General features: G+C 37.9%; 3 protein-coding genes and 1 long non-coding RNA gene across 10 annotated transcripts; 1 reads left to right on the forward strand and 3 right to left on the reverse strand.

The window, feature by feature from the left end:
• Positions 1–2,319: 2,319 nt before the first annotated feature.
• On the reverse strand, positions 2,320–31,032 carry YIPF4 (Yip1 domain family member 4). The gene is made up of 6 exons (XM_007082491.2): positions 30,714–31,032; positions 16,132–16,285; positions 13,849–14,020; positions 10,556–10,633; positions 6,443–6,556; positions 2,320–2,711 (listed from the first exon to the last, which is right to left on the reverse strand). The coding sequence occupies exons 1-6, from the start codon at positions 30,790–30,792 to the stop codon at positions 2,574–2,576; spliced, it is 735 nt and encodes a 244-aa protein (XP_007082553.2). The 5' UTR covers positions 30,793–31,032; the 3' UTR covers positions 2,320–2,573.
• A 4,787-nt stretch (positions 31,033–35,819) lies between these two features.
• NLRC4 (NLR family CARD domain containing 4) lies at positions 35,820–73,052 on the forward strand. Of its 5 annotated transcripts, none has more exons than XM_042982205.1 (10): positions 35,820–35,960; positions 41,377–41,516; positions 42,702–42,825; positions 45,833–46,155; positions 46,876–48,867; positions 54,254–54,346; positions 56,049–56,219; positions 58,442–58,534; positions 59,645–59,812; positions 72,547–73,052. In XM_042982205.1, exons 4-10 carry the CDS (start codon positions 45,834–45,836, stop codon positions 72,834–72,836), a joined length of 3,129 nt encoding a protein of 1,042 aa, XP_042838139.1. In that variant the 5' UTR covers positions 35,820–35,960; positions 41,377–41,516; positions 42,702–42,825; position 45,833; the 3' UTR covers positions 72,837–73,052. The 5 variants fall into 5 exon arrangements, with proteins under 5 accessions (XP_042838139.1, XP_007082509.1, XP_042838142.1 ...); XM_007082447.3 differs by having other exon boundaries at positions 45,895–46,155; XM_042982208.1 differs by lacking the exon at positions 46,876–48,867.
• On the reverse strand, positions 48,619–76,019 carry LOC102958735. Of its 2 annotated transcripts, none has more exons than XR_006215938.1 (5): positions 74,288–76,019; positions 63,681–63,751; positions 61,113–61,319; positions 49,802–49,949; positions 48,619–48,739 (listed from the first exon to the last, which is right to left on the reverse strand). It is a non-coding gene; the product is annotated as an uncharacterized LOC102958735 (long non-coding RNA). The 2 variants fall into 2 exon arrangements; XR_006215937.1 differs by having other exon boundaries at positions 49,783–49,949.
• Positions 76,020–76,058: 39 nt separating this feature from the next.
• On the reverse strand, positions 76,059–116,881 carry SLC30A6 (solute carrier family 30 member 6). 2 transcript variants are annotated; one of them, XM_007082448.3, is made up of 14 exons: positions 116,807–116,881; positions 112,796–112,882; positions 107,895–107,979; positions 106,344–106,386; positions 105,286–105,351; positions 94,658–94,738; positions 94,031–94,066; positions 93,019–93,113; positions 91,034–91,082; positions 90,606–90,725; positions 84,933–85,035; positions 84,017–84,064; positions 82,968–83,036; positions 76,059–77,107 (listed from the first exon to the last, which is right to left on the reverse strand). In XM_007082448.3, exons 1-14 carry the CDS (start codon positions 116,807–116,809, stop codon positions 76,607–76,609), a joined length of 1,386 nt encoding a protein of 461 aa, XP_007082510.1. In that variant the 5' UTR covers positions 116,810–116,881; the 3' UTR covers positions 76,059–76,606. The 2 variants fall into 2 exon arrangements, with proteins under 2 accessions (XP_007082510.1, XP_007082511.1); XM_007082449.3 differs by lacking the exon at positions 105,286–105,351.
• Between the last annotated feature and the right edge of the window lie 1,281 nt (positions 116,882–118,162).

Here is a 118,162-nt window from a genome sequence, read left to right on the forward strand (position 1 = left end):
AGTACAATGTAATTTTAAAAAATAAATTGACTGAATTTTAAACAATAAACAAAAATATCTACCTCATTATTTTCAGTCAATGCGAATTTTCACTAATTTAGAACTCTATATTAGCATTTTAATATTTGGGGAATTTTTTGGAAACACACACCATTATATAAAACTGTCTTATAGACCTTGGAAATAAGCAAGTTTAATAATGGTTCATAAAACTTTACAAATCTTCCTAAACTGTTTTCTAATACAATGAAAATTATAAAGAGACTTTGATTTTTAATCCAAATTTCAATTATTTTACAATCAATTTGAAATATAAGTAAATATAATTTACTCATAATTCTCCTTTTGAGGATTAACATTCATCACAATTGCTACAACTGAAAACACACACACGCGCACACACACAACTAGAAGAGACTATCTGGCGAGTTCTGTTTTAAAAATACTAATGAACTAATAATTAAGTTGGAATCATGATTTAAAATCAGTATGACTTAGAAAATATTATTATATAAAAATTCAAGGAAAGGACATTATCACGGTCAGCTTATCATTGTTAGCAGTAATGTCTCTTGTACAAATTTACAAATTACATTTCCAAACTGACAATCTGTTTTAACTACTTTGCTCATTAGCCCATGAGTATGTTAGTTGAGCTTGAAACATGATAAATAGTACCTACATATACCCTAAAGAGCAGACGTTCTCATGATTAAATGTTGTTATTTTTAAACACCTTTTTAGAACATAAATACCTCATTTTATCTTCATCATTAGGGAATAAACACAATACAATATGTAAACTTTGCATTCACATCTTAAAGAACTGATAGGTTAAAAAAATTAAACCAGTTTTTGATAGAATGGGTCCCAAAATGGCTTAATGTACTGCTTAGTAAAATTCTACCCCCTGGGACCAACCCCCAAACTTCTTGGGGGAAGATTCAGGGTCAACACTATGAATATCAAATATAATAATTGACTGTAACAAAGTAGTGACCTCAGGAATTTCTTATGTGTGACAAATGTTTATTTTACAGTTGCTACTTCTGTAGCTATTGATCCTTCCTCACAACTTCATATTATTTTAGGTTCCAGAAATTCTGTCCCTCTGGTGCTTCAATCTATTGTCCTAAGCTTGTTTTTAAAAATTAGCATATGTAATTTTCACATTATTCTGGCTCAAAGATAGCTCCACCCTTTTCCTGTAGCTTAAAATAAATTTTTCCTTTTTTTTTTTCCCCTTTTTTAGTGAAAGGAGGAGAGATGGGTTTGGTACTTTGAAGACTTGCTTCAGAGTTGCTAGATATTTCCTGATGCATAAAGTTGTTAAAGGAATGGTATCATATTGAGGACAGCAGTTAACTCTTCCAGCTGAGACCAGAAAGGATAATATAATTTGCTGATAGTTACCAGGCATTTGCTGTTTTATAGACATAAATAAAATATTTAATCTACTTTACAAAGTTATATTAACTAAAGTATACACCAGGGTATATGAAATAATTTGCAACAAAAATTTCACTAGTTAAAATTTCTTAATATTTCCCTTAGCAAATACTGTACATTTGTTAGAGTACCTGATACTTGTTTAGTAATACAGGACAAGGTGTTATAAAACAAAACACACAGCTGGGAAGCATTTTATTTTTTTCTACTTCATATAACATTATTCAAGACCACAAGATTTTAAAGGTCTCTTTCCAGCAACTTTTATGACTTAGGAGTACCACTTAAAAATATTTCTGATGCTATAAATATTACTATTTCTCTACATATTGACAATTTTAATAATGCCATATCCATTATACCTCCTGCTCCTTTGGTCAGAAAGATAAACATAAACTGAAATCAGATATTTAGGCATTCAAAAATAGTTTTTCAAAGCATACCAAGAAAACCAAATCTACAGCAGCAACTGTTAAAAAATTAGTTTTAGTTGTTATTAGGACTCTTAACAAGGACATACTGAAGCATGTATGAGATTTTTAAAATTATACACAATTTAAAAAACAAATCTGAATTTATAAATAAAAGATTAATGGCCAAATTAAAGAAAGGTTAAGCATCAGATTGAAAATATCTCAATTTTTAGGCTATTCAGAAATATATTTTGTGAATAAAAAGAATAATTTCATAAATATATACGTATAAATATAAATATATATCTACAGGATCTGCAATGCAGGAGAAAACCCTTTAAAGAAAAAATTGCGCTTTTAGATTATTAGGATGCTGCCATATTTACCCTTTGAATGAAATATAATTACCATTCCAGGTGCTTTTGGCACAAGTTTTTAGGTGAATATTGACACAATCTTAAAAACACAATGCTTTTAAATTTTATTCACTGGAATATGAAGAATCAAACAGAATTCGGAATTCTGACCAAAAAAAATCCAGATAACTGCAAATAATTAAATACAAAAAAATTTAAAAAGACTTTCAACCTGCCTTTACATGTGGAACATGTAAAATTTTACCAGCAACAGGATTTCTTCAATCCCCTCAGCAAGAGTTCCCAGCCTACACACACAAATGTAACGTCTTTTTCTACTCATATATGACTTAGATCACACCCCAGTATATAAGGACAAAAAATAAATGTATAGTAAAAAGATTGGATAAATCAGGAGAGGCTTTTTGGTCTTGAATTCTTCACCCACTAACAATGAAGCAGCACTGTAGGCAGCCCAAAACACACCAAACAGCTTTAAAAAAACAAACAAAAAAGACAAAAGGCAGCATATTAGCAAGTCAATTAACATTCTGGGTATCAGACAGTAAAATAACATTCACAATAGTTTCTTAAAACAACCCTGACAACCAATTGTGGTAAACAATAAAACTTAATGTTTAAGATTATTATTAAGAATGTTTATCCTTGCTTTGTTCCTTGACGTATGGAAATGAAGTCTTTTGTTATCACACTTGTCTAATCCTAGGAATGACTCGGAGTGCCTATTAAAAAGAGAATCCGGGGATTCACTCTAGCTTGCTAAATCAAAATCTCGTCAGGAAAGGGTTTTGTTAATTAGTCTTTTTAACAGTGTCCCTGGTGATTTAAGATAAGGCAACTTTTGGCCAACTGAAAGAAATTTGGCCAACTGAAAGAAATGTGCTGAAAGAAAATTAATTTCATTACAAAGTAAATTTTTTCCTGTTTTTTCTTCTAAGAAGTAGGAAAACAGACTAAGCCAAAATTTTACACAATGTTTATGAAATAGAACAGCATTTTCCCAGAAATAGGTAAAAGTATGGGGTTAAATAAAAAGGAAGAAAAAATAACAGTTTGGTCAAGAGTTTAATTAAATACAATGTACTGTGCTTTTCAGATTATACGTGTACCAAATTTTAAGTTATTTCCACTGGAAACTTATAGAACACTTACTGATGTAGTTGCTAACGGCATTTTATAGAATAAAATTAAAGGAAGAACTTCAAGGGTAGAAATCAGAGAAACTATGATAGAAAAGGACTTGGCACAGGGCAGGATATCTCAACCTTGTACTACTGACATTTTGGAGCTGGATAATTGTTATGGGAAGCTGTCCTGTGCATGACAGGATTTTTAGCAGAATCCCTGCCCTCGACCCATGACATACTAGTAAGATTCCACTCCCAACATCGTTTGTGACACCCCATATGTCTCCAGACATTGCCAAATGTCCTTGGGAGGCAAAATCGTCCTTGAGAACCACTGGTAGAGAGGTCAAAAATAAATACCGACAGCCTGAAAATGTATTTGAGATGGTCCGGTTTTCTACTGTTCTTTTTAAACTAAAACAAAAAGCTACAAAATATTTTAGACTTTCAGAAAAGTATAGGGAAATATATCAAATAAGATTATGATCAAATTGCATTTGTATGTCATACATTTTTTTTGTTATAAGTAAATAGTTAAAGATTGGTAAGAATTACAGAGATTTAACGTTAAAAAAATAATGCTTGTAGATTGAACTGTATTCTAATGAGATTTAAATGATAAGAGTTTTGCAACATATTTCTCCATAAATCTTGGACTTGGAAACAAACATACAATGGCTCACTACAAACAGAAGATTAAACAATTAGGAAAAAAAACTGGGGAAAGAAAAATCTGAAGTTTAAAACAATTGTATCCTAAAATTTTAATGACAAAAGACTTTCCGGTTCATAATAATACATTCATAAATTGCATACAGAATGCTAAACACCAACTTTCAATTGAACTTGATTACTAAAAGTGACCAGAAGACACACAGTTTTAGCAATTTTGGGAGTAGTCTTAGAAGTATTCAAACAGGCTTTAACCCAAGTTAAAACAACACACAAGCAAGAAAGATCCTGAATGATTCAGTAAAGTGGTACGTTCACTAAAGCTAGATAATTACATGTCAGCAATGGGGCTAGCTTCTGTACTGTAAGACTTTTAAATTAAGTGCTGATAATGCCAATTTAAAAAAAAAGATTTCAGGATTAGAAGGCAGAGAGAAGAATGATCTGGTACTTGGTCTCTAAAGTGATCAAGTAGTTCTAATATACAAAGATGTTCTCAAAATATTCTTTTATAATATTTGTAATAACAACTACTAATTGAGTGTCTTCTCTGTGCCAAGCATAAATACTTTACCATTTTGATAATGAACCCTAAAAAACAGTTGTCAAGATTCCCAATTTGCAGAGGAGGATAAGAAAAGGTATAGCCCCAAGCGGGTAGCAAATAAGTGGAAGAACCAGAATTCGAATTTAGAACTAATTGGTTCCAAAATCTCTACTCTTCTCAATACCTAATACTTATATCTCATTATTACCCTGTAGTTAACCAATTCTAAAAGGAATCTTTTCTCCCATATATTAGAATTAGTAAGGGACTTTAAATAAAACCAAATGTCATAAAAATTAATTGGCTGTACTTAAAAACAAATACTTTAATGTGAAGGCTACATAATGGCAGTTCTGAAAGTGGTAGTCTTAAGAAGTTCTGTATTTTTGGGGCACCTGGGTGGCTCAGTCAGTTAAGCGTCTGACTTCGGCTCAGGTCACGATCTCACAGTTCATTGAATTCAAGCCCCGCAACAGGCTCTGTGCTGACAGCACGGAGACTGGAGCCCACTTCAAGCGGCTCTCTGCCCCACCTCCACCCCTGCTCACATTCTCTCAAAAATAAACATTAAAAAAAAGAAAAAAGTTCTATATTTTCTCATAAAGAAAAAAATTACATTCATTGTGTAATATAAATACATGTGCTAAGCATTTATTTCCCAAAGTTGTTCAAAATTTAGGTTATCTTACTACTTAATACTTAATATTATCAGTAAATGTTTAATATGCATTTATGTTAATGTAAATTTAACACAGCATAAAGAAGTGCTGATCTCTGCAACAGAGAAAAGCCAATTTATTACAACCATGTCTTTCATATTTGATAAGGGAGTTATTATTCAAATAGGAGTACCAGTTATTAAATAAATGTCTGGTAAAATCTTAAATATAAGTCACCCACAAAATCTAACTCCTATGAAGTTGTATTATAAACACAGAGAAGAGCCATTTGCAGCTATGGGGATGGAACTAGAGGGTATTATGCGAAGTAAAATTAGAGAAACACAAATATCGTATGACCTCACTCATATGAGGAATTTAAGATACAAAACAGATGAGCATAAGGGAAGGGAAGCAAAAATAATATAAAAACAGGGAGGGACACAAAACATAAAAGACTCAAATACAGAGAACAGAGGGTTGCTGGAGGGATTGCGGGAGAGAGGATGGTCTAAATTGGTAAGGGGCATTAAGGAATCTACTCCTGAAATCACTGCTGCACCATATGCTAACTAACTTGGATGTAAATTAAACAATAAATAAATTAAAAATAAATAAAAATAAATAAAGGTTATGGAAAAGACCAAAAACAAACAAACAAACAAACAAACAAACAAACACAGAGAAGAAAAATTCAACATTAAAAAATTTATCTGAGGGGTGCCTGGGTGGCTTGGTCGGTTAAGCGCCTGACTTCAGCTCAGGTTATGGTCTCACGGTCTGTGAGTTCGAGCCCCGCGTCAGGCTCTGTGCTGACAGCTCAGAGCCTGGAGCCTGTTTCAGATTCTGTGTCTCCCTCTCTCTCTGCCCCTCCCCTGTTCATGCTCTGTCTCTCTCTGTCTCAAAAATAAATAAACGTTAAAAAAATTTTTTTTTTTAAATAAAAAATTTATCTGAGTGTAATATCCTGTATCCTGATTTGCTCTTTGTTCTTTACTCCTCCCTAGACATACATTATAATTTCTGGTGATTAAAATGAGAAAATAAAAGAAACACAATCGGTAAAATCAATGACTAAGATCACTGTTCCAAACACTTACAAATGTTTGATAGGTACAGACTACAATATTCTGAGGCAGAGAACTAGTATACTTTTGTTATTAGAAAATAGTTAATTTTTATGATATACACTACTTACTTTTATAAGTGTAGATACCACTTCAAATGATCCAACCACCAGAAGTATAGGGGCTATAACAATGAGAGGAAGTAGTGAATATCCTATAACTCCAAGAACTTGGCCATATGCAACCTGTGAATTTTCAAAATTTTAAATAAATATCATAGAAATCAAGGTAAATTATTTTAATTACTATTGAACATCACATATTTATTGTTGTACTTTCATAAATGTGAGACTTAAGAAGAAATCAACAAGTATCAGGGCATCTGGGTGGTTCAGTTGGTTGAGCACCTGACTCTTGATTTCCTCTCAGGTCATAATCCCAGAGTCATGGGATCACGCCCTACACTGGGCTCTGCGCTGAATGTGGAGGCTGCTTAGGAATCTCTCTCTCTCTCTCTCTCTCTCTCTCTCTCTCTCTCTCTCTCTCTTTCTCTCTTCTCTCTCTCTCTCCCTGCCCCCAACCCTTTCCTCCCCAGCTCGTGCTCTCTCTCTAAAAAAATAAATCTTAAAAAAAAAATCATGAAGTATTATATGCCTTATATTTCAAATTATCATATAACCTGCTATGTTCCTACAGTCTTATCAATCTACTACTGTTTCAATTATCATCAATTTTCTGATACCCAAATCTACATTTCCAGTCTTCTCTCTTTTGAGACTTATATATCCAATTACCTTCACTACAACTACAGTATACTTTGTCACTACTTTCCTTAAAGTTGTAGAAGGATTACTTTTATTTAAAATTTTTTTATTCATTTATTTTAAGAGAGAGAGACAGCACAAGCAGGGAAAGGCATAGAGAGAGGGAGACAGAGAATCCCAAGCAGGTTCTGCTGTCTGTACAGCAGCCCAATGTGGGGCTGGGACCCACAAACCATGAGATCATGACCTAAGCCAAAATCAAGAGTTGGAGGTTTAACTCACCCAGGCACCCCAGAAGGATTACTTAAAGGGATCACAACCATCTTAATTCAAGCAAAAAATTCAAGGTCTAGAAAGCAACATGTGGTAAGTGCAGACTAAAAGGGAAGGGAGGGCAGGAAGAAGAGACTGAAGGAAAAAATATTTTTTAGTGGCTACTGTGTGTCAAGCTCTGTGATAGATCAAGACAGATCAAATGCAGCAACAATCCTTTAAGTAGGTATTACTGCCTCCATTATGAAGAAACTGATTTTTAGAGAGACAAAGTGCTTTGTTCAGGAAAGCAAAGTTGGTAGGAGAAAAGAGTGCAAATTAAGATCCAGGTCTCTTAACTCCTACATCAACAGTTCCAAATTACCAAAGCATTTAGTGATATCTTTTTTCATATAAATATTACATGGCATTGTGTTAAAACATAACAAATAATATGTAAACAAATATAATTTTAAATCTCCATTAGAATTATTTTATATTTCCATATGCAGAGTAAAAAAGTTTCACAGATAAATGTTATTCTACATTTATTTAAGGGTTTTAGGTTAAGATAATGGATTGAGCACATATATCTAGTATCATTCCCTCTTGAAACTATACTAAAAGGGGAAAAACTTTTTTTTAAAAGAGGCATAAAAAATGGAAACTAAACCACAAAATAATCATGCATTTTGAGAACACTGCACACGCCTGGGAGAAACTAAGTAGCAGAAAAATACATAGAGGCCATATAGGTTGCTCACTATGGAAAGGAGAACTGATCCTTAAGTGACACATTAAAAATGTATAAATATGAAGGCACACCTCAGCATTCACCACAAGAAGTGATAACTAAAGGCTCAGTGAGCTCTGGATGAAACCCCTGAGCCTTCTCAGAATACAGATTATGCAGATCAAGTTCATTCTCATTACTCACATACCTTACACTATTGTCAGTAATGTAAGCCCCAATGTATATATGAAATCATGAATAAAACAGAAAAAAAAATAACACTATCAAAAGAACCAGCAACAAAAGTCTGATCCTAAACTCTGTAAGTTTAGATCAGACACATGAAATAAAGAGAATAAGTGTAATGACAAAAAAGCCATTTACAAGAATCAAAGTATTCTTTTGTATAAGATAACTGTATAGTTTTGGAGAAAATAAAGTTTGATGAAAGTTATTTCCTCATCTTTATAGTAATTGTCAGTTGTGACACTTTATGAATGATGGTATTTTCATATCATTCTTTGTGGCCTGCATGGTGTATAGATAACTATATATTCTATATCACAAAATACAATGTTTTATTTCATTGATAATAGAATTTTCTTCAAAAAAGAGGCTTAAACAGAAGAACAGAAGATGGGACAACAGCAACATAATTTTGGAAGGTGGAAAGCAGATAAACAAGAGCTAAGTAACACGGCAGATCTTTCTACCAAAAGTGACAAAAGAGGTCAAGATCTCTACATTTAGCAATCAATTCTCATTTAGTCCATTGAATCACTTCTCTGCCTGGCATCCCCTCTGCTTTACTCTCTCCACAGAATAAACTACTAGGAAAAAAAAAAAAGAATAAACTGTTAGAATTCCTACGTTTAAAGTAATTCACAAAGTCTTATTTAATGGGGTAGCAATTCTAAAGGTGTGGCTAATGGGCTCCTGAGGGTCCCAGCAACTCTTCCAGAAGAATGGAAGGTCAAAACAATTTCATTTCTTTTCTTTTCTATTCTTTTCTTCCCTTCCCTTCTTTTCTTTCCTTCTTCCCTTCCCTTCTTTCCTCCCTTCCCTGTTAATGTTTATTTATTTATTTTGAGAGAGAGAGAGCGTGAGCAGGAGAGGGGCAAAGAGAGGGAGAAAGAGAATTCTAAGCAGGCTCTGCACTGTTAGTGCAGAGCCTGATGCGGGGCTTGATCCCATGAACTATGAGATCATGACTTGAGCCAAAACCGAGTCAGATGCCTAACTGACTGAGCCACGCAGGCGCCCCAATAAAATTCTATCCTTAAGCAAAAATTAGAATTTTGGAAAAGTTGTGTCTACCACTGTAAGGTTGACAGTTTTCTAGCATACATTTCTGATGAGATAGGAGGTGATATTAAAGAATGTGATTTTCTGTTAGTGTACAGTAAGATGTGTCAACATTTAGAAGATCAGCAAAACTCAGTGAACCAGTATTTTCCAAATGATCATGCATGGGTAAAAAGATTCACCCAAAGTGACTTTTAATGAGACAGAATATGAAAAGTTCATTAAAAGGGTTTGAGATTCCTTATTGCAACAAACCTTTAAGAAACTACTACTTGTTGAACGTAGGTGTAGATCAGAGAAGAATAGCCACAATCATCTGAAAAAGCTACTAAAATACTCTTCCTTTTCTGGGCACCAGCGTCTGACTCCGGATCTTGACTCAGGTCACGATCGCACGGTTTGTGAGTTTGAGCCCCACATCAGGCTCTGCACTGACAGGGTGGATCCTGCTTGGGATTCCATGTCTCCCTCTTTCTCTGCATCTCCCCCACTCACCATCTTTCCCTCTCTCTCAAAAATAAACATTTATTAAAAATAAATACATAAAATAAAAGTCTTCTGTTTCCAATTAAATATCTGTTTAAGGCCTTATTTTTTTCATATGCTTTAACCAAAACAATGTTATCAGAACAGACTGAATGCAGAAAGCAGATAGGAGAATCCAGCCTCCACTAAGCCAGATATTAAAGCTACTTACACAAATGTAAAATAATGCCACTCATCACTTTTTTGTTTTGAAAAAGATTTTTTTTCTACAAAACATATTATTTATGTTAAAATGTATTGGGCTTTACTTTTAAATGAACAAAAATATGTATTTAAAATTTTTATTTTAATTTCTAACATGGTAAGTATTGATAAATATAACCCACATAAAGACATCTCTTTGGGACCTGAGACCAAAAAGTTTGAGAACTGCTGTACTAGAGAATAAATTATATACTTCCCTGAAAAGCTGTAAACTACTTATGAGTGGTATGGGATCTTTTCTTTCATCTTCCTTTCTTGTAACATTTATTGAGCATGCACAATACTAACATGCTGATCATCTTAAAGGAAGTAGCATAACTTAAAAGCAATTCCACGACAAGAAATAGTTATGATGAATATATAGCTACTGATGATATCTACATACCAAAAATAAAGTTTATGATAAGAAACAAAGACTATTTTCAAAATTAACCACTTACTTCTCCACCAAGAACTCTGGCCAGTAAGAAAATTGTTAGGGAACCAAATATCCAAATAGTTATAATCCATGAGACCACCTTAAGGGAAAAAAAATTCATGCAATTAATAACTTTGTACCAAAAAATTGATTAATTTCCCAGGAAGTCAATTCTCTTCTAATATAAGACAGCTTGATGTTTCCAATTTCAGGTTATAGAGTTTGAATTCCCAGTTATCTTTCCAAAACCTAGTAAGAATGCAATGTGTTAATACAATTTTACATCCAAACTGAAAATTTAGCAATGTTCAATTGCCTAAGGAAATCTCAGTATTTCAAGATCTATTATAAAATATTAATGCAGAAAAAGAACAAAGTGTTTACTTTGTAAACCTCTGGTTTACAGCATCTTGCAAGGAAGATTCACCACCGAAAGAAGTTATAGATCTTCTTGGGAGGTCTTTAAAATTTACATTAATTACATATGTATCTAAGTGATGGAATGTGGAAGACTTTCAGACAATTTTAACTCCTGAGACAATATAATAATGATACATGCCTCCACTTCTAAGTTTCATCTGCTTCGAGGTTCTAGAGATAATGAAGCCCCAAAAGCAAAATAAGCACAATTATTGCCCAGATCCTGATTTCTAAATATCATTCCCTGATAAAAGAACGAGGATTCCTTTGATAAGCAATTGATTCTAGGGATGGAGCACGGAAGATAAAAGATGAGCCCAGAACACTCTGTAGAATTAGAAGGAAAGGAAATGTTCAAAAAAAGGATGGGAATATGTCGAAAGGACACAGAAGCTAACCTAAAGAAGCTCTCATTGGCTAAAGCAGGGATAACCTCAGCAATAAAATAAGTGACAATAGCACTGGATGATAATCCAGAAAATAAAATAAATATTCATGGTTCCATACTGACATAAATCAATCAATCAATGATTAAGCAATGGTAAAGAAGGGATAGCTGCTCCATACAGAATACCAATTAACACATGTGGAAGGAATGAGGAAAACAGAAAACTACCATTCTGTAAACAATAGTAGTAATTGCTGCATGCAAGATCCATCTGTAGATACTAAAATTAGTGGGCTAACGTTTGATGAGAAACACGATGTCTGCATAGTCATCAAGTATGTCTACAAGATACTTATTAATTAAAAAAAGTAGGGACACCTGGGTGGCTCAGTCAATTGAGCATCTGACTTCAGCTGAGATTATAATCTCACAGTTCATGAGTTCAGGCCCCATGTTGGGCTCTGTGCTGACAGCTTGGAGCCTGGAGCATGCTTCGGATTCTATGTCTCCTTCTGTCTCTGCCCCTCCCCCGCTCAAGCTCTGGGCTCTCTCTCTCAAAAATGAATAAAACATTTAAAAAATTATTTTTTTAAAAAAGGGAAAACAGCAACTTTACAGTGGAGGATTTAGGCACACACCACCTCATCACCTAACCAAGCGACCAATGTTAACAGCACCAGTAATAAGATATATCAAGGGTGCCTGAGTGGCTCAGTTGTTTCAGCATCTGACTTTTGATCTCAGCTCAAGTCATGACCTCATGGTTCATGGGATTGAACCCCACATCAGGCTCTGCACTGAAAGCATGAAGTCTGCTTCAGATTCTCTCTTCCCCTCTCTCTCTCTGCTCCTCCCCTGTTCACATGCTCTCTCTCTCCAAATACATAAATAAACTTGAAAAAAAAAAGATACTCATATCACATACTCCTTGATAGTATACTGAGGTGGGCACAAAGTAGTATTCTTGCTAAAAATTTATGACCCCAATCTAGTCATGAGAAAACATCAAGCAAAACCAAATTGACCAACATTATATGGAGGTAGTAATCTGTTTTAAGCTTTAAAACCCTTTGTTCAGGGGCGCCTGGGTGGCTCAGTTGGTTAAGCGGCCAACTTCGGCTCAGGTCATGATCTCGCAGTCCGTGAGTTCGAGCCCCACGTCGGGCTCTGTGCTGACAGCTCAGAGCCTGGAGCCTGCTTCCGATTCTGTGTCTCCCTCTCTCTCTGACCCTCCCCCGTTCATGCTCTGTCTCTCTCTGTCTCAAAAATAAAATAAACATTTAAAAAAAAAAAACAACCCTTTGTTCAAATCAAAGATTATACAAAATAGATAAAATTAGAGATGCTCTAGATGAATGATTAGTGGTAGGTAGTAGACCAGCGTCCCCACTCAACTTCTTCAATTCACCTTACACTTCCAACAGAATACATGATATAAACTACTGATCTAAGTTAAATATTAGTAAGGATCTTGCTATTGGGAGATTATTCTGGATTATCCAGATGAGAACTAAATGTAATCACAACTGTCCTTAATAAAAGGAAGCAGAGGGAGTTTTGACTACTGTAGAGAAGAAGTTAATGTGACCATGATAACAGAGATTGTAGTAATGCTGTCAGAAATCAAGGAACACTGACAGCCTCTGGAGTGGGAAGAAGCAATCAAAAGAATGTGCCCTGGAGTCTAGACAGGACCAGCCCTGCTGACATTTTAATCTTAGCTCCTTAGAACTTATTTTGGATTTCTGACTTCCAGAACTATAAAAGCATAAATTTTCACTGTTTTAAACCACAAAACTTGTGGAAATTTGTTATAGAAGCAATGAGAAGTGAATTCATTTCCGAATCATTTTGTGATGAAGTTATTTTTTATTCCTCTAACGCCTTAAACTAGGAATTAAGGAGTGATGTGTGTATGTTGCATTTTGATAATAAAGATAAAGCCCCCAAGAGTAGAACAAAGTATTATATAAAAACAAATACTGTTGGAATCCTTATCATTATTTAATTTTTCAAGTAAACTCTAGGCAATGTGGGGCTCAAACTTATGACCCCAAGATCAAGAGTCACATGTTCCACCAACAAAGCCAGCAAGGTACCCCTAAAATATTTATTTAAAAAAAATGAATAAAAGGTAAGAACACATTGAGTATTGTGCTTTAAACCCTTCATCCCACGGGGAAAATCATAAAAGGCAAGGGCAGCTCTTTGGTCACTTCTAGTCACTATTCACTTCTGCTCAGCTGAGAGTAGTCCCATCTATTAACCCCAGTTGCCAAATACTAATACTTTCTATGTGAATGATGATGTAAAAGTATGGAAAGCATTAATCTAAGGTACTCCCTGCTTATTTAATTAAGAAGAGTTCTAGAGATGAACAATACAGAAATAATGGGTATAAGTAAAGCATTTCTCAAACATAACGTAGCATTACCCTTAATATTTGGCCATTTTTACTTTCAAACCTCTTAAAATATTTCATTTTGTATAAAGTAAGATATACTTACCCTAAACTGTCCATATAATGATATCATGGAAAAGAAAAGAACAACAGCCAGAGGGCCCCAAAAGTCAGGATTGTCTCTCACCACTTGTCTATTAAAACCAAGTGATGGCATTGGCATCAGAACACACCGGATCTTGTAGTAAATATCCTTTAGATCAATATCCAATTCCTCCCTATAATATAAAATAAAAGTTCTTAAAAGACACACACTTCTAAATACTCAGCTGCAACATAATTTAAGTTTAAATATGATGGTGTTGTCTCCATAGGTCAACAAAGCATTGCATCTGAAGTACTGTATTTCACAGATTCCACAGATATTACATTTTCTTTTTTTTATTTTATCTTTTATTTTTTAAATTTTACATCCAAATTAGTTAGCATATAGTGCAACAATGATTTCAGGAGTAGATTCCTTACTGCCCCTTACCCATTTAGCCCATCCCCCCCCCCACCCCTCCAGGAACCCTCAGTTTGTTCTCCATATTTATGAGTCTCTTCTGTTTTGTCCCCCTCCCTATTTTTATATTATTTTTGTTTCCCTTCCCTTATGTTCATCTGTTTTGTCTCTTTTTTTTTTTTAATTTTTTTTAACATTTTATTTATTTTTGAGACAGGGAGAGACAGAGCATGAACAGGGGAGGGTCAGAGAGAGGGAGACACAGAATCTGAAACAGGCTCCAGGCTCTGAGCTGTCAGCACAGAGCCCGACGCGGGGCTCAAACTCACGGACTGCGAGATCATGACCTGAGCCGATGTCGGCCGCTTAACCAACTGAGCCACCCAGGCGCCCCTGTTTTGTCTCTTAAAGTCCTCATATGAGTGAAGTCATATGATTTTTGTCTTTCTCTGACTGACTAATTTCACTTAGCATAACACCCTCCAGTTCCATCCATGTAGTTGCAAATGGCAAGATTTCATTCTTTTTGATGGCTGAGTAATACTCCATTGTAAATATATATACCACATCTTCTTTATCCATTCATCCATCGATGGACATTTGGGCTCTTTCCATACTTTGGCTATTGTTGATGGTGCTGCTATAAACATGGAGATGCATGTGTCCCTTCGAGACAACACAACTGTATCCCTTGGATAAATGCTCAGTAGTGCAATTGCTGGGTCACAGGGTAGTTCTATTTTTAGTTTTTTGAGGAACCTCCATACTGTTTTCCAGAGTGGCTGCACCAGCTTGCATCCCAAGATAGTACATTTTCAACATTTCAACATCTCTAAAATTGGGATGCTTATCACAATTGCTGGTGTCTTCCCTTAGCCTGGAGGGAAGCGAAGAGCTTCCAAGATCCTCCTTTCCATTTGCCAGTCTACTGGAGGAACTACTACTTTGGGACAACTTTAAAATCTTCTGCTTGAGCCCTTCTTGACTATATTGATAATTCAGACTGCAATCCTATATGATATGGTGTGGGGTTTCCATTCTCAGGGAAAATTTTTCTTCCAACACCCCACCCATTGCCAACTTGAGATAAGCAAACATCCTTGCTGCCTCTTTATGTGTGGTGGGTTTTTTCTCATCTATTCTTACACTAAGAAGACAGCCCTTGGATATCTTAGCTTTATACTGTCTTACATAATTTTTCCTTCTTATTGATAAACATAAAATAATTGCATCTTAAAATCTACTGTCTTAAATTTGATGAAATGTGGTATATTAAGAAACAGAATGTTTCAGCACTTTATCTACCAGTAATTACAGAGATTAACTTGATAATGCCTCAATTTTACAGAGCTACAGGTTCCTTCTCTAGTTGTTAAATTCTTCACTTTTTTTGCAAATGATAATCACTTAAAACATTTCAAGTACCATGAAGAAAGTGAAAGACTCTCTGTAGTCCTTCTAGTGGTAGCTCTAGAATTTCTATATGGGAAAGATTTTAGAGTGATAACCTTTTTGGAAGTTTTAATTTGCCTTAAACTGAATTTCCACAGCAAGGACCCTGATTTTTTACTTAAACTGCATGTTTACTTGAGATAGTTATAGGCCCAAGTAAGCCCTAACATTTGGAGTATACATGTGTGTGTTTGTGTGTGTGTGAGAGAGAGACAGAACTATAATTCATTCAATTTTAGCCATTCATTAGGTTAAAAATATCCTCCCATTATTTCAATATTTCCAATTATTAGTAAAATTGAAAAACAGCTAGAACCTTACATCAAAAAGGTTAAGATTTTCCATATTTGTCTTTAAATAACATGAAAGAATACAATAATCCCACAGACTAGTTCTAAAAGTCAAAAAATACATATTACTATTTCTACATACAAGAGTGGCTTGTTATCTTCAGGATCATCATCTTCCACTTCCAAAAGCCAGCCATATCCTCTTTGTCTCAGAAATGTAGTAGCTGTAGATTCTTTAATAAAATCTCCACCAAGGTTTAATTTGACATCTGGGGATGCTATCGAACCACTAAGATCTTAGGAGAAGAGAGGACAAAATTATAAATCAAGGTAAAAATGTGTGAATCTTAACCAACATGAGCATCATATTCAAGTAAAATACTTACCATTTTTTAAAAAATGTTTTAAATTTGTTTTATTTTTGAGAGAGAGAGAGAAAGGCAGAGAGATTGGGAGAGAGAATCCCAAACAGGCTCCACGCTGTCAGTGCAGAGCCCAATGCAGGGCTTAAACTCCTAAATTGTGAGATCATGAGCTGAGTTGAAACCAAGAGTTGGATGCCTAACCCACTGAGCCACCCAGTCACCCCTAAAATAACTATCATATGAAGATCTCTAACTACAAACATCTGCTATTACATACGATCCTCATATTTTATAGCTGATAAAAATCTAAAAACCATCTTTTATTTTACAACAAGAAAATGAAACATGAGAGAAGTGAAAACATAAAAGATTTTAAATAATTAGCTAGACTGGTAAAAAAAATCTAGGACTGTAACAACTTTATATGGAAGATATATACAAAATATATGATATCATTTCCGATTCCCTTCATTATTACATATACTATACTCTTCAGAACAAAGTGATTATATAAATTCTTTCTAAAGGCATTACACATATACAGAAAACCTTACAGAAAATTTGCTAAAGAAAACTACAGATTTTTCTCTACATTTTTATGTATTATTCATACATCCTCTCATTTAAATCACCAAATAGCTATGTTAAGTGCTTGGTTCTGGATAAATCTGACTAGTAAGAGATCCCCACTATTTCAGATAATTTTTTTCTTTATATATTCACATTATTCATCTTTTAGTTTGGGCAACAATAAATGTGTTTTGGGTTTTTTTTTTTGGTTTTGTTTTGTTTTTAGGTCAGCTCTAAAAAGGAGTGAAGAGGTATGCCTGGGTGGCTTAGTTGGTTGTAAGTCCAACTCTTGATTTCAGCTCAGGCCATGATTTCACAGTTCACAAGTTTGAACCCTACATCATGCTTTGCAATGACAGCATGGAGTCTGCTTGAGATTCTCTCTCTTCCCTACCTGTACGTGCCTGCTCTAAGTAAATAAATACAAATTTTAAAAATCATTTTTAAAAAAATAAAAGGAGTAAAGAGATTCAGTTACAGACCTTACAAAATAAATTCCATTCATAGTTTCAACTGTGCCTTAGAGATTACAGATAATCACACTTGTACAAATGCCCCATTTTCTGGTTGGGAAAAAATGAGAATAGTAAAGGACTTGAGGTCATACAGGAATTAAGAAAAAAAAAATCTGTAGGCACAGACAATATGCACTATTAAACAACCATCAATGCTGTTAACCAGAAGCCACATGACTGGAGTGATACTTTAGAAAATAATCTTGGGGCGCCTGGGTGGCTCAGTCAGTTGAGCATCTGACTTCAGCTCAGGTCTTGATCTCAAGGTTCGTGAGTTCAAGCCCTGTGTCAGGCTCTGTGCTGACAGTTCAGAACTGGAGCCTGCTTCAGATTCTGTGTATCCCTCTCTCGCTGTCCCTCCCCCAACTTGCGCTATCTCTCTCTTTCAGAAATGAATAAACATTAAAAAAAAAAAAATTAAAAAAAAAAAAGAATCTTGGCAAGAAAAAGCACAACATTCTTAACACAGACTCTCCTTCTCTAAAGATCATATACAATATAAAGACGAGCTTAATGTGCACATTACTCTAAATTCTAATTAGCTTAATGTGCACATTACTCTAAATTCTAGGTTAGTTTTGGAGAAGTGCTATTAAAATTTTGGCTTAAACTTCAATCAATCAGTGTCTCAATTATGAGTCACATCTTGTTCTGGTTGTGACAACTCTTGCAATTAACTGTAATAAAGTTTGCATTCTAAGGCTAAGTCCTAGTTTAGCTACTAATTAATACAGCAAATCATTAATGTCTCTGTCTCCAGTTTGCTGTTCAAAATTCTTTCCTGGGGTGTCTGGATGGCTCAGTCAGTTGAGTGTCCTACTCTTGATTTCAGCTGAGGTCATGATTCCGGGTCCTGGGATTGAGCCACGCATCAGGGCCCAGCTGAGCATGCAACCTGTTTAAGATCTTAAGCTTCTCAGGGCGCATGGGTGGCTCAGTCAGTTGAGCGTCCGACTTCAGCTCAGGTCATGATCTCACAGTCCGTGAGTTCGAGCCCCACGTCAGGCTCTGTGCTGACAGCTCAGAGCCTGGAGCCTGCTTCGGATTCTGTGTCTGCCTCTCCCCTGCTCATGCTCTGTCTCTCTCTGTCTCAAAAATAAATTAAAAAAACATTTAAAAAATTAAAAAAAGATCTTAAGATTCTCTCTCTCTGTCTGCCCCTCTCTCCTGCTTGCTCGCCCTTTCTCTAAAATGAATGAATGAATGAATGAATAAATAAATAAATAAATTCTTTCCAGGTTTAACAGTATATGATTCTAAAGTTTTTATAAGGGAGTTTACTCAGCTGGAAATAAAATGCAAGGCCTTTTGTATTCACTGTCCTTCCCTACTTAGTTTACAAATAGTCCCTGTAAATGCTATCATAGAATCTTGTGATTAAAATATTCTCTGAAATTAATTTCTGCTTGTTTTAATCTAAGTAAAAAAAAAAAAAACTCAAAAGAAGTATAAGTTAACTATAATTCCATTTCACTAGGTACAAAGAATGCTTTTCTTGATTTAACAAGAGGAAGATTTCGATCAGGAAGTCATTAGTATGGCAGCGTCATTAAAGGTTTTAGAGTTATAAGGCAGGAAAGGACCTTGACAACTGTTTCCTGGCCTCCAGAAAGGACTGCACTTAAAATTCTTAATCTAAACAAACAAAAGATATATAAATTATGGTGCAAAGAAATACTTTGATAAAGAGTCATATGGTTAGCAGTTTGTCATAGCATGGATGCCTGAACCTCAAAAAGACACCTTTCGCTTAAGATTTTGTAGTATTTTTCATTCCATTTTCATAAAGCAAGAAAAGATGACGAACATATGCAAGAATGCCAGCAATAGCAGTTTCACACGTCCCTTAGTGCCCCCAAAATATAATTAGGTGTAGGTACAAAAAGCAACAAGAAATGTCCAAAAAACTGGTAGTTAGCCTAACATGTTAGCAAGTTAACAAGAATGTCAGAAAATAACAAGATTCCAAACAACTCCAGGAGCACCGGTATCTTAAGTTAAACCAGAGTGAGAACCAGCTAGCTTGGTTGTCAACCCTAGGATAGTTATTATAAAATATTAATTTTAAATTATTTCTTACTATATATTTTATAATATTCTTGTCATTTGCTAAATAAAAACATGTAAAGATAATAAGTGGATTTAAAAGAAAATCTTTGAATAAAATCTACTGCAAAAGAAAATCTTAAAAATGTTTTCACTTCTATTTGCCTGAGAGTGAGGAAGATCAGTAAATTTCAAGTTTAACAGAAAGCCACCTGGAAAAACTACAGGACAAGATTTACTAGTAATTCTCCCTTCCTTTAAAGGCCAAGTGTAGGGGCACCTGGGTGGCTCAGTTGGTAAAGCATTCAACTTTTTCTGAAGTCATGATCTCACAGTTCGTGAGTTTGAGCCCCACATAGGGCCCTCTGCTGTCAGCACAGAGCCCGCTTAGGATCCTCTATCCTCCCCTCTCTCTGCCCTTCCCCTGCTTGTGCTTTCTCTCTCAAAATAAACAAACTTAGAAAAAAAATAATAAACTCAAGTGTATCACTAGGTGAGGGATCTTTTCTCTGAATCTTCTCAGTCTAACAACTTCACTTGGAAAGATGAGTAAGAACTCAGTGCTGTAAGATAGTATACTCAGGATGAGATTTACTGTTCTGCTGCTAGATGAGTTCTAGATTTCTGAGAAAGAAGAATATCCTGCAATGAACAATATACATTTTGTTGATACTTTTTAACTTCTTATATGTGTGAAGAAGCTTTTTCTTATTTAACAAGCAACAAGAATGAGGATAAAAACCACCGCATTTCATTGGAAAATGAAATCCATGTGTGCTTAAATCTAAAACAGAATTGTGTATTTGTGCAGCACAACAAAACAATCACATTTTTTGGGTGCCTGGGTGGATCAGTGGGTTAAGCGTCAGACTTTGGCTTAGGTCATGGTCTCGTGGTTTCTGAGTTTAAGCCCCATATCCAGCTCTGCTTCAGATTCTGTGTCTCTCTCTCTCTCTCTCTCTCTCTCTCTCTCTCTCTCTCTCTCTCTCTCTCTCTCCCCCTTCCCCACTCACACTCTGTCTCTCTCTCAAAAATAAACAAACATTAAAATAAATAAAAATAAATTAAAAAACAAGCACATTTCACACTGAAAGGATAAAGTCCATTCTTCCATCTTAGTTATAAAAACATTTTGGGTGCTTTGGTGGCTCAGTCAGTTAGCATCTGGCTCTTAGTTTCCACTCAGGTCATGATCTCACATTTCATGGGTTCCAGCCCCACAATGGGCTCTGAGCTGATGGTGCAGAGCCTTCTTGGGATTCTCGCTCTCTCCCCCCATCTCTGCCTGTCCCCTGCTCGTGCTCTCTCTCTCAATAAATATAAATTTAAAAACTTTTAAAATTTACTTAAGAAAACATTTTAATGCTTGCATAGGTCAAAGAAAGAGATCAAGAAACCAATGCAAGTACATAATGATTGCTAGATTCACATTACAGTTTGAGGTCACTCCATAAGAAAAAATTTTAAAGCCTCTTATAAAACTGTGTCTTAGGTTATATTCTTATTCATAGTATTTTGATTTATGGTTTTAATAGCCTTACTATTCGATATTGTAAATTTTTTATATCGTACATATTAATCAAAATCAATTAAATCAGGGCAACTGACTGCCTCAGTTGGAAAAGCATGTAATTCTTGATCTCAGGGTCATGAGTTTGAACCCCACAATGGGTGCAGGGATTACTCAAAAAAATAAACTTAAAAAAAAAATCAATTAAATCTCCTGAACCTACCTTTGGAAAAATTAAATCTCATTTTGGCATAAACATCATTTAACAGAAATTTCTTTTGTTTGCCTTATGAGTCTTTTAACTGAACCTTTTATTCTGAAATAATTGTAGATTCACAGGAAGTTGCAAAAATAGTACAGAAAGGTTACATGTACCCTTCATCAAGCTTCCTCTAATGGTACCATGTCATAGAACTATCAAAACCAGGACACTGACATTGGTATAGTCTGCAGACCTTATTCAGGTTTTACCAGTTTTATATGCACATATTCGTGTATTGTATATAGTTCTGTGCAATTTTATCACCTTTATAGATGTATATAATACCTTATGAATTTAAAATATATGAAAATAAATAGTTTAATTATTTCAAATGGTAAACTTTGCTTGACCACCTTTTTTCTCCCCATGAATGGCTGGCTAAAAAGTCATTTTCAGAGCACCTGGGTGGCTCATTCATTTAAGCATTTGACTTCAGCTTAAGTCATGATCTCACGGTTTGTGGGTTCAAGCCCCGCGTTGGGCTCTGTGTTAACAGCTCAGAGTCTGGAGCCTGCTTCGGATTCTGTGTCTCCCTCTCTCCGTCTCTGCCCCTCCCCGACTCATTCTCTAGGTCTCAAAAATGAATAAATGTTTAAAAATGTTTTCAATAAAATAAATTTAAAAAATTTTTAAAAAGTCAGTTTCAACTTTCTTTCTTAATATTTTAATGTTTACCTTATTTCTGACAGAGAGAGAGAAAGAGAGACAGAACATGAGCAGTGGAGAGGCAGAGAGAAGGAGACACAGAATCCAAAGCAGGCTCCAGGCTCTGAGCTGTCAGCACAGAGTCCAACACGGGGCTCGAAGTCACAAACCGTGAGATCATGACCTGAGCCAAAGTCGGCCGCTTAACCAACTGAGCCACCCAGGTGACCCTCAACTTTCAAACAGGGAAGAGAAGCTATTCTTGCACACCCATTATATGCCATGTATTACACTTCATTAGCCTATTGTATATTTGTGATAATATCTACATGGATACGATTTTTTTTTTAAAGTAGAAAGTTTTTAGAAAAAAGAAACTAACAATTCCTTTGTCTACGCTACTAACTTGTATCAAATGTAATATCCTTTCTGGGGAGGGGGATCTTCACACAAAGAGTAGGCTAAATGTTTGGCCACCTTGACAAAAAATTATCATTTACTCATGGGCTCCTGGGTGGCAAGTTGGTTAAGTGTCTGACTCTTGGTTTCAACTTGGGTCATGATCTCACAGTATGTGAGCTTAAGCCCCACGTCGAGGTCTATGCTGACAGCGAGGAGCCTGCTTGGGATTCTCTCTCCCCACCTCTCTTTGCCCCTCCCCTGCTCACGCTGCCTCTGTCTCTCTCAAATAAATATATAAATAAACTAAAAGAATTATCATTTAGTCAAAAGAACACTGATAATAATTATTGGATTATTATGTCTACAACTTAGTGATTACAATAATGTACTATAAGTTGTAGATACTATGATTCCTATATAGGAGTGTCTTAGCCTGTTCAGGCTGCCATAACAAAAAGACCATAGTCTGGGTGCCTTATAAACAATAGAAATGGATTTCTCACAATTCTAGAGGCTGGAAGTCTAAGATCAGGGTGCCAACAAAATCAAGTAAGGGTTCTCTTCTGCCTTACAGACTTTTCCTTGTACCCACATACAGGAGTAGGGAGTAATAGGGAGCTCTGTGGAATCTTTTATTAAGAGCACTATTCCCATTTATCAGGGTTCCACCCTTATAACCTAAGTACCTTCCCCAAATCCCCACCTAATACTATTACATTGGGCATTAGGATTTCAATATAATGAATTTTAGGGAGACCCAAACATTCAGACCATAACTGGGGGCAAGAAGACTTAAGAAGGCTGAGCTCAAAAAGCAAAAATTGAACCCAGTCTTCTTATATCAACTTATATAATCAACTATCAGCTTAATGTTTCTTTTTAACTATGTCAAAAGCACCTAAAATTCAATATTCCAAAACTACATTCTTGATATCTAAGGTCTTCCTCTAGTTTCTTCTTTCAGTGAATGATACCATTATCCATCCAGCTGGATAAACTGGAAGTTCAATTATCCTCGACAATTTCCTTCATTCACATGCTCCCTGCTCCATCCAATCCACCATTAAATTGTTACTTTCACCTCTAAATATTTTTGAACCTGCCCACTGTTCTCCATTTCTACTCCCAGCACAAGCTATAGAAAACTGTGACTCCTGCCTGCATGACTATAATGGTCTACTGTTTTCTCCCTAGTCACTCGTGTCTTTGTCTTCTTCCAATCCATTCTCTGAATTGTAGCCAGAAGATTTTTTTAAAAAATAATTTTTAATGTTTATTTATTTATGCGAGAGAGACAGAGAGCAAGTGGGGGAGGGGCAGAGAGAGAGGGAGACACAGAATCCAAAGCAGGCTCCAGGCTCTGAGCTGTCAGCATGGAGCCAGATGCAGGGCTCAAACTCACAAACTGCAAGATCATGACCTAAGCTGAAGTCGGACGCTTAACTGACTGAGCCACCCAAGCGCCCTGCCAGAAGATTCTTTGTAAAATGCAATTCCTTCACTCTCCTGGTTAAAATCCTTCTGTGGCCTTCCATGGCTTTTTTTAGCTCACGTCCAAAAATCTCTATGCACCCTGCCTACTTCCCCAGAACAATTTTCTGCCCTTCCCCATCTGTGCTCTGGCCACACTAAGCCTCTCAGTTCTTTGAATGAACCAGGATCCCCTTTATCTCAGAAACTTTGTACCAAGCTGTTTTCTCCAACATCAAATAATTAAATGCCACCCATTCTTCAGTTCTCATATACTTGCTTCAGGAAATTTTCCTTCATCTCCCAGACTAGATTCCTTTCATAGTCCTCTGGACTTTTCCCTCACAGCGTTTATAATAATATATTTGTGTGATTATTTGCTTAATGTCTGTAAGTTCCATGATGGCAAGAACTAAGTGTTTTTGTTGTAGTTTTGTTTTGAACAGATCTCCCCAATACTTATAACAATGCCTGACCTATATGGTAGGCAACTAACAAATATGTAGTTCAACAAATGTTGAGTTAATTAATGAATGGAAGGGAAAATAGCTCCATCGAGTTTAAATCAATAAATGACATTAAAACCTTTTAATAAAGCAAACATAAAAATTGGACTTGTATTTTGGAAACATAATCCTGGTCGCACAATGGAAGACGGATTTAAGAGGGGAGAGATTTGCACAGGGGAGTATGGTCAAGAGGCTACGGTATAGATGAGAAATGGTAAGAGCTCAAACTAAGGCAGTGTCAGTAGAGAAGGAAGAATAGATTCATTATATAGTTATTCTGGAGCTAGTCTGAAATAGTTGATGACCAACTCAATATTGAAAAAGTGAAAGAGAGACTAGAGACAAGTTTCTGCCCTTTGGCAAGAGGAACTACATCACAAACATTCAGTCACTTTCACTTTAGTACCTTCCCTGTTTTCAGTATTAGTCAATTAATCTATCAATAAATATTTATGAATTACTTAGCTTATTTCTTTAATGCCCTGACAGTGATATAAAAAAGTGAGATACTTTGAGGAGTTTTTGTTTTGTTTTTTTTTTTTACTTTGAGGAGTTTACAATCTAATTGATAGTACTATATATCCAAACAATGGAACATTATTCATCCAGAAAAGGGAACAGTTACTAATACAAGCTGCAACATGGATGAAACTTAAAAACATTACTTTGAGTACTGAGTAAAAGACACCAGACAAAAAAAGTCACATATTATCCCACTTACATGAATGTTCAGAATAGGCAAACCTATAGGGACAGAAAGTAAATTAGTGGTTGCCAGAGGCTGGGAGACAATGGAGAATAACTGAAAATAGGTATAGGTTTGCTTTTTTGAAGTGATGAAATGTTCTAGGGTTAGACAGTGGTGGTGGATGCACAACTTTATAAATAAACTAAAACCCACTGAATTGTATGCTTTCAAAGGGTGAAGTTTATGGTATATAAATTATATCTCAATTTAAAAATCTAATTTAGATAGCATGTAACATAAAACCCTATTAGTACTGTAAAACACGCTCTTCTGTAGGTAAATGACAATGCAAATTGCCAAGTGATCACAGGTGCCAAAGGAGTAAATAGGCCTAAGTTACCAGAGAGGTGGTCAGGAAGGCTATGTAGAGGTAGAACCTGAATTTGGCTATGAGGGATAATGGGATCAGCAGTGAAGGAATGAGAAGAGAAATCATTCCAACGAAAAGAAATGGCAGGGAGAAAGGCATAGAAGCTGCAGGCTTCTGTTAGGCAGAGTTTATCTCCAAAAGCTGCATAAAATAGAGTGGGGACAAATTGTTAAGAGTATAAAATATCAAGTAAAAATCAAACTTGTCTTTAGAAGTTATGCATATTCTGCAGAATCTGGATCCTGTGACATGCTCTTCACAAAAGGCTTTTGGTGTTCACTCAGTTTGGAAAATCCTGTATACTACAACCCCCACTTGAGTTTAATTTTTTTTTTTTAATTTATTTTTCGAGAGAGAGAGAGAGCAAGCAGGGAGGGACAGAGAGAGAAGGAGAGAGAAAATCCAAAGCAGGCGCCACACTGTCAGTGCAGAGGCCATCACATGGTCGATCTCACAAACCGTGAGATCATGATCTAAGCCAAAATCACGAGTTGAATGCTTAACTGACTGAGCTACTCAGGTGCCCCAAAGGCTCTGGGAGTTCTACATTAAGGAAACTCGTTTACCTTAGGTTAACACATCACTTGTCATGTGTCAAATTTATGTTGTCATGGAACCTCCACCCCTGGGCAACACTGCTGAAGATGGAAGGAAGCAAGCAAAATGCCAAAGAGTAGGGATTCTGGATGCTGAGGAAACAGGAAATAACAGAGATAGTATGGCTGTGAAAATTTTACTTAAAAATTTAATTTAAAATCCTGTAATTTAGGAGGGGACCTGTGATGGTAGAGATGTAAAAAACAGAGAAGAAAGAGAAAATGCTAGAGAGAAAAAGTGAAGAGAAAGAAAAGTTCCACAAAAGGCAAGAAGATATGGGCATAAAAGCACTAGTAGAGGGTTATCCTTTTAGAAAAGAGGAAAGAAACCTTTTCTTTAAGATTTGCAGGGAAGATGAATGTTTCCATATAGATACAAAGATACTTAGAGGTACAAAAATATGAAGATAAGAAAATGTCTATCCAGTGGCTTACATCATCTTTCTTGCTTAGTTGTCTGTGTTCATGACTTTCCAACTACTTGTTTAATTCTGTTGAATTAGTACTGGCTTCAGTTTTAGAAGCACAACACCTTTATCTTAATCAAAAAGTATCACATGGTCATTCATTCATCACTAACTGAATTCCTGCTATGTGCTGGGCTCAGTGCTAGGCAGTGGGTATGAGTAAAGCACGGCTTCTAACCCTGAGAATCTCATGGTCTAAATCAGCATTGTTTTAGGTCTGTGAAGATTAATAACTATAAGACATGGACGGCCTCCAGCATGTATTGTACTGGCACAGTTCTTAAGTGAAAGCTCTTTCCCCTTTCAACTGGAAGAACGCCTACTTATCCTCCAAAATATACCTGATCTGTCCCCGAATACTTCCTTGATCCTTTCCTGCAGTTAACCACTTCCTCCTTTGAACAATACTTTCTATAGCATTTATTATGTACAATGAAATTTATCTCTTATTAGACCATTTCTTGGTGCCAGGGACTTCCTCATATGCAGACCCTTACACATGGAGGCACTTATTCCATCCTATATATATAAAACATTATCTATCCTTCAAAGTTAGGCAAATTATCATCTCCATTAAACTATCCGTGATCTTACAGCTAGAAAAAATTTCCTCCTCTTCTAATCATTCATAACATTCTTTTTAAAAAAAAATTTTTAAACATTTATTTATTTTTGAGACATAATCATTCATAACATTCTAAATCAGTGCTTCTCAAGCTTTAATGTGCATATGAATCACAGCAGGATCTTTTTAAAATGCAAATTATGATTAAGTCAGACTCTGTATTACTAAGTGCTCAGGACATAAACCAGGCAAAGAATTACTTATTTATCTGATACGAAATAAAGTCAAAGGATCCCTAAAAACTTCTATGCTACACTTTACATATACATAATGGTATCATTACACTGTTGCATTTATACACATGCATTTCAGTACTGCTTTTGGATATAGTTTTATACCATAGACTTGAATGATTCAGCCTGGGTTTCACTACTCATTTATTGGCTGATTCACACATAGCTCATGCGTTTTTAACTTGTACTTATGGAACTTGCTTTTATACACATTATTTTAAATAACTCACATTATGTATGCTATTCATTAAAAATTTTTCATTAAAAATTTTTTTTTCAAATAAGTAATCTCTGCACCCAACATGGGGCTCAAACTCACAACCCCGAGGTCTAGAGTAGCATGCTCTATGATTCAGCCAGCCAGCGTCCCTGCTTTTCATTTTATAGAAGACAATATGGAAGTTTATAGAAACTCTGTAACTCACCCGATATCACATCACTACTATAAGGCTCAGGACTTTAACTGAAGTCTGCTGGCTCTAAATCCAGCAGTTTTTTAGTTACACTATACAAAATGTGCTAAGTTTTATAGTCCCAAGTATCAATGTCATAGGAGATAAAAGAAAGGAAGAATCATTTATCCCTTCAACAATTATTTTATGATGTTTATAGTCTGGATTCTGTGGCAGGTGCTGGGACACAGAAACAACCAGGGAAGTCTGTTTCTGAGGGACAGTTAAGCAAGGTTTCCCCAAGGAATGAGCATGCCAGTTCAGTGTTAATTCTCAACTTCAGGTAAGGAGCAGAAAGGCATTCAAAGCCTGGGGACTAGGATATGTATAGGTGTGGAGACAAACACTGAGTGAGGCACATTTTAGAACAAAGGATATGTGTGCGTAAATAGTATAGATAGGTATCATTAAGAAAGACCTGGACAGAATCTAGAAGGAAGGTACGCTGAAAACACTCATGGTTAGAGAAAAGGCAGGAAAAGGGAGAAGAAAGAAATTACATGATATGCTTAAGAACCAGGGAAAAGACCTGGAGTTACAGAGTCAAATTTTCATGTTAGAGAACAATAAAAACTAAGTGTGGGGCCAGTTAATAGTGAAAAATAAGCAGCAGCAGCATTGCTAACATGTACCAAGCTCTTAACTCCACCAGATACGGTACTAAGTGCTGTGCATTTGCAAAATATTTGAGCACTGTGTATTAATTCCCATTTTGTATATGAGAAAGTTGAAACTAAGAGAGGCTAAATGACTTGGGCAATATCATATAGACAGTAACTGGCAAAACCAGGATGCAAACCCAGGACTCTTAACACTATTCTTCAGATACACTATTCAATTTATAAAAATATTTAAGAAAGCAGCATCACAATTTCACTAGCTCTTAATTCAGATCCTTCATGCAGAGGTTACTGAACTTCTCTAAGTCTCATTTTCATGACAAAATACAAGAATAATGAAGCTCAGCAGAATTCTTATAAGGATCAAACAAGTTATTTGCTTAAAATACTCTATAAATTTAAACTGTACAATGTTATACGCCTGAGGGTATTATTAGACATATATCTATCCTTGTCTACACATCCTCGGTATATAGGAAGCGTAGGTATCCTTAAAAGGCTAAATGGAGAAGTTCGAATAAACCTTGTATCTGTTAGGTTTACTTATTCCAGGCTTCTTGGTTTCGTGTACAGAGTCAAAGGGTTTGCTTGTTATATCATTGTTAGAATTCTTAGGTGTATTTAAGAGAGGTTATTCCAGGGGCGCCTGGGTGGCTCAGTCGGTTGAGCGTCCGGCTTCGGCTCCGGTCATGATCTCTTGGTCTGTGGGTTCAAGCCCCGCATCTGGCTCTGTGCTGACAGCTCAGAGCCTGGAGCCTGTTTCGGATTCTATGTCTCCCTCTTCCTCTGACCCTCCCCTGTTCATGCTCTCTCTCAATCTCAAAAATAAATAAATGTTAAAAAAAATTTAAAAAAAAAAAAAGAGAAGTTATTCCTGGGGGCAGGGGGAGGATAGGAAACATATATACATAAATACACGAGTTTGAACAAGAATTCAAAATTTTTGAACAATTCAAAAGGCCATTATTTTAAGGTCTGGAAAATTAAATTTGATATTCCTCCCGAAGCACTATGCTACCAAGTATAGATTAAACAAATCGAAATCTTTTGGGTTGCTGTATTTCACCAAATATTCATATTAGCTTTATTTATTTATTAAAAAAAATTTTTTTAATGTTTATTTATTTTTGAGAGAGACAGAGACAGTATGCGAGTGGGTTAGGGGCAGAGAGAGAGGGCGACACAGAAGCTGAAGCAGGCTCCAGGCTCTGAGCTGTCAGCACAGAGCCCGATGTGGGTCTCGAACTCACAAGCTGTGAGATCATGACCTGAGCTGAAGTCAGACGCTCAACCGACTGAGCCACCCAGGTGTCCCTATTCATATTAGCTTTAAAATAAATGTATCAGCTATGTTCTCCACGATAAATAAAAATTTTATTTTCCATTTTAAGTTACGACCAAAACTACAATATTATTTTTTAAACAACGCCACTGAGAAATCAAAACAAGGAAAACAAAACAAAGGAAAATAAGCTATACTAACTGATGCACTCTGAAATCAGATTTCTGAGCAAACATTAGGCTCTCTAGATTGAAATTTCTACAGCTTTATGCATACTTTTTTTTTTCATATAGGGCAGTAAGTCTAGTCGTTGGCAAATAATTGGTGTATACAGTCTAATAAAATTCGAAACCGACTAGCAGAGAAACAGGTCAGAAAGAGTCTGGTAAGGAACAGAGAAAAGGAGGAAAAACTTTCCTACGATGTAGGAAAAGAAAAATCTCTCCGGCACAACGGCTTCCTCACAACAGCACAAGGAAATACGTAGATGCCCTTGGGGACACCTAACTGTATTACAAGAACTTTCAAACAAACTTGGGCCCGCTTCTCTGAATATTGAGGTCAAACACTACACAACAGGAGGAAAACTGGGACGTAGGCAGGATATCGGAGTCCATACAAAACACGAACTCCTCTAAGAAGTTTGTATTCGCAGTGCCGAATCTAACATCGGCATCAAGTTCTCTCTCGGTAAATAAGAGAGGAACACAGCTCTCCTACCTCGTTTTCATTCTTTGACACCCACCCTCGCCAACTGGACCACTCCTTTTTTGATTAACAGCAAGTCATTGCAGAAATAAAATCTTACGGTTCCGTGGGCCCCGCTGAGGTGTGGGGAGAGCCAGAAGCCAAGTGAGTAATTTGGGACGCCTTCCCAAAGCCCTCCGTCCACTCAGGCCCCCTCGGAAGGCCGGGCAGGCGCAGAGGGCTCGAGTCCCCAGGCGGCTCCCTGCCGGTCCCCACCCGGCCGCAACCGCCTCGGCACCACAAAGAGCCCACCGCGTCGCACCCCGCGTCCACCTGGGGCTCAGGCTCACCTTCCGCGTCTGCCGAAGAGACAAAGGTGAAGTCCCCGTTCGAGGGGGAATACGCCGGGGGTGGGCCCGGCGGCTGCATCTCGCGGCCCCTCCGAGCCAGCGGCGGTGGAGGAGGCTGCGGCTGGGCCCAGGCCCCAAGGCGGCCGCGACACCGGCCCGCACGCGCGCCCTACGGTGAGGCCCGCGAGCCGGGAGGTGCAAGCTGGGAGCGAGGCCGGAGACGAGCTGCCCCCGAGTCTGCCCCACCAAAGTCTCTTAGGTGGCGGCCGCCCAAACACCACGACGCCGGCGCCCTGACAGGACCATAACAGTGACAGCGCCCCTTGGATTGGCTCTTTGTAATGTGCTCTCCCATTGGCTCCTGGAGGAAGGTTCCGATTGGGTCTGCCCATTGTTGATTCCGGAAGTTGACCCAAGGACAGGAAGTTCACTTCTAATTGGTGGGACCTCTAGGTTTCCCCAGCTCTTCTTGGCTGCTATTTTTTACTTGACTTGTCTTCTCTTGTGGCTTTTCTTTATTTCTTTTGTCCGTTTTTGTTAACTGGACAAATTCTAAAAATATTTTAGAGCTAGGAACATTTCTGGAGGTCTAGGATCCCCAGATTGCGTTGTCTTTAGTCATTAAGTAATTGTAATAACATTTTGATTGAATTATATATCATCCCTGAGAGTCATGTGTGAAAGGAAGGGGGCTGGACTGGATAATAAAAAAGAAGATAAGTTGTAAATTGCTACCTAGAAACTAGGGCTGTCATCTAGACACACTTGTGTATTTATGAGAGAGACAACTGAGGCCAGAAAAGAGAAGTACCCTAATGGAGGGTATTCAAATCTCCTGACTTCTAGTTCAGGGCTCTATTCGCTACAAGGCCCTGTCTGTTGATACACTTATCAAAGTTTACAAACTCATCTAGGTTTTTTGTTTGGTTTGTTTTATTTTAGAGAGAGTGGGAGGGTAGGAGGGAGAGGGGCGAGGGGTTAGAGAGAGAGAGAATCCCAAGCAGATTCTATGCACAGAGGGTGATGTGGGGCTCGATTTCAGGAATTGTGAGATCATGACCTGAGTGAAAATCAAGAGTCCCACACTCAAGTGACTGAGCCACCCAGGTGCCCCACCCACTGAGGTTCTTAAATCTTTAAATATATATACTTAAATTTAATGTCCAAGCTACATAACCATGGCTTCCAATTTGGAAGGAGAGGGTTTGAGGATATATCATGAGACAGACTTGCAGAGATGCATGATGCATAAGCAGTAGAGCAATGGGAAGGCATGGCCATTAATGTGTAAAAAGGAATATTGATATTTTTTGCATAGGAGGTAACAAGTTGGTACTTAAAGGATGAGCAAAAACTTGCTGGCAAAGAGGATGGGTTGTGGGGCGGGGGGAGTGTGCTGTCAGCTTGGGTCAGAACATTCCAGAAACCATTTAATGGACTTGGGAAACTGGAAGTCATTTAGTTTACTTGGAGCTTATATTTCATAGGAGAGAATGGGTACAGATGAGATTGCATGAATAGGTAAAGAAGAAATCATGAATAATCTTACCTGCTATTCAAAGGATTAGCTTTTCTTCATGGAAGTATTGGAGGAACCATTAAAGGAGTTAGAGCAAAGGAATAACATATCAGATATCCTTGTTAGAATTATTACTTAAAATATCCACAGTAGTAGGTATTTTGACTTGAAGAGCAGAGACTTGTTTTTTTTTTTTTTTTAGTTTATTCATTTCTGCAAGTGAGAGAGAGTGGGGGAGGGGCAGAGAGAGAGGGAGAGAGAGAATCCCAGGCAGGCTCTGCACCGTCAGCTCAGAGCCCAATGCAGGGCTCGAACCTACAAACCATGAGATCATGACCTGAACCAAAACCAAGAGTCAGACACTTAACTAAGCCACCTAGGCACACCTGGAGATCAGAGACTTGTATGAGACTTTTGCAGAAATAAAAGTAAATTGTGGATGAGGGTTGCAACATTGGGGATGGAAAAGAGGAAGCCCATATGAGACATATTAAGTTTAGGAACTCACAGGACTTAGTGATCAAAGAGAAGAGATTTGGAGTGAAGAAGAGGAAAGAGCCTAGCATGACTTCATGTTTCTTGCTTAGGTGGTTGGAAGTGTTATTTATTAAGTGAGTAAATAAAAGAGGACCTAGTTTGGGGAGAAGGGAAAGTTTTGAACAACCTGCACTAGAACATGCAGGTTGAGCTGTCTAGTTATTCTTTGGTAATAAGGACCCCGTGCACAGTGTAGCATTGTAATTATCAATGTATGGTTGGTAATTGCATCTATGAGTACAGAAGAGATTTCCCAGTAAGAGTGTAGTGAGTGAGAGAAGAGTGCCAAGAGTGATACTCTCCGGAATACCAATATTTAAAGGCAATCTAGGAGGGGGTTGGGCTACAAAGGAGGTGAGATGAGTTGCAGTTTAAAATAGGATGGTCAGGATAGGCAAAATTGGGAAAGTCACATTTGAGCAAAGATTTGAAGGATGTGATCATTTGTACTGGGTCCACTCAGTTAAGTTGGAACTGATTCCTATAATCCATTTTCCCATATGCCTTTAGGCTAGAGTTTCTCAAAAGAAGAGTTTGCACAAGATTTGTAAGGTACAAATGAAGCAGTAGCCATTGCACTCAGTAGGTTGAGCCTCCAACTTTCGCTCAGGTCATGATCTCGTGGTTTACAGGTTCAAGCCCCGGGTCGGGCTCTGTGCTGACAGCTCAGAGTCTGGAGCCTGCTTCAGATTCTGTGTCTCCCTCTCTCTCTATTCCTCCCCTGCTCATTCTCTGTCTCTCAAAAATAAATAAATGTTAAAAAAATTAAAAAATAAATAAATAAAAATGTCTACAAGGAAGGAAAAAAAACCACTCCACAATTGCAACAGAAGAGCAGTTCCTCATTCTGATGATGGACATATGTGGTAGGCAGAATAATGACCCCCAAAGATGTCCAATCCTAATACCCAGAACCTCTGACTATGTTATGTTACATGGCAAAGGATAATTAAGACTGCAGATGGAATCTTTGCTACTAGTGTTAACAAAGGTCTTTAATGTGATATGAAAAGCACAAATCATAAAAGAAATGGTGACTTGAACTTCACAAAATTTAAAAACTGCTGACGACATTAAGTCAATGAATGAAAAGACAAACCACAGACTGGGAGGAAATATTCACTATCCATATATCTGACAAATGATTTGTCTTTAGAATACTTAGATAATTTTTATAAATCATTGTCATTAAAACATGGAAGAAAAATTCACAGATATATTTCATGAAAGAAGATATTCATTTGGCCAATAAGCACATTAAGGGCGCCCAACATCATTAGTCACAATGGAAATGGAAATTATCACCACAATGAGATACCACTGCAGACTCATTAGAATAGCTACATTTAACAGGACTGATAATACTAAGCATTGGAGAGGTTGTGGACCAACTGGAACTCTAACACATAAGGACAACTGTTTGGCAGTTTTTAAAAAATTTTTTTAATGTTCATTTATTTTTGAGACAAACAGAGAGAGAGTGGAGACACTCTCCACTGAGGGGCAGAGAGAAAGAGAGACACAGAATCCCAAGCAGGCTCCAGGCTCTGAGCTGTCAGCACACAGCCCAACATGGGGCATGAACTCACAAACCGTGAGATCATGACCCTAGCTAAAATCGGGGACTTAACCGACTGAGCCACCCAGGTTCCCCTGCTTCTCCTTTATAAGGACATTTGTGATCACATTTAGAACTCATCCAGATAATCCAGGACTAGGTCCCCATCTCAAGATCCACATCTACAAAAATACAACATTTACGATCTCCAGGGGTTAAGACCTGATACATTTGGGTAGCCCACTATGATCACATTTCTACGTTTCCCCTTTTTATCCTGTATTATATAATTTGTTATTAAAAAGCAATATGAGTTTATTACAGAAAATTAGAATATACAGATAAGCAAGCAAAGAAGAAAATTTTTAATTACCATAATCCTACCTCTCCCCAGACTATTTATATAGTTCTTTCTCCATGAACATACATTTACATTAAAATTTAGGGGGTGCCTGGGTAGCTCAGTTGGTTAAGCATCTGACTTTGGCTCAGGTCATGATCTCGCGGTTCTTGAGTTCAAGTTCTGCACCCAAGTCTCTGCTGTCAGCATAGAGCCTGCTTCAGATCCTCTATTCCCCTTTCTCTGCCCCTAGCCTGCACTCTCTCCCTCTCTCTCTCTCTCAAAAATAAATAAACACACACAAAAAATTTAAAACCCAGCCAGTAGCACAGCCCTTGATCTCACATCAGAGAAACCCAGCTCACAAGCTGGAAAAGACTGCTGTTACTCCCATAGAAAACCCGATATGCAGAAAATGATTTAGGGGACAACTTAGATATCCCCCTCTGTCAGGTGAACGTCAGAGTACTCTTTTTGAACTAGGCAGTTAAGGAACATAAAAAGTTCATGGTAGTTTGTGCAAAGATAGAGGAAAGATTACACAAGCGTGTCATTTTCAAGAGAACTTCCGGGAGATTTCTCCATTTCCAGAGCTGAATGTCAACTGGCTTCCTGGAGTCTGTGATCACAAGGTTTGAACGTGTGTGTGTCAGTGGAACCTATGGCTCTTCACATTCAGGAGAATGTCCCATGCATCCATTTGCTCTGTGCTAATGTTGCCCAGGACCCTGATGACCGAGAATATACATGTGCTAGAAGTCTGCTGGGATCCATGGCACAGGGTGGCCGTGACTGCAATAGCAATATGCTTTAGCCAACCCGACTGGCTCATTTAATTTCTCTCTCACTCATTTAATCATAAAAATTAGAAATTAAATGTTCAAAAACACTTTGCTTCATTTTAGCTATAGAATAAATAAACCAACAGAAGTAAGACTGCTGTGTTGTGAATAATGAGTATAGTGTCTCATGAGTAATTCCTTTCCTGATGCGAATTTCTAGCTATTGTGCCTTTAAGGTTCACGGTCAGCTTCTTTCCCTTGCTACTTCTACTTCCTCTCATCTTCTCTTTCTGAACTGGTAGTTTTGGTATCCAAACCATTCTTACTACACTTTGGAAAAAAAAAAAGGGAACTTATGTTGGCCCTTCTCTTACAATCCCCTACCACGGGGGCAGGGAGACATCCAACCCACACAACACTTTACGTGAAACAGGAAGCTAATAAGAAGAAACGTTATTTTGAAAGCCTCTTTTGATCCACCAAGAAGAGGGCAACTGGATTGCTCAGCCAGGTAACATGGGGAGAGAGAAGGGGGCTTTAGGTGGGTTTCAGAATCAAATACTAAACTGTGGGTTTACATTCAATTAAAGCTTGGGTGTGGGGATATAAAAGGCTTACCACTGAAGAATGTGCTTTTGCATGGCTGGCTGGATTTGACTGCTGGGAAACTTTTAGGGGTGTTAGCCTGGTCTGCTGGGGTGTCATGAGATTACTTGGAATTGATGCTAAATGCACATTAAGTCAGAGAGGTGTGTTTTTCTATGAGACAAAGTGAAGGAAAGGACTTTGAAAAATACTTGTTGGACTTATAGAAAGGAAACCTACTCTTTTTCCTAAAAGTGTTGTTAGAGTCATAGGTCAGAACTGAAAAGGCCTGGGGGTGGGGGAGCTACGTAGTCCCTTCAGCCTCTGAATTCCTGACAAGAAAGCTGGTATCTGGAGAGAGAAGTGAAGGAAACTGCTGTTCACAGGACATCTATTATTGACAGTACTGACAGGGTCTCTACATACTTTCTCTCAGTTAATCCTTACAACCCTAGTTTAGAGAGGTGGAAACTGGCAGAGAGTTTAAATGACTGCTTCAGGGTGCCTGGTTGGCTCAGTTGGTTAAGTAACCTACTCTTGATTTTGGCTCAGGTCATGATCTCACTGTTCATGGGATTGAGCCCTGCATCAGGCTGCTTGGAATTCTCTCTCTCTCTTAAAATAAATAAACTTAAAAAAAAAAAAGATAGAACCACGTTTTCTGTCACTCTCTTAAGAGTTGGGCAAACTTCTCCGCTATTTTATAGTCTGCTCAGGCCACCATCACAGAATACCACAGAAACAGAAAGCATTTTTCTCACAGTTCTTGAGGCTACAGTTCAAGATCAAAGTGTCAGAAGTTTTGGTTTCCCCTGAAACCTTTGTTTTCAAAAAAAAAATTTCTTTAATATTTATTTTTGAGAGAGAGACAGAGCATGAGTGGGAGAGGGGCAGAGAGAGAAAGGGAGACACAGAATCCAAAGCAGGCCCCAGGCTCTGAGCTGTCAGCTCGGAGCTCCTCGCAGGGCTCGAACCCACAGACCGCAAGATCATAACCTGAGCCAAAGTCAGATGCTTAACCAACTGAGCCACCCAGGTGTCACCTGAAACCTTGGTTTTCAGACGGCTGCCTTTTCACTGTGTCCTCACATGGTCTCCACTGGGCAAGAATCCCTGGGGTCTCTCTTTGCGTGTACAAATCTTACCTTCTTATAGGACCCCAGTCAGATTAGATTAGGGCCCACTCTCATTTAACTTAATTACCTCTTTACAGGCCTTATTTCCAAATAGTCATAGAGTGAGTACTGGGGGTTAGGGCTTCAACATATGGATTTTGGGGAACATAATTCAGCTATAACACTAATACTAAGAATAATATTTTCTAGTATCTAAACTGAATATGAATTTTTGGCAACTTCAGAATCAGCTGAGATGCCTGCCTGATGATCCACGTAGCAATTTTAATTCATTATTTTAGCAGACAAAGTGACTGATGGCCAACTCAGGGACTAGCTTATTGTGTTTACATGTGAATATAAGGATCTTCTTGGCTCCTTCCTCTATCTTCTTCCTCTTGTCTGTTCTCAGTGAACTCTGACTCAGTCAGTGGAGGTCTGATACCTCCAAGACCCATACCTTTTTTTGTGGGGGTAGAAAGGGAGGGAAGAAACTATAGTAGCTCCTGTTTACTGAGTCTTTTCTGTGTACTAAGGCCTCCCAGCTTAACGGTGGTAGAGCTGGAATTTGCACTCAGTCCTGACACCAAAATAGGCCCTTGCTCACACTCACGTGCTATCCTCATCCTTGCTTCCAGGCTGTAACCCCCCATGGCTCCTTCTCTATGCTGCCCCTCTGCCTAGAAATACCCTTCTGCCTTTACTGCCTGGTGAACTTTGGTTTCCTTCCAAACAACTCAAAAGTAATCTCTTCCAGGCAGAATTAAATATCCCTCCACAGGGGTTGCTCTAGAACACTGACCTTCAAAACTGCATTGACTGCCACTCGCAATAAGAAATACATCTTCTAAGGGCGCCTGGGTGGCTCAGTTGGTTGAGCGTCCTTCTTCAGCTCAGGTCATGATCTCGTGGTCTGTGAGTTTGAGCCCCACGTCAGGATCTGTGCTGACAGCTCAGAGCCTGGAGCCTGGTTTGGATTCTGTGTCTCCCTCTCTCTCTGCCCCTCCCCTGCTCAAGCTCTGTCTCTCTCTCTGTCAAAAATAAACATTAAAAAAAAATTTTTTTTAAAGAAATACATATTCTATCACTACCCAGTGCCAGGGTACATAAATAATTGAAATAAAACGTTCATGTGTTCTGATAGTTTTAATTCTATTTCATTAAAAATATATATCCTAAGGCACCTGCCTGGCTCAATCAGAGGAGCATGCGACTCTTAATCTTGGGGTTGTATATTCGAATCCCACATTGGGTGTAGACATTACTTAAAATAAAAACAGAAATAAACTCAAAAAAATTAAAAAACTAAAAATATATATACTAATTGTAACCCACTTAAGTTACTATCATGACCTGCTAATGAGTTGGCCGATTTGAAAAACTGCTCACGAAGATACTCTTTCTCGTTTTGACAACTTTTCTTGTTTCTCTCATCTCTGAAAGCCTCAGATCCTCCAGCTCTACATATAAATGTGCTGGGGTCCAGTTCTTTTCTGATACTGGTTCCTGAGAGGTTTCTGATTATCAGTTTCTACTCCTTCTGGGTTTCTACTCCAGGAAGTAGGACTTTCTGTATCTTCCTGTCTTTCTCTCCAGCCTGGGGGGCACCTGTTTGCCCCAATTCTCTGACAGATCTAAAAAGAAGTGTTGATTTTCAGTTTAGGCAGTTACTTTTTACTTGGTATGCGGATGGAGTAATGACTTCTTTATACGCCAGACCATAAAACAGAAGTCAAAAAGGCTTCCTTTAAAAAGAGAAAGCAATAAGGGTGCCTGGGTGTCTTAGTTAAGCGTCCAACTCTTGCTTTCGGTTCAGGTCATGATCTCATGGTTTGTGAGGTTGAGCCCTGCATCAGGCTCCGTGCTGAGCATGGGGCCTTCCTGGGACTCTCTCTCTCTGCCTCTCCCTTGCTCACACACTCTCTCTCTCTCTCAAAATAAATAAAACATTAAAAAAATAGAAATCAATAATTTTTTTAACATCTATTTATTTTTGAGAGACACAGAGAAACAGAGTGTGAGCAGGGTAGGGGCAGAGAGAGAAAGAGACACAGAATCCGAAACAGGCTCCAGGCTCAGAGCTGTCAGCACAGAGCCCAATCCGGGTCTCAAACTCATGAACCTTGAGATCATGACCTGAGCTGAAGTCAGACACTTAACCGACTGAGCCACTCAGGCGCCCCAAGAGAAATCAGTAAAACTTTAAATTTATATGGAAATGCAAACAGTTCTTAAAAAAAAAAATTGAAGAGTTTACACTACCTGATTTCAAGACTTATTATAAGGATGCAATAATCAAGACAGTGTGATAATGGCATAAGAACAGACATATAAATCAATGGAACAGAAGCAGAATCCAGAAGCAGATTCACAAATTCAATGGGTAAAGGATATTTTTTTCAACCAATCATGCTGGAAAAATTGGACATCTCTATGGGGAAAAAAACAAACTTCAACTCATCATCTTCATAAACAAAAACTATCCCCAAATGGATCAATGACCTAAATGTAAAAGCTAAAATTATAAAACCTCTACAAGAAAACTTAGGTGAAAATCTTTGTGGCTTGGGATAACAATGATTTTGTAGATAGGACACAAATAGCATGAACCAAAGAAGAAAAAATTAATAAGGTGGAATTCAGGGGCTCCTGGGTCACTCAGTCTGTTAAGCATCCGACTCTTGATTTCAGCTCAGGTCATGATCTCATGGTTGTGCAATTGAGCCCCTTGTCCAGCTCCACACTGGGCTGGGTGTGGAGGCTGCTTGGGATTCTCTTTCTCCCTCTCCCTCTGCCCCTTTGCTGCGTGCGAGCTCAGGAGTGCGTGCACATGCTCACTCTAGCTCTCTCTCTCTCTCTCTTTCTCTCTCTCTCTCAGTCCCACTCTCTCTCAAAAAACAAACAAACCCCCCCCAAAAAAAACAAAAAAAAAAAACCAAGGTAGAATTTATAAAAAGGAAAATGTTTTGTTTTCCAAAAGATATAAGGCCGTTGTATTAATAAAACCTTTGTATTAACCATGTTTTTAATATTTTATATTTTATGATGCTTGGCTTGCTTGGGGGTTTTGCTAGCTGGGAGAGCCTGTGCCTACCAGGGCTAACTAATTCCTAGGAATAGCGAAACACTTGTCTGTGTGTGTGCCTTTCTTATGCAAAACAACCAATCCAAAGACATCCCCAACCACCAACTTTACTAACAGGCACCAAGCCATTATTCCCTTGCCTTAAATCACTCCAGAGACACCATTATATCCCAGAGTTTGCCAAAATTATTCAAACTGTCCAATCCTAAACTTGTTCAAACTTGCCTGCCCTGCCTTACCCATTTCTTCCTGTGAAAACTATAATGCAGGCTGTGGGCTAAGCTTTCTCCTTTTCTCCTGATCAATTCCGGTGCTGCTCGGGCAGCCCTGTGTGATGTGGCGTCCCCTCCTTCTACTGGGAGTTGTAAGTAATAAAACTTATTTTATTGGTATTGATCTCTCCATTTGGTCACTCCATTATCTCTATAAATTAATTCCTGGATACAATCAAAGCAACCACAGATTAGGAGAAAACACTCACAGTACATATAACTGACAAACAATTTATATCCAGAATCTATGAAGAACTCTTGAAAGTCAGTAATTAGAAGACAACTTAATTTGTAAAATGGGCAAAAGATCTGTACACTTCACAAAAGATTTATGAAAGAATGATAAAGTACATGAAAAGATGTTCAACATCATTAAATGAAAATTAAAAATACATAATGAGATACCACTAAAAAAAGATAGATAATGCCAAGTGTTGGTGAGAATTTGGAACAGTTGGAACTGTTAATTTTACATGGTGGTAGGCATGTAAAATGGTAATAACCACTTTGAAAAATGGTTTGGCACCTTCTACAAAATTAACATACACTTGGGGCACGTGGGTAGCTCAGTTAAACACCGGACTTTGGCTCAGGTCATGATCTTACGGTTTGTGAATTTGAGCCGCATATCAGGCTCTCTGCTATCATACCAGAGCCTGCTTCAGATCCTCTGTCTCCCTCTCCCTGCCCCTCTCACCACTCTCTCACGCACTCTTTCTCTCTCTCAAAAAAAAACATTAAAAAAATTAACATACACTTTACCATATGACTCAGAAATTCTACTTCTACGTATTTATCCAAGAGAAATGAAAATATATGTCCATAAAGATAGTAATATATGAATGTTCATAGCAGTTTCACTCATTATAGCCACAAACTGGAAACAAATCAAATGCCAATCAATCAAATTGATAAATAAACTGATCTGTTTATACAATGGAATACTGCTCAATCAAAAAAGGACTTAACTACCAATAAATGCAAACAAGGCAAATCTCAAAAACATGATGGTAAGTGAAAACATGATGGTAAGTGGTTCTCTTGACACAAGAGAACATACTACATTTTTCCATTTATATGACTCTCTAGAACAGGTGAAACTAATTTATAGTTAAAAAAATTGATCAGTGGTTGCTTTGGTGAGGAATGGGAGGGATGGATTATACAAGGAAACTTTCTGCAGTGATAGAAATAGTCTAAATATAGACTGGGGTATTATTGACTTGGGTGTGTACATTTGTCAAAGCTCCTTGCATTTTATTGTCTGTAGTTTTTGTATCATATATAATTATATTTTAATATAATAACATATACATACAAATGTGTTATATAATATATAATTATTATAATCATTAACATTTATTATACATAATAAACATATATACATCAAATACATAGTATAATACCTGCATACAAATATACCATATATATGTATGTCTTGTATATAATTATACCTTAATGAGGTTGATATCTTTGTTTGTGTGTTGTTGTTGTTGTTTTGTTTTGTTTTGTTTTGTGAGAGAGTGTGTGAAAGCAGGGCAGAGAGGCACAGGGAGAGAGAGAGAGAATTAAGCCTGGGATCATGACCTGAGCCCAAATCAAGAGTTGGACACTCAGCCAACTGAGTCACCCAGGAGCCCCAACAAGGTTGATTTTTTTTTATTAAAAAAATTTTTTTTAATGTTTATTTATTTTTGAGAGCGAGACAGAGTGCGAGCAGGGGAGGGGCAGAGAGAGGGAGAGACGCAGAACCCTAAGCAGTCTCCGGGCTCTGAGCTGTCAGAGCCCAACGTGGGGCTCAAATTTGTCAACCAAGAGATCATGACCTGGAACAAAGTCAGATGCCAAACCAACTGAGCCACCCAGGCTCCCCAATGAGGTTGATTTTTTAAATGAAGCAGTTTAAGGGGCACCTGGCTAGCTCAGTAAGAAGAGTATGTGGCGCTTGATTCAGGGTTGTGAGTTCAAGCCCCACATTGGGTGTAGAGATAACTAAAACAAACAAACATAACTAAATAAAATGAATTAGCTTAAAACTTAACTGATATAGAAAGGTCTGAAAACATATAGTAAATTAAAAAAAACAAACGAATGTCAAACAGTATATACAGTGTGTCCCTATTTGGTGTGGAAAAAAAATAAGTACAAAAGTGACAATGGTTGCTGCCTGATAGCTTTTGGTTCTGTTTTGTTAGTTTTACAGAATGAGGAGCAGTTGTACAAAAAGAAGGGAACACTATTAGAATCATCTTTGACCTGTGCATTTGGAAATATCATCTATTGAGATATAGAAAAGTGAAAATCTTTTTTTCAGAACAAGTAAGTATACTAGAAATTAAATCTGCTTGGTTGTATAGCGTGCCACCAAATAGGGATGATATTGAATGGAAAATCAATCTGTGTCTTCTCCCCAACAGTTATTTGTGGAATTCCCCATAAATATTCTGTGGTTTTGAGAATTCAGTTACAAACATGGCAACCCATGATAACCGGCACAACCCCATATAGAACAGGATTTACGCACAAAGAGTAACCAGGTGTATGTTTTAAAATGTTGGTCCCCTGCCATTCCCTATTCAGCTGCATCCTCCCAGCCAGACAGCAAAGAGCTACACCTGTCAAGATCATTGTGAAGAAACATGGTATGGATCCAAGTGGCAACCAAAATGTAATGCTTTCCACTTTGATGACTGGAGTGAGACCTGTGCTATCCAATGTGGTAACCACTAGCCACATGTATCTATTTAAATATGGATTTAAATAAACAAAAATTAAGTAAAATTTAAAATTCAGTTGCACAGTTGGGCGAGCCACATTTCAAGTGTTCAAGAGCCACCATGGCTAGTGGTTACTCTACTGGACAGTGCAAACTGAGGACATGCCCATCATCTCAGAATATTGTACTGTATTAGCACTGGCCTAGATAGAATCTGATAAGAATGAATACTGAATGAATGAATAAATGAATGAATGAATGAATGAATGAATAAGCAGCAGCGTTTTCACCTAATTACTTGATAAGAGAGGAGTATGGTAGTCCAGACAGGGGGAGGTACACCATGGTTAACAATAAGAATACCTTACAGTTACACAGCAGTGCACTTTTCAAATTTTAAAACATTTTTATGTATGTGACTTATGTGATTTTATTAAATCTTTCTCATCAGTCTTCCAAACAGAGAAAGTATCAATGTCTTAATTTTATAGCTGAAGAAATGTTAGTCTCAAACAGGCTAGCATTGGGTGCCTGGGTGGCTCAGTCAGTTAAGCGTCCGACTTCAGGTTATGATCTCATCATGATCTCACGGTTTGTGGAATCGAACCCTATGTTGGGCTCTTTGTTGACAGCTCAGAGCCTGGAGCCTGCTTCAGAGTCTGTCTCCCTCTCTCTCTGCCCCTCCCCCACTTGTACTCTGTGTGTGTGTGTCTCTCTCTCTCTCTCTCCCTCTCTCAAAAATAAATATTAAATAGAAATTAAAAAAGGCTAGCCTTGTGACCTTTCATAGTCTCTAGGCCTCTCTGAGGTGACATTTCTTTGGCTATCCAATGAAGAGCCTGGCTAGACTCAGACTCAAGGGTCATCTCTGTAGGATGCTGCAGAAGCCAAGAGGACGGATGAGACCCTGGAGGGGAGAGGTAAGACTCGCTGACAGGTCATGTGCACTGTCGTCTGGTACCATTCCAACTGAGGTTAGTGGTAGAAACTGAGACGGAGAGAAAGGGAAGCTGGGTGAAATCCTGGGGATCAGAATGAGTGCCAGATGGTGCCTTTCAGGCCAGAGAGGCCTTGGGGTCTTCAGGAGGAGCACATCATTTATATGAGATAAGCTTAAGATCTGAAAAGCAGGAGCAGCCTAATACAGGAAGAAAACTAGTGCAGACAGTGCCCAAGAGTGAAAAACCAGGGAGACATTTCTCCAAGCTGTGAAGGGCTGCTTAGGTGCAGTGTGGTCTGCATCTGAGAGTTAGATCTCAGAGAGCTGGAAACAGAAGTGATACAGCTTCTCTGGGAACTTGGAGAGGTGCCAGAGCTCACCCCTGGTACAGACGACTGTTTTGCACACATACTCTACAGAAAAGACCAAATTCTATGGGAGGTAAAATGTGCTACTCCTTTGAGTGGTGACAGCAGAATCATTGGCTAAAAACAGTAAGTAACGTATTGAGCTATTCTTTTGTATGAGATATTATACAGGAATTCTCATAACTTCATAAGTTCAATAGTGTTCCCAGCTCCAGTGTGACAGGTAAGCAACCAGGGCTGGAGTGGATCTGGTTCTTACTGTTTAGTGAGACCTGACTGTTGAATTTTCATGATTTTTCTTAGCCAGCTGACATGTTATTAGCTTGAAATCAGCCATGGCAAAAATATTTCTACCATGGAAATTGGTGACATGCTACAAATTAGGGCCTTTACCCCCAGAGAAAAAGGGTGTTTACATATATATATATATCATATATATGATATATATATATATATATATATATATATGATATATATATATATATATGAAATAGACTTTTTTTTTTTAATTTTTTTTTCAACGTTTTTTATTTATTTTTGGGACAGAGAGAGACAGAGCATGAACGGGGGAGGGGCAGAGAGAGAGGGAGACACAGAATCGGAAACAGGCTCCAGGCTCCGAGCCATCAGCCCAGAGCCTGACGCGGGGCTCGAACTCACGGACCGCGAGATCATGACCTGAGCGGAAGTCGGACGCTTAACCGACTGCGCCACCCAGGCGCCCCAGAAATAGGCTCTTTAATGTTTATTTATTTTTGAGAGAGAGAGAGAGACAGAGTGTGAGCGGGGGAGGGGCAGAGAGAGAGGGAGACACAGAATCCAAAGCAGGCTCCAGGCTCCGAACTGTCAGCACAGAGCCCCCGACACGGGGCTGAACCCACAAACCGCGAAGTCATGACCTGAGCCAAAGTCAGATGCTTAACCGACTGAGCCCCCCAGGCGTCCCAAGTGTGTTCAATATTTAGCAGCACAGCACTGAAATAGGCTCAGAGAGATTTAGCAACTTGCTGAGGTTACACAGATGGTAGCAACTAGCAGATCCTAAGCCAGTTTCATTATTCTAAAGCCCACAGTCTTACCACTATGACCTCCCTAGAGACCCTTTTATATTGGGGCACAAGACTGCTCCCCTTACTTCATGACCAAAGAAACACCATGTTGCTCAATAAAAACTCTGGGATTGAGGGTGGAGGGTTTTGCAGAGCTTTTCTTGAGGGCCTGGAATTCAAACATTTGACATTTCCATAGCTCAAGGTGGGTCCAGAGGGGGAAAACTGCATGACCCTACTGCTCTGTCAACAGGATGCTGAGATGTACATTTTACATAAATAAATCGATGTGCGTGTCTTCCCCCATCTCCTCAGTGAATTTCATAAAGGAGAATAGTCAAGTGCTCATTCAAAGGATGGGAATGACTGTTATAAAGCAAATTGTGGATGAGCTATTTGTGTGGAATGTTCTGAATTACGAAGAAGTAAGTGTCATTTGCTGTGAGAAGGTTGAGCAGGATGCTGCAAGAGGGATCATTCACATGATTCTGAAGAAGGGTTCGGAATCCTGTAACCTTTTTCTCAAATCCCTTGAAAAGTGGAACTATCCCCTGTTTCAGGACTTGAATGGACAAAGTAAGTATCAGTTTTCTTGTATCTGTTCTACAAACAGAATAAACCATGAAGAAGATTCATAATCCCCACGAGAGAGCCTCTGCCCTCCTCCCTCTTTACATCACTGGGTAGTGGGTTTTGGTTCTGCGAAGGAAAAAGTCAGACACTCTCAGAAAAAACTCCCATTATATCCCTTGTTGGTGAAGCCAAATAAGTAATGCCAGGGTCAGGGATTAATGATTTAGTAAAGACTCATTTCAAAATCAAACTGGATAATGAAGGCACTTAAGTTAATGCAGTCATGGTTCTTGACATTCCTTAGGCCAATGCAGAATCGTTTTTAATAATATTATCATTAAATAATAACTTGTATTTTGTTTTATGATAGATTTTAATCAAGGTTAAGGCTTGATCTGGGGAAAGTTACCCCTAACCACCCCTCATGGCCCACACCACCCCACACCACCCCACTATTCTCACACACTTTCGAACTTAACCCAAACACAGACTCCTCCTATTTCCAATTGACTGCTGCAAAGACCATGTGGTGGAAAGAAGGAAACAGAAGACAAAAGGGGAAGAGTAAATATTTGGAACCCTTTGTGCCAGCTCAGAACTGGAGAAGGAAAGTAAAGTCACCAATGGAGTATTTCCAACATAAATCCCTCTTCATCCTCCTGAAAACTTAAGTTCTGGGGAAACATAGAATTGGGTCCTCTAACCTTACCTCTTCTCTAACAGGTCTTTCTAAGCAGATGTCAGAAGAAGTCTTAGATGATTTGGCTCAGAGTCTAAAGTATTTATACAATACTCCATCTTTTCTGAACTTCTATCCTCTGGGTGAAGACTTTGACATAATTTTTAATTTGAAAAGCACCTTCACAGAACCTGTTCTATGGAGAAAGGACCATCACCATCACCGATTGGAGCAGCTGACCCTGGATGGGCTGCTAGACACTCTTCAGAGTCCCTGCATCATTGAGGGGGAATCAGGCAAAGGGAAGTCCACTCTACTGCAGCAAATCGCGATGCTCTGGGCTTCCGGAACGTGTGGGGCTCTCACCAAGTTCAAATTAGTCTTCTTTGTCCGTCTGAGCAGGGCCCAGGGTGGGCTCCTTGAAACTCTGTGTGATCAACTCCTGGATATACCTGACACCATCAGGAAGCAGACTTTCATGGCCATGCTGCTGAAGCTACGGCAGAGAGTTCTGTTTCTCCTTGATGGCTACAATGAATTCAAGGCCCAGAACTGCCCAGAGATCGAAGCCCTCATAAAGGAGAACCACCGCTTCAAGAATACGGTCATTGTCACCACCACCACTGAGTGCCTGAGACACATCAGGCAGTTTGGTGCCCTGATTGCCGAGGTAGGGGACATGACAGAGGACAGTGCCCAGACTCTCATCCGAGAAGTGCTGATGAAGGAGCATGCTGAAGGCTTGTTGCTCCAAATTAGGAAATCCAGATGCTTGAGGAACCTGATGAAGACCCCTCTCTTCGTGGTCATCACTTGTGTAATCCAGATGGGCGAAAGTGAGTTCCACTCCTATACACAAACGACACTGTTCCGCACCTTCTATGACCTGCTGATACAGAAGAACAAGTACAAACTTAAGGGGCTGGCTGCAGGTGACTTCGCTCAGAGCCTGAACCACTGTGGAGACCTAGCTCTGGAGGGCGTGTTCTCCCACAGGTTTGATTTCCAACCGGAGGACATGTCCAGTGTGAACGAGGATGTCCTACTGACAACTGGACTCCTCTGTAAATACACAGCTCAACAGTTCAAGCCAAAGTATAAATTCTTTCATAACTCCTTCCAGGAGTACATAGCAGGACGCAGACTCAGCAGTTTGCTGAAGTCTCAAGAGCCAGAGGAAGTGACCAAGGGGAAAGGTTATTTGCAGAAAATGGTTTTCATTTCAGACATTACATCCAAGTATAGCAACCTGCTCCTGTACACATGTGGATCATCTCCTGAAGCCACCAGGAGTGTTCTGGAACACCTTGCAGCAGTGTATCAACATGGCAGCCTCCTTGGGCTCTCCGTCACCCAGAAGCCTCTCTGGAGGCAGGAGTCTATACAAAATGTGAAAAACACCACCGTGCAAGAAACTCTGAAAGCCATAAACATCAGTTCCTTTACAGAGTGTGGCATTAATCTATTCCATGAGAGTATATCCAAATCAGACCTGAGTAAAGAATTTGAAGCTTTCTTTTGTGGCAAAAGCTTATATATCAACTCAGAGAACATCCCCGATTACTTATTTGACTTCTTTGAACACTTGCCTAATTGTGCAAGTGCTCTGGACTTCATTAAACTGGACTTCTACGGAGAAGCTATGGCTTTGAGGGACACGACCACAGAAGACACAAGCAGGACTCAGGAAGGGTCCTCAGAAACCTACATTCCCAGCAGGGCTGTGTCTTTGTTCTTCAACTGGAAGCAGGAATTCAAGACTCTGGAGGTTACACTCCGGGACTTCAGCAAGTTGAATAAACAAGATATCAAATATCTGGGAAAGATATTCAGTTCTGCTACAAACCTCAGATTGTGCATTAAGAGATGTGCTGGTGTGGCTGGAAGCTTTAGTTTGGTCCTCCGCACCTGTAAGAACATTTATTCTCTCATCCTGGAAGCCAGTCCGCTCACCATAGAAGATGAGCAGCATATCACATCCGTGACAAACCTAAAAACCTTGAGTATTCAGGACCTACAGACTCCACGGCTGCCAGGTATTACAAACATCAGCAGTTTAAGCTATAATCAAGCCTGTTTGGGTGCCATGGAAATATTAGATATCATACAGTTTTGCTTTAAATTTTCTAATAGTTTCTTTTTTATTTTTTAAAAAATTTAGTGTTTATTTTTGAGAGAGAGAAAGAGACAGAGCATGAACAAAGGAGGGGCACAGAGAGAGAGAAAGAGAGAGACAGAATCCAAAGCAGGCTCCAGGCTCTGAGTTGTCAGCACAGAGCCTGACCTGGGGCTTGAACTCATGAACCACGAGATCGTGACCTGAGCCAAAGTCAGATGTTTAGCCGACTGAGCCACCCACGGGTCCCTGAATTTTCTATAAGTTTCAACCAGATGTCAGGACTTGGAAGAGAGGTAGGAGGACTGAGCAAGAGAGGTCCATAAGGGGGTAGACTGTCATACGGGGAGGCCCTAGGGAGAATTCCCAGAGCTGAAGCTATACGGTCTGACTGAATGGCAATATAGTTTATATGGTAGTGTGTGTGTGTGTGCGTGTGCACGCACGTGTGTGCGTGCATGTGAGGTAGGTTAAGCTCATCTTCACTGACCTGTCCCCCTTCTCCATCTCCATCCATTACCCACTGCTTCCCTGCCAAATGGCATCCCTCCCCACTTCAATTCTGGGAGGAAATCCAGCCTGTAAACTCATCACTTGCAGGAGCTGGTAGCTAATTGTGTTGCTGGATTCTCATCCAGGAGATTGCAGAACATACCCACCCCACCCACCCCCAATGCCAACTATATTTCATTTTGAAAAAAGATTGTGGGGACAGATTTTGTCTAACATGAAGAAATTTCAGATCTCAGACACATACAAGTTGAGCCAATCTTTCTGAATAAAGGCAAATTTTCCCCAAATGCAAAATACTATTAAAGGTGAATGTCTGCCTTACCTGTACAGACCAGCTTTACCTGTGTAGACCAGCCTGCTGACTTGAACAGGGGCTACTTTGTGGTGTGAACCTACAGGCTGGCAGGGGCCTTGCTCTACTTGACTGTAATCCAAGATTACTTTTCATTTGCAATAGATTTCTCATCAAGCTCTGCCACATCTGTCACCCTGTAAAGGAAATTTCATATCACTTTAAAAAGCTAGAATCTGGGGCCCCTGGGTGACTCAGTCGGTTAAGCGTCTGAATTCAGCTCAGGTCACGATCTCACGGTCTGTGAGTTCGAGCCCCGCATCGGGCTCTGGGCTGATGGCTCAGAGCCTGGAGCCTGCTTCCGGTTCTGTGTCTCCCTCTCTCTCTGCCCCTCCCCCGTTCATGCTCTGTCTCTCTCTGTCTCAAAAATAAATAAACGTTAAAAAAAAATTTTTTTTAAATCTAGAATCTGGGGCGCCTGGGTAGCTCAGTTGGTTAAGTGTCTGACTCTTGATTTCCACTACTGGTTCATGGAATTGAGCCCTTGGTGGGGCTCTGAGCTAACAGTATGGAGTCTGCTTGGGATTCTCTCTCTCCTTCTCTCTCTGCCCCTCCCCCACCTCGATAAGTAAATATTTTGAAAAATCTAGAATCTCTTGCACAGATAATCTTTGCAACCTTCTACTTAATGCAGGAATCCCTTCCATAAGGTTCGGCATAGTCACCAAGACTTCATTTAGATTACCTTCTGTGTCAGGAAGCTCACTATCTCCTCTTGATGGCTATTCCTTTCTGCTGATCTTGCAAACTGTCACCTCTGTGCTGAATTTAGCCTACATATTATGTAGAGTTTTCTTTTGACTGTTTGCCAATATTTTGTTCTTAATTTTTAAAATTTATTTTTTAAGTAATATATTCACATGATTCAAATTATAAAACAATCTACAGTGAAACCTCCTTCCCTTTCACATCCCCCAGCCATGACCCTTCTGCCGGAGTTGTCAGTATTTTGACATTGGGAGATTGCAGTGTGAAAACACAGGTTACTCATTTCTCTTGACAATTGTAGGTCCAGCAATTGTGGACCTGCATCTTCACTTGGTAACAATTGGTAGAGCTTCATGAACTTCTCTTGTGCCCTTTGGACAAGATACATAATATCCACATGGGCAGTGCCCACCTGTTCTACTTCTTGGAATGACATTATCTCCCTGGACCTTTTTGACATTTGAGTTTGTAATCAGTGCTCACTCTTTCTTATAGCTAAAAATTCAGTTCCCTGACATTTCTACCCAAGGTTGATTTCTATTTTTGCCCTCCACATCTCTTCAGAATATTCCTAGTTCATCTGTTTCTTTGCTGAATAGTATTACATTATATGGACATGCCACAGTTTATCTCATCACCTCTGAAAGACACATAGGTTATTTCCAGTTTGGGAGATTATAAACAGAGATACTATAAATGTTTGTATGCAGGTTTTTATGTGAAACACAAGTTTTCAAATCACTCAGGTAAATACCTAGGAGTGGGATTGCTAAGCCATATGACAAGTGTTTGTTTAACTTTTTTTTTAAGTTTATTTATTTTCAGAGAGAAAGAGAGCAAGCACAAGTTGGGGAGGGGCAGAGAGAGTAGGGAGAGAGAATCCCAAGCAGGCTCCGCACTGTCAGCACAGAGCCTGATGTGGATCTTGAACTCACAACCAAGAAATCTTGACCTGAGCCGAAATCAAGAGTCAGATTCTTAACCCACTGAGCCACCCAGACACTCCCAACTTTTTTTTAAATATTAATTTATTTTTGAGAGAACGCAAGCAGGGGAGAGGCGGGTGGGGATAGAAGATCTGAAGCGGGCTCTGTGCTGACAGCAGCGAGCCTGATGTGAGGCTCAAACTCATGGTCACTACCTGAGCCGGAGTCAGACACTCAACTGACTGAACCAGCCATGTGCCCCTCGTGCTTGTTTGACTTTTTAAGAAACTTCCATGCTATTTTCCAGTTTGTACCATTTGACATTTCCAATAGCAATATATGAGGGGTTTAGCTGCTCTGCATTCTCACTAGCATTTGCCATCCTGTGTGTGTGTGTGTGTGTGTGTGTGTGTGTGTGTGTGTGTGTGTGTGTTATTTTTGTCATTCTACAATTGCCTTAAAATAAGAAAAAAAAATTGACAACACCAAGTGCTGACGAGGATGTAGAGCAACTGGAACTCTGGGTGTAGTGTTCTTTCATCATACTTATCTGATAAAATAGAAAACTCTTTGTAGGTTTGTTTGCCAACTATATACCTCTTTGGCCAAGTATCTTAAGTTTTCATCCATCTGTTGATTAGGTAATTTATCTTCTTAATGTTGAGTTTTGAGTGTTCTTTATATGCTCAAATGTGTATGAAGAATACCAGTCCTTTGTCAGATAAGTGATTTGAAAACATTTTCTCTCAATCTGTGGCTAGTCTTTTCATTTTTTAAAAAATTTTTAATATTTATTTATTTTTGAGAGAGACAGAGACAGAGCATGAGTTGGGGAGGGGCAGAGAGAGCAGGAGACACTGGATCTGAAGCAGGCTCCAGGCTCTTGAGCTGTTAGCACAGAGACCGACGCAGGGCTCGAACCCACGGACCATGGGATCATGACCTGAGCTGAAGCCGGACGCTTAACCGACTGAGCCACCCAGGTGCCCCTAGTCTTTTCATTCTCTTAATAGCCTCTTTCATAGAACAAAAATTTTAGATTTAGTTGCAGTCATTTTTTTCCTGTACAAATCAAGCTTTTGGTGTCATGTCTAAAAACTTTTTGCCTAACCCCAGGTCATGAAGATTTTCTCCTATCTTTTTTTCTTAAAGTTTACATTGACATTTATGATCCATTTGGGTTAATGTTTATATAAAATATGATGCTTAGATCAAGGTTCATTTTTCTTGCATATGGATATCCAGTTGTTCTATTCACTGAAATTACTATTCTTTCATGTTTGAATTGCCTTTGTACTTTTGTCCAAAACCATTTGGCTGTGATTATGTTGGCTGTGTTTCTGGACACTATTCGCCTATTGATCCATCAATTGCCAGTACCCTTGTCTATTTCTTGATAATTTCATCTTGTCTTAGTAACTGTAGCTTTATAGGAAGTCATAAAATTGAATAGTGTTGTTTCTACAACTTTATTCTTTTTCAGAATTGTTTTTTATATTCTGGTTCCTTTGGCTTTCACATTGTTTATATAATCAAAAACTTCCTGGATATTGGTTGGAATTATATTAAATCTATAGGCCATTTTAGGGAGAATTGATAACTTTATTTTGTTGAATCTTTCAATCCATGAGCATGGTTTCTCTTTCCATTTATTTAGATTTTCTTTTATTTCTTTTATCATAATTTATAGTTTTCATCATGTTTATCCTGCATATGTTTTATCAGATTTACACTTAACTTTTTGATTCTTTTGGAGTTACTGTAAATGGAATTTTAAAAAATTGGTTGCCAAATATTTATTGCTACTATATAGAAATGCAATAGATTTTTGTGTATCAATCTTATAATCTACACATTTGCTACACTCACTTCATGTCACTTCCAAAAAGCATATTTCTTCCTTTCCAATTTGTTTTTATTTTATTCTCTTGCCTTATTGCACTGATTATGACTTGCAGTGCAATGTTGAATAGGAGGGGTGAGAGTGAACATCCTCCCTTGTTCCTGATGTTAGCAACAAAGCATTCAGACTTTCACCAGTAAGTATGATATCAACTGTAGTTTTTTTGTAGATGACTTTTATCAGGTTGAAGAAATTTCCTTCTATTCCTAGGTTGCTGAGAATTATTATGGATGTATGTCAGATAATGTCAAATGTTTTTTTCTGCATCAACATACTTGATCATGTAGTTTTTCTTCTTTAGATTGTTAATACATTGAATTACATACATTGATATCCAAATATCGAAACAGCTCTGCATTCTCTGTATAAAGCCCACTTGGTGGTTGTATAATATTCTTTTTATATATGGTTGAGTTCTTTAGTAATATTTTATTGAGGATTTTGCTTCTATGTTCATGAATGATACTTGTCTTAAGTTTTCTTTTGTTTTATTCTCTTGGTCTGGGATTTATATCACTTGATAGCATCATGAAAACCTTACAAGTCTTATTATTAAATTTCCAAGTATTTGGAAATTTCCTTGTTATCTTTCTGTTATTATTTTCTAGTCTAACTCCATTATATTTGGAGAACATGTTTTAGCTAAAGAAGATGCCCATCTCGATGAGCACTGGGTGTTGTATGGAAACCAATTTGACAGTAAATTTCATATATTAAAAAATAAAAAAAAAATAAAAAAAAAAAAAAGAAGATGCCCATCTCTGACCAAAAAAACAAAAGCAAAACACTCTTGTGTCAATTTCATGAGCATTTCTTGCCCATGGAGAAGCTAAAATTTTTTGATTGGTAACAAAAATCTAGTAAATGACAAATGAACATAGTCAATTCTTTTTTCTTTTTCCAGGTGGTCTGACTGACAGCTTGGGTAATTTGAAGAATCTTATGAAGCTCATACTGTACAACATTAAGATGAATGAGGAAGATGCTATAAAATTAGGTCAGATTTTTATTTTCTTTGTTATTTTTATTAATGTAAGTTTGATAATAAGAACAGTTAACTTAAGACTCCTAGACACTGGTTGTGTCTGTATAAGGCAAGGATGCCTTTATCTACTTGTGTTACATTGATTTTCTAGACGTTTTTCTCCATGGCCATTCCAATCCTTCAGCACCATTTTATGTAAATTGCACACACCTAGACTGTAACGCTTTGGGGGACAGAAGCCATGATATGTTTTTATCTTCCTGGCTGATTGACTATGTTTATATTTGAAGCATAGAAACAGTATAAAAAAGTTTATACTGTGGTTTCATAATTAAATAAAGCTTTGTAAATGGAATGGAACACAAGAAGGAATGTGGACCAAGAAAACCTAAACAGTACGAGCAGAATGTGTGGTTTGTCACAGGGAGCCAGCCTCTCCAGGACAGGGAGGATTCCCATTGAAGCTGTTTTCCTCCAGTGTCCCTGCTTTCTGCCCCCTCCCCCATGGCTCTTTTTTTCCCCACTGTTTGAGCTCTCAGTTAAATGTTCCTCAGCCTTATTCTTTTTTATTCTGCTTCCTGCCTAAAGACAACCTTATCCTATAATTGAAAAATGGCTGCCCTTTTTTTCATTACATGGCCTATATAAGAATAATCAGATTAATCCAGTGTTCAATAAACATCTCTTGCATGCCTATAAATTACTCAGAGTATTAGAGCTGGAAGGAGCCTCAGAGCATCTAGTTCAACTCTCTCATTTTACTGCCACTGAAACCTAGAACAGTTTATTGACTTGCGCAAGGTCTCACTAATTGGTACAAAGGGTTCAAAAATACCTATCTCAGATGATCTGGTCCCCAGGAACCAGTCTGGGGTAGGGGGCGCCTGCGTGGCTCAGTTAGTTAAATATCTGACTCTTGATCTCAGCTCAGGTCTTAATTTCAGGGTTCCGAGTTCAAGCCCCACGTTGGGTTCTGTTCTGGGTATGAAGCCTACTTTAAAAACAAAAAAAGGAACCAGTCTGAGCTTAAATAGACAAATCTAAATTTATTGTTTATTAAAGGGTTACTATACATAGGTTATACACTACACTAGGTACTTTTACATACTTCCTCTCATTGGATCCTCACAACAGTCCCAGGACATAGGTATAATTATCCCTAAATCCACAGCCAAAATGTTGAATAACCTGTCCAAGGTTACACAATTAAAGTATGGGATCCAGGAATCAAACTGACTGCAAAGCTCATGTTCACAACCCCTAAACTATATAGTTGACTATAAACAGTTACACTAGAAGCACACCAAGGAACTGAAGTCCCCATGCTACCCCTCTGAATTCAGACTCCACCCCTCCTAAAATTTGGGGGGAGATTAAGAGAAAGTGCTCATTCAGAATATTTCATCCTCATCCTACCAAAAATATGGTAAAAGGCACACATTGATATGCATTAAAATACTGCCCATTTACTATAGTTTTTCTCATGTTACTGAGAGAATGACCTCCTCATAGGTGACCTTGGTATGGTCCAAGAGATTGGAGAGTAATGGTTGAAAGAACAACTCTCTTCAGCTTTTATAACTCAAGGTCTCTAGAGATAGAGTGTGGCAAGATCTGTGTGCAATTGTTCTTTGCCTTCTTTTCAGTCCATTAGTCTATGTTTAAATCAAATTAACTTGGTGTCCTAATGTATTTCCTTTCCTACTTTTTGCAGCTGAAGGTCTGAAAAACCTGAAGAAGTTGTGTTTACTTCATATGACCCACTTGTCTGACATTGGGAAGGGAATGGATTACATAGTAAAGTCTCTGTCAGCTGAACCCTGTGACCTTGAAGAAATCCAATTAGTCTCCTGCTGCCTGTCTGCCAATGCTATGAAAACCCTAGGTAACTGTTGCCTGCATTAAGTGAATGAGAACAGTGTAAGAGAACATGTGATACTTTCATACTAATGCATGTTAAGCCTCTCAAAAGGAAATTTAATTTTTAGAGAAACTGGAAAAGATAATAAAGACTTCCAGGTAATATCTAGCCTGTTTTTAATGATCTTCTCCATGACTGGAATGAAAATGGAGAATTAGGAGAACATTTCAGAATAATGGAAGATATTATAATTTTAAGATATGGTGAACAAAAAGAAAAGAAGAAATAAGTGCTTGAAACTTGGCACATGCTCTGTATATAATAACTGCCTAATAAATATTTAGATGATGGATAAATAAATGATTGAGAAGCAGAGAGAGAAGGATTTTCTTAAATGTTCTCAGGCCATCCAATTCTTACCCACTGCCCTTTTAAAATGCAGCTAACGTACATTAATATAAGAGTTGAGTCTTGGGGTGCCTGGGTGGCTCCGTCAGTTAGCATCCGACTCTTGATTTTGGCTCAGGTCATGATCTCATGGTTTGTGAGATCAAGCCCCATGTTGAGCTCCACACTGACAGTACAGAGCCTGCTTGGGATTCTCTTTCTGCCTCTCCTCCACTTGTGCTCTATCTCAAAACAAATAAACTAAAACAAATTTTTTTAACTTAAAAAAATAAACTTAAAAAAAACTGCTCGGAATCTGTAAAATGAAATCATTTGTATGCTACTATAAACCAAAAGCTAGAGAAACCCATGATTAGAAGAGGCTAGATAAACACTAGGAAAACAAGGATAAGTAGATCCTTACTTCTCTACCTGATCCTGGAAACAGACAGACTTAGAACTATAAATAGCAGCTGTACTCTTTTTGAGAGGAGTTCCATGGGTTTTTTATGTTAAAGCACCAAACCCCAGAAGTTATTTTACTCTACAATTGGGTAAAAGTGATAATAGCTGGGGCAACTGGCTGGCTCAGTCAGTACAGCATGTGATTCTTCATCTTGGGGTCATGAGTTCAAGCCCCAGGTTGGGTGTAGAGCTTACATAAAAAAAATAATTTTAAAAACAGCTAATAATAATAATAATAATAGCTAATAGTTTAATAAGAGTATATATCATGAAAAACCTCTTTTAATTAGAGATATTTCTTATTAGTCTTGATAGGAGAAACTTCAATTAGATTAAACAACCATGATAAATACCTAATGTAAAGAAAAGAACTAAGCAGTTTTTAGCTAGAGTGATGGTATTCTATGATTAATGTTTGCGTGTAAAATAATTTTCTGTATTTTTTACCTCAACATAATTATATCTTTTGCAGATAGCATGGAATTGAGTCTTGCTTTTTGGGAAAAAAAAAATCCAGTCTTATTTCTGCCTTTTAATTAGTGCTTAGTCCATTTACATTTAATGTAATTATTGATGTGGATAGATTTTCATCTGCCATTTTGCTATTTGTTTTCTATTTTTCTCACCTGTCTTTTTTTTTTTTTACTTCCTAAGTTTTTATTATTAACATCACAACTATGACATTACCAAAATCATTTAAATTAAGATGAACAAAGAACTGCTCATTTCATCTGTTTTTGTTGTTGTTGTTGTTGTTGTTCCTTTGTTTCTCCTGCATAAGGACATTTTAGAATTGGAAGCAATCTTACATTTTATCTAGTTCAACTTCCTTGTTCTTTGTTTTTAAGTTTTTGTGTGTTTTTTTTAAGTTTATTTTTGAGAGGGAGAGAAAGAGTATGTACAGGGAAGGGGCAGAGAGAGAGGGAGAGGGAAAATCCTGAGGAGGCTCCACCCCACCAGCACAGAGCCTGATGCAGGGCTCAAACTCAGGAACTGTGAGTCAGACACTCAACTGACTGAGCCACCCAGGCGCCCCTCAACTTCCTCATTCTAACGATGAAGCTTCAGTGGAAGCTTGGAGAAATGGAGTGACCTTCCTATAGTTATGTAACAAGTATATTTTATGCTGCATTAGGCTTTACATGAAGTTTATTAGTCAGAGCTTAGGACTGGAAATATCTATCTGTCCATTTAGTCATAGCCATGAAAGTTCAGGGTTAAATCTAGCCAGATACCTTTGGGAATAATTAAATAATTTAACTAATCAGGTCAAATAATGATGTGTATGCTATCAACAAAGAAGACAAGGACTTAGGATCCTCCTACGGATATTTTTTAAATGCACATATAGTTCTGTAAAAGCCTTTTAATTTTGGATTGAAATTTTTTCCCAGCTCAGAATCTTCACAATTTGGCCAAACTGAGCATTCTTGATTTATCTGAAAATCACCTGGAAAAGGACGGAAATGAAGCTCTACATGAACTGAGTAAGAATAACAATTTAGCCAAAATCACATAGTTGAGTATATGTACTAGATAGTCAGAAACACGTATCTGGGCCCTGATGTTTTTTGGTCCATGTGTGCCTTACTATACGTCCCTCAAGGGACACAGACCAATGACTTTGAGCTACCAGTTTTCACACGCTCATCACACCTGAGGCTCCTAACTGCTTGCTTCATTCTAGGGGGCCAGTGTCTGAGAGTAATTGATATTCAAAAGGAATTTGTTTAAGGAGTTAATGATAAGATTTTTATTTTATTTTCTTAATGTTTATTTATTTTGGAGAGAGACAGAGTGGAAGCAGGGGAGGAGCAGAAAGAGAGGGAGTCACAGAATCTGAAGCAGGCTCCAGGCTTTGAGCTGTCAGCACAGAGCCTGATTTGGGGCTCAAACTCACAAACCTGAGTTTGAAAGATCCTGACCTGAGCCAAAGTCAAACACCTAACTGACTGAGTCACCCAGGCACCCCAATGATAAGATTTTTAAAGTGTGATAGTGATGTTGTAATTACATTTTTTTTCTTTTTTTTTTTTTTTAAGAACTATACGGGGCACCTGAGTGGCTCAGTCGGTTAAGTGTCCACTTCAGCTCAGGTCATGATCTCAAGGTTCGTGAGTCTGAGCCCTGCATTGGGCTCTGCAGAGCCTGGAGCCTGCTTCAGATTCTGTCTCCCTTTCTCTCTGCCCCTCCCCCGCTCACACTCTGTCTCTCAACAATAAACATTAAAAAAATAAATAATAAATTAATTAAATTAAAAAAGAACTGTATTTACTGTCTGAGATTTGCTTTAAAATAATTCAGGAGAAAAAGAATTAGGTGAGGATGAAGGAAGCTTGTCCATAAACTGATGTTTGTTGAAGTTTGGCTTATTAGTACATATAGTTTCATTATACTATTCTGCATAATATTTGTATACTCTTGAGTACTTTCCACAAAAATATTAACCAAAATTCAAGTAGATTCTCATTGCATCATCACACAATGAGTAGGCTGCAGAGATAAAGACTATTCCTTCTCCCACATCCCTTCATTCTTCATCAAGAAGAATCCATTGAGATGGATTAAATTCCTGCATTGCTCTCTGGTTCTTGAAGTTGACAGGCTGTACATCCTGGAACAGCTGACTGTGCTCATGTTGCCCTGGTGGAGTGATGTACGAGTTAGTCTGACCAGGCTGTTGGAGCAACTGGAGGGGGCCCTGCGGCTCATCAAGCTTGGGCTGAAAAACTGGAGACTCACAGATGCAGAGATTAGAATTCTAGGTAGGTACATACATACAAAGCCAAGAGAAAAGAAGTGAGCTCTAACAAAGCTCTTAAGTTGGTTTTAAAAATTAATTAATTGTATTTATTTATTTACCTTCTCTTTTTGTTAAGATTTTATTTTTTAATGTTTATGTATTTATTTTGAGAGAGAGTGTGTGTGTGCGTAAGTCGGGGCAGGGGCAGAGAGAGAGGGAGGAGAGAGAGAATCCTAGGCTCCATGCTGTGAGTGCAGAGCCAGATGCAAGGCTTGATCCCATGAACCATGAGCTCAGAATCTGAGCTGAAATCAAGTGTCAGATGTGTAACTGACTGAGCCACCCAGGTGCTCCAAGATTTTATTTTTAAGTAATGTCTACACCCAGTGTGGGGCTTGAACTCACAACCCTTAGATCAAGAGTCACATTCTCTACCAACAGAGCCATCCAGGGGCCCTACCTCCTCTTTTTGTACAAGTATATTTAAAGAGCATTCAAGGAGTATTAATTAATCAAGAGATTAAGGAGTAAAATGATTTAAACATTTTTAAACATTTATTATGAGAGAGAGAGAGAGACAGAGAGAAGCAGAGAGTGAGGGAGACAGAGAGAATCCAAGCAGGCTCTGTGCTGTCAGAGAACCATGAGATCATGACCTGAGCTGACATCAAGAGTCAGGTGCTTAACCGACTGAGCCACCCAGGAGCCCCAAGGAGTAAAATGGTTTAAAACACTGGCCTGCCTTCAGGTTTTTAAGCATTAAAAAGTATTAAAGAAAAACATTCCCATTACCTGAGAAGGTATATTATGTTTAGGAATTGCTCTTCCTACCCTTAACTGTCTGAAATTCAGCAATACTCCTCCAGTTTGGGGAAATATTTTTAAGTTACCTGTTGGGTATTTAAAACATGTAAAGGTAAAGGCACCTGCATGGCTCAGTGGTTGGGCGTCTGACTCTGGATTTCTGCTCAGGTCGCCATCTATCGTTTCGTGGGATCAAACCCGTGCTTGAGATTCTCTCTCTGCCTCTTGCTCTGACCCTCTCCCATGCACCCATGTGCTCGTGCTGTCTCTCTCTCAAAGTAAATAAGCTTAAAAAAAAATACAAAGGTAAATGCAACTTTATCTAAATGGGATCATTGAATATCTTTAAGCAATTGTGATATAATCCAGGAACAAATAGAGATACAGAAATGACTGAAGATTCCATTAACCTCAGGCAGTTGATGAAAGGTCTTCATTCTACCTGTGTGTTATTAATTTCTATGTAACAGATTACCCCCCAAAACAGTGTCCTAAAATAACTATAAATGTTATCTCACAATTTCTGTGGGTGAGGAAAGTGGTAACCGCGTGGTTCTGGCTTAGGCTCTGTCACGAGGTTGCAGTCCAGATGTTGCATGGGGCTGCCAGAGGATCTGCTTTCTGGGTGGCTCCCCACTGGGTTGGCAGGTTGCCCAGAGGCCTCAGTTTCTCATCCCTGGACCTCTCCATAGGCTGCATGAGTGTTTTCACAGTGTGGCGGCTCACTTCCCTCAGAGCAAGAGATGTAAGAGAAAACCATTTAGAAGCTGCAATGTCTTTTATGAGCTGGCCTTGGAAGGTCATTTCTGTTGTATGCTGTTGGTTACTTGGGTCAGCCCTATCCACTGTGGGATGGGACAACACAGGGGAGAATATACTAGGACGTGAGGATCACTGGCCCCATCTTAAATGCTGACTACAATACCATCTAAGGCAACATTGGTGAAAGCAACGTTGACTTTATTTCTGTCACAGATTGTCTAGAATATATTTGTAGTGTACAAAGTTATGAAACTTATGCTTTTAACCATTTTAAGTGTGCAGTTCTGTGGTATTAAGGACATTCACATTTTTGAGCCACCACCATCACATCCATCTCCAGAACTTTTTCATCTTCCTTGACTAAACCTCTGTACCCATTACAAAACTAACTCCCCACCTACTCCTGTATTTAAAACCTTTTCTCCTAGAGATGCATATGTCTCTAAGTGCTTAGGCTGCTCCAGGGTTTTAGCCTTCCCTAATGGTGCTTCAAATGCTGGATTTTTTTCTTCCCTTAATTCCTAACTCTAACTTTACTCACTCCCTTAACCCATCAAATCATGTAATTCTGGGTGTCATTCTTACAGATCCCTTCTCTATTCTGGGTGATTTTGGAGGCAGGTGGCTTCTGTGACAGGCTAATTAGTTAGCTAATAAATTATCCCTGTCAGGTAACTTCATACCTTAAACAAGTTGGAAAGGATATGTGTTTTTTTCTTCCAAATTTTTATGGAAATTCAAATGAGCTCATACATAGTGTAGCATTGGGGTCAGGAGTAGAATTTAGGGATTTGTCGCTTACATATAACACCCAGTGCTCATCACAAGTGTCCTTAATGCCCATCACCCACTTAGCTCATCCCTCCACCCATTTCCCCTCCAGCAGCCCTCAGTTTGTTCTCTATATGAAGAGTTTCTTATGGTTTGTCTCCCTATTTTTCCTTCCTTTCCTCTATGTTTATATTTTGTTTCTTAAATTCCACATGAGTAGAATCATATAGTATTTGCCTTTCTCTGACTAACTTATTTTGCTTAGCATAATATACTTTAGTGCCCTACACATCATGGCAAATGGCAAGATTTCATTCTTTCTGAATGCCAAGTAATATTCTGTGATAGGTATAGATATAGATAGAGAGAGAGAGAGATAGAGAGATAGATATTTGGCTATTGTTGACAGCACTGCTATAAACATTGGGTGCATATACCCCTTTGAATCAATATTTTTGTACCCTTTGGATAAATACCTAGTAGTGCAATTGCTGGGTCATAGGGTAGTTCTATTTTTAACTTTTTGAAGAATCTCCTTACTGTTCTCCAGAGTGGCTGCACCAGTTTGCATTCCCACCAATAGTGTAAGAGGGTTCCCCTTTCTCCACAAGGGATGTGTCTTTTTCAGGCCACTGGAAAGTGTGTAGAATTAGAATCATTTGTTTGGGAGGCATTTTTAGGTAGAGGCCTTTTAGCATCTTTCACATATTTAAGTAGTTAGCTGCCTGATTTGCCCACTTCTCAGGCTGGCCAGTGAGACCAGAGAAAGAGACGGTACATTTAATTAAGTAAGAACTGAGCTAGGCAGTAATTTGCCACTTGACTTTAGTTGCCCAGGGCCTTATAGCCTCCACATGTAAATGAGAAAAATAAGAGTAACAAAAGGCAGCTGGCTCTGGGAAATAGAGCTGTAACAATGTACCCTCAAATGCAAGTAAAAAAAAAAAAGTATAAAATGAACAAGTCAATAGCAGTAACTACTTTATTCTCAAAATGTTTTAAAGAAGAACTTGTGGAATTATCATTACATCCCTAATAACAGATAACATTATCCCTGTTTTATAAAAAGGCAGAGACATAAGGTAGTCATACTAAAGCAGGGAAAGAAAGGGTTGCAGACAGAAGAGCAAGAGTTGAAGATGTGAGGAGACAGTGTGGCTGCTGGTCCCTACCCTAGTCCCCTCCAGACATTTCTTTCACCTCCCACAAGTAGGAAAAGCAGTCTGCTTGTGCTTGAGCCATAAGCTGGAGTGAAAACCAAGTATTCTCTGCCTTTGGTCTCTCCCAGGTGATGAGGCTGCTATCTAGAGGCTCCATCTTTGTGGAGTGGTGAGTGCCCTGCTTTTGGGGTCAGATCTGCCCACCCTTTCCATTGATAGATGGATGGCCTGTAGCAACTAAAAGTCTCTGAGCCTCGGTCTGCTCATCTGTCAAGCGAGAGTCACTGTAATACCAACCATATTAGCAGTTACTGTGCCAGTCAGTTATAAAACTAATGTATATAAAGTAAGAAGTTCAACATTGACCCATTGTCTATGTTCAATAAACGGTACCGTGATCATTTTCCTCGGTGGGCTTCAAGATACTAGGCTTATCTTCCTTTTTTTAAAAAAGCTTCCTCAGCCTGCAAAACAAATAAAATTTATCAAAATAAACCCTGCTTGCTTCATGTATAAGACCATTCACAATGGAACCTCAACTTATCTTCCTCTTCACCTTCATCTTCTGCCATGCCTCCCTACTTACATGAGGTTCCATCCTCATGGACTTCTGTTGTTCCCCAAAAGTGCCTTTGTACACGCACTTTCTCCAGAACATCCTTTCCCTTCTCTAACAGTCCCTGTAAGACATAACTGAAATATCTCCTCCTTGTTCACATAGTCTTCCTATGCTCTCTCTTCTGCCATATGTAACTTGGATGTCTGCTTTAAGCCTCTTGTCCAGAGTCTTTTAAACTGTTTTTGATTATGACCCACAGTTAAAAAATACATTTTATCTTATGATCTAACATACACATACATACACATTAAAAAAGTTTCACAGAAAGTGATTATCTTATGCCATGTGTGACACAAGCTGTTATTTTCTATTCTTTCTGTTCTGTTTCACTTAAAATAGATGCTGATTGCAACCCATTAAATTTATTTCACACTCCTCTAAAGGAGGGGACACCCTGAAGCTTACAAAAAACACTGCCCTAATACATATCCTGCCCAGGATGTCAGCCTAGATCCAGGGCTTCTGTTTCCATGTCACTTTGGCTGTCTCTACTCCCATGTGTCTCTGGATCTGTGTCACCTAGCCTTCTGCAGAGGTTCCTTTCCCTCTTTTCCAAGAGACTTGGACAAGGAGAACAGTCACTTGTCAATTTCTATAAGAAGGGCCCAGGATAATTACAGATATAGCAAATATACTGAGCGCTTGTGGGTAATTGTGATAGTTCTTAGCAGCAGATTATGTTAAATGTAATATTGGTGCTTCCATACTCTCAGAGATATTTAACCAATTCTGTCAATTCAGGTTCCAAGTGCCACTCAGTCGCCTTGCCCTCTCCCATCTCCATCTCTCATAGTCCCCTATGAAGCTGCCATAGTCCCCAGTATTATCAGTCAATTTAGGCATTAACATTTAATGGTGGGTATGTGTGACAGATGCAATAGTGAAATGAAGAAAGTGCAATGAGAGAGAGAGTCTCTAACTGAAGAAAGACGATCTAATGAGATGGAGGGAGAAAATGAGATGTGGATGTGAGGTATGAAATAGACACAGTAGTTGGAATGTACTTTCCTGGAAAAATTCTAAGCCTGGGTTGTCCCTATATTTCAACTTTTTCTGTACACATACTCAGGATATTGGGGAATATCACACAATTTGGCAGATAGGTATGCTACAATTTCATCAAAAACATTTAGAAGTGAATGGCAAGAAAACACCACCAAAACTTGTGGCATGCAGCAAAAGCAGGGCTTGAATAAAATTCTCATAACCTTAACTCTTTATATGAGAGAAGACCAAAATTAGTAAGTTTCTAATTTAAGAAGCCAGAAAAACATCAGAGTAAACCCAAGATCATAAATATAAGTCAATGAAACAGAAAATAAAAATACACTAAGCAAGATTAATAAAGCTTGAAGTTGGTTCTTTAATAAGAGTAACAAAATAAATAAAAGTCAAGCAAGACTGGGACACCTGCTGGCTCAGTCAGTAGAGCAGGAAACTCTTTTTTTTTGTTTTCAATGTTTATTTATTTTTGAGAGAGAGAGAGAGAGAGAGAGAGAGAGAGGCAGAGAGAGAGGGAGACACAGGATCTGAAGCAGGCTCCAGGCTCTGAGCTGTCAGCACAGAGCCCGATGTGGGGCTCGAACCCACGAACCGTGAGATCATGACCTGAGCCGAAGTCAGACACTTAACCAACTGAGCCACCCAGGTGCCCCAGAGCAGGAGACTCTTGACCTCGGGGTTGTGAGGTCAAGCCCCATATAGAGCTTACTTAAAAAAAAAAGTCAAGCAAGACTGATAAAGAGAAGATTGAGTGACATAAATAATTTCATTAGTCAAAATAGAGACAGGCACATGTAGTAGTAGCTTTACTCATTATCACCAAAAACTGGAAGCAACTGAGATGTCCTTCAATGGTGAATAAATAAACAAACTGTGGTCCAGCCATACAATAGTGTATTATTCAGTGGTAAGAAGATATGAGCAAGAAGCCATGAAAAGCCACAGAAGAAACTTAAATACATAGGGCTAAGTAAGAGGAACGAGTCTGAAGAGGCCACATAACATATGAAACCAACTGCATGACATTTTGGACAAGCACAGCAAAAAGTTCAGTGACTGTGGGTGTTCACCCAAAGAAAATGAAAAGACTGATTTGTAAAGATATATACACCTCTGTGTTTATTGTAGCATTATTTATAATAGCCAAGATATGAAAGACACCTAAAAGTCCACTGAAAGGTGAATAGGTAAAGATGTGGTATGTATAGACAGTGGAATATTACCCAGACATAAAAAAGAATGAAATCATTCACAACAATATGGATGGACCTAGAGGGTATTATGCTAACTGAAATAAGTCAGAGAAAGGCAAATACCCTATGATCTAAAATCTAACAAATAAAACAAATAAACAAACAACAACGACAATAGAAACAGCCATAGATACAGAGAACTGGTGGTTACCAGAGGGAGAAGGGTGGCAGGATGGGTGAAATAGGTCAAGGGGACTTAGAAGTACAAACTTCCAGTTATACAATGCAAATTCTGAATTCAGAATGTTGGTAATTTATTTAAAAGAAATATGGAGAAGAAAAGCTTCAAAATTAGAGCATGCTGCCTGTCAAGAATTTGCATTGTATAACTCAAAGTCGTGGGGATGAAAAGTATAACCTAGGGAGCACAGGGAATATAGTCAATAATAACTGACCAATGGGAACCACTTTTATCATGATGAGCATTGCATAATGTATGTAATTGTCAAACCACTGTGTTGTACACCTGAAACTAACATAATATTATATGTCAGCTATACTTCAAGTTTAAAACAAAGTTCAGGGGTTGCTAGGAGCTCAGATGAAAGGGAAGAAGAACCAGAAAATCACTTAGGGGGCCCCTGGCTGGCTTAGTCGGAAGAACATGTGACTCTTGATCTCAGGGCCATGAGTTCGAGCCCCACGCTGGGTATAGAGATTACTTAAAAAAAAAAAAAAAAAAAAATCAACTTAAAAACAATCACCTAGTAGGTCTGAGAAACCTGATGATGGAATGAGGAATGCAAAACACTCTAACTGTATTACAAAGTGTGAATCAACCTCACTAGGGGATAAAGGACAAAGATGCTGCCATAAATAACTTAGGAAATGAGTGGTCTGTAAAACTAAAGGCAAAATAAACTGCACATAAGCACTGTAACTTATAAAGTTATATTCAGTTGGAGTATAGATTATTTTGATACTGCTATATACATTTACACTGGAATAATTAAGTAAATGGATGGCAGATGGTGGGAGCCAGGGTTTTCATTGCTGTGGTAGGAATCTACAGCAAGAGAAAAAGGCTAGTATAATCCATGTGGGTATGGATTAGAATTGGAGACATCAGTATGGACTCATTTCATGTTTACATTAATATATATGGTTACATCTAGAAAAAATATATATAGCATACTGTGAAATAATAGAAAATAAATATTGGTCTCTGCCCCCAGTTCCTGGTACAATGCCTGAAACCTCTGTAACTTCCTAAGTGATAACACTCTGGGTGGGCTCCTGGATGGCTCCAGGATGGGTCACCAGAAAGACCAAGCCATGATTAGAAGCTTGCAATTTTCATGTCCACCCGTCATCCTCCAAAGAATAGAGAGGGGCTAGAAACTGAGTTAACAATTTATCATGCCTGTAGATAGGGACTTTCTCAGTGATGGTTAACAAAGGGAGAAGAGTAGCTTTACAGATGATAAACTGAACATAAAGTCCCAACAGTACAGGATTAAGGGAGCTTCCAGGTTGGCAAACAAAGCCACACTGGGAGGGTGATGCACCTCAGACTCCATGGGGACAGAAGTTCTTGTGCTCGGGATTCTCCCAGACCTTGCTCTATGTATCTCTTCATCTGGCTGTTCATCTGTATCCTTTGCATATTCTTTAATAAACTGGTAAATATAAGTGTTTCCTGGAGTTCTAGTGTTTCCTGGAGTCGCTCTAGCAAATTAATCAAACGTGAGGAGGAGCATATGGGAACCTCCAATTTGTAGCTTAAGCAGACAGAAGCTGTGGATAACCTGGGGACCTACTACTTGTGATTGGCATCTGAAGTGGGATGGAAGCAGTCTCGTGGGACTGAGCCCTTAACCTGTGGGACCTGACACTCCTTCCAGGTAGACAGTGCTAGAATTGAGTTAACTTGTAGGACACCCACCTGGTGTTGCACAGAATTTCCAGGTGGGGGGAAAAGCCTCCACACATTTGACGACCAGAAATGTCTGAAGTGTTCTGTATGCACAGTAAAGGAGACACACAGGAAGGAAACTGGAGGTAGAATGAATTGAGTTTTTGTTACACATATACATACACATATTCTTTGCTCTGTCAGCTGAGAGGGCCTAGAAGCAATGATACCTCAGAAGCCATAAGCACTCCTTGTACCTAGATCTTGAAATCTAATACCATTCTCTAATAAAAGGAACCAGGGCACTTTGACAAAATGGCTGATTCTAGGACTAGGGCAGGAAATGTATAAGCCTAGAGCATCCTGTAGTGTGAGAAAAGTATGGAAGTGCTCAAAACATAGAAACAAAAAACAAACAACAAAAACCACCCACAGTAACATGAGGAAGTCAAAGTGACACAGAAACCAACTAAAAGTGCTCATAGTAGTTAAAGCTGGAACTGAAACAATAAAATAAAGTAGAATTGGATGATATCCCAAAGCATAAAATATCCATGAGTGCATAGTGACATAAATAAATTACTGAATAAATAAATAAATGGGGGAGGAGATAAATCTCTCATGCAGAACTGCAAGTAATTATGTAGATAACTTTGGCCACAAGAAAGTGGAGTATAACTCCCACTGCTTAAGTGCAGACTGCACATAGGGACTTCCTCAGTGATAGTATACAATGGGGAGAAGAAGAGTAGCTTTACAGAGGATAAACTGACCACCACCTTATCCAGATGATCAAGGTGAATCTTAGCAGTGACAAATCATGCTGACAGCATGCACCCTGGACATGCTATAATAAAAATGGTACTCTATGCTTCTGTGATCTTCCTCCCCAAATGCATAACCCCAATCTAATCATGAGAAAAACATCAGACAACTCCTACAAAATACCAAAAGTCCTCAAAACTGTCAAGGTAATAAAAAATGAGAGTCTGAGAAATTGTCACAAGACAAGAAGTTCTATGAAGAACCTAAGGAGACATGATGATTAAAGGTAATGAGAAATCCTGGATGGGATCTTGGAACAGAAAAAAAGACACTGGTAAAAACTAAAGAAATCTCAATACACTATCGACATAAGTATCAATACTGGCTTATTGATTATAACAGATATGCTAAGATAATACAAAATTTAAAAAATAGGAGAAGCTGAGTGTGGAGTGTATGGGAATTCTGTGTACGGTTTGCAATTTTTCTATAAATCTAAAACTGTTCTAAAAAATTAAAGTTTGTTTAAAAAATCAAAGGCATTGGGGCACCTAGGTGGCTCAGTTGGTTGAGCGTCTGACTTCACCTCAGGTCATGATCTCGTATTTTGTGAGTTTGTGAGACACGCTGCTGTCACCCTGTCAGTGCAGAGCTCACTTCAGATCCTCTGTCCTCCTGTCTCTGCCCCTCCCCTGCTTGTGTTATACACACACACACACACACACACACACACACACACACACACACACACAAAGGCAAAAAAGGAGTCATAATTATAGATAAATCAGGGATTTAAAAGATATGGAAACCCATCAACTATGACACAAACAAATCTGAAAGCTTAGACAAGGAAGACATGTTTTAGAAAAATATAATTTACCAAACTGTTTCAAGAATCAGGAGAAAATCTAAATAATCCATAGATATAATATAAATGGAAGATATAATTAAACTTTTTTCCATAAAGAGAAAAACTAACCTGAGAGGCATTTTTTGGCTAGTTTCACTATTAGAGAATCCTCAAAGTAGTAACTGTTACAGAAAAGATCAACTGGCGGAAGCTAAAATCAGTGGGCAAAACTTCGAGGAGAAAAAGGTTATTAGTATCTCACCTATGATATTTATCAATTAAAAAGGGAAAAATTACAAATTTACAATAGAAAGCCTGGCACACCCCACTTTAAACAAGAGATAGATTGAAAGACATCCCATGGTCCTGGAGTAGAAGACATTATACTGCCAAGATGGCAATACTCCCCAAATTGATATACAGATTCAGTGTGATCCCTATCAAAATCTCGGCTAGCTTCTTTCCCAGAAAGTGACAAATTAATCTTAAAATTCATATGAATACTCAAGGAACTCAGAATAGCCAAAACAATCTTGAAAAGTAGAACAAAACTCAAATACATACTATTCCCAATTTTAAAACTTACTACAAAGCTACAGTAATTAAGACTGTGTAGTATTGGAATAAGGATAGATATATCCACTGAATAACCACAGGCAAGAGAATGATTTTGGACCCCTACCTCATACCATACAAAAAAATTAACTCAAAATGCATCAAAGATCTAAAGGTAAGAGCTGAAACTATAAAAAATTCTGAAGAAAATCTAGGAGTAAATTGTCATGACTTCAGGTTAGGCAAAGTCTTTAGATAGGACATCCAAACACAAGTAAGAAAAAAATAAATAAACTGGACTTCATCAAGATCACAAACTATTGTGCTTTAAAGGGCATCATCTAGAAAGTGAAACAAGAACCCACAGAATGGCAGAAAAACTTTGCAAATCATTATTTTCTATATTATTGTGTAAAATATATAAAGATCTCTTACAACTCATTGATAAAAAGACAACTCAATTTTTAAAATGTTTGTTTGTTTGTTTATTTATTTATTTAGAGAGACAGAGCACAAGCAGGGGAGGGGCAAAGAGGGAGAGAGAGAATCCCAAGCAGGCTCTGTGCCATCAGGGCAGAGTCTGATGTGGGGCTTGAATGCACAAACCATGAGATCATGACCTGAGCCAAAATCAAGAGTCAGATGCTTAACTGACTGAGCCACCCAGGCGCCCCAAGTAACTCAATTTTTAAAACAGGCAAAAGATCTGAATAGACGTTTCTCCAAAGAAGATATATAAACCGTCAATGAGCCAGAAAGGATGCTCAAAATCATCAGCCATCATGGAAATGCAAATCAAAGCCATGATGAAATCCTTCTTCCCATCCACTTAGGAAAACATTCTGGCTTTAAATTACTCTGTTAAGTTCCTGTGAGTTGGTAAGATCTGTTCTCCTGCTAGTAGAGAAGGAGAAAAACTACTCTTTAGGGAAGGAGCCTTATACAGAGACACAACAAGTGGCAACCAGTATTTTGGCTGAGTGCATGCTATGCTGGAAAGCACATGAAAAAAGGGGAGGAGCCTGAATGGATATGAATATGAAGTTCAAGACAGCAGGGAGAAAGCTGCTTATAAGGAATAAAGAAGGGCTCCTTAGGGGAAGGAAGAAGAGAGGAGAAAGTGAGGCCCTACGTATGAGTTAGGCTGGGCATAGGCTTAAGTTGGTATAACAAGAGACCCACCTACACCATGGCTTACAGAACACAGAATTTTATTTCCCTCTTCTGTTAATAGTCCCAAAGCGAGAAGTCTAGGCAGGTGGGTGTTGTTTTGTGCAATCTTTCAGACCCAGAAACCTACTTTTTTTGACTCCTCTACTCCTTAGAGTTTGACTTTGATTTCATGGCTAGGATATCCACCTTCTCTTTGTAGGAGTGCCCTATTCTGTAAGGAATGGAAGAAGTTCCTGAAGAGCCTAGGGTGCATTAAAAAAAAAAAAAAAAAAAAAAAAAAAGGCGGGGCGCCTGGGTGGCGCAGTCGGTTAAGCGTCCGACTTCAGCCAGGTCACGATCTCACGGTCCGTGAGTTCGAGCCCCGCGTCAGGCTCCGGGCTGATGGCTCGGAGCCTGGAGCCTGTTTCCGATTCTGTGTCTCCCTCTCTCTCTGCCCCTCCCCCGTTCATGCTCTGTCTCTCTCTGTCCCAAAAATAAATAAAAAAACGTTGAAAAAAAAAAAAAAAAAGGCAATCCCAAAGATCCAAATCTTGAGATACTGAAAGGGTCTCACTTAATCTTACGATTAGGAACATTCCATACTCAAAGAAACAACAGTTAGTATTTGCTTCTCAAGAAGAGGAAATGTCTTAAGATTGAAGTCTGACTCTAGTTTTGAAACCAGTGACAAATATTTAATAGCATCTCTCATACCTCATTTTTTTTTTTTTTAATTTGAGAGAAAGAGAGAGAACACAAGTGTGGGAGAGGGGCAGAGGGAGGGAAAGAGAGAATCTTAAAAGCAGGCTCCATGCTCAGGGTGGAGCCCAATGCAGGGCTTAATCCCATGACCCTGGGATCATGACTTGAGCTGAAGTCAAGAGTCGGATGCTTAACTGACTGAACCACCCAGGTGACCCTCACACTTTAATTTTAAAGCAATTTTCCATTTCCTGGAAGAATCAGGAAAAGTAAAAAAAATATACAATTCATTTATATTGGTTTGCTATATTGCTACTAATTACTATCTATCAGATTCCCTTACACTTTAGGACAAATATAACTTGTAAACATAATGGAACAGATTCATAATCACTGCCCTATCTATAGAGAATTCTAATTTCTTTCTGAAGCAAAGGACTGGTTCAAACAGCCATTTCTCTTAAAAAAGTATTTCACTTCTAACATACTTCTATTTTTTCACCCAGGTGCATTCTTTGAAAAGAAACCTCTGAAAAACTTCCAGCAGCTGGATTTGGCAGGAAATTGTGTGAGCAGTGATGGATGGCTTGCCTTCATGAACGTATTTCAGAATCTTAAGCAATTAGTTTTTTTTGACTTCAGTACTACAAGATTTTTACCTGATGCAGCATTAGTCAGAAAACTTGGCCATGTGTTATCTAAGTTAACTTTTTTGCAAGAAGGTAGGCTTGTTGGGTGGCAGTTTGATGATGATGATATTAGTGTTATTAAAGGTGCTTTTAAACTAGTAACTTAAATAAAAGTCACCTTAAGCCCATGAATGCTCTGGGGACCCCATTACTTTCAGCCGGGTGACCTAAAAATCTTTGCTCATCCAGTGCAAGAGTCTGAATGTATATGACAACCCATTATATAGCCTAAAAATTATTCTTCTTGGGGGGCCTACGTGGCTTAGTCGGTTAAGTGTCTGACTCTTGATTTTGGCTCAGGTCATGATTTCATGGTTCGTGAAATCAAGCCCTGCATTGGCCTCAGTGCTGAATGTGCAGCCTGTTTGGGATTCTCTCCCTCTCTCTGCCCCTCCCTGCTACCACTGTCTCTCTCTCTCAAAATAAACATTAAAACAAAAATTATCCTTCTCAACAGTGTCTGCCTAACTTGCTCTTTCCAAACTTTGTCTTCCTCTCCTGGTATTAGGATGATGTGTGACATCATGACCTCTGTAGCTGGCCTCGTCCATGGAAATTTGCTTCCTTAGTTTCATTATTCAAAAAAAAAAAAAAAAAAAGAAAGAAAGAAAAAAGAAAAAAAAAGCAAGAGGATAAAAGGAGAATGCCAAGAAAATGAGGCAAAGAAGAGGAGCAAGTGGGGGGCAGTTGGACAACATGAGCTATCTTTCTGTGTCTCATCACAAGTAGGATTACCATGTAGTTGAAATGATATCGTTTATCCTTGTATTCCCGTTGGTCTTGGGAATAGGTCACAAAAATTGATATACTGTATGCATATTTACTTAGTACACTGCCTGGCACATACTGGATATTCAACAAGTATTTGCTGAACTAAATTAAATTACCAATAAATTGCTATTGAATAAAAAACAAGCCAAAATTATTTATGATCAGAGAGAAAACTCTATGTACGTTCTTTATTCAAACAGTGTGATTCAAACAATTTGGGATGTAAAAAGCATTTTCTCATATAAGCAGATTAGACTCCCAAAGAGATCAGCATTCTTTAGTCAAGCAAAAAACTGGCAGTTCACAAGCAGCTTAATCAGAGGCTTGATATTCAGGACCTCCCCATTTGCTTATACATGTACGTAATTCCAACTGTTATCTTTAGAGATTAAGGAAGAAAGAAAAATGTACCCCATTCTTTTGTACCCAAGGAAGCTAAAGGTACCCTGTCCTAAACTTTTCGCCAATACCGCCCAAAATAATCCTTCCCCACAAAGAAAGAAGTCCAAGAAAAATCTGTTTAATCTTAACAGATTTAAGTCCAGTGTGAAATAAACAAAAACCTAAATGGTGTTTAACCTGCAGTTCACCTTCTATACTCATGGCACCTCAAATTAATGGCTTGGGTGTTGGTGTAGGTAACACTTGGCCTGTATGCTGAGGTAGTCACTGGAAGGAAATTTAGAGCTGACAGTTTACAGATTAACTAATCCGTTCCCATCCCAACTTTATAGATGATAAAGCAGAAAGAAGTTAAATGACTTGCCCACAGTAACAAAATACTTACATAATGGCAGCGTCAGGATCAGAATCCAAATCTCCTGACTTCTAGTCCAGTGTTTTTCCATTACAGTATGGCGTTTTCTGAGACGGGGTTAATTACACTCCATAGAACTTGCTCTTAATCACAAACAATGAGCCAAATATTCAATTCAAACTTCCTTGTTTAGCTTCAAGTGACTCTGTGGCAAGATTTACAAGCAAGGCTATTGCCCATAGTCCTAGGTTGGCCAAGTTTCTTGTTTTCATATCCAGAATCTGGCCAGAGCTTGGCAAATAAGACTTCTTTATATAATCATGAATGGACCAATGTTACCTATAGCAGTTGGCAACAGTGAATTTCAGGAAGTAGAGCCAATTCCTCCAGAACCCACAGCAAACTTCTTAAACAGTGCAGGTGGGTATCAAAGCACCTTTGGTGGGACAACTACACAGGTGTTGCCTCTAAATGGGTGATGAGGAAACAGGCATTTAACTTCATGCAGAATTGTGTTCTGTACACTTTCAAAATCCCATGAGAATGGAGAAGACATGTGGGGCGGGGGGTGGGGGGTGGGCAGCACATACCTCTTAATCATCACTCAGTACGTGGCAGTTCTTCAGATTTCATGCGTGACCCACTTAGATGAGGTCAATGGAGGAAAAATCACCCTGTAATAGTAGACCGATAATAGGTATACTAATAGTTGGAGAACATAAGACAAAGGACAAGGAACAGATTGCCTTATTACATTTACAAAATTTCATTTTTCCCAGCAGTCAAGGTAGTGTGGGCTCTATTTCTTCAGCAGGTCAAATGCCTGAACAGGGTTGCGGATGTTAAAGACAATGACAAACTCCTCACCAAGCAAAAGTTGGGACATGGCCACTTATTACAGGATGACAATAACTCTGCTTGACAAAGATGGCTTCTTGGATGTTATTCCACTGTGAAATCAGATTTGGAAGTGCTGCTCATATTTAAAAGAGGATGAGCTGATTGAAGCAACTTGCAAATTCTACAAAAACAAAAATCTTCTCTACATAGCTGGCTATGGCTGGAAAAATCATAAATCTCCAGGAGTACTAGATTCCAGAAAAGTTGAATCCACTCTCAAAATACCTTTTTAAAACTCTAATTACAAAACTCATGATTAAATTTAAAAAATTACCTCAGGTAATTTGTGACTGCTGCTTGTGATACTTTTTATAAGTAATACTGACCATGTTGGCAAGTCCTTAACATCCGCATTTGGAAAATAATCAAAAAACAAGATAATCCACATGATTCTCACACTTCATCACAGTTAACAATTTATGATTTTGACAAAGCAAAACAAAATAAGTTGGAAATTGCCTGTTACAGATATAACAATACTGTACTCTATAATGTAGGATCTATTATGTTTTGGTAAAATTATACAATGTTAACTCAAATTGTTTATGCAACTTTGAAAAGATATCAAATCCCACATTATGCATGGAATTCTATATATTTTGGTAATATATCTGATATATTTTGTTAATAAAGTGAGAGAGTAAAGTCAACCAATGGAAAGGTGACAAAAAAGATAAATTCCATCATTATGTCAGTACTTTGGGGGTTTGTTTTTGTTTCATTATGTCAATTTGATTATATGTTATATAGAAAAGTGGATTCCTTCACTGCACATTACCAAAGGATTTGGTATTCACTTAACCAAAATAAAACACTTTGAGAACCACAGACTATTTATAAGTGTACTGAAATATTTTAATGAAAAAACTAAAATATCTTTGATAATTAAAAATTTCAAATTATGCTAGACAGAATATGCTTTAAAATTTTTGATAAAAACTTTTTCTTTCTTTTGCAAGACATAAATCAAGAGGATCTCAAAAAAATGTAGCAATTAAGTTTGGAAAACTATAAAAGAGACTTTTACTTTCAGAATGGATGTTTTCCATTCTTAAAATGTATGTCATTATTCAAGAAGCATGTTTATAAATTTCATTGAAGAAAATATTACACTTTTAATAATGTGACAGATTTGCTCCATCAAGTGGTTCTCTTATAATGTCTATCACACTGCAATCAACTACAAAACCAAATAACAAAATTTAAATTCAGAGAAACACGCTTTCTAAAGGAAGCCTAAATTTCAAACCCTATAACATTTAGAAGGTTCTCACAGCCCCAAATACATTTACAAAAAGGTACTTTCATCAGTTTCATGTAATGTGAACAACCTACTATTCTCTATCATTTAGAGTAAACGATTGAACAGTCGGTGCACAGCTGGATTAGTAAATAAAATGGAATCAAGGAGTCAATGTTCCTCATAAAAATAAGTTAGACTGCAGTACATCATGGTCTTGGTTGTCCAGTTCTATTGTTAGCTCCGTATCTACTTGGCATATTTGTAAAACCAGTCCTGAATCCTTGGGTTACTCCAATTCCTGGAACTCCAAGTCCTTGATTAAGCAAGCTACTACTGTAAGGTGTGTGTCCATGATTAAGACCCAAACCAGGTCTTGTTTGGGTGGTGAGCAGAAAGACTGGGCTCACGTTTTTTCCAGGGGTGTTAAATGAAAATTCTGGAGGTGGACTACTAGGTTTAGCTGGAGTCGACGTAACAGGGTTTGAATCATCAGTACCCTTTAAAGGAGGCATTGGAATTATGTGATGATCTGAAAAGTTTAGGACATTGGCTGCAACAGGCCCAGACAGTAAGGCAGGTCTAATCCAATCATCCTTGAAAATTTGAACGGTCAAAGTAGACACCAGAGTGTACAGCCTGTTGGTCACATGAGCAAGAACCATTTGTTCATTCGCATCCCGTCGAATTCTTACATGCACTGATCCGGCCTAAAAGGGGAAAAATCATAAGAAAGAGATACTTAAAATTATACCATTGAAAATTCCCCTAGAAATAAATATTTTATTTATGATTTGGCTGTAACTGTACTTGGTGTTTTCTTTTAAACAAGAGAAAGTATCATGTCTTGATATTCCTTGAAGACTACTCAGCAGTGACTGTCAATGTGAAGAGTTGATAAAATTATGTGACTAAATAAAATGTGTCTTTTTAAAATATATGAAAAAAAAATATATGTAGGAGGAAGACAGGCATGTTATAGCCTAATGCAGAATATAACGTATATAGAAAATGCAATGGAAGAGCAGAAAAGAGAGCTGCTAATTCAAATTAAGGAAGATTTGTAAAGAAGATGGCATTTGATCCAGGGTTGATGGTGAAATGTAATTTCCAAAAGTGGATACAGATATTCTAAGCTGAGAGAACAGCAATTAAAATGCATGGCATGTTCGGACAGAATAAGCAATGTTACTAATATATAAAGAAGTACAAATATTTCAGAGGGCAGAAAAATAATGAAAGAGAGAAAAGAAAAGAAAGAAGGATGGAAAAAAGAAAGAAAAACAGGTAGTAAGGTTAAAAGAAAGGCTAGCAGAGAACTCTAAAAATCATGATATGGAGTTTAATAGTAGCAATCAATCAGAAATAAAGTTCAGAAAAAGTGTAGGTATGAATGATTGGTAATTAGGTAAAAAATGACTGCAACACTCTAGGTTAGAAATGAAGAGGGCAGGACAGGACAAATATAATGGAATCAGAAAGGGACAAATGGATTCATGAGTTTCCCTGGGTTCGATGTGGGGGGACTTGATACCCAATTGGATGTAGTGGATGAGGGAGATGGACTGACTCATCAAAGATGATCTCAAGGTTTCTAGCCTGGGTTACTATGAGGATAGAGAACCCCAGGCTTTACAATGATGGCTAGAAGTCTGTTTACTGAAAAGATATTTATCATACGTTATGTTTTTAAATGATTCTATTTTGTTTAAAACATACACAGAGAGAAAAATAGCCAAGAGTGACAACACTTATCTCTAGATAGTAGAATTATTAAAGGTTTTTTGTTCGCTTCTCTTTGACTTAGTTACAATTTTTCTAAGAATCAGGTACCATTTGCATAATGAAACTTAAGTAAAAATAAATAGTAAGTAAAATGAAACAAAATGTCCAGCAGACTCAGTGCTGATTTCTAGATAAACTCAGATTTTCAAGATAAAAAACTGTAACGAAGAATAAGTTTCACATAAATTAGTCAAATACAAGTAGTTGTTTTATTTACAATGTGTCTGAATCTATGACTTTAACAGTAGTGACTGCAATCATAAGATGGAGAAAATATCTATAATGCTTGAATTTGACTTCTAGTTTATTATGAAAGGCAAGGCATGTTTAGAAATGCAGTCACCTTTGATTTCTTCCTTTTCTTGGCCACTACCATCTCACAGTTATCACTAGACAAAACTATAAAAGACACCGGAACCTCTTCCAGTCTGCTACGGAAATTAAAGCAATTAAAATAAATGAAAACCATTTCTGAGCAGGAGCTTGAACAGAGTCTGCTGTGACTATGGTGTTTGCATTAATTTATGGCTTTTGTGACAACTACTCTTGGAGCTCAAAAGCTTGTTTTATTTTTCCTTAGTCTTATGGGGGTAGTGGTTAGATGGCCATGTTCTGAACAGCTGGGTGACTTAATTCTTTGTGTGGATAAGCCACCCAGCTAAATAAACACTTACCTTCTATGTTATTAAGATCGGTAAAATTAAAAGAATGATTAAAAACAAACTGTGTTCCTGAAGGAATTACGTTCCTAAAGGAATGTAAATTGGTATAGCCATTTTTGGAAAGTATATTGGCTGCATCAAAAGCCATGAAAATGTGGATATCCTTTTTTTAAAAAAAAAAATTTATTTTTAACTAATCTCTACACCCAATGTGGGGCTCGAACTCACAACCCCAAGTTCAAGAGTCACATGCAATACTGACAGAGCCAGCTAGGCACCCCAGTGTGAATATCCTTTGACTCACAAAAACCACTTCTAAAAATTAATCTTAAGGAATAATCACAAGTATGTGCAAAGATGATTCCACAAAAATGTTCATCCTAGCTCTGTTTATAAGGGAAAAATGGAATGCCATTAAGGGAGTGATTAAGTAAATGATGGCATATTCAAATAATGTAAAACTGCAGCCATTAAAAATTATGTTGGGATTCTTCAAAGATAGCAGTAATGGTGGCACTTTTTGGAAATTCCCCCAAATATGCCCAGAAAAACCAAAATTAAGACCTCAATCCCAAAAACCTATGGACAACATCTATTAAGAAACTAGATAACATGGTTTTCCCAAGAAATCCTAATCACAAGGTGTGAGACCTGCAAGGTATCAGCACCTGTGAAGGAGGAAGCAACAAGATGTCTGATGGACCTAAAAACCTCAAAGCAGCTAACCTGTTCTCAATGGAAATCTAGGGCAGCAAATTTGAGAAAGGCAGCTGGGAAACTGGGAGGGGATTTGCACATTTCAATAGTGGGTGAATACACTGAGTTGGCTGTAAGATCTGAAGAGCTGGAGCAGCCTAAGCCCTGTGAGCTCTCCAAAGTAAGCAAGCAAGCTCCCTGCCAGTAGAAAGCGCCACATTAAGAAGAAACAACTGGGAACAGAATCCAAATTGAGCAACACAGCAGAAACAAGAGATAACAAAGAGCAGATACAAATGGCAGGAAAAGACCCAGGAGAAAGAAAAAACTTTCACTTCACACACTCAATCAGAAGAGGGAGCTTTAGAACCATAAATTCAAACACACTACCCTAACCACTCCTTATTTTAAAACTCAGGAAAACAATTTTGCATAAAAAGGAGAAACAGCAAAGGACTGAATCCAAATCGCACACAAAGCTATTGTAAGAAAAAATAGATTACAAAGGATTGCCCAAAAGACTCACCTATAAAACACATGAGAACTATGACCTACTTTTTCAAAAAAAAGCTGAAAGACATGAAACACATATAACAGTATCAATCAGCATTCAAAAACCTCAAAAATGAGGGGCCCTGGGTGGCTCAGTTGGTTAAACGTCCAACCTCAGCTCAGGTCATGATCTCACAGCTCCTGAGTTCAAGCCCCATGTTGAGCTCTGTGCTGACAGCTCAGAGCCTGAAGCCTGCTTCGGGTTCTGTGTCTTCTCTCTCTGCCCCTCCCCTGCTCGCACTATCTCTCTATCTCTCTATCTCTCTCTCTCTCAAAACTAAACATTAAAAAAAAAAAAAAAAAAAAACCTCAAAAATGAGACAACAACAAGAAAAACAATCACTTGAGAAATGAAGACCAGACTAGGGGCGCCTGGGTGGGTCAGTCCACTGAGCATCCTGCTCTTGATTTTGGCAAAGGTCATGATCTCATGGTTTGTGTGGAGCCTGCTTGGGATTCTCTCTCCCTCTCTCTCTGTCTGCCCCTTGCTCACTTGCTCTCTCTCAAAATAAATAAACTTAAAAAAAAAAAGGAAAAAGAAATGAAGACTAGACTAGAACGAATACAAAAGGAAATAAATATACAGGTCTACTGTGAGAAAATAAAAGGCGATGAGAAGGCTAGTTTTAAAAATCAAAGGAACTGAAAGAAAATAAATATAAAAGACCCAATGTGCTTACAATAGATCCCAAAGAAGATACTAAAAGCAAGAGAACAAAATAAATATTAATAATTACAATTAAAGAAAACTTTCCTGAAAGATAAAACAAGTTTTTTGCAGTAACATTACTGCAAGGCTATAATGCAAACCTGGAGTAACTGACCCAAAATGACCAACACCAAGACATAGTCTAGTGAACTTACTGGACTTAAAAAAAAAAAAAAAAAAAAAAAAGTCTTGCAGTATCTAGGCAAAGATCAAGTCACACTCAAGAGAAAAAAAATTAGGGACCCTGGATGGCTCAGTTGGTTAAGCGTCCGACTTCGGCTTGGGTCATGATCTTGCAGTCTGTGAGTTCAAGCTCCACATTAGGCTCTGTACTGACAGCTCAGAGCCTGGAGCCTGCTTCAGATTCTGTGTCTCCTTCTCTCTCTGACCCTTCCCCGCTTGCACTCTCTCTCTCTCCCTCTCAGAAACAAATAAGCATTCAAAAATTTTAAAAAAGAGAGAAAAAAATATTTGACCAAAAAAGTAATTATTTGGTGACAAAGAAAACTGTAAACGATATATTAAGTGAAAAGAGCAAAATATAAACTGCATGGTTTCATTTTTTTTTAATGTTAATTTATTTTTGAGAGAGAGAGAGATAGAGCATGAGCAGGGGAGGGGCAGAGAGAGAGACACAGAATCCAAAGCAGGCTCCAGGCTCCAAGCTGTCAGCACAGAGCCCAACGCAGGGCTGGAACCCACAAACTGGGGGATCATGACCTGAGCTGAAGTTGGCGCTCAACCGATTGAGCCACCCAGAGGCCCCACATAGTTTCGTTTTCTAAGGAGAGAAAATAGGTAAGTATAAATAAGAAAACATCTTGGCAGGCATCTCTATATGATGGGATTATGGTGATTAAAAATTTTTTTCCAGAGTACTTTTCTGTATTTTCCTCATCATCCCTGACACAGGAATGGAACCATGCCGTAACTGTCTCTCTGGTAATAGGTCCAAACTGGATTCGCAAAAATTAATAAAAGGAAAACCTTATTAAAATGGGAGATGGGAGGCCCAAAGGGAGGGTCTCTCAACCCCTACTACGCCGAGTCAATTGTAGACTCAACAGGAAGAGAGGTAAAGTCCATTCTACTTTAGCTACTTCTTTATAACATCAACAGGAGGAAAGAGGTTTTCTTCCTCCTTCTCTGACAAAAGCCCAGCCAATGAGAGACTAATACAACTCAGGCAGTGAAAGCCACTACACTTGAACTCCTGGTTTACTTCACTGGATTTTTCATTTGTAACAGTCCTTTCAACTTCCCCCTTTCCTCTATAGCAGACTGTTCCTCTGTTTTGTTCTTCAGACTTGCCTATTGTTTTGTTGTAGCTTGCTTATCCCGAATTGCAATTCTCTGCTATTCCGAAATAAACTCATTTTTGCTAGTAAAATAACTGGTCTTATTTTTAAGGTTAATATCAAAAACATGGGGGGGAGCCTGGGTGGCTCAGTTGGTTAAGTGTCTTGACTTTGGCTCAGGTCATGATCTCATGGTTTGTGAGTGCATGTCCCACATGGGGGTCTGTGCTGACACCTCAGAGCCTGGAGCCTGCTTTGGATTTCTGTGTCTCCCTCTCTGTGCCCCCACCTCCCCACGCATGCACGCTCTCCCTGTCTCTCAAAAATAAACATAAAAAAAAAAAAAACCTTTAAAAAAAAGACCATTAACAGTAGTTTGAAAGGAAAAATAAAAGAAAAATATCCCTCAACTAATCTCAATTAGGCTACTGAATCCATCTACATTTTAGACTCTATTAAACAGAAATGATAATCAAAGGCTCTATAAAAATTTAAAGAAGTTGGGGCTCTTGGGTGGCTTAGTTGGTTAAGCATCTGACTTCGGCTCAGGTCATGATCTCGCAGTTTGGGAGTTCAGGCCCCACATCGGGCTCTGTGCTGACAGCTTGGATTCTGGAGCCTGCTTCAGATTCTGTGTCTCCCTCTCTCTCTGCTCCTCCCTCTCTCATGCTCTGTCTGTCTGTCTCTCTCTCTCAAAAAATAAACATTAAAACATTTTTTTTAATTTGAAGAAGTACTTTCTTTAGTTTTAAAAATTATAAACTATGTTTCACTTATTTATTTAATTTTTTTATTGTTTAATTTACATCCAAGTTAGTTAATATAAACTATGTTTTAAATTACAACTATATTAACATGGAAAACATACCAGTGAGCCAAAACCTAGGGTCCAAAAATGCTCATTTCGAACTTCTAAAACTCCATCCAAGGTAGATACCTAATCAAAAACAAAGAAACTGAGCTGTTTATATTTGACATATCCAACACAGTTCAGTCACAATATGGACTTGACCTAAGCCTAGAAATGACCTGGCCAAATCCTGCCCGAAGACACTCATTAGCCAAGAGAAGTCCTAGACCACTCAAGGTATCATTTTACTTGTTCAGTAGTGAGCCAAGGTCTTGTGTTCCGTTTCTCGTCTGGCCCAATCCTTTTAGTATCAGGTGTTTACCACCTACCCTCACCACCACCTTGTTCGACAGCGGATGGTTCTTTTCATTTTGTGAGTATGTCACATATTTATATCCAGCACTGGTGGTATTAGATTTTTTCCCCCTTTTGGGGACTCTTCTCTATCATTTCTTTCTTTTAGCAAATTTCTGCACAACACAGGATGTTATGTGAATGTGGACCAAGAGGAAATTCCAAGACCAGATATATAGTGTATGTCCCATTGGTATAACATAGGCTGAGACAAACAGCCAGCTATACTGATAAATAGTGGCCTTTGTGATACCAACAATCAATAGTTTGAAATATTCTCAAAATCCAAATAATTACATTATCTTATTCCTTCAATTAGTAAGCAGGTGGGTATTTATACAATACAAAATCTAAACTCACAAATCAATGTTAAGTGATGAAGCAATCAACATGTAAAAGTAGTTTTTGACTTCTATCAAAATCCTAGATTTGAATATAGACGCATAAAAACCACAGCATTAACACAGCTAGTAGTGTGGTCTCTAGACCATTACCTTCCCTTCCACATTTACTTCAAGTTTCCAGACTGAGCAATTCCTCAAATTTTTATACTTTTGTCACTATTTTATATCTACTACTGTATTATTTAGTATAAAGAACACAAACTCCCCTAAAATAAAATAGAGATAGGGCTGAGTAAAGTATCATTTATACCCATTCTTTCCGTTCTCTAATTATAATTTAAAAGGATTTTGTTTTCTATGCTACCTTACCTCTCTGATAAGTTTGTCCAACTGACCAATAACATGGGGTGGCGTTGTCTGGAGAAAAAATAAAATAAAATATGAATAACTTAGGAGATAAAAGAATTTTTGCACAGTGGTCCTGAAAATAAAAAGTTGGATTTTATACCAGCCTTTGCTTTGTTTGACAGCCTATCATGATTTAGGGAAGAGAGGTTTCAGTTGGCTCCACTAGTGGGACATCAACCATCAGCCCATGCTTATTTTTTATCTCTACACCCAAACAACTCTTGAAGAATCAACCAACCAAGTAAAAATCTTTTGTATGGCACAGCATGACACAACTATTATCCTGTTGTTACTACAGTTTCTGGAGATAAAACTACTGCCCCTAAGTTTTAGAAAGGGCATGAGGGTAAGACACAAGGAAAGCAGTGCTTACATATACATCCATCCCTGGGAAACTACCTTTGCATTCAGGGCCTTGTCTACAGGTGTTTCTATTGTTTAAATAAGGAGTAATTTGTCATTTTCGATTTTAAGTTTGAAATTTAGAAGTCTCACTGATTCAATGACAGGAAATAAGAAAACAATCACAACCAAACTATATAGTAGCCAAAGCATATTTATTGGGGGAAAATAAATAGGTAAAAAATATTTCTAAGTAACAATGTTTTTACTTGAAACATTAAGGGCAAAATATTTTTAGCTTCTGATTTTGTCTTATATTATAAATACAGGAAGATCTGTGCATATTTTATGGGCCAAGAGAATTTCCTCTGCTTCTTACTGTATAGATTTCAGGTATCACTATTTGAGTTCATTTCTAACAGGACCTTCTAATAGCTAAAAATTTTATAATCTGGTAGAAGAGAACATATAATTTTATTCTCTGGTATAAAAACCTGGCTAATACTAAGCATGTGCATTGAAAAAGGACCCTTACCTGCAGTAATACTTTGCCACTGTACACGCTCATGGGATACATAGTGCCAAATGTCATCAGAGCAATGGCTATGGCAGAAGCAGTGTCCACAGCAAAATAATTACTAAAAGGAAAAAACAATTCTAAATCTCAAATATATGCGTCACTAGGCTTCTTACAATTCAATCTTCCAAAACATTGTCTAATGCAACAGGACTCTGATCACAAGTGGCCACCACTGGCAAAGAGAGTGTCTCAAAATAAATAAATAAATAAGTTTTCAGAATCCTTTCTTGCCAAGTTTGGTGGAAAATAATAATTATGTTAAGCAGTGTGAAGAGATGGTGAAGAAAAAAAATGTGACCATTTCCTCATTATGTATTTTCAATCTACTTGTCAACGAGAAAGGTTTCATATATATTCATTTGTTGTGACAAACAAAAACCTTCAACTTACAATTTCTGATACAGAGAAGGCTAATGTATCTCATCCAACAATTCTCCTATAAATAATAATTTTCCAATTATTACCAAGAATTTTTGAAATTCCTCAGGAATTACACAAGGTGAGATTCTATGGGAATATGTTAGAGGAACACTGTCACTGAAGTGCAACACTCATCAGTAGTTCAGACTGTTCTGTTAATAAGACAGACCAAAATGTCAATGCCAATGCCAATGATTACAAGCTGATCATGTTTTGTTTTTGTTTTATTTGTGTTGTTTTTTACTTTTTCCCACATGCTGGCAATAGAAACATGAGGTAAGACCTAGCCCCTACCTTTGAAATAGCAGGATATAACCATGTAAAGAAAATAAAGCAATCTGGGAGTAAAGGAGAAGTCCTATAGGGTATCAGGGATGCACAAAGGAGTGAGTGACAAGCCTCCTGAGGTAGGGATAATCCAGAAAGGATTATAAAATAGAAAAAAGAGACATATGAGCTGACCCTTCAAAGACGAGTGAAATGATGGGAGGAAGGTATCACAGACAGTGAAAGCAGCATGTGCAAGGGTGTGAAAGTCCTGACACAGCATCAGAAGTAGGAACAGGCAAATATAGACAGACGGATGGCCAGTGAGGTCAGTAGGGGCCTTACCATGCTAACAGCTTTTATTTATTTTTTATTTTGTTTTATCTCTTTTTTAGTTTTACTTTTTATTTTTTAAATTTACATCCAAATTAGTTAGCATATGGCACAAAAACAGACACATAGACCAACGGAATAGGATAGGAACCCCAGAATTACACCCACAAAAGTATGGCCAACTAATCTTTGACAAAGCAGGAAAGAATATCCAGTGGAAAAAAGACAGTCTTTTTAACAAATGGTGCTGGGAGAGCTGGACAGCAACATGCAGAAGAATGAAACTAGACCACTTTCTTACACCATTCACAAAAAAAAACCTCAAAATGGATAAAGGGCCTGAATGTGAAACAGGAAACCATCAAAACCCTAGAGGAGAAAGCAGGAAAAAACCTCTCTGACCTCAGCCACAGCAATTTCTTACTTGACACATTCCCAAAGGCAGGGGGATTAAAAGCAAAAATAAACTATTGGGACCTCATCAAGATAAAAACCTTCTGCACTGCAAAGGAAACAATCAACAAAACTAAAAGGCAACCAACAGAATGAGAAAAGATATTTGCAAATGACATATCGGACAAAGGGCTAGTATCCAAAATCTATAAAGAATTCACCAAACTCCATGCCCAAAAAACAACTAATCCAGTGAAGAAATGGGCAGAAAACATGAATAGACACTTCTCTAAAGAAGACATCCGGATGGCCAACAGGCACATGAAAAGATGCTCAACGTCGCTCCTCATCAGGGAAATGTAAATCAAAACCACACTCAGATACCACCTAATGCCAGTCAGAGTGGTTAAAATGAACAAATCAGAAGACTATAGATGCTGGTGAGGATGTGGAGAAACAGGAACCCTCTTGCACTGGTGGTGGAAATGCAAACTGGTGCAGCCACTCTGGAAAACAGTGTGGAGGTTCCTCAAAAAATTAAAAATAGACCTACCCTATGACCCAGCAATAGCACTGTTACGAATATACCCAAGGGATACACGAGTGCTGATGCACAGGGGCACTTGTACCTCAATGGTTACAGGAGCACTTTCAACAAAAGCCAAATTATGAAAAGAGCCTAAATGTCTATCAACTGATGAATGGATAAAGAAATTGTGGTTTATATACACAATGGAATACTACGTGGCAATGAGAAAGAATGAAATATGGCCTTCTGTAGCAATGCGGATGGAACTGCAGTGTTACGCTAAGTGAAATAAGTCATACAGAGAAAGACAGATACCATATGTTTTCACTCTTATGTGGATCCTGAGAAACTTAACAGAAGACCATGGGGGAGGGGAAGGGAAAAAAAAAAGGTTAGAGACGGAGGGAGCCAAACATAAGAGACTCTTAAAGAGGGTTGATGGGGAGTGGGAGGGGGGGAGGGTGGGTGATGGGTATTGAGGAGGGCACCTGTTGGGATGAGCACTGGGTGTTGTATGGAAACCAATTTGACAATAAATTTCATATTAATTTTTTTTTTTACGTTTATTTTTGAGACAGAGAGAGACAGAGCATGAACGGGGGAGGGGCAGACAGAGAGGGAGACACAGAACCAGAAGCAGGCTCCAGACTCTGAGCCATCAGCCCAGAGCCCGACACGGGGCTCGAACTCATGGTCTGTGAGATTGTGACCTGAGCTGAAGTCGGACACTTAACCGACTGAGCCACCCAGGCGCTCCAACAATAAATTTCATATTAAAAAAAATTAGTTACCATATAATGCAACAATGATTTCAGGAGTAGATTCCTTAGTGCCCCTTACCCATTTAGCTCATCCCCCCCTCCCACAACCACTCCAGTAACCTTCAGTTTGTTCTCCATATTTATGAGTCTCTTCTGTTTTGTCCCCGTTTTTATATGATTTTTATTTCCCTTCCCTTATATTCATCTGATTTGTCTCTTAAAGTCCTCTTATGAGTGAAGTCATATGATTTTTGTCTTTCTCTAATTTCACTTAGCATAATACCCTCCAGTTCCATCCAGGTAGTTGCAAATGGCAAGATTTCATTCTTTTTGATTGCCGAGGAATACTCCATTGTATATATACACCACATCCTCTTTATCCATTCATCCATCGATGGACATTTGGGTTCTTTCCATACTTTGGCTATTGTTGATAGTGCTGCTGTAAACACTGGGGTGCATGCGTCCCTTCGAAACAGCACACCTGTATCCCTTGGATAAATGCCTAGTAGTGCAATTGGTGGGTCACAGTGTAGTTCTATTTTTAGTTTTTTGAGGAACCTCCATACTGTTTTCCAGAGTGGCTGCACCAGCTTGCATTCCCAAGCTTTTATTTTTTTAACAGGCAAAGAGGAAGATTTTGAAACAGGAAAATATTATGGCCAGAGGTGCCATTTTGAATGATGACATTAGTAGCAAAATGGAAAATAACTAGAGATGTATGACAATGACAGAAGACCAGAAGACTATTGTAATTAGACCAAGGAAATAATAAGGCCTCAATTTGGGAAGCAGCAATGAAAACGGGAAAGAGAGGACAAATAAATATTAAAAAAGAAGGTCCAATCAGACTGGCTGATAAGAGTATTATTTACAATAGCCAAGACATGGAAACAAGCAAAGTATCCACTAACAGAGGAAGGGATAAAAAATGTAAGATACACACACCTATAAACACACACAGACACACACACTGGCTTGAGAATTATTCAGCCAAAAAAGGGAGGGAATCATGCCATTTACAACAACATGGTAGAGAGAGACAAATACTGTTATGATCTCCCTTACAGGTGCAATCTAAAGATCCAAACTCCTGCGAAACACAGAAGAGTTTGGTGGCTGTCAAACGCAGGGGGTTGGGGGTGGGGGAGAAATGGGTGAAGGTGGCCAAAAGGTATTGAGTTGCAGTTATGAGACACAGAAGTTCTGGGGATGTACTGTACAGCATGATGACTACAACTTTAAAATATAAAAAACAAATTCAAGACCAGGTGACCAATTAGAACCGGCTTTGGGAGAGGTGAGAGGGGAGAAGTATGATATTTAAGAGTGCACTGGAGTTAAATATTAAAAAAAAGGGGGGGGGAGCGCTTGGGTGGCTCAGTCCGTTGGGCGTCGGACTTCGGCTCAGGTCATGATCTCACGGTCCGTGAGTTCGAGCCCTGCATTGGGCTCTGTGCTGACAGCTCAGAGCCTGGAACCTGCTTCAGATTCTGTGTCTCCTTCTCTCTCTGCCCCTTTCCCACTCAAGCTTTTGTATCTGTCTCTCTCAAAAATAAATAAACATTAAAAAAAATTTTTAAAAAAGAGTGCACTGGAGTTCATCAAAAAATTAAACGCTGAATTCTCCTATAATCCAGCAATTCTACTTCTGGGTATATGCCCACAAGAATGGAAAGCAGGGACTCAACCAGGTATTTGTATACCCATGTTCATAGAGCACTATTCACAATAGCCAAAAGGTGGGAACAATCCAAATATGTATCAGTGGATAATTCAACAAACAAAATGTGTTCTGTATGTACAATGGAATATCATTCAATCTTAAAAAAGGAGAAAATTCTGATACATATTACAACATGGATGAATCTTGAAAACCTTACGCTAAGTGAAATAAGCCAGATGCAAAAAGACAAATATTGTATGATTTCATTCACATGAAGTACTTTGTCAAATTCGTAGAGACAGGAAATAGAATAGTAGTTAGCAGGGGCTTTGGGAAGAGAGGAAGGGGAGCTACTCTTTAATGGGTACTGAGTTACAGGTGGAGAAGATATAAAAGTTCTGAAGATGGGACAATGGTGGCAGTTACACAATGATGTGAGGTACTTCATGCAACTGAACTGTATGATTAAAAATGGTTCAAGTTTTAATATACATTAAAAAAAAAAATGCAACAGAATATTCACTGAGGTCGAAAATATAAGAAAAAACCGCTTTGGGGATGGGGAAAATAGGTTCAGTTGATGTAGACATGAATAGATGTAAGATATGCCTTTTGGAATTCAATAGACATCTGGACTAGAAATAATGGTTTGGGAAACTCACAGAGGAGGTAAATAAAAACGAGTAATTGAATGTAATCTTCCAGAAGAGTATGCAAAATAGGAAAAAGAATAATTAAGGACCAATTCTAGTAAACCCTAATATTTAAAGGGTAGGTAGTTGAAGAATCACATGTCATAAGATGCTAGGGAAGGTTAAGGCAGCTATAAAGTATACTTCCTAAAAGTTTTGCCTTTTATTTATTTTTTTCCTTTTTCTTATTTTTTTTTTTTTAAGGCTTGACTTAAAAAAATTTTTTTTCATACCTACTTCCCCTTCCTTCTCTCAGAAATAGTAGCCATGGCTTATCTGTCACCTTCTGTCCTCTTCTGTCACGGTCATCTTCTCTGTTTCACTCACCAAGTCAGCAGTAGGGACTTTAAGTAGTTTTCCAGTCTGAATTATAGACTGTGGTGAAAAATACTTATTGAATCCTACCCCTTAATTTTTCAGATGAAGATACTTAAGGACAAGACTTGACCAAAGCTACACAGGCCATAAGCAAACATGCTGTAAGCATAATCCTTACCTACCCCACAGATGCCTTTAAAAGTCAGGCCCCCAAAGTGGAACCACTTGACAGCAATAAAAACTACTTACTTAATTTCAATTAGCATATATGTAATACAAAGAGCAAATGCTCCAGCAAGATCAATCAAAACAAATGGATTCATTCGGGGAAGGAAGATGCTGCTAAGTCCTGGAATAATTCCACACAGGCTAAGAAGAAACAAACAAAGAGTATTCGTTAGCAGACCTCAATGTAATACTGATGGAAATCTTGTGAAAGACAACTTGTATTTTAGTACCATATGTCTTATAGAAAGCAAAGAGGATGTGGGAACAAAGTTCTCTCACTCGCAAAGGTATCTTATGTCATCAATTAATAAGTAAAAGGCGAATAAGTTTGATCTGTGAGATTCATGTAGCAACCTCAGCAATGAATAATGTAAGTTCCCATGACAGATGCATTTCTTGTACATCCCTTTGAAATTATGTGTATCATGAAACCCCACATAACATCTTACCTTCGACTAAGATCTGCAACATGCTCTTGAAGCCAACTCGTACTAGCAGCTTTAAGAAGAAAACACGTAAATTACCTATATAGAAAAATAAACCACTACCAGAAATACTTGATTTCCTTAATTTAAAAGATACGTTTTGTAATGACTGTATAACAGTTTACAAAAGGACATGCTACTTAAATCTAGACTTTTTCCCTCTTTTATACCTTTAAGATAATAAAGCAAAAGCAGTTTCAACTATTTATATCGCTGACCTGGAGGAATTACATGTCAGTGTACTATTAATTTTAAAGGCTCTTTAAATGTAAAGCAGAACTTCCTAAACAGTGTGCTGAGAATGGGTTATAGGTATACCAATTCTAAATTCCCCCAGCTCTCAGAAAGGCCAGGTAGGGGATCTGGCTACATGCAGAAATCTGCCAGTTACTGTTCCTGAACAAGTAGCCCCCAGGCTCAAACATCCTTTTACATTTATCTCAGGATTACAGAAATACTCACTTTTTCATGTGTAACATGAGGTAAAAAAGACTGGCGAGGTTATACAAAAGCCATATTGTAGAGCAGTTAAGAGCAGACTCTATTGCCAGAATATCTGACTTAAAACCCAGCTCTTAGCTAGATATTTGACTTTGGGCAAGTGATTTAATCTCTCAGTGCCTCAGTATAATATAAAAATAATAAAATTATTTACCTCATGTGGTTATAGGGAGAATTAAATGGGCTGATCTACATAGAGAGTTTAGCATTGTGTCTGGTAGACAGAAAGTGCTCAGTATTATCTTTCACTCAAATTTCAACTAATGTCACAAATATTAATGTTTCTGGGAACTTGAATATCCAGCTAATGAAAATATAAACTAGATAGCCTTTCCAGAAATAAGTCTGGCACAATATATATCAATGACTTGAAAGATATTATATTTCTAACCCATTTATAATTTCTCTGGGAATTCATCCTGAAGAAGACTCACAGATGCATAAAAGAAATGTGATATCAGAAAGCAGATTGTAGCATTATTTATAAAAGGAAAACTTGGATCTTTCTCATCTTTATGGAGAGATAATTTCTAAATCTTTGTACCTTCTTAAAATCTCTAGAGTGAACATTATACTATTTTAATAACTTATGCTTTTCTTTTCAAAATAATTCTGGACATCACAAATACCGTATTTTCTAGTTCATGCAGTAATTCTAAAACTTTAATTCATACAAATACAACTGACACTTCATAATATTCACGAAGGTGTTTAAATTTGAATGGGAAATTCAGAAAACTTTCTTCTCTTGATTGTCTTAGTGTTCAAGTCAGTGGACCCAAAAAGATCCTCTCCTATCTTTGCTTCAAAGTGTGGGTCTGTGCACACAGCCCACTTTTATTTTTACCTCACTTCTCCACCAATCAGTGTTTAACCCTTTGTGGGTTAGTGGGAATCCAGAACATGGAAATTACCAAAAAATGACAATAATTTTAACTACTGAAGAGAAATAACACTCTAAATTTTTAAAGACTTGAAAATAAAAGAATATTTCAAAATATATATGCTACTTTATAATATATGCCCATCCACCATTGACACAGAGAAGTTCCTGGGAACTTACTTAACAGAATACAATTATTTGCAAAGAGCACATCAACCATCTGAAGTATACTGATATTTCCAAAATGTGTGCAATAGACTTTTTCTAAGTAGGTGACACATCTAAAATCCCACTCATGTTATTTGGCAAATGTAATTTTTCATTACATATAATTTAATATATGTCAGTTCTGCTCATTTTAAAGTAATACATTCTTTTAAAGCTTGAACTAATTAGATTTTGTTTTGTAATTCTCTACTCAGAAAAGACGTGAGAACCTCTAGGATAGTTCTCTCTTCTCTTCAGGATAAGCTTTCTAGGTGATGTGAGTTAATAAAACAAACACAGGACTTGTTTTTATGAGAGATGAATTGGATTTTTTATTAATGGTAAATAAAAATCATACCTTCAGAGACATAAGCAAAAGGCTTATTCCGAATAGAAAGCATTGTGAACAAGTTGAAGGAAAGAGCCACAAAAGTACCAACTAATAATCTTCCCCTAAAAAGAACAATAACATTTACCATTATTTTTTCTTGGTAATAGCAACACGTAATTTCAGCATGCAGACAGACTAGGAGATGGGAAGGGAGAGTCATCTGCTGCAGTGGTTTGGGATTTGTGGAGCCAGGCTCTGAACTTGCTTTCGAGTTCCATCTTACACAGGACAAAAACGGACTCTCAGCATGAACAGTATCTTCCTACAGGTAACTGCTGTTATAAATTTATATAAATGCAATGGTATATGGTTTACAAGATACTAGGCAGGTCAGAGTATCCTGAATTAAACTGGTCAAAACAGAAAAAGTCCATGTATTTGGCAACTCTGTAGTAGACAATTACACTTTTATCTTTTTTTTTTTTAACTTCTTTAATGTTTATTTTTTTATTTTCAGAGAGAGAGTGCGTAGGGGAGGGGGAGAGGGAGAGAGGGTGAGGGAGAATCCCAAGCAGGTTCAATGCTTTCTGCAGAACCTGACGCAGAGCTCAGTCTCAAGAACTGTGAGATCATGACCCGAGCTGAAATCAAGAGTCAGACATCTAACTGACTGAGCCAGCCCGGCTCAATTTTATCTTTTCTAAAGGTGCTACTAAAAGATTTTGGGCATCAAATTTTAAATCATAGAAGACCAACGTGGCTAGTTTATGTGTTGACTTAGGCCTGGAAATAACGAGGGACCTAAAGCCAGAGTACAGAGGCCTTCCTGTGCAATATAAAAACATAAGGACTTGGGAACAGTTAAGGCTGAGAAGGAGTCTTGGAATTGGGGGATTTTGTTTGTGAAATATCAGTGAAATGTATATTGCCACACTCTGACCTATGATTGGCCAAAGTAACCATTATTCTTAATGTACCTCTCAATAACTGGGGATCAAACATAATAGTAAATTATGTTATGTCAAAAGCAAAATCTCACGTGTGTATCTCGGGCTGCTCCAGAAAGCGTTCTGCACTAAAAGAAAGAAAAAATGTATTAAATTAGTTCTAAAAATTATGAAATTAAAAAGCTTTATTAAATATAGAATTAATCTAATAAATGAACAAAATCTTTTTTTTTTTAAGTTAGTTTATTTGTGTAAGTAATCTCTACACTTAACATGGGGCTCAAACTCATGACCCCAAGATCAAGAGTCACATACTCTTCCAACTGAGCCAGCCAGGCGCCCTGAACAAAATCTTTTAATATGATAACCAACTGTTGATTATTAGCAGTGATCAGGCAAGACTTAACAAATTATCCTCAATATGTAGTATCAATCTTCCCCACCAAACTTTTTTCAATGGGTTTATACCAAACATTAAAACATGTCTGACTGAACCCCTTTCCTTCATACCTGCCCAGGATTTAGTAGCATCAAATTAGGTAATAAAAGGAGGGTGAAAAGAAGGGAGAAAAGTCTGAAAAATGAAGAGGACATCCTATCAAAACTCCAGCACTGCTCATCTTAATTTGTATACCCTTTAAACCAAATGTGTCTCACTGGATTCTTTCATGTTGCCAAAGGTGGAATTTACAATGAAGTGACATAGTAAACAAATGTACCTTTCTTTTAATATAAAGAGAGCTCCCAATTGTGCCAAGACTGTGGAGGCAAATACAGCCAAGACTTCTAATCTTTCAAATCTGAAACAAGAAAATTAATTAGATCAGCACAATTCATACACCAGTATCTCCAGAACACATTTTCATTCATTTATTCACATATTCAATTTTTTGTGTGTGTCTACTATAAGCCAAACACTGTTAATTTTTTTTAATGTTTTTAAATTTATTTTTCAGAGAGAGACAGAGCATGAGCAGGGGAGGGGCAAAGAGAGAGGGAGACACAGAATCCGAAGCAGGCTCCAGGCTCTGAGCTGTCAGCACAGAGCCCAACGTGGGGCTCGAACTCACAGACTGCAAGATCATGATCTGAGCCGAAGTCGGACACTCAACCGACTGAGCCACCCAGGCGCCCTAAGCCAAACACTGTTAGAACAGACTACAGATTTTCTAGAATGAAGATAAACAATGACTATCATAGATTTAAAAAAAGTGCCTATATGTACAACACCTATTCCTAGGACCCACTTACGGCTGTTATTTTTCTAGAAATAATTATTATCACAATAACAGGTAACACTTGATTGACCCATCTTATGTTAGACCACTGGTCAAAGTGCTTAACATACAATTTCTTCTAAACTACCCAACATCTTATGAAGGTTACTCTATCCACTTTAAAAAAAAAGAAAAAGAGATAAGGAACTTGAAATACAAAAAGAAAAAGTAACTTATTAGAGTCATACAGCTAGCAAGTGGAGGAGTGAGGTTTCCAAACTCAGGTACTCTAGCTCCACAGTTCATGATTTTAACCACTTATTATATGGTCTCTCACTGAAGCAAATAATTGCAGTTAATTATGTGTATGCCTTATAATCCCTAAAATGTAAGCTCAAGGTCAAGGCCTGTAATCATATTCATCTTAGTTTTTCCCACAACAGTTTAATGGCATTCAATATTTGTGATAAGTATAAATGCTTATTTCTCAAGGAATTAGATATCTTCAGTAAAGACAATAAAATAATTGAGGATCCTGATCACATTGCTGTTTTTAAAGGGGAAAAATGCTGGAATCAACAACATATTATTAAAAATATAACAGAAATGTATTTATTGACATGGAAAGATATAAATGAAAAGAGTGGGTTATAAAAGAGTATAAAAAACAGTATGTAAATGCAGTATGTAAATGTTATTTGTGGAAACTAATAAACTGACATTAAAGTGCATATATGGAAACGCAAAAGGTGAAAGAAAGCAAAGACAATCCGAAGAAGAACAAAGCTGGAAGATTTACACCACTAGATGTCAAGATGTATTTCAAAACTATTCAAAACTACTGTAGTTAATATAGCAAAGTACTAATGCAAGAATAGACAAATATTGACATTGAACAGACAAGAAAATCCAGAAATAGAATCACACATTCATAGTCACCTAGTTTATGAAAAAGGTAGCACATAAAGGCAGGAGAAAAAGGATTTTCCTCCAATAAATGTTTCATCAGTTGAACAGCTATATAAAAACAAATATGCCCTGACCTCTACCTCAACCCATACACAAAAATGAATTCCAGTTTGACTGTAGGTGTTAAATGTGAAAGGTCAAACAACAAGATTTCTAGCTAATAGTAGAGTATCTTTATGACCTCGGAGCTGGCTAAGATTTCTTGACAAGTACACAAAAAGTACAACCCATGAAAAACTAATAAATTGAACTTATTGAAATAAAAAAAACTTTTCATTCATGGGAAAAGTTATTTATATATGAAGAACTCTACAGATCAATATGAAAAAAAAGATAACCCAATTTAAAAGTGGGTAAAACATTTTAATATGCACCTGACAAAAAAGGTAATCTGAATGACTAAGAAATATATGAAAAAGTCAATAATATGAAAAAGTGTTCACTTAGTCATCAGGATAATAATTTAAAACCAAATGACACAACTACATACCCTAGAATAGCTTAAAAAATAAAAAGACAATACCAACTGTTGGTATAGGCATGAAGCAACCAGAACTCTCAAATATTGCCAGTGAAAGAGTAAACTGGTAAAACCACTCTAGAAAACTGGTATTACCTTATCTTCCAACAATGAACATATACAATTCCTATGACTAACTTCACTCAAAGATACATATCCAACAGCTGAAAATCACCTAAATGCCTTTCAATAGTTGAACATAAAAAGAAATTGTGGTATATTCATATAATGGGATATGAGAGCAATGGACCAGAATGAACCACTATTATAGGAGAGTATATACTGTAATCCCATTAATGTACCTCCAGACAGGCAACAATAATGTGCAAAGAACAGCGGTCAGAACACTGATTACTTCTGTTGGGTTGGACTCTGACTCAAAAAAGGGGGGGGGGCTTTTTGGGGGGATTTGTAAAGTTTTATATCATGATCTAGGTAGTAGTTATACAGGTATATTCATTTATTAAAATTCACCAAACTGTACAAGGATATAAGAACAAGATTTGGCCCCTGCTACCATGAAATTTGCATTTTATTAGTATTTTTAATTTATTTGGGGGGGGTGCAGAGACAGCGAGCGTACAAGAGCAGAGGGGCAGAGAGAGGGAGACAGAGGATCTGAAGCAGGCTCAGGGCTGACAGCAGAGAGCCCGATACGGGGCTCAAACTCACAAACTGTGAGATCATGACCTGAGCCGAAATCAGACACTTAACTGACTGAGCCATCCAGGTGCCCCAAAATTTACATTTTAAGGAGGGAGACAGAATAACAATTTATAACTTCTGGTAAACGCTATATAGAGAATAATAGTAGTCTGACATGGAAAGAGGCTAACCAGGTGATCTATTTTAGAATCTATTTCAGATTGGGCCCAGTTACTTAATGACATTGGCATTTAGTGATATTAGGATTCGAGTAACAAGATGGAGCACATCCTGCAAAGATGAAGTGAAGAGAATTTCAAGGAGAGACAATAGCTTGTACAAAAGACCTAAGCAGGAATATATGCACTGTACACAAATTACAGAAAGAAAGACTGTGTGGTATATAGGGCATGAAAGTAGAAACTTGAAGAGAAGTAGGCAGAGACTAGCTCATCTAAGAATTTTGTAAACTAGAGAAAAGAGGATTTTATTGTAAGTATGACAGCAAATAACTGGGTGGTTATAAAGAAAGTGACAGTATGATTTAAGTTTAAAAGGGAAAACACTATGGGGTGTCTGCATGGCTCAGTTGGTTAAGCATCCAACTCTTGATCTTAGCTCAGGTCTTAATCTCAGGGTTGTGAGTTCAAGCCCTGAGTTGGGCTCCATGCTGGATGTGAAGCTTACTTAAACATAAATAAATAAAATAAACATAACTAAGCTAAACTAAAATAAAAAATAAAATGGAAAGCACTCTGGTTGCTATATGGATAATGGTCTACAGGGGGGTAAGAGGAGAGGCATGGGGACCAATTAGGAGACTGGACATTGATAAAGAAATGAAGGTAGCTTAGTTACAATGGTAGTTGTTGAGATAGAAATGGGGGTCAGGGCAGATTCTGGATGTGTCTGTAGGTTACCCCGTAAAAACCTGCTGATGGATAAATGTGGGGAATGGGAGAAGACTAAAAATTTTGCTTGAGCAAATGAGTGGTGGTATTAACTAAGATGGGAAAAACTGCAGAGGAACAGGTTTTTAGGGAAGAAAACAAGAATTCTAGCCAAAGTTTAAGGCACCAAATAGATATCCATGTGATGCTGTTAAGAAGGTAGTCTGAAACAAGACAGATCTTAGGGCTAGAGAACTGGAGTTTGGAATTATTAAATATAGATAGTAGGGACGCCTGGGTGGCTCAGTTGGTTAAGCGGCCGACTTCGGCTCAGGTCATGATCTCGCGGTCCGTGAGTTTGAGCCCCGCGTCGGGCTCTGTGCTGACAGCTCAGAGCCTGGAGCCTGTTTCAGATTCTGTGTCTCCCTCTCTCTGACCCTCCCCCATTCATGCTTTGTCTCTCTCTGTCTCAAAAATAAATAAACGTAAAAAAAAAAAAAATTTTTTTTAAATAAAAATAAAAAAAAGAGTCAAAATATGGAAGCACCCCAAGGATCTATTAATAGATGAATGCATAAAGAACAGGTATTGTATGTGTGTGTATACACACACAATGGATTATTACTCAGCCGTAAAAAAAGAATAAAATCTTGCCATTTGCAACAACATAGATGGATTTAGAGGGTATAATGCTAAATGAAATAAGTAGCATATGTAGAATTTAAGAAACTAAACAAAGAAAAAGAGACAAAACAAAACATAGACTCTTAAATACAAAGAATAAACATGGTTACCAGAGGGCAAGGGGGGGTGGGCACGGGTGTAATAGGTGAAGGGAATTAAAAGTATACTTATTGTTTTTTTTTAATGTTTATTTTTTATTTTGAGACAGAGAGAGAGAGCATGCACAGGGGAGGGCCAGAAAGTTAAATTCTTCTTTCAACGGGAGAAGATATTTGCAAATAATAGAGAGAGAGAGAGACAGACAGAGACAGAGAGAGAGAGAGAGAGACAGAAAGAGAGAGACAGAGAGAGAATCCCAAGCAGGCTCTGCACTGTCAGCACAGAACCCGACACAGGGCTTGATCTCATGAACTGTGAGATCATGACCTGAGCCAAAATCAAGATTGAGACAGTGAGTCAACTGAGCCCCCAGGCACTCCAGAGTATACTACTGTGATGAGCAGTTGGTAACATACAGAATTATGAATCACTATACTGTACACCTCAAGCTAATATAATGCTGTATGCTAATTATATTAGAATTTTAAAAACTTAAAAAGAAAAATGACAAGTGTTGGTGAGGATGCTGGTGGGAATATAAAATGGTGCTGCTTCTGTGGAAAATTATATGGTGGTTCCTCAAAAAATTAAACATGGAATCACAGAATATGATCCAGGAATCAGTACATACCCAAAAGAGCTGAAAGCAGGGATTCAAACAGATACTTGTACACCAATTGTTATAAAAGCACTACTCACAATGGCCCAAAGGTAGATACAGCCCAAATATCCATCAACAGAATAAACAAAATGTGATATATACATACAATAGAATATTATTCAACTTAAGGAAATCATGAAATTCTGATCTATGCTATAACACAGATGAAATTTGAAAACATTAAGTGAAATAAGCCATATTCAAAAGGACAAATATTGTTTGATTCCATTTATGTGAGGTGCCTAGAAGAGGCAAATTCATAAACACAGAAAGTAGAATGGTGGTTGCCAGGGGCTGAGATAGGGGAATAGGGAGTCACTGTTAAGTGGATACGAGTTTTTGTTTGGGAAGAGGAAATATTGTTGGAAATAATGGCATTGCTCATACAACATCGTGAAGGTATTGCCACTGAATTGTACACCTGAAAATGATCAAAATGGTAACTTTTATGCTATGCACATTTTATCACAATAACCCCGCCACCCAAACTTTTTAAAAAATTTTTATTTAAATCCAAGTTAGTGAACATATAGTGTAATAGTGGTTTCAGGAGTAGAATTTAGTGATTCATCACTTACATAAAACACCCAGTGCTCATCCCAAGTGTCCTCCTTAACACCCATCACCCATTTAGCCCATTTCCCCACCCAACACTCCTCCAGCAACTTGCTTGTTCTTTGGATTTAAGAGTCTCTTATGGTTTACCTCCCTTTCTGTTTTTTTTAAGTTTACTTATTTTTTTTGAAAGAGAGAGCAAGCAGAGTAGGGGCAGAGAGAGAAGTCCAAGCAGGCTCCACACTGTCAGTGCAGAGCCTGACATGGGGCTCAAACTCACAAACCATGAGACCATGACCTGAGCTGAAGTCAAGAGTCAGATGCTTAACCAACTGAGCCACCCAGGCGTCCCTCCCTTTCTGTTTTTGTCTTAGTTTTCCTTCCCTTCCTTTATGTTCATCTACTGTGTTTCTTAAACTCCACATATGAGTGAAATCATAGATTTGTCTTTCTCTGACTTATTTCACCTAGCATAATACACTCTAGTTCCATTCATGTTGCTGCAAATGGCAAGATTTCATTCTTTTTGATTGCTGAGTAATATTCCATTATACGTATATATACATATACAGATATACATATTATATACATATACATACATATGTATATATATATACACATATATGTATTCTTTATTCTTCTTTATTCATTCATCAGTCAACAGACATTTGGGCTCTTTCCGTAATTTGGCTATTGTTGATGGTGCTGCTATAAACACTGGGATGCATGTGCCTCTTTGAATCAGTATTTTTGGAGCCTTTGGATAAATAGCTAGTAGTGCAAATGCTGGGTTGTAAGGTAGTTCTATTTTTTTTTTGAGGAACCTCAAAAATCGTTTTCCAGAGTGGTTGCGCCAGTTTGCATCCCCACCAACACGCAAAAGGTTCCCCTTTTTCTGTGTCCTTGCCAACATCTGTTGTTTCCCAAGTTGTTAATTTTAGTTATTTCACAGGTAATGAGGTGGTATCTCATGGTTTTGATTTGTATTTCCCTGATGATGAGTGATGTTGAGCATCTTTTCATGTGTCTGTTTCCCCTCTGGATGTCTTTTTTTTTTTTTTAATGTTTATTTATTTTTGAGAGAGAGACATAGCTCAAGTAGGGGAGGAACAGAGAGAGAGGGAAACACAGAATCTGAAGCAGGCTCCAGGCTCTGAGAGGTCAGCACAGGTGCCCCTGGATGTCTTCTTTGAAAAAGTGTCTATTCATGTCTTCTGCCTATTTCTTCACTGGATTATTTGTTTTTTGAGTGTTTAATTTGTTAACTTTTTTATAGATTTTGGATATGTCCAATATGTCATTTGCAAATATATTCTCCCATTCCGTTGGTTGTCTTTTAGTGTTGTTGATTGTTTCCTTCGCTGTGCAGAAGCTTTCTATCTTGATGAGGTCCCAATAGTTCACTTTTGCTGTTGTTTTCCCTGGTCTCTGGAAACATGTCTAGTAAGAAGTTGCTGCGGCCGAGGTCAGAGGTTTTTGCCTGTTTTCTCCTCTAGGAGTTTGATGGTTTCCCGTCTTACATTTAGGTCTTTCATCCATTTTGAGTTTATTTTTATGTATGGTATAAGAAACTGGTCCAGGTTCATTCTTCTGCATGTTGCTGTCCTGCATTCCTAACACCATTTGCTGAAGAGACTGTCTTAGTCTCTTTAACAAATGGTGCTGGGAGAACTGGATAGCAACATGCAGAAGGTTGAAACTAGACCACTTTCTCACACCATTCACAAAAATAAACTCAAAATGGATAAAGGACCTGAATGTGAGACAGGAAACCATCAAAACACTAGAGGAGAAAACAGGAAAAGACCTCTCTGACCTCAGCCGTAGCAATTTCTTACTTGATACATCCCCAAAGACAGGGGAATTAAAAGCAAAAATGAACTATTGGGACCTCATGAAGATAAAAAGCTTCTGCACAGCGAAGGAAACAATCAACAAAACTAAAAGGCAACCAACGGAATGGGAAAAGATATTTGCAAATGACATATTGGACAAAGGGCTAGTATCCAAAATCTATAAAGAGCTCACCAAACTCTACACCCGAAAAACAAATAATCCAGTGAAGAAATGGGCAGAAAACATGAATAGTAGACACTTCTCTAAAGAAGACATCTGGATGGCCAACAGGCACATGAAAAGATGCTCAACGTCGCTCCTCATCAGGGAAATACAAATCAAAACCACACTCAGATATCACCTCACGCCAGTCAGAGCGGCCAAAATGAACAAATCAGGAGACTATGGATGCTGGGGAGGATGTGGAGAAACAGGAACCCTCTTGCACTGTTGGTGGGAATGCAAATTGGTGCAGCCACTCTGGAAAACAGTGTGGAGGTTCCTCAAAAAGTTAAAAATAGACATACCCTATGACCCAGCAGTAGCACTGCTAGGAATTTACCCAAGGGATACAGGAGTACTGATGCACAGGGGCACTTGTACCCCATGTTTATAGCAGCACTCTCAACAATAGCCAAATTATGGAAAGAGCCTAAATGTCCATCAACAGAAGAATGGATAAAGAAATTGTGGTTTATATACACAATGGAGTACTATGTGGCAATGAGAAAGAATGAAATATGGCCCTTTGTAGCAACATGGACGGAACTGGAGAGGTTGATGCTAAGTGAAATAAGCCATACAGAGAAAGACAGATACCATATGGTTTCACTCTTAGGTGGATCCTGAGAAACTTAACAGGAACCCATGAGGGAGGGGAAGGAAAAAAAAAAAGAGAGAGAGAGGTTAGAGTGGGAGAGAGCCAAAGCATAAGAGGCTCTTAAAAAATGAGAACAAACTGAGGGCTGATGGGGGGTGGGAGGGAGGGGAGGGTGGGTGATGGGTATTGAAGAGGGCATCTTTTGGGATGAGCACTGGGTGTTGTATGGAAACTAATTTGACAATAAATTTCATATATTTAAAAAAAAAATGAAGAGACTGTCTTTTTCCCATTGGATATTCTTTCCTGCTTTGTCAAACATTAGTTGGCCATACGTCTGTGGGTCCATTTCTGGGTTCTCTATTCTATTCCAGTGATCTGGGTGTCTGTTCTTGTGCCAGTACCATACTGTCTTGATGATTACAGCTTTGTAGTATAGCTTGAAGTCTGGGATTGTGATGCCTCCTGCTTTGGTTTTCTTTTTCAAGATTGCTTTGGCTATTTGGAGTCTTTTCTGGTTCCATACAAATTTTAGGATTATTTGTTCTAGCTCTGTGAAGAATGCTGGTGTTACTTTGACAGGGATTGCATTGAATATGTAGATTGCTTTGGGTAGTATCGACATTTTAACAATATTTGTTCTTCCTATCCAGCAGCATGGAATCTTTTTACATTTTTTTGTGTCTTCTTCAATTTCTTTCATAAGCTTTCTAGTTTTCAGCATACAGATCTTTTATCAGGTTAGGTTTATTCCTAAGTATTTTATGGTTTTTTGGTGCAATTGTAAATGGGATTGATTCTTTTATTTCTCTTTCTGCTGCTTCATTATTGGTGTATAGAAATGCAACCGATTTTTGTATACTGATTTTATATCCTGTGACTTTGCTGAATTTATGTACCAGTTCTAGTAGTTTTTTGTGGAGTCTTTTGGGTTTTCCAGGTAGAGTATCATGTCGTCTGTGAAGAGTGAAAGTCAGACTTCTTCCCCGCTGATTTGGATGCCTTTTGTTTCTTTCTGTTGTCTGACTGCTGAAGCTAGGACTTCCAGTACTATGCTGAACAACATGTTCCTGATCTTACGGGGAAAGCTCTCAGTTTCTCCCCATTGAGGATGATATTAATTGTGGGTCTTTTGTATACGGCCTTTATGATGTTGAGGTATGTTCTTTCCATCCCTACTTTCTTGAGGGTTTTCATCAAGAAAGGACGCTGTACTTTGTCAAATGCTTTTCTGCATCTATTGAAAGGATCATGTGGTTCTTATCCTTTCTTTTATTAATGTGATGTATCATGTTGATTGATGTGTGGATACTGAACCACAATTGACGTGTGGATATTGAATCCCTGCAGCCCAGGAATAAATCCCTACTTCCTCACTGGAGCAGCGCCAGGCAGTGAGCTCTGAAACTTCAGAGTCTGCTCCACTGCTTATCGAATGCTGGGGACACTGAAACCCTCTCTTTTCTCCCTGCCCATGGCCTTGGGGAACAGACTTCTTGCCCAGTCCCCTGAGAGTGTCTTTTCTCTTTCTCTCTTTCTCTTTCTCTCACTCTCTCTCTTTTCCTCCAGCTACTTTTGAGGGAAGGGGAGTGCTTTTCTTGTGTGATCCTGATGTGCTGCACTCTCTCCCTCTCTTTGTCCTCTCTCCCCAAATTGACTCCATACTCTCTGCAGCCTTCTTCTTCTCCAATTCACCTCTCCACACTGCGTACCTGCCAACTTCTGTAGCTCAAATTATGCAGACTGTTGTGTTAATCCTCAGATCAATTTCCTAGGTGTTCAAGATGGCTTGATGCTGAACTAGCTGGGTTTCAGGGATGAGACAAGCGCAGGGTCCCCATACCACTCCACCATCTTAATTCTATCCCCCCTAAACTGAATTTCACATTGTTTCCTAAAATCTGAAAGAAACTCATTTTTTCTAATATATTAACAAAAACTTCTAATTCAAAAGATTATCTTCCAGCTTTCAACTTTGAGTAATTTCTGAAACTACCGAAACAGAATCTCAAATTCTATTAGCCCATAGCTATCACAAATCCCATTTTAAGATAAAAATATATCTCTATCACTGCATTAATGTTAAAGTATATCACATTTTTCTAACATATACATAGGAAAATCCTTTGTACTCCCTTTAACTAAAATTTAAGAGATTACCAAAATACTCAAGAACTTAATGTGAACATTTCATGTTAGCATTTGTTTTATAAAATAGAAAAAAAATGTGAACATTTTATTTTAATACTATTTAAATGTAAATATTCATGTTTCTTATCTAAAATCCTCTTGGAAGATACTTTTTTAAATCTATTTCACTATTTGGGATCCCATTCCACTAAGCAGGCAGCATTTATTCTCTAAAAATATTCTAACTAGCTCTTTACTTCCTGATACACCTACCATTTTAATAGCAATAAGTTACCAGAAAATAAAAGGACGTGAACTTACCCAAATGAATAGACAGGGCTAGGTTTCCTCATCATTACCCAGTAACTTATCAAACATGTTATTAAACTAAGTAAAAAGGAAAATAAATTTTGCTTTAGAACTAGAGCGAGAACACACAGAAATAAATTAAGTTTCCAGAATTCCTAAGTTTGGTGAAAGTTATCAGTGTTTGAAGACTAAATAAATTATTCAAATAATCCCAAATCTAATCACAAAATCCTAATACCTCAGCTTTAACATGTAAAGAAACTGAAAAAAATTAGGATACATCAAGTCAATAAATAGAACCTAAATCCATTCTTTCTCTACTCAGTAAGTTATCCATGCTAAATGGCTTCCGTAACTGAGCATGCAAAAATGAGACAGTAATAATAAGGTAATAATAAAATATAAATAATATATTTTATTTTAGCCACAGACAATAAATCTTGACTCTGATTAACTTTAATCTTTGTTAAAAGTTAAACTAAATATTAATAACACCTTAACAACATTCTGAATGTTCTGGATGTTCATTTTCCAAGTACAGTGGAGATTACTACAGTGTGAAATTCAGGTGGTAACTATCTGTTTTAGACCAGTCAAGTAGATTTAGTTAGATGACTGATGAAAAGTCATTGTAATACTCCTAAGGCATCGCTCTTGAAAACATCAAGTATTTTACAACCCTTACACAGTAATATGAAAGGTCTTACAAAGCAGGGAGCCAAAAAGGTGTCTCCCTAGCTCACAATTACTCACTTTAGTTATTAATGCCCATCTACACGGTTACAGAAGAAACTGGTATGTTCTTACTTGACCCTGCTCCCTGGCCACAGCTGACTCAACTACAGGTAGGCACCTCAAGCACCTGGTCTAATGCCTTAATATTATCTTTTCTGTTCCTCTATAAATGAGATAATTTCTTCCAATATATCTCCTAATTGTTATTGTTTGTATATATATTGTTGAGAATTTTACTTGTTACACACATTGCTTTAAGCAGAGAAAGCTTCATAAATTCAGTGCAAAAATTCCTTATTAGTTTCAAAACACTGAAGAGATCTTCTAAAACTTACCTAAAAAGGTCAAATATGGTCAAGTAAGTATAGGCAGTTAAAGCTGCAAAACAACAACAAAACAAATGATTAAAATGTTGCTGTTAGGAAATATAGCTCATCATCAGGATTGTTCACACCAGAAGTATCCATTACAAAAAAAAAAAATGGAGTCACTAATTAACCTCATATGTTGGCAATTACTTAGACTAATATATATGTAGCTAAAGTTGATAAGTACAGAGGCGCCTGAATGGCTAGAGGATGTGACTCTTGATATCAGGGTCATGAGTTCAAGTCTCATGCTGGGCATGGGACTACTTAATTTAAAAAAGAAAAAAAGTTTAAAAAACAAAAAACAAAGAAGGTAAATAGTTTACTTTCAGAACTGATTTCTCCATCAGGAAAAATGAAGCAGCATATACCCAAAAGTGCTGTAATCGTTTTTGGTTTTTTGCCGTTTTCTGTCATCTGAATACTATTTTAAATATATTCTTTAAATAGCAGTATGAAAATAAGGATACATAAAAATATACAAGGTCAAGGGGCGCCTGGGTGGCTCAGTTGGTTGAGTGTCCGACTTCGGCTCGGGTCATGATCTCGTGGTTCGTGAGTTCGACCCCCGCGTTGGGGTCTGTGCTGATAGCTCAGAGCCTGGAGCCTGCTTCTGATTCTGTGTCTTCCTCTCTCTCTGCCCCTCCCCCACTCATGCTCTGTCCCTCTCTGTCTCAGAAATAAACATAAAAAAAAATTTTTTTAAAAATATACGAGGTCAAGAAACAAAATATTACAGATTTCCCTTTACAAGGAAAATCCAATAAACATAAATGTCAAAATCTTACGGAGACACCGCATAAACTGAAGGGATAGTCTATCACTTTAAACAGGAATCTAAGTTTTTCAAATAGATTTAAAACTTACAGGGGTACCTGGGTGGCTTAGTCAGTTAAGCGTCTGACTTTGGCTCAAGTCATGATCTCAGGGTTCATGAGTTCGAGCCCCGCTTTGGGCTCTGTGCTGACAGCTCAGAGCCTGGAGCCTGTCTCCCTCTCTCTCTGCCCCTCCCTCACCCACATTCTGTTTCTCTCAAAAATAAATAAACAACAAAAAAAATTTTTTTAAAGGATTTAAAACTTAAAAAAAAATAGGTGATTTAAAATGAGAACCCCCAGGGGCACCTGGCTGGTTCACTCACTTAAATGTCCGATTCGGCTTAGGTCATGATCTCGCCATTCCCAAGTTTGAGCTGTGTTGAGCTCTGTGCTGATAGCTCAGAGACTGGAGTCTATTTCAGATTCTGTGTCTCCCTCTCTCTCTCTGCCCCTCCCCACTCACGCTCTGTCTCTCTCTCTCAAAAATAAACAAACATTAAAAAAAATGATAATACCTAATAATTAAACCATACTGTACCGTTTACAAGATACTTTTCAAATAGATTCTCACAATTAAATCTTTTGATTTATATTTCAGAATAATATACCCCATGTAAAGAAAGACATACCTTTTTTTAAGATCAGAACAATAAATGTGAAACTAATAATTAATTGCACAAAAATAAGAATGGTGACATACCTATACTGTTCGTAGAACTGCACCACATAAGCAGGAAGCCAGTACATGTTAAATTTATTACACCAAAGAGCAGTATCTTCCAGGACTGTGAAAAAGAAAATCACTCTTATTTGCATAGTGCTAATAAACTTCACTGGGTTTATTCAAGTTGCTGCAATTCATACTCCACAAAGGAATAAACCCAACTTCCTTCAAAAAGTCAGTGTCACATTTTCTATATCTACCAAAATTATCATCAACCAATTTATTATTATAATATATGTAAATCTAAAACAATAGAAGGGGAATTCTTCAAGAGAAAAAAAATCCTGCCATAAAAACTCTCAAACAGTTGAGAAAAATAGGCATTTACTTTAACACCATTTTGTCTCTATAAATATGTACACAGAGATAATGATAGCAAATGGGGCAAAATATAAAGCAAATGGCGAACCTGAGTAAAGGGCTTAAGGGAGTTCCTCACACTAATCTTGTGACTTTTCTGTAAACTTGAAATTATATCAAAATAGAGTTACTCCTTCCCTGCCCTGAAAAAGGGCCGCACTTACTTATTCACCAAATAAGTCATATGAAATAGGACTGCAAAAGAGGGAAAGACTACCATGGTTTAGAAGTTCACAGACCTGAGATACACCCTGAAAGTAGCTAGGATTTCATCAGAAGGAGAAAGGGAATTCTAAAAACAAGAGATCAAGTGGGTTTTTTTTTTAATTCTTGTTCCACTCTACTCCGTACAAAGAAGGGAGACCTATAATTGTGTGAATGTAGAAGTGAAAGAAATTAGCGAAAAGGGAATTATATGTAGGCATTAGGATTAAACAGATATAATTGCAAAAGTCACGTGTGAGATAGGATGGCTTTAGAACACAGATGGAAAATGCAGGTTTAGAATGAAGAACAACTCTTTTCAGAAAGGTGAGAAGGGTAAGAAGGTGACTGAAGGGACAGAAACTGTGAGGCAGAAAGAAGTGACAGTGAAATTGCACAGAGCTAATACCTTATAAATCTCCAGAAAAGAACAACGTGTTTTTCGAAAATTAAGGGATATGGTAAAGTAGAACTTAAATCAAGAGGAGAGTTTGCAGAATAGCTATTATAGTGAGAATACTACTGAATTGTCAAAAAAGAGAAAAGAATTACCAGCATGAATTTATGGTAGACAGCATTCTGCAGGTTCCCCTACCCCTAGGAGCAAAACCAGAGAAGCAGGTGAGGTAGGGATGTCAGAGACTGAGAGCTGATAGGATAGGTTAATGGGACAAGGGACTCTAAAAGTGAGGACATTAATGAAATGACTGGACATGAGCTCTAGTCAGGACAGGGATTGAAGAATAGTCAGAAAAAGAGGATAAAAGCATGTAATTTGAAAATGACCTTCTCTGAAGCTCTACTGATGAATCAAGCTATTCATCAACAAATATTTGAGTACCTATTTTGTAACAGACACTTTTCTAGGCACTGGAGATACAGCAATGAACAAAACATGGACCTTATAATCTAGCTGGGATGACAGACAACAAACAAATATATAACATCAGGTGGTGGTAAGTGCTACAAAGGAAAAATAAAGTGTGTAAGAACTCAGTAATGGGTATCATGGAAAGGTTGCTCTACTAGACAGTAGACAGGGTAGTCAAAAAAGACCCCTTTGGTGAGGTAACATGTGACCTGAGATTTTACAGAGGCAAAGGTGCTAAGCATGCGATATCTGGGAAAGAAAATGGGTACCACGGCGCAAATGCCCTAAGATAGAAGAGTACCTGGCCTAGGATGGCTAGGCAAGAGAGGTGAGAGGGAATCTGGGGCTCCATCGAGTAGTATCTTGTATGCTAGCAAAAGACCTGGGGTTTATTTCAAATGAGATGGAAAGTGACTTAGCTTTCATAAAAGATCATCTAGCTTCTCTATTTTGAATGTACTGCATAAGGGCAAAGAGAGAAGTAGGAAGACCATTTGGAACATGACTGCAATAATCCATGTGAGAAATGGTGGCTTTGAAGTTGGTAAGAGAGTGTTAAAAGAGTCAGATTCTAAGTACTATATTAAAGATGGAGCTAGCAAGATTTACTTATAAAATGGATGAGGAACAAGAGAAAGAGAGGTAAGAACAACTCCAGGGTTTCTGGCCTGTGCACTGCAAGAAAAGAGTGGCCATTTAGTGAGGAAGGGACAGAAAATCAAAGTTCAGGTTTGACCATATTAAATTTGAGATGCCTGTTAGATATCCAAGTAGAAATGCTGAAAGGGCCATTATACATAGGAATCTAGAAGTAGGGGAGAAGTTAGAGATTGGGATATATATATGGGGTCATCAGCATATGAAGTCAGTGTCACCTAGATGTAACAAACATAAGCAACAGAGGCTAAAGCTCTAAGAGGTGGGATGCTCTAAAACTTAAAGATCAGAAAGATGACAGGAAAGTGATGAACAACAGCCAAGTAAGTAGAAGGAAAACCAAGAGTGATGTTTCAGTCCAAATGAAAAAAGTGCTTTAAGGAAGTGACCAATTTTTGTCAAATGCTATTGAAGGTTAAGTAACATGGGAAATGAGAATGAACATTGATTTTGGCAACACAGAGGTTATTACTTTGTTAAAGCTGTTACAGTGGATTGGTGGGAAGTAGAGCCAGGGAGAAGAGAAAGTGAACAGAGTAAAGACAATTCTTTTAAGTAGTTGTTCTATAAAAGGAAGCAGAGAAATGAGGGAGTAGCTGACAGTGGAAGACATGGCATGTAATAATGATGCAAGAAGGAACAATGATGCAAGAGACAGAAGGAACAATCGTAGGAAAGTTGTCTTTGAGTAAGCAACAAGTAGAGGCACTGGCCTTACAAAGAACAGAGTTCGTTTATAGAGACAGGCGCAGAGATAGTGTTGGTGGATGACAGGATGTGGAAGCGTTTTCTGATTACTTCTTTTCCTTTAGTGAAACAGGAAGCAAGACCAATAGGTCAGAGTGAGGATGAATAAGGTTTTGGAAGTTTGAGGACAGAAGTGAAAGAAAATGGGTTGAAATAACCATCTAGAAAAATGGAAAAGTGAATGAACTAAAAAATATAGAATGGGCAGCTCTAATGGCATACTTGACCATGAATTTAAAATCAGACCAGTCACCATGTTTCTCTCAGGCTACATTCAATTGGGTGCAGCCACAGAGTAGGAGGAAAGTAAACTTAATGATGTTAAGGATTTGCAGAAAGTATCAGAGGATGAGAGATAGATGGAAGGAGGGCACAAAGGAGTTTAAGACATATGCATGAAATTGGTGATGATGAACCAAAGAATCTAAACTGGATAAGTAAGCAAATGAGGATAAGAGAAGTAAAAAATAGTGAAAGGATGGCAGTCAATGGATTAGAGATCCTAGTAAGACTGAAGAATTACTGGAATTGGGGTAATACAAGGAGTGAACTGGAAAGACAGATGGTAACTATGAGTGAAATGCTTGAAAATGAGACAACAGGCAGTTTTAGCTATTATAAATGATAATGTCTATAGTATGATCATAGAAGTGGATAGTTGGAAGGGATGTATGACAAGATTATTTGTGGTAAGGAAGTAAGGAACTGAGAGGTAAGGATCTTCCTCATAAGAAATTACCAAGAACTAAGATAGGAGTAGTAGTAAAAAGAGACGAGCTAGGGTACATCTTGTAAGATTTAAGTTATGATAGAGTTATCTGCACAATGTAGGTGTTCCTAGATCAGTTTTGTTCCTACTACCAATTCTGTGGTGTACTGTATATGGTTCAGGAGTTTCCTGTTTACTTCTGTAATGTGGTTGCTTTCCATAGAACATTATAAAGTTCTACTTACCTGTTTTCAAAAGATCATCCTAAACGGACTAGACACACAAGTAGCAGATGAATTTCCTACCTTTGGCTCTTTAACAACCACAGCAGTATACTATTTGCAAATATTAGAATTATTGAGTTCTGTCTATATTCCAAGGTTTTAGCAAACAGAAGATACAGTGATAAAAAACAAAGAACAGAGTCTCTAGTCAAGTATCACAATATATGGCCAATATCACTGGTTTACTTATGTTCCAGTGAAGCTAGGTGTATTTGAAATTCTTCACATATTTATTGCTTATTTTGTACTTTTATTAAAAAGTGGACAAAATAAGATACAGTCACTGTCTTCAGGGAGCTTATAGTATAATTTACACAATAACGAGAACAATGAAAACAAAACTAGGTCTATATTGGTGACCAATATGGGGCTTGAATTCACAACCCTGAGATCAAACCAATTATCTTTTTACTTACAGTATCAAAGCATAAATTATTTTTCCTTCCATACACTAAAAATAAGTAAACATGGCTTCAAACTACACCTATTATTAGATTTGTAAAAAAAAAAAAAAAAAAAAAAAGGTAAAAAATAAAGTTGAGATGCTGAAAAAAATAAATAAAAGGCAATCACAAAATAATTTATCTTTAACACTCATTAGAATTAGAATAAGAACCTAAACTGAAGCCTAGCTTCCTCCCAAGCAAACAACTGTGTATGAAAATACTATACTTTTACATTAAAAATGTGCTTATTCAGGGGTGCCTGGCTCACTCAGTTGGTAGAGCACGCAACTCTTGATCTTGGGGTTGTGCGTTAGAGCCCCACACTGGGCACAGAGATTACTTTAAAAAAAAATTGCTTATCCAACATAAAAAAATGAAAACAGTGTGGTGGGGCGCCTGGCTGACTCAGTCAGTAGAGCATGTGACTCTTGATCTCAGGGTTGTTGAGTTCAAATCCCACATTGGGTGTAGAGTTTACTTAAAAATAAAACCAGTGTGGTGGGATCAAGAGTAATTTCTTTGTACCTTAAAAATGATCTTTTTCAATGTCATTATGTTGTCTGTGCAATGATCAAAAATAGAGTTAATAAATAACTTACCCTTCGGTCAGCTGCTACAAGTCTAAATTCCTGTAGTAACTTGCCAAAAAAAGATCTCTGTGGTTTTCTAAAGAGATGAATTGTCCCCTTTAAAATAAACAAAAATAAACAAATCAGCATTTAAGCATGTAATCTTTTTCATATCCTGTGATGCGATATAATAGTAACAACATTTACTGAACACTCAGTATGTGGCAATTATTCTAAACACTTTATAAGTATCTATTTAACTCTCACAATAATCTATGAGCTGGAAACAATTTTTAGTAAATTGTCCAAGGGGACATTGCTAACAACTGACTGAGCAGAAATTCAAACCCAGGCATTTTAGCACCAGACTATACCCTTTTATTTTTAAGTGGATTAGGTAATTTTGAACCAGAAAAGCAAACCATTTGCCAAACAGCTCTGCTGGAAATAAAATATTACATTTACCTAATCAAGAGGTTCTGTCTTAGGCAAAGTGTCTAGCATCCTGGCTAGCCTCTGTAGTCCTTGTTAGTTCACAGTATGGGTCCAGTAGAGAAAAGGCATGGCGGTGGGGTTAGCAAGAGAAGAAATGTTAACTGGAGACTAGAATTTGTCACTCAAGTATAGGAAACCTTAGCATAAAGGAGAGTTTAAGCACATATGGGAAACTGTTTTATGATTAAAGCAGTATCCAACATCAGCAGGAGAAAATATAAGCTACTCCATACATGGCTTCTTGGAAAAATTAAGTTGGATCCTTACTATATTTCTTACTTTGATTTTTTATTCTGTTAAAACACAAAACTATCGAGTACTTGAAGAAATTTATGGATGTATAATTTCATCACTATCTTGGGAATATAATACCCTATGAAAAATAAAAACAAAGAAAACTCTGGGAGGAAAGACAAACTGTGGAAAAAATAATTTTTAATTATTATTCCAAAAGCAAAGTACTGTTTCTAGGGATAAAAAAAAAAAGTCTTTCACAATTTTCAGTGGGTCATGTACAATAATTTGATTGCTAAGTGCCATGTACTTAAATATTTATTTGGATTTTAATTTTAGCAAAATGCTTTCCTAGATGGTAAGGCCATGATCACCATTAACAACCGTACTACATTTCTACCTCATTACCACTGGCTGCTTTGACTTAAACACTTAAACTCCACAGAAAGCAGTGGAACTGAATGTTAACAGATTTAAAGTGAGGAAAACTCAGATTCAACTCGAGCACAGGTATGATTTTCCCACAGTTAGCATCTGGGAACATCTCAGTAGTTATATAAAAAAAATATATATCCCATCCTTCAAAACTCAGACATGTCATTAGTTACATTAGGTTGAGACTCAGAAAAGGCAAAAAATAAGGTTGAGCCACTAGAAATCTGGCATAAAAAAACCAGAATGTTGATAATCGTTGAGGCCAAGTGATGGCTACACGGGGGCCCATTATACTCTACTTTCCTATGTTTGAAAATTTCCATAATAAAAAAATTTTTAAGTGAAACAGACTTTAAAATATAAAAATAAAGCATTAGAACAAAGTGTTACTGATTTTGCTATCCGAATAAAGACAGTGTGTGTGTAACTCTAAGGCTTTGCTAAGCTACTTCAGGTGAAAAGGAACAATATGCTACTTTCATTTGAAATGCTAATGAATGTTAATGTTAATGAATATACCCTATTCTTAATGAGTTATATGTCAGTTATTTTGTCCCAAAAATAAATTCTGCTTAATACTGTTATCTTCTACCTTCATCCCACTTTAAATTATTTAAGTTACTTTAACTTAAGTTTTAGGTTGAGACAATAAGGTTTTTAAAAGGCAGAGGGCCATTTCTGATGCCATTCTGATATTAGCTAAAAGAGGTAAGAACCCACGAAAATCCTAAATTCATGTCACTTTTTCCAAAATTACATTGGCTGTCCACTGCTATCAAGATAAACTCGTAATTTTACAATGTGAAATTCAATGCTTTCAATGACCTAGCCTCAGTTTCTTTCCAGCTTTACCTCTTGCTTCAGGTAGGAAATCAACTCAAACTAAACTGGTGTACCCCTGTCTCATGATGGTTAACACTCTAGAATGAAAAGGCCAGACTTGTCTAACCCAAGCTCTAACAGCCCTGTAATACCTGGCAAGTTACTTGACCTCTGTTTCCTCGTTCAAATGAGAGTAATGAAAAGTAGATTCAGAGTGATGAAGTAAGGCACAAAGCACCGTTTCATGGGTGACTTTCTATATGAAGCCTTCCTAGATTATTCCAAAAGATACTGTTTTTTATGCCACTTGCTTTGTAATGAACCAGAGGATAGCTTTCATCTTGTCATCTTGCACTGAAGTTAATTTTTTGGTAACTTCACTAATGACAAGGGCTATTATTTCCTTTACATTTTCTAAGCTAGCACTGTGCTTTGCATATAATACCTTAAATGCTACTATTTTCCTGTATTACTAATGTTTCAAGCATAAAAATTTAGTGCCATAGATATTTATTTGGTGTTTTATAAAACAGGTTTATATTGAAAAACCTCTTCTGGGCCAGGCACTGTTACAAGGCTCTGGGAATACCAGAGTGAATACAGAGGTCCTGCTCTCAAAGAGCTTACAGTCTAGGAAGTGAGAAAGACACCTGAATACACAATTTTAACAGTCTGTTAAGGGCCAGATGTTATTGGTAATTAGCACCAAGTTATTATGGGACCATGGAGGAGGTGCCTAACAGAATCTGGAGACAGGGCAGAAAGGCTCATGAGAGACTAAAGGACATGTAAGGATTACACTGATAATAATGAGTAGTGAGAGATCAATGATTTCCGCAGAAGAGCATGCATGAGTTAGGTGCAAAGGCCTAATCCTTAGAGCATGATCTGCAAGCTGTTCACTGTGACCGGAAAATGAAAATAAGTATATGCAAAAAGAGGCTATAAAGAAGCTTGACAACACGTTGGTATGCCGTGGCAAACAGGACTTTATCTTGAGGATTATGCGGCGTGGTGAATGGAAGGATTTTAATCAAGTGAGCAAGGGAGTAGCATGGTCAAATTTTATAAACTTAATTCTGGCTACACAGTGGTGAGTATTTTGAAGAAAGGAGCTCGAAGGCTATTTGGTTAGATCCCCAAAAGTAAACTTTTACCCACTTTCTGTGTGTAAAAGAGGGATTACAGAAAATTTACAGAAAAATATAAGTATAAATGAAACATTTTATCGACCATACCCACTCAAGGAAAAAGACTTAGAGTAACAATGGCTTCGGCACACTGAAACGTGGTCCTTTTCTCCTCCGTAGTCGATCAGTAAGAAATCCATGAATTTTTTAGATAAAATGGTGCATACTCTTTTGACGCTAAAGTTACAATCAATATATCTTTTGATAAAATTCGGAGAGCCATACACTTGATTTCTAAAGGCATAACGAGACTAATTTCTCTTACAAAACCCCTTTAGATTAAACATCACATCCCCCAAACCATAAGGTATACTGGAATCTACAAACGCCGGGGAAAAGTGCACCAAAGACGTTTTACCAACACCTGGACTTTCTCCAGTCACTGGCCTTTTGAAAGCTGCATCAGGCACTCCATAAAGCCAAGTTGCACAGTGGGGAGTCAGTCTCAATACCCTATTCATATTAAGGCCAACAGTGTTGTCACCATAAGCCTCACTAAATAGGGTCGCTGTTGTTGGGGACTTGTTTTCACATCTTTTGCTGGGGTAGTCGCTGACGCCTGTGGAGACTTATTTCTATAGCAAATAAATCTCGGCAGGGGAAAGTCAAACTTGCTAAGAATTGGAAACTCGGCCTCGAGCAGGGCTGGGATCCCGAGCGTCTAAGGAACGGGGTGAGGGAGCGAAGAGGGATCAGAACTCTAGGAGGAATGCTTCGGACGTCAGCCGCTTCTCCCCGGACGCCGGAGGACAACTTCGAGGACCCCCTCCTCTGGGCAGCTGAGGCATGTCAAGGCCGCTTCAGGTTGAGAACAGATAAGAGGAATCACCTACGACAGAAACCCTCACACCCCCAGCCAACTCACCATGATAAGGAGCAGCACAGCTCCCGCCGGAAGACGCCCTGGGAGCTAGTTTTTCCCTAGAGCGGAAGGGGTGGGGTATCAGAGGCCGATTGGCTGAGAGAGACGCGGGGGCGGAAGTGCGTGCATGGACCTCTTGTTCCCGCCCCCTCCTGGGTTGCCCCTGAGTTCTATAGAGGTGAAGGTAGAGGCTAGAGCGACCCTACCGAGGCTCAGGTGGAGTAGAGAGCTAAAGTCAAGGAGCCTTTGGCATTTATTTCTAATGCTGGCAAATTTTCACTTAGTGCTGAACATTTTTATGTTACGTGATTTAATTTTTTTGCAATACCTTGTGAAATAAATAGTATTCCCATTTGAGGAAGCCGGAAGAGTAAGAAGCTTGCCCAAAGGCGTACATCTGGGTCTCTGTAGTAGTTGAATTTGAACTCAGACTAATTACAGAATATCGTGTTCTATTTCCTAAAACACTAAATTGACATACAATTAATTTTATTACGGAAGTAATATTATAGAATACAGGAAATAAAATAGTTTGATAACGATTGAGTCTCCAGCACATAAGTATCAGGAAATAGTCTTATGAAAATTAAATACTAGTAAGAAGGCACAAAACAAGTAGGGAGAAAACAATGTTTAATATATTGATAGTGTCATGTAAAAATAGAGTTATGAGGTGAGGTGGGGTAGAGCCTGAGTGGTACAATTGGTTGGGTATCTGACTCTTGATCTCATCTCAGGTCTTGATCTCCAGGTCATGGGTTCAGCCCTGGTTGAGCCGGCTTGAAACAAGGAAATTATTAATAGAGTCATGCTACAAAGTGTGATTGAGTAGCTCATTTATAGTAGTCAGAGAAAGGAAATAAAATTTGACTTCTGAAAGACAAAAGTCTTTCTGCGAAGATTATTCAAGGCAGGATAAAGAAGCCGTGTACCTGAGTCAAAAACAAGCAGGAGTGTTTCAAGAACCGAAAGAAGACAGTATGTCTGGAGCTTTGTGCTTGAGGGGAAGAAATGAAGAGGTCTAAATGGTAAATGGGTCAGATGAAGCAGGAATTTCTAATTTAGGGGTAAGAGGATTGTTGTTTTTTGCTTAAACAGGAAGCTGGTGGAGGATTTTAACAAGGGAGTGACCTTTACACTGTGATATGGAGACTGGACTGGAGGTGGATGGTAAGAGCAAACATTTACTAAGCACTTATGTGGTAGGCACCATTCTAAGCGTTTAACATGTCTTAGCTCATTTAATCCTCATAACAGCCATTTGATACAGATACTATTTTAATCCCTGCTTGGAAAATTGTGTGCCAAGGTCACACACTTACTAACAAAGCTGGAATTCTGTAGGACACAACTTAGTTC

The sequence above is a fragment of the Panthera tigris genome, chromosome A3 (genome assembly GCF_018350195.1).
Source record: "Panthera tigris isolate Pti1 chromosome A3, P.tigris_Pti1_mat1.1, whole genome shotgun sequence".
NCBI classification, from domain to species: Eukaryota; Metazoa; Chordata; class Mammalia; order Carnivora; family Felidae; genus Panthera; species Panthera tigris.

Coding starts and splice junctions, on each gene's coding strand:
- SLC30A6 (XM_007082448.3), bottom strand. Junction 106,387..107,894: donor CAGTTCTACGAACAGTATAG/GTATGTCACCAT, acceptor GTTGTTTTGCAG/CTTTAACTGCCTATACTTAC. Junction 94,739..105,285: donor AGCCCTGTCTATTCATTTGG/GTAAGTTCACGT, acceptor TTCTTGTTTCAG/ATTTGAAAGATTAGAAGTCT.
- YIPF4 (XM_007082491.2), bottom strand. CDS start 30,792: ATGCAGCCGCCGGGCCCACCCCCGGCGTATTCCCCCTCGAACGGGGAC. Junction 14,021..16,131: donor GAAGATAACAAGCCACTCTT/GTATGTAGAAAT, acceptor TTTATATTATAG/GGAGGAATTGGATATTGATC. Junction 10,634..13,848: donor CATTATATGGACAGTTTAGG/GTAAGTATATCT, acceptor TTTTCCCTTAAG/GTGGTCTCATGGATTATAAC.
- NLRC4 (XM_042982205.1), top strand. CDS start 45,834: ATGCTGAGATGTACATTTTACATAAATAAATCGATGTGCGTGTCTTCC. Junction 46,156..46,875: donor TCAGGACTTGAATGGACAAA/GTAAGTATCAGT, acceptor CTTCTCTAACAG/GTCTTTCTAAGCAGATGTCA. Junction 54,347..56,048: donor GGAAGATGCTATAAAATTAG/GTCAGATTTTTA, acceptor TACTTTTTGCAG/CTGAAGGTCTGAAAAACCTG.